The sequence below is a fragment of the Carassius carassius genome, chromosome 23, assembly GCF_963082965.1.
Source record: "Carassius carassius chromosome 23, fCarCar2.1, whole genome shotgun sequence".
NCBI lineage: Eukaryota > Metazoa > Chordata > Actinopteri > Cypriniformes > Cyprinidae > Carassius > Carassius carassius.
The window spans coordinates 8,685,645-8,829,823 of NC_081777.1; the positions used below are offsets into that span (position 1 = coordinate 8,685,645).

General features: G+C 36.2%; 5 protein-coding genes across 6 annotated transcripts; 2 read left to right on the plus strand and 3 right to left on the minus strand.

Moving 5' to 3' along the window:
- Positions 1-829: 829 nt before the first annotated feature.
- Positions 830-11,321, minus strand: LOC132101307 (long-chain specific acyl-CoA dehydrogenase, mitochondrial-like). Of its 2 annotated transcripts, XM_059506167.1 has the most exons (11): positions 11,114-11,321; positions 10,090-10,256; positions 9,032-9,169; positions 8,094-8,258; positions 7,862-7,928; positions 5,514-5,678; positions 5,150-5,251; positions 4,606-4,719; positions 3,032-3,159; positions 2,720-2,806; positions 830-1,286 (listed from the first exon to the last, which is right to left on the minus strand). In XM_059506167.1, exons 2-11 carry the CDS (start codon positions 10,203-10,205, stop codon positions 1,193-1,195), a joined length of 1,176 nt encoding a protein of 391 aa, XP_059362150.1. In that variant the 5' UTR covers positions 10,206-10,256; positions 11,114-11,321; the 3' UTR covers positions 830-1,192. The 2 variants fall into 2 exon arrangements, with proteins under 2 accessions (XP_059362150.1, XP_059362149.1); XM_059506166.1 differs by lacking the exon at positions 11,114-11,321 and having other exon boundaries at positions 10,090-10,262.
- A 3,960-nt stretch (positions 11,322-15,281) lies between these two features.
- Positions 15,282-32,167, plus strand: scg3 (secretogranin III). Its single transcript, XM_059506168.1, has 12 exons — positions 15,282-15,660; positions 16,754-16,806; positions 17,025-17,055; positions 17,133-17,357; positions 20,250-20,392; positions 20,606-20,752; positions 20,873-21,107; positions 22,009-22,125; positions 26,784-26,867; positions 26,988-27,098; positions 28,075-28,164; positions 31,289-32,167. The coding sequence occupies exons 1-12, from the start codon at positions 15,576-15,578 to the stop codon at positions 31,405-31,407; spliced, it is 1,440 nt and encodes a 479-aa protein (XP_059362151.1). The 5' UTR covers positions 15,282-15,575; the 3' UTR covers positions 31,408-32,167.
- A 1,589-nt stretch (positions 32,168-33,756) lies between these two features.
- On the minus strand, positions 33,757-41,943 carry LOC132101317 (lysM and putative peptidoglycan-binding domain-containing protein 2). Its single transcript, XM_059506184.1, has 3 exons — positions 41,393-41,943; positions 40,171-40,505; positions 33,757-34,378 (listed from the first exon to the last, which is right to left on the minus strand). Exons 1-3 carry the CDS (start codon positions 41,648-41,650, stop codon positions 34,330-34,332), a joined length of 642 nt encoding a protein of 213 aa, XP_059362167.1. The 5' UTR covers positions 41,651-41,943; the 3' UTR covers positions 33,757-34,329.
- Positions 41,944-50,543: 8,600 nt separating this feature from the next.
- On the minus strand, positions 50,544-88,913 carry LOC132101309 (tropomodulin-2-like). Its single transcript, XM_059506169.1, has 10 exons — positions 88,764-88,913; positions 84,237-84,412; positions 83,236-83,392; positions 60,194-60,316; positions 58,929-58,991; positions 58,690-58,820; positions 55,117-55,224; positions 54,545-54,688; positions 53,558-53,702; positions 50,544-51,687 (listed from the first exon to the last, which is right to left on the minus strand). Exons 2-10 carry the CDS (start codon positions 84,360-84,362, stop codon positions 51,656-51,658), a joined length of 1,029 nt encoding a protein of 342 aa, XP_059362152.1. The 5' UTR covers positions 84,363-84,412; positions 88,764-88,913; the 3' UTR covers positions 50,544-51,655.
- A 1,419-nt stretch (positions 88,914-90,332) lies between these two features.
- Positions 90,333-100,973, plus strand: LOC132101310 (RNA polymerase-associated protein LEO1). The gene is made up of 11 exons (XM_059506170.1): positions 90,333-90,474; positions 91,332-91,928; positions 92,146-92,244; positions 92,331-92,425; positions 93,952-94,100; positions 94,198-94,377; positions 94,481-94,615; positions 96,628-96,763; positions 97,849-98,038; positions 99,604-99,701; positions 100,697-100,973. The coding sequence occupies exons 1-11, from the start codon at positions 90,417-90,419 to the stop codon at positions 100,814-100,816; spliced, it is 1,857 nt and encodes a 618-aa protein (XP_059362153.1). The 5' UTR covers positions 90,333-90,416; the 3' UTR covers positions 100,817-100,973.
- The last annotated feature ends 43,206 nt before the right edge of the window (positions 100,974-144,179 follow it).

Below are 144,179 nucleotides of genomic sequence, written 5' to 3' on the forward strand. Positions count from 1 at the left end.
AATATGAATATATAAATGTATAAACAAGTAAATATTTTCAAAATACATACTGTATGTGTGCATTTATTTATACATAAATATACACAATACACATACATATATAATGTAAACAAAAACTTTTATTTTGGATGCGTCACAATACATTGATGAATAAATGATTGCTAAATAGTCTTATCACAATGTTTTTCTAAATTGTTGTCATACAATTGTCTTAAATGTTATTTTTGGTTTGGTTATTGTTCCAGTATTTGTGCTTTGTTCCATTTTGTTCTCCCTCGTAAACTAGTGACTTCCGAATGCTTTTGGAAACACTAAGATCGACTCATTAAACACATGAGCTCAAAAGAACGATTCGTTTGTGAGCCATGCCTTTGATCTTCTGACCGAGTCAAACTTGCTTTTGAAAGACGATTTTCTCCCCTCTGTCTAATCTATAGTTACTCTGAACTTACATAGTGTGCCTCTTTATTTGAATATCTTTGAATAAAAGGAAAACGGCTCTATAATTACACCCATGACAGAAAGAGGGCGGGATGGAGAGAGAGTTGATCACTCTGGTTTGAATCTCTTTGTAACACCCACCAACTAACTCTCACAGACCACCCACCTCTGCTCCATGAATCACTTTGAACACACCATCCAGCCAAAGACTCATAAAGCACACAAGAACTTACACACACACACACACGCAAGCACGTAGACAGACTCTCTTTGTTTACACCAATCATAATGGTGCATGATTAAAATGCACAGACTGTTTTTAGTATCCTGACGGTGTCTTTGAAGAAAAGAGAATCACATTGTTAGAGGACGGAGCATAAGAGCCATCTTTAGGAATATCTTTATAAAGATTTATTAGTATGCAAAGTTGGTGTTCACATATCAAAACAATCAAATCACTACAAAAGTATCTGAACTTTACACTTTTCTGCATTTAGTGGTGCAAACCGATCACCTGGAAGACAAATGTAGCTTAATATATCCATACGTACAGCGCAGAGTCACAAACAGAAGAGACCTTCTCTCTGCAGACATCATATGATAGAAGCCGACTTTCACATGACATGAACATTTGTATGCATTGAATAACTCATCTGAGATCATTTTTCTAATCAACAATCCTGTGAAGCTCCAGCTACAGCAATAAGAGGCACCAAATCAAACCCTCATCTCTTTTTAATACTCCCTGCATTTATTTTTTACTAACGATGTTGCGCGAGATGAGTTCTTTCATGATCTCGTTGGTTCCACCGTAGATGGGTTGAACTCTGGAGTCTGCAAAGGCTCTGAAAGAGAGCACACGAGACAATCATTCAAATGTTTCTAATGCATTTTATTTATGAGTCAAGATTGAAAATCCGGCTGGGGTGAATCTCAAGAATGTTCCAGTCATATTTCACCTCCAAATAATATTAATTAAAGCCTATTTTTAGGTCGATTAAGATTTTTTACACAGTGACATTTTCATGGCAATCACATTTCCCCTCAAATTCTTATTATCATTAGGAAAAAAAATCCACTCTCATTACTGAAACACATAAGAGAAGAGACACACTGCAAATATCTATGAATACTTCACAATTTCAATAATATATAAGTAGTCTTACATTAAAGTAACGAGGAACAGAAATGTACTCATCTTTTATTACAAAAATAAGAATTTGGGAAGAAATTCTGCTACATTGTTATGAAATTAAAAGACTCTTAATAATCCAAACATTTTATTTTGCATTTTTTGGAACACACACACACACACACACACACACATATATATATATATATATATATATAAATATAAATATATATATATATATATATATATATATATATATATATATATATATATATTATTTATATATTTTTTATTATTATATATTTATCTCGTTTTGGAGTTAGATGATATCCAAAAGCTATATTTAGATTGTACTACGCCATATAACAGATTTAAAAAGACTGGTCACGTATGAATATTCCGGGAGCTTATGAAAGAGGCATTTTACACCTACACAGGGTACATCTGCTGCCAAGAAAATATACAAATATATAACAGACTGCAGCTATCAAGAGTGAGTAATCAGAAATCATAATCAAACTGTAGCTTCCATGGAAAAAAATAATAATAATAATTTAAATGTGTTTCACAAACCACAGAAGGTCTTCTATAAATGGCCATTCAAATGAACCCAGTTTTAGCTCCATTTAAAAAGTGCTGGAGTTATTGTGGTGGTGAGACAGAGCAGAGCTGAGAGAAACACGCCCTCTGCTGGACACCAGAATAACAGTCAAGGTAACAGAGGAAAAACAAGCTGTCAAGCTCCTTAAAGTACTATGATTTTCACTGAATGACATCATTTTAAACAGTTTTTCACACAAACAGATGGCACCGCTAGCTTATGAAGTTCTGTCAAAGTTATGGCATTCATGCATGCATTATAAATGCATTTGAAAAGGCAGCACTTTTTCAGATTAATGCACTTTACCTTATGAAGGTAAATATAAAAAATCTGTATAAATACATAGCAATCACGTTCCTGCAGCACTGACAATGTAATTTGTTTTAGAAGAAATTCATTTGAAACGACATGACCATTTTCATTTGTTGGTGAAGCTCAACTGTTTGGCGTCATTGTCACAGGATCAATATTTTGTACAGTATTCTGGTTACAAGTGTGAATGCCCATCAGCGCTGATCGTACACTTCTCAGTAACTGGTACTCACTTGGCTATCGGATACTCCCACATGTAGCCCCATCCTCCATGAAGCTGCAGGCACTGAGTAGCAACTCTATTCTGCAAATCTGTGGCCCTAGAAAAAGAAAAAGACCTTGTAACACAAAACTGGTGTAACATTAACAGTGCAAAATGATGCAAGAAAAGCGGTGCTTTCTATAGACTTCATCAGGCATGCAAAGCTTTACATAAAACAAATCCAAACGGTAGCGCTTTTTAAAATCTCTTGTTATTTGCCATTTTTTTCACAATCAGTCAGCATGACATTTTGGGATTTTTGTTTCATCATCAGAAGTCTCACCAGTATTTGGCCATCGACGCTGTGCTCGAATCCAGCTTCTTCTCACTGTGGAGCTGAAGGCAGCTGTCAATAAAAGCTCGACCTACACAGACTTCTGTCTTCAACTCAGCCAGCTTGTGCTGCACCACCTGAAAGACGGCTGGATGATCAGTTATAGCTCTGATGATAATGAGGTTTTATTAGTGCAAACCTGATTTAGCCCTCACTGATTCCACTCATCCATATGTATAATGCGTAATGGAGCTTATTCAATTTCTCTGAGCATCGGTCTCAAACTGCAGACAGGATGGAGGGATACAATTACAAAGTGAGTGTGTGGCCGTGACCTTACGTGAGGTTAAAAGCACACTAAACAAATGAGGAAACTAATTTTGAGAAACTTAATATAACTGAAAAGGTTTTTTAAAGAGGTCATACCAGAAAAAAAAGAAAATTATATGAAAACAACCATACTATATAAACAGTTACTTCAGTAAAATCAAGTTGTGGCTTGTTCTGAAATTGCTAGTGTTCTGTCATCAAAAATATATAGCCGTTCACATTTACATGTCAACAATGCCTAAAGTGTTCAGAAACTTGGGCCGCCCAGTGACAACAAGGTAATAAAGTGGAAGCAGGACAGATACTAATCTCCAGAAGAACTAAAGATAAGTTAAATGTGTCAAAGTTCACCAAATCTTTTGCACTTGCTTGTTGTGTTTAAAACCTGAATCCCTCTGAAGTTTATATGTGACCCTGGACCACAAAACCGCTGGGGTATATTTGTAGCAATAACCAAAAATACATTGTATGGGTCAAAATTATACATTTTCCTTTTATGCCAAAAATCATTAGGATAGTGTAAAGCTCATGTTCCATGAAGAGATTTTGTAAATTTCCTACTGTAAATATATAAAAACTTAATTTTTGATTAGTAACAACTTTAAAGGTGATTTTCCTCAATATTTGGATTTTTTGGCACCCTCAGATCCCAGATTTTCAAATAGTTGTATCTCAGGCAAATATTGTCCTATCCTAACAAACCATACTTATTTATTCAGCTTTCGTGTGATGTATAATTCTCAATTTCAAAAAACGGACACTTATGACTGGTTTTGTGGTCCAGGGTCACATATGTAGTTTGTTTCTAATCATTTCAGTCTAATCCTAATAGATTTTTCATCATATTTTGGTGTATACTGTTATGTGAGGCAAGCAATTAGACTATTAAAAAGAATGGAACATGTCAAAATTACATTAGACATGAGAGAACAGCGCTTTATCTCAAATCCACAGCTTAAAATAGAAAAGCTTCATTGTTTACGTGGAAAAATCTAATAATGCAAAGATAAAACAGTATTTTAATGACACTGATGACAAAAACTTAATGATTAATTGATTAGTAATTAAAGGGACCATTTGTCTGTCTTTTTATATTTATTCCCATAACAATGTAAATTATAATCAAAAATTAGGAATAATGTGTTAGAAATGTTTGCTTGCTTACCTTCGATTATTAAAAAAATAAAGTTACTTTTTTTTTTTAAGCAAAAAATACAAATAAAAAAGCTTTAACATGTCCCCTTTATATTTACCTGCAGGTCAGCGATGGTCTTGCCGAACGCTTTGCGCTGCATCACATAGTTCCTTGACTCTTCAAACATGAACTCGCAGCTGGCAAGAGCCATGACTGATATAAGAAGGCGCTCCTGCAGAAAGACATTGAAATAAATCTCTCCCTATTCATATTATAGTTCATTATAATGGGCTGTGAGCCCATTTGTAGAGCTTTTCAAATTCCCAGAATCATAATCCCCTCATATTTTGATATCTTATGCAGACAATGCAATCCATATACAAAAGATCCTTCACAGACAAGAGACAATATGTGAGAGGGAATTGGTTGGGTCCTAAAGCAGGTTGTTAGAAATAGATATTAACTCAATAATACAAATAATACTCATTTATGCTCTCTACGTTCTTCTAAAAAGCAGCACTGTGTTTATAAACACATTATATGGAATATAGAATATCATGCAACTACCCACACACAAACCATTAAATATGTTGCGGTTTTATCAAGAATAAGAATAGGAAAACTCAAAAGAGAGCAGCAGATTTGTACTCTCACTCTTATACCTGTGGCAGCTCGTTCATCAGATAATAAAATCCCTTATTGACCTGACCCAACAAAGCTTCGGCGGGCAAACGCACATCCTCAAAGAACAGTTCAGCTGTATCCTGCATAGAAACAAATACCCAATAGATTTATAACTAGACCTCTCTATTAATCTATATTACACTATAATCTACATTTAATTTGTAGAGAAATTCTAAGTAAGCTCTTACACAAACTGGCTATGTATGTATGTATGTATGTATATATATATATATATATATATATATATATATATATATATATATATATATATACACACACATACATACATACATAAATACATACATATATTAGGTTATGTATTTGGGAAGCTTTAAGGGGAACCTGAGCTTTAAGTCCGAGCTTCTCCAGTTTGCGGCCCTTTTGGAAGCCCTTAGTGCCGCTGTCGACCAGGAACAGACTGATTCCATGAGCTGCTGTCTTTGCTTCACGGTTAGTTACAGCAACTACAATCACCACATCACTCATCCAGCCATTAGTGATGAACACCTGAGAGAAAGTGACCAAAGAACAAGATAAATTACTAACCCAACTAATCAGCAGAATATTAACTCTTTATTTAAGTTACTTATTAATTTATTTTTAAATTATAATTGTTTTTGATGAAAAATCTTAGCATCATTATAAGTGCACATCAAGGAATATGTATATATATATATATATGCAGTTTATGACCCCTTTAATTTAGAAAATTATTGACTTGGAAAATTAATTTATGATATGGTGTTTTTTTCTTGGAGTGCAGCAGCATTCATTGCAAGTAATTTTGATTATACAGAAGAGAAAAGCAAAAATTCTACAGAATATTAACTAACTAATATTAATTCTACAGAATATAAACTTAACTACTGCTGGCTACTTTCAGGAGAAAATAATGGATATTAGATCAAGTATCTGCAAGAAAAACAAAAACAAGCATGCTAAACTTATTTTTAAAATTGGCTTCTGAAGATATACTTGCTATAACATTACTGCCCTCAGCTTGCTATATTCTGCCACTGATTTCAAAACTGATTTAATAAAATCTCTATCAAAGAAAGGAAATATTTTAACACCTGGTAATTATAGATCAATTTAAAATCCTCCATTTTTTATTTTATTTTATTATATATTTTTTTTGAGAAACTTTTAATCAGCCCAGAACCTTTTTAAATGTAAAAACTAAATTAGAGATATTTCAGTTGGGTCTTAGGACATATAAGACGTATAAGTGCGGCTTTTGATATACTAGATTATTTAAGTGAACACCTGATATTGTTTTTTATCAGTTTATCTCATATCTCTGAGAGTATTATTATTATTATTATTTATTTATTTATTTTGTATCTATAAATGTTAACTCAAACACTATGAGGGGTACCTCAAGGATCAATTTTAAGACCATTACTTTTTAATTTTTATATGCTACTGATTGAGCCTCTTGCTAACTGTATTTTAGTTACCAAGAGAGTCAATCAGGATAGGTTCCACAGTGAAACTGACCCCTAAAGAAAATATATTATGACTTAAACCACATCGAGGAGCAACATTTACCACATGAAGAATATTGCTAAAATGAGAACATTTCTTTCTCTGAGCAACATGGAGAGACTGATGCAAACTTACACAACTAACTGGTTTGACTACTACTGTAATGCTCTCCTTTCTAGTCTACCAAAGAATACAATAAATAATCAAAAAATTATTAAAAATTGTGCTGTATGAGTGCTAACTAAAACCAAAACTTTTCTCATTTAGCTATTCCACACACTAGAATTAAAATATTTTCTGATGCCCCATTCAGCCATTACACTAAATGCCACTGTAACAACAAGAACAAATGAAGTGAGAGGTGCATAGGATTAATCTTAAAATGTAATAAGTTTGTTATTACATTGGCATTAAGCTAAATAACATTTTAAATTCTATTTCAATCTTAAGAGCCCCAGATACAGATCCCCTGTAAAGACCTTGTCTCAGACCACCAGGACAAGACCACAGGAAACAGATGATTCTTCTGCACAATCTGACTTTGCTGCAGCCTGGAATTGAACTACTGGTTTCATCTGGTCAGAGGAGAACTGGCCCCCAAACTGAGCCTGGTTTCTCCCAAGGTTTTTTTCCTCCATTCTGTCACCGATGGAGTTTCGGTTCCTTGCCGCCGTCGCCTCTGGCTTGCTTAGTTGGGGTAACTTCATCTACAGCGATATCGTTGACTTGATTGCAAATAAATGCACAGACACTATTTAACTGAACAGAGATGACATCACTGAATTCAATGATGAACTGCCTTTAACTATCATTTTGCATTATTGACACTGTTTTCCTAATGAATGTTGTTCAGTTGCTTTGACGCAATGTATTTTGTTTAAAGCGCTATATAAATAAAGGTGACTTGACTTGACTTAAATTTAAAAAAAAAAAATTTTTTACATTTGTATATTTTAGTTAATTAAATTAAATAAACTCATTTAGTCTGGCTTTTATATTTATTACCATCATAATCGCTTATTTATATTTGATTTAACTTTTTATTATAGGCTATTATTGTGCTTTTTTTTCATTTCTTGTATTTTGCGTAAGCCACTTATTTATGCTGGAATTAAATTTGTTTGATAGATGCTATATGAACAGTTTTATTGACAGACTGACTGATAAAAAAAATTATCTGCATCAGAAGCCATTGTTCATACCTTACTCCCATTAAGAATCCAGTCAGTTCCATCTTTTTTTGCAAATGTTTTCACTCCTTGAAGGTCACTTCAGAGAGAAAATTAAACATGTGAACCAGGATGACATGGAACAAATGACTGTACACTATTTGACTCTGCAAGCATGAAAATGTGATGCACCCTGGGAGTCAGTGTCTTTGTATCTTTAAAAGTATCATTTTTTCTTTAATGTTATGCCTGCATTGAAGCCCACCTGCCGGCTCCAGGCTCTGTCATAGCGATGGCCCCGATGCATTTCCCAGCAGTCATCTGTGGAATATAGTGCTCGATCTGAGCCTTAGAGCCATAGTGACTGATATAAGGCATTACAATCTCAGAGTGAAGAGAGAAGCCAGGACCACTGCAGTTACAGTACATTCTACAACACAAATAGAGCCAGAACACCCACTATATTACACACACAGACACAAAAAGCTAAGGGAAAAACCTACATCCTAGACATTCAGCGTTGTGCTTTATTCCAAACTGAAATACATTTTAAACTCCAGTTCAATTTGAACTGAGACAGTGAGCAGAACATAGAACTGGAATTCATATTTGAATTAAGGAAGTAGAATGATGATTGAATTGATTAAAAGCAGATGAATTATCAAGCAGATGAGGTATTTACAAAAGATAATATAAAAATGTCACCTGTAGAAATGTGTATTTCATGTATATACATTTTACATGTCTATATTTATTTATATCTATTAATCAATATTTCATGTTATTGTTAAAATTTAATATATTTCTATTTATACTTTCAGAATAGATTATGGAGGACATTTTGTGGTGTTTTGTGGAAGCTAAATTATAATTAGTTTTGATGACTGTGGTAATTTTTTTGACATGACTGATCATGAAACATATCTCAGTCTATATATAATCAGTTCAATTAACTTATTTTATATTTTATTGCATAACTCCTGTTTTATAACTATGATAAAATTTTTACTGAATTACAGTTTAATAAATTCCTCTTCCCGCCATTCAAATTTTAATTCCTATGGGATGTCCCATTGAAATTCACATTCATGATTAGAAATAGAAAGAGAGTTTTAAAATTCTGAATTTTTCTGAATTAGGAATAGGATCAGATAGATAAAGGAGGAGCTACTATGACAGACAGGTGAAGGCGGGGCTACTCACTGCTCCTCCCACACTATAGCAGCAGACAGGAGGTCCCCTCCGATTCCTCCGTGCTCCTCGGGTGTATATATTCCCAGCAATCCATGCTCTCCGGCCTTTTCCCAAACCTCTCTGCTGACCTCACCAGCCTTCTCCCACCTAGAAGCATACAGAGTATATGCATACATTTTTAAAAACATCTGCATTCAGTATCTATTACGATTAGGGCTGTGCGATTAATCGAAATCGAAATAAAATCGCGATTTGAGTGTGCGTGATTTCTAAATCGCTTTATAGCACGATTTTCCGCAGCCCGACCTCCCGCAGTATGTTATCTGAACCAATCAGGATGCAGCGCACCTAAGTGGAGCGCGAGAACAGAGCAGACTGGGCGTATGCCTAACTCCAGGTTCACACACTCTGTCTGTGATGCGTAGCCTTTTTTTTTGAGCCCATGTTAACGGATCAGAACGTTCACACTGCACACAGTAAAAAGAGACACGTTTCAAGGCAGCGTGTATCTGAGCCTTATAAAGTCTATGATCTGAGCACTCGCATCTGGTTTTGTTATTTCGCGTTACAATAATTCGATCTCACTGCTGCTTCTGAACCGCGTACACATAAATTACTGTATTAGCACTGCAGACGGAGTACGTGTGAACCTTGGCCAATAAATATATTGGGCAAAACATATAACACCTGAGGCACCGCTACAGTGAGCTTTATGACCAATGCATGGCAAAAAAAATAAAAATAATAATAATTCCCTAAACACAGGTTTTTTTTTTTTTATAATCTTTTGCCATATGTTTTATCTTTACTTAGTGATTATTTTGACTTAAGTCTGTTCTAGAGACATATTACAACTTTTGGAAATTTTGGAAATATGTTCCAAATTTATACTGAATGCATTTATGACTGTAAAGCATGTCTGTGAGTGTGAAAATCGTGATTAAAATCGAAATTCGCAAAATTTATCAAAAAATCGTGATAGGTTTTTTTTGTCCATATCGCACAGCCCTAATTACGATTACATCATATTCAGGATGAGAGAGCGATGAACCACACTGGTGACTTACTGAGTGTGATAGGGAACAACTTCCTCCTGAAAGAACCTCCGCACATTTTGTCGGAACAGGTCATGCTCCTCTGAGAAGATCCGTCTGGTGCCGATGTCCATCAGTGTCTTGGCCATGGATGTTTCTGGTCGAAAGGCTGCTGTTTCCCCATGCTGGACCTCTGCATGCTGCATTCTGGGAATAAGATTAACCCCTTTGCTATAGTACTTCAAATATTATGAATATATTATTACCACTGATATATCACCCCATTTAATAATATATTCAACCATATTTATTACTCCAAGGAACCATAAAAAACAAAACTGTCCATATATGTAATAGCATAACACCATTATATTTTTTTGTTATTATTTGCATTCTAATATCATTCTAAAAAATCAAAACATTTACTTTAAAACATGTAATTTGAAAATGCACATATTAACCCTCTGATTAACCCTTTTGGTTTGCTATTTTTAACCATTCAGGATGATACAACAAAACTACGATTTTTTTTTCTCTCACAATTTTATGTATAGCTGCCCTCCTTATTTGTCATTATGATAATGTAAATTCTGCATTTTTGATTACATTGGTAATACTGAAAAATATATTCTATTGCAGATATATAATGTAGGGAAGTATTTGATATTATCATATCGTTTACTATACAAAATTAACAGGAAAAATAGTAACAATTGTTTGGTGGACCTTATTAAGCTACCTTACGTAATATATTTTAAAAGACAATAAATTTTCAGAGGTACTTCTTGGGTTTTTTTTTTTTTTTTTTACACCAATGTTTAGTGACAACACCTAACTTATCAGTTTTCTTGTTGATTTTTTACAATAAAAAATAAAATTGTAAAATATAATATTGTTCATATGTAAATAATGCATCGTTTTCCCTTTCATGCATCAGAGAAATAAATAATTAAAACGAGAACTACTAAAATGAATTATTTCTGCGAATTATGATGAAACATATCTATCAAATAACACGAAAGATAATGAAAGCAACAAAATTGAGCACAAATGAGACTCACCTCGACATGATAGTCACACTAAACGCCTGTTTACTCCGCAAATAAACATTTTTCGTCGCTGGAGAAAAACTCCTTAGTGCCTTTAGTGCAAACATGCTGATGTGGAGGAGATCAAGTTACAATCAAATGCACAATATCTGACAGGTCAAATATCGTCCGTGAACTTTACTCTAAATAAAGAAAGGACACTTCCGCTTAATAGTGATGTCCGGTTCGCGAAACAAATCGTTCGATTCGACCGGTTCTTCTGAGTGAGCCGGTTGAACCATGGTTGAACCCATATGTCTATGGTTGAACCAGTTCACCAAATCGAACTGAATCTTTTGAAAGGGTTCGTATCTCCAGTAAACACTAGTCCACAAATTACTTGAATTATTCATTTTTGAACGTGGCTGACACTCCCTCTGAGTCGAAATAAATCAATATACCGGGGGTAATTAATTTACTCAGACAATACACTAACTGAACTGCTGTGAAGAGAAAATTGATGATGTTGGACCATAGTCAAGACTCCATGTTTAATAGGAATAGCCTAAAGGGATGATTTATGAAATACCTGTACTGTAATAGTTAACGATGACGCATTCACAAACTGAGTTTGTAATAAATAGAACTGATGAACACGAGCTGATGATATACTGAACAAGCGTGCCATTAGAGTGGTTCGTTCAGGAATCAAGAACCGGTTGCAACTAATGTATTTACTTTATATCTTCAAGATTTAATTAAATTATCGTATGCACATCACTGCCTGTTACTATTTGGGTGCCTAAGTGCAAAACTTAATTGTGAACTTCTCAGATCATGATTATGATGTTTTAACTGTTTGATGTTATGAATGCTGATTTTATATATTTGAATGTGTATTTTCATCCCGCCCCGGGACGATAGACTTGATATTACATCGTGAACCCGTACGTTAGGGAGTGAATGAACCGATGAACCGTTTTTGAACCGGTTCACTGAAAAGAACTGTCCGAAAGAACCGGACTTCCCATGACTACTGCCTAAAGACATAAAGACAACCTGTCAAAATAAGAGTCATTTTATTCTAACGCTGATGAACGTACTGTTTGGCTGTAATTTACTAGAAATATTCCAAAACATAATAATAATAATAATAATAATTACAACACGTGGATTGGTCTTGATAGTAGTGGTTTGTCACTGAATGTCACTGACACGCTATTTTATTGTATAGGCTACTATCGACACCATCTGAGCCCTGTATATAATTAAATCAGAGTAGTGAATGTTTAATCAGTTTAAAGCTTCCTCCAGAGCATTTCAGGATTGCAACAAGGAATCATAGATGCAAAAATATATTGTAAAAAAATAAAAGCATTTCATATTTCAAGACTATTTCAGTACGATGTGTCATAATCCCTGGGGTAGAGGTTAGAATATCCACGTCGTCTTTCTATTTCCCCTTTATCCTCCAATAGAAATAAGACATTACTGACCTCTACTGGACCCCAATAATAAACGCATAAAAAAATACCTTTATTTTCGTCGTAATTATTTGTGAATTTAACTAGCAGTTTCTGCGTATGTAACTATATAAAATATTTATAAACTATTTCATTGTGTTGTATCTTTGTGAATACCCTTGTGTTTTGTTTTATTAATGCTGTCTCGTTGCATTCTCAACTCACTGGCTGTAATATAAGCTGCATTACTTTGACAAGAAAAGCCTGGTTTTCCTAATGATGCAGAAAATGATGCATGGGTGTCACAGGCTGATAGACTGATGCAGAGCAGAACATGTGGAGCAGTGCTAATGAGCAATCTGAACAAAGAGCCTGTTGTGTTCAGACTCCCAGAGAAGAGCCGAACGACCTCTGTCCCACTTTCACACAGACGCAGAGCTGTCTGCTGCAAACACACAGACAGAACCATATCGACTCATGCACAGTGAAAGGGGATGCCTGGAAATATTGCAAATATTGAATGTGCAAAAGAAATCTCAAAGTGCTTTTAAGACAAATATAGAACACTATAATAAACCTTACTGTTGTGAGATCAGTGAAAATCTGCTTTGACAAGATTGTGGTGGGTGAAGAGAACCTGTCATATGACAGTACAGTACCCACAAACCCTGTCATGCCCTCAATACACCAAACAAACCATTTGACAGGTCAAAGACAAATAAACCCTAGTGTTATTGGTTGAAAATAAAGGTTTTCTGTTCAAACCTGTTTTGTCTAGATAACACTCTACAGTCTACACAGAAGAAAAAATACTTTGTTTAAAAATCGTATTTTCAGTGTTGATTTTTTTATTATTATTATTTTCATAATAAAAATCAAGATCTTTCAAAGTTGCTTTTATAGCATGTAAACTAAATTAAACATTGACTAACAAAATGTATTATCTTAAGTAAAAACGATACGATATTTAGCTTTCATTATGAAATTAAGTATACAAATTAAAAAATGACCTACATTTAGTAACATTTTAGCTTATGTCTAAAAAAAATATATTAAATATAAGAAAGATGTGAAATTTACAGTACAAGACTAAGGTAGTCAAAAAAGCATTGTTCTTATTCAGTAAAATCTGAAAAACGCTGTCTATAGGTTAATGAGAAATTCCTATTATGGCAACTTATGTTGGGGCATTTACACAAATGTTCACCATGCATTCCTTTTGAAATATAAATTAGCAATTTTAATAAGATTTTATATGGGCCTATACCTTGAAATAAACCCACCCTGATATATACTGACCAATATATATATATATATATATATATATATATATATATATATATATAAATCAAATTCAAGAATCTTTTGCAGAATTTGGGAACAGGAGTGTATCATGTGCATTTGCCAATCTGATAATGATTTCGCTATAATCCGATGCATGACACCTGAAAGGTTATGAGGCTATTTGAGGTCACATGTCACCTGACAGCCTATACGCACTGACACAGGCAGCTCATGCGTGTGACCTGCAGAGGCAATCATGAGCTGTTTAACACACTCCTCCTGCTTAGAACACATTCATCATGAGCAACTCACAACCTCCCAATGTAATCTAAGTCATGTCAAATAATTATTTAGTCTATATATGTATAACATATTTAATGTATCGTTATATTTTCATATAAAGTCATATAAGCATATCGAATTATGTAAGGATTAGATTTATGCAATACATATATACTAGAAATACATACTCAATGTTTGTAACTTTTTTAAGCGTACAAGATAAAAATTAGGAGGCATCCAAAAGTAAACAAGCAAAGATTAAAAAAAAAGAAAGAAAGGAAAAAAAATTTAATTAGTCATTTGTTCTGCTACATATTTTTCTGCTAACATGCACTCTTAAATATAAAATTGGTTCAAAAGATTCTTCACAGCGATGCCATAGAAGAACCATTTTTGTTCCACAAAGAACCATTCAGTCAAAGGTTCTTAAAACCATCTCTTTCTTGTCTTTTTATAATCTGAAGAAACTTCTTTCAACACAAAGAACCTTTTGTGAAATGGGATGGTTCTGCAGATGTTAAAGGTTCTTCTATGGCACCGTGAAGCATCTTTATTTTTATGAGTGTATTGCAATATTATCCCTATTGTATTATATGGGAACACTTTCACAAGTTTTATATATTATTTTATTATTATTTTAGAACTTTTTAACATTTTTGTTGTTACATCATTGATTTTGTGTTTCATGATTGTTTGCCAAAGAGCCCATAAAATGCCAGTTCCCATGGTTACATCAGTGTCATAAAAGGTCAGTATGTTAAATGAACTGTATCTGTTTTGTTTTTTCTGGGCAACAGATTTTCAATACCTTCATGCTGTCAAGATTGCTGTCAAGTTTTGCCTATAAAACCATAGCAATCCATCAATACATGCAAAAGCATATATGAAATCTAATATAACAAATCTATCTACTGTATCTATCCCAGCCAACGCATGTGTAGCCTACCTCAAAGCATAATAGGCATTACCAAAACTGGTCAAATCTTGATTTGCATTTTAATCTGCATCGTCATAAACTGGTTATTTTCAGAGTCCCGTCTTGCCTCTCTCTTATCTGCTCTTTTTTTGCGCTCATTGGTCGTTTGCTGCCCGGCAGGATGAATGAATGCGAGATGCGCGTGTGACGCAGGTGCTCCATACTGACGCACATGGGCGGATGTAACCGTGCCGTCCTCCTCCCTCCATCCATCCATGAGCTGCTGGAGTCAAGGCCCGCTACACACGAGGAGCTCCCATCAGCTTATCCGCTGTTAATTATAGCCAGCGACCTGGTTTCAGCACTGCAGGGACTCAACAGCTCCCGAGGAACTAAAGCCTTTGCGCTTACAGAGGAGAGGCGCTGAGAGCGCGCGGCAGCCCGCCAACCCCAGCGCGCTCCACAAAACCGATCCGACGGCGCGTTTATCTCCACAGAAGACAACAGAGAGAGCAAGAGAGAAAACGTCTGAACTCCAGCTGAAGCATGGCGTCAAAACGCGTAGGGATTGTGGTTGTCCTTGCTGTAATATCGCAGATCTGCGCGTTTCCCACACCTGCCGGACCCGACGGTGAGTTACTGAATAACCGACAAGCCAGTCCAACACATCGGTCCAAAATATTAGAAGATATGGAATATTTGATTTAGAAGATTCATCCGATTGAGTGGAACACACAAAACATGCACGACGTGTAATAAAACTAGAAATTGCTTCATTAATATATAGGCCACTTTAAATTAATCAGACGATATTTTGCTATTATGATATTTAGGACAGCGTCCAACTGACTCATTAACACATGTCTGGACTTCAGCGTGCACATGCTTTGTTTTCAAATGGAAGTAGGCAGAATGTTAGGATGGATCTATGTTTAATTTCAACAATTACACATTAAGTTGCATTATAAATAGACTATATAATGTGATTATGTTGGCCATCAGTATATTAAACATTGAAAAACCCATATTGGCTGATATAAATATGGGAAGAAGGTGAATGAATTGGATGGTTTATTTAGTTTGTTGTTGTTTTCATCCTTTATTGTATAGGAAGCTCTAGCCTCAGTTTTCAGAAGCCTTTAGTCTTTTGTTCTGTAATCCGATTATTCCATGGCAACTTCTCTTAGTAGTTTGGACCGCAACTGAATGCATCAAAGATCCCAACAGCCATAGACAGACTGAAGAAATGCATATTAATAACTATTTCTTTAGGGTAAAAATAGTCTTGTATAAAGTAGAGTGTCTTGATTCCTTCAAAATTATAGTCGATTCATACAACATAGATGCACAGATGTTTTTTAGAATCTCATTTATGTTGTTACAAGTCTTTACATTATAATTACAATGTAATAACCAATCAATAGTAATTTGAGCTAGATACTGTTGTGATACTGCTGATTTATTTCTGGTCATATTATTTTTGTTATCCGGTGTAACTGTATTAAAGGCATAGTTCATCCAAAAATGACAATTCTGTAATCGTTTATCCCCCCCCCCCCCCCCCCTTGCATTGTTCGAAATGAAATGACTTTCTTTCTTCTGTGGAACACAAAAATAAATTCAGCTTTTTTGTGTCCTTTTAAGGTCAGCTATGACTGACCTACTTTACCATCAGTAATCTTTGCCTATATTAAATGTGTTTGTGCATTTCTTTCCGGTTCCAGATAAGAGCATGTATAACCGAGAGCTGACTGAGGAGAAGCCATTAGAACAGCAGGTGTGATTTCAGAAATATGAACTTATTGTTAATTTCTATGTTATGTAAAAGACACAAATATACTTTGTACATTTGCATCAGACACAACTACTGTTGTACTACTTTTGTGCCCTTGATTCTGAGTATGGATGTTTTCTGCATTAATTTCAAATATATTTAAATAAACATTTATGTAAAAGTCAAGACTGTGTTCTGTTTTATTTATTTTTCCCCAATAGATTGCAGAAGCTGACAGCATCAGGAAGACAGGTGAGGAATAATCTTATGCAGACATAGCGCTTCACAGTGATCAATAGCTCACAAGTGTTTGCTGTTCATCCATGCAGAACCCAAGCCAACGCCACCAGCTGAGGCAGAGTCAAACTCTGAGGACGATGACATCACTTTCCTTAAGTCTCTGGCTGAGAAGTCCAAAGAGTCAAACAACGAGACTCCCATCTCAGATTCTGTGAAAGAACGATACGGTACTGATGAGGCCGACACTACCAAAAACAGAAGACTGGCCGATGATTATGACTCTACTAAGAATGGAATGGACTACAAATACCAAGGTAAGAACTACAACTACCTTGCTGGCCAAGCCTTATTCTGAAGAGCATACCATGTAGTATGTGTACTTTGCAAAGTATGTTGTTTTTCACATACACTGTAAACAATGCAATGTGTTTGCTGTTTCCAGTCTAATGAATGAACCAGATGTCATTTTTTTGATTGGTATTTTATTTTGCACATTTTGAATTGACAAAAATAAATAAATAACAATAATAATAATAGTAATAAAAAAAACACAAGACATTTAAATATTAAGTCAAATAAAAATGTAACAATATTTATGTCAATTTATTTTTCACTTATCATTTAGTATGTAGTGTTTACTGTGTTATTATTCCATTTTGAGCATAGCTTTGGTCTCCTGGTCTTAAAGGGGTCATACGATGCTTTTTTAAAGATCATTATTTTGTGTATTTGATGGAATGGAATACCATTCTGACATGCTTTAATGTTAAAAAAAAACACATTATTTTTCAAATACTGTACATTATTGTAGGTCCTCTATGCCCCGCCTCTCTCATACGTGTCGTTTTCTATAAAGTCCCTCCTTCCGACAAGCGCAGTCTGCTCTGATTGGCCAACTGGCCAAGTGCATTGTGATTGGCTGAACACCGCAAGCACTCGTCGAAAATGAAACGCCCCTTTCCATAACCGTGAGCTTTGGAATCTTTCAAAATAAATGTAAAGACAGTTAATAATGTACAGTATTTAGTTTTACCGTCAGTTCAAGCCTGAAAGGGGAACGGAGTTGTGTGACAGACACAGTGATGAAGATGGTATGTGTTTGCAGTACACAAGCCACGGACGGTTAATACAGCTGACTCCACTGTTTGACCATCTCTCTCTCTCTCTCTCTCTCTCTCTCTCTCTCTCTCTCTCTCTCTCTCTCTCTCTAAATGCATCTACTTTCGAAAGGTCAAATAAAGTTCTTTTGCTTTCGCCTAGATACACACAGAATCTCCCTGACATGGCTGCTTCAACACTAACTGTGGTTACTAAAACCAAGCCTTCTTTCTTTGCATGAACATTTGGGCGGCATTTCGCAAATATTTCCACATAGTGACATAGACATGTGGGGGCGTGTTAGAACGAGCCATTTCAGGTGGGCGTGGCAGAGTCTTAACTTTGATAAAGAATATCTCTTTGGATTTGAGACTTTAGTCTTTGCACCTTTACAGATCTTCTTCATTCACCAAGAGCTTGTAACACTCACAAGAGAAAAGAAAAAATTGAAATCGCATCATATGACCCCTTTAACTATTTTACGAGTCAGGACATTGTGGATTCTAAATGGTAAAATAGTCAGCAAACCGTAAAATATCAATGAACATTTTTCTTTTAACTGTGACCTGTGAAAAGCCAAATTATCTCCCACTTTGAAAGTGCTAATCCATTCCTGTGACTGTATGAGATCTTAAATACAGGAACAGGTGGCAGACACCATAGATCAATCAGGAGGAATTTTGTTGAGATAAAGAGACAGAGTGATAGAGAGAAGGAGAGAGAGAATCTGAGGATTATCCCTCCACAGGCTGCTGTACTGGATGTTTTATACTGTAGCATTAAACCCCACATTCCCCTACAACAGGATAGTCAAACTAAACATACACCCACATTAAAAACCCTTCTAACATAATAATAGCACAATAGCTCAAAGAGGTCATGTCATTATTCCTCTTACCATTTTCCCCGACCTTCTGATGTTTCTTGGATGATTTTTTTTCCATGTCCATTTTCTACTTTATGACTCTTGCAATTAAATATGCAGTCTTTGTGCATTTTAAGTATGTCCTGTGTTATGATTGGCTAATCAACATGTGAAATGATTTCCCTGTTTGCTGCTAAAGTATGTCAAATATACAGTAGTTTTGTAAAACTATTTTGTCTTCCTTCAAAAACAACCTCTTTGCGTAGCCACAGTTACATTGTGATGTACTGTGATTTATGATTCATAAAAAATCACAAAATCACAAAGGCTCTGCAGAGCTGTAGGTGTACACACAGCAGAGGATTTATCAGACTTCAACACATTTTAATTGTTAGCTCCTATGGTGTTTAGGAATAGAAATATCTGTTCCATGTCCTTCTTTTTACCTCATCAAGACTGGGTGGACCATGTTTCTGGACACAGAATAGATGTTGTTGACATGTGAGCAGTCAAGTGTTCATTTATTCATCTGCCTGATGTCAGCTATCCAAGGAAAAGCAGTTTGTGCAGCTCAATTAACTTATAATATGACCGCTCTACGTTTTGTTTTTATGACACTGTCATGTCATAAAGGCACTCAGACCACCTAAGACCTCTGACTCAGAATGAGCGTCAGACGTTTGATCAGTGTCACGTTTCAGGCAGATGGTGAGTTTACTGGAAGCGATTAAGGCAGTGTAAGTCGATCTCTGTGGTAGATAATGGCAGATAACAGAGTGGGGGGTGTTTTTGTGTGATTTCACTGGGTTACAGGAATTACAACAGACAGACAAGAATTGCTGGCAGATCTCAGCTCCAACATTCAGATCTCTGTTTCACACATTCTCCTCCTACTTAGTTTCACTTTTTAAGAGCTTTGAGCTTGTGGGCTTCTGATAAAACAATATCAAATGCAGTACACTATAGAAACTAAACCTATGGCACAAAAAAAGACATCCCAAAAATGCTGGATAAGGTGGATATGCAAGCTACCTACAGTCCATCAGCAGTTAATTTATAATCAAGTTATATCCATTCTCCAATACAGATGAAAGGCTAGAAATGCTCCGGGTTATTATTCGAAATAAGTAAGTTGTGGTTTGGACGTCCCTATTCTCATAGAATTAGAACAATTATTGAAACTCTATATTTAAAGTTATCCTCCTTGGAGGGATGTGAAGTATTTTAATGTGTTCCTTTTCAGATGATCCTGAAAGTTTCCGGCAGCTGGACGGGACCCCGCTAACAGCTCATGACATCGTCCAGAAAATCGCCAACAAAATCTACGAAGAGGATGACCGAGGAGTATTTGACAGAATTGTGTCTAAACTGCTCAAGCTGGGTCTAGTAAGAGATTCAAATTGTGGCATGCGCAGTGATTGTGATAGCTGCCATATTGATGAGCCATGCAATAAACATCATACATAATGTATTAATTCCTCTAGGGAAACATATTCCAGTTTAACCAGCCTAAATAGCATGGAAAATAGATGTCATGTAATAATACCTTTGTGAATTGATCGTTTTAGCAGGTGTTGTGTTCTTTTGTTTGACCTTCAGATCACAGACAGTCAGGCAGAGACACTGGAGTATGAAGTTGCTGAAGCCCTGCAGGATCTGATTACCAAAAATGCCAAAGATAATATGATTGCAGACCTCAGTATGGACTACCCTGTTAATGCTGTGAAAGACACAGAAAACAATATGGTACGAGTGTGTGACTGTGTGTCATGGTACGAGTGTGTGACTGTGTGTCTGTAGTTTTTCTACCAACTGCATATTTATCCACAAAGGAAAAAAACCTCTCTATTTGCTTGGATTCTTCAGGATGAGGAAGACAGGCCCAGTCGACGATATGATGAAGAGGATGCTAATGGGGGTGTTGATGCTAATGGTGAAGAAGAACAGGAGGAGGAGATTAGAGATGACACAGTGAGGGCCGAAGAGTCATGGGACGCTGCGAGCGATGGGAACGACAGAAACGAACTGAACCCTGAAGATGGACTGCAGGACCTTCAGTTCTTCCCCAACTTCTACAGACTCCTCAAGAGCCTCGACTCAGGTAGCCAAAACAACAAACAACACAACATATGACACAATACAGTACAACACAAAACATACAACATGTTACAACACACACTGAATACTGTAAAACACACACAAAAAAAGAAGTGCACTTAAAAATGTTCAGTGCGCTTGTAGTGTCTTAAAAGTGTGTGTGTGTGTGTGTGTGTGTGTGTGTGTGTTTCTTTTAAATAAATCTACTTGCATAATCAAATGTTAATAAAATAAAAGGCTATTTAAGTGTACTTAAAGGGAATACAATTTAATAACTGTGTTTTAACACACTTAAGTACATTTTTAAAAGGTGCACTTTGTGATGTCAAATTAAAAGTGTTAAATCATCAGGATTTAATATTTTGTTGTGCTTATTTTGATGTGTTGATTAACATACAATATAGTGGATATAAATTACTTAATGTTTGATTATAATTTTAACTGTACTGTGTTATTTGATATTACATTAGTAAGACTTCATCTTTACAAATGTATAATAACAAATATATTTAAACACATGACAAACTTTACGAGTTTCAACAGAAATGGTATTCAAGAATATTTTAATTGTTCTCAAATGCTTGTTGGCAGTACAATTTAACCAAATTTCAAAGGAAATATAAATAATTACGACTTGAGCAAATCAAAAAAGTACAAAAAATGCACATGCGTGAGTATAGCACAACATAGCACACTCAAAAGCCACACAAACAGTAATGTAACATAACACAACACAGCTCATTCAGTAAATCAGCAGCCATAAGGTCTTTAGAAACAACCCCATCTGGTTAAACACATATCCTGTGGTTTCAACTGCCCTCTTCTTCATCAAACACCACATTAATCCAGATTAAAATTTGCTCTCATTGCTTAATCTGTCACATCCTTCTTCTCTCACTTTACAGAGCAAGATAAAGAGGAGAGAGAAACACTGATCACCATCATGAAGACCTTGATCGACTTTGTGAAGATGATGGTCAAATATGGAACCATCACACCTGAAGAAGGAGTTTCTTATCTGGGTAAGACCAAAGTTGTCTGTACGCCTTATATGAATACTTTAAGCAGATTTCTGCAGATAATTGATTGATTTGATTGATTGATTGATCTTTTATCTTATGTACTTAATTTCTTCATCTGTCTATGAAATATAATTACTGTCAAATGAACTGACAATAATTTATTGTAAACTAAAATATATTTTAACGTCAGTTCAATGAATATTTGTAATTGCATGTTTGTAAGAATTTCAAAATAGTATTTAAAATATATTAATATAAACTGTAAAACTGAATAACACTACAGTTAAAATTATAAGCAAGTACTTAATGTGTGCTTTTTTTAGGGCTGCAACTAACGATTATTTTGATAATCGATTAATCTGTCGATTATTTTTACGATTAATCGATTAATCGGTTTATGTACTTATATTTTAGTTTTTTCCATTTTTTCCCCCAAGTAAATTATTAATAAATGGTCTTTATCCTTCAGCATAGATTTTTAAGAGATTTTAACCATTTTGCATTGTCATATCCTAATCAAAAATATACCTGGAGTTGTTTTATTGTGTTAGTAATCCTTTGTCGAACTCTTCTGCAATCAGAACACTGACCCATACTCCAGCAAATTTCACAAGGAGATTTAAAATAATGTTTTCACCATGGCAGTCCTTAGAGCTCCTAAAGTAGTTTAACATCCCGAACGAAGCTTATTAAGGAATCTTTCAGAACATATTTTCACGAAGAATAAGGATAAAACAGAATAAAATTGCAGTGCATTGTATTTTATTATTTACTGGGAAACAGCTTTATAGCTTTTGCTGTGAAATTGTAAACAATCCTTCGAATAAAGTGCCAATGGCATGAAACCTGAATGGAAATCACAATTTAAAGTAAAATCCATCAGAAGGTTGTCCAGAAAAAAAAAATTGGACAGTCACACACAAAAAACCTGCTGTGTGAAAAAGAGCAGTGAATACTTAGAAAAAAAGTGCATTTCAAATATCTTTAAACATTTTCCTCTCTCATTCAGTCATAATTAGGCTGCACGACTGAATTTTGAACTGGTAAACTACAAACTGATCACAGAACATGTTTGTAAAACTTTAAATGTTAACTGTTAAAAAGCAATGTTATCAGCTTTTACAACTAAACATTTGCAAACAACATTGTACTGGAGAATCTGCACAAATAAAAGTCTTAGGGGCCGTTCACATATCGCGCCTAAAAATGGTGCACCGCTTTCTCCTCCTTTCCAAAGCGCTCGGGCAGAAGCGCCCCTGAGGCGTCTGCCTTTGCTAAGCAACCATGACGTGCTCTCTCCTTGAAGACGCGGAAATTTCAGCAAAGGATAAATGGATTTGCAGCTCAAAAAATCGCTTGCAGTAGCTCTGCTACTAAATTTATTTCAAAATGGAAATCCATATACAACTATGATCAGCTGTTCCTTTCATCTTGACTGAGCTTTTAACGTTGTTACGGGAAAGGATGAAGCTGATTGGTTAGTTCTTGTCACATGACCCGCGATGCGCTTGCAGCATTTTGAAAAGTTGAGATGTTTTTAACTCGACGCGGTGCGGTGTTGGAAATAACGAACTTGAGCGCGCAAAAGACGCGATATGTGAACGTCCCCTTAAACAGTTCAGTAGTGCAGAGTTTACAGGTTACTCTTCTTTTTTAAAGGCTCAAAGTAAAGTACTCCCAGTCTCCCACATCCCGCTAAATGCTGCAGAGACGCTGTTCGGGAAGCACGTGACATAAAACGAGGCCAGCTATTGGCTATTCGCTACTTCTCCTGTTGTACTGGCTGAGTAAAACCTCCGGTGGCTCATTACTGCCACACTTTGGTCACCGCAGATTTGAAATATGCACGAAATGAGCCGCTTACGGCAAATAAAAGTTATTTAGCAACGAATCGATGACTAAATTAGTTGACAACTATTTTAATAATCGATTTTTATCGATTAAATCGATTCGTTGTTTCAGCTCTAGCTTTTTTAGTCAACACATCAAAATAAGCACACTTATTTCAAGTTTGCTAAAGATTATTAAAAACATAATGATTTAAAATTTTCAATTAAACAGTAGTAGAAAAGTGGACTCATTTTTTTTTTAAGTGTACTTAAAAACAGTCATGAAAGTGTACTTTCTCCAAGGACATGCTTTATGGTAAGCAGTCTTGGAATTTCATTTTATAAATATGCAAGCTCTTTTTTTTTTCTTCTGTAAACTTACTTTTAAGATTTGTAGGTTTAGTAGAATAAGTTGACGTATACTTGTAAAGTTTGTCATAGTCAGTATGTTATACGTTGTGGACCCATCAAAATAAAGTTTTAGAAGATATTAAGCAGACAGTCTACTAATACTCGAATGACTTCTAGTTGCCATGTATTTGCAAAGTTACTTACTGAAGGTCTAAAGTGGACTATCAAAATAAAGTGTTACCGAGTTTTAATAATTGCTTATTTGGAAAACCTTTTCCTGTCATTAATTTGACTCATACAGTACGTGTTTGTTTTTCCTGACACAGGATCTGTGTTAATAGTATTGTTCTTTCAATACAGATGGTTTGAGTCAGTTGTGTTGCCTCAGGTGACAGGTATATCTTTAATGACTAACAGATGAATCAAATTTCATACACTGATGCTAAGAATTCGACATCGGTCTGTGTTTATACATATATATCTGTGACTAAAGACAGAATATCACGGACTATTCTCAGTGGACTGATTCCCACTATCTCTACAATCCATATTCTACACCCACTAATGTTTTACTGCGATCTTCAACATTACTTTCTGCAGTTTTGTAAGGATAGCCTAACTGAACCAAAAGAAAACAACAGCATATTTCTAACAAGGTAAATGGGAGATCAAAGAAAATTATTTCAAAATGCTTAGTGAATAAATAGGATTTTGCACAGACATATTGCTCACAACATTTTTTGTTTATATTTCATTACAAAATTTGACTTTGTGCCACTAATCATAACTGATCAGTGTATTTTAAGCGGTCTCAGGTCCTTATGCTCAAGCAAACAGCATCCTGTTTCATTCATCCAGCGTTCTCTCCTTTGTTCCCTCTCTCTTTCATTCCGTGTAATTAATCCTGTCTGTTTCTCTAATGAGATGCTCACGGTCGTTATGATGGAACACAGATAACAATTTGGAATTCTCCGTTGCGTAATAACGGGTTACTCTGGCAACCTGTGCCACATGATGACAGAGCTGTAAAGATCAAATGGAATGGCAGGGTGTGTTGCCAGGATACAGCTGGTTATTGATCTGCTGTGGTTTAAACATGAGACGAGGCTCTTATCATTCTGCCCTAATATGTGTGTGTTTGTCATTGGCAAACAGCTCCAAGACACAAAAGTGTGTACACAACCATAATGAGAACAGCGTACATCCATATCTGCATATGGAGTGCTGGATAAAGCTCTATGTTGTCAAAGATAATTATGATAAGATAGAAAAATAACCTGTAATGGGACTCTTTTACCCTTAAAATTAAAAGAAATAGACATTACTAAAATTGTAGCATCTGTAGCAATCATGTTGAAATTATAATAGAAAAAAGGTTAAAAATAAGTTACAGTAAAAACCTATTCATTGGATATCTATAAGTACCATGAAAGCTATATATATATATATATGTGCATTTGTGTATAAATATACAGTACATATACATAAAGTTTGTTTAAAAAAGACAATACATGTAATTTAACTATAAAATATAGTTGTTTTTTTAATAAAACATAAATTAAGACACGAACAAGTAATTATACATTATAATAAAATACTGTTAAAAATTAGGTTTTATTATAAAAAAACGTGTAAAATGTGTAATAATAATGATTTTATTTATTATTATTCATCTTTATTCCTAGAATTCCCTTTGATTTTTTTTCTTTATTTCTTTTTTCAGTTTTTACTCACAAAATAATTTTCTTAATCAATTATTTACTTTGGTTTGTTACATTTTATGTCATTTAATTTCATTTAAATTAATAATTGCCTGTTTACTAAAGCTGCATTTTTATCAGTCCATTACAGCAACATCTGATTTGAAAAGCTTAAATATTGTAAATTAATATTATAAAGCTAGGAAAAACTTTACAATAAGGTTTCATTTGTTACCATCAGTTAATATGAACTAACAGTGACATACTGCGTATTTTAATCTAATGTAATCTTAATATTAATTTCAGCATTTATTTATACATTATTAAAAACAAAAGTTGTCTCTGTTAATTTTATTTATTAGACCTGAGCTAACAATGAATGGTTGTATCTGTAACTAACGATTAATAAATACTGTAGCAAATTTGGTAACACTTTAAGGTGTCCTTGTTACATGTTACATGTACTTACTATTATAATAACAATAAATTATCCATAATTACATGTAAGTAACCCTAAGCCAACCCCTAATCATATAGTAAGTACATGTAGTTAATTAATATTACTCAATACTTAATTATACAATAACAAGGACACCTTAAAATAAACTGTAACCCAAATATCTTGATCATTGTTAGTTAATGTAAACTAATGGGACCTTAGTGTATAGCGTTATCAGAAAAAAAAACAAAAAAAAAACATATATATATATATATTTTTTCAAAATGCTTGTAATCCGTGTAACATTGTCACATTACTAAATCTTGTGTTTACACACAGAAAATCTGGATGCAATGATTGCCCTGCAGACCAAGAACAAGCTGGGCAAGTCTCTGGTTCCTCTTAGCATGACACCCCCTACAGGTAAATCAGACCCACCGCAGATCAGAGCACTGCAAACTGCAAGTCATTGACTGCAGATTCTGCTCAGCAAGACTTTGGCATCACTATACTGTTTTTTCCCCTCATCGCACCTCCTTCCAGGAAAAGCATTGGATGATGATGACAACACCAAAACAGAAGCTGCCAAAATGCAGAAGGAGTATGAGTCTCTCAAAGACTCGACCAAAGACATCCAGACTGCTGCTGAAGTCAGTGAGTAAATCAAGGATCATGCATCATCTTCACATGCTTCTGGTTTGGGATGATGTTAAAAGCCTCTCAGCTTCTGCTGGTGGAACTGAGCTGTTTAACTGAATGCTCTAGCAGTAGAGCTGAGGCAGATACACTGAGAAGCCTGTATCAAATACAGAATTCAACACTAACCTGCAGTTCAACTGGAAATGACTGCAGAGTGTGTGTGTGTGTGTGTGTGTGTGTCTGTTTTAGAGACACAGCGAGAGTTTCAGTCCCATAGGGAGAGACTCTGCAGCAGCAGCCCGGCAGATTGAGGACATCTTCAGCTCTTATAAATAAAATGATGAGGTCTTGATCAGAGAGACGTTTATTGATTCTTTGTGAAGTACTGAACATCATTGTTAAAAGCTGTGATAATCACAGCCGATTATTACCCAAGAAGCATTTAGAACACACCCATCATACATTTATCCTGCTTTCATGTTTGAATTGCCACAATTATGAGGAAGTTATGTTACTATAGCAACACTCATAACACCAAACTGTTAATGCAGTGTACATAATTCAACTCTATGTTCTCTAACAAAATTGTGAACACTGCACATGAGGGATATATAATAATTATTAGTATCATTCATGATAATATACTGAAACGAAGCTAATAAGAAAAACATATTTACAAAGATGTACATTTTACCACAAACAATAAAATAATAATCCATCCATCTATTCATCTGTTTAATAAAGATATGCATCTGTCTGTTTAAAAGAAGAATAAGACATGTGAAACTGAAAATATATTTAAACAAATAATTGAAATGCTAAATATATCCATCCACCTATTTAAGAAGAAGAAGAAATATATATAGAAATATGTTTAAACAAAACATATAGTATAATTATCCTTCTGTCCATTCCCCAAACAAATTGTGGTTCGTGGAGATGCTGGATCCCAGGAATAAGAATAAGAATAAGAATGATTTCTGTCCGACAGGTCATCCTGGGAAGTCTGAGAGTTATCTGGAGGCAATCAGGAAGAACATTGAATGGCTGAAAAAACACAACAAGGAAAGCAACAAAGAAGGTAAATGTTCATAAAGCAGCAAACCCGTTTGCTTTCAGACTGTGTTCTTTCACAGCTGCTGGAATGGAATGGAGCATGTGCTCTCTCTCTTCTCAATTTAATCATGATTGAAGCTAGAAGGATATGTGCTCTGGCTTTTTATTTGGTATTGTTTGTAATATCAATCAATTAAATTCCATTAGGGCCAAGATCAATTTCTACATGCTAATTAGTGGTTGCATTAATGTAATATAATTCAAAGATGGAAAATTATATGTAGATCCTCAAATGTTGCCAAAATAAATTAAGACCAATTTTACAGAATATTAGCTCAAAATGACATGACAAAGCTGTTGCTAGATTTGGAAAGTGACAATGAGACAAAAAAAACATCCTTTGCTGCTAATAAACAACTGGCAAACGCCTTATCTCGCTCTCTTAGAGCTGTTAAAGGGTTTACCCCTAACCCAGGGTTACACACAATTCAGTGAAAACAGGGAGAAGAACAGTCATATTAAAGACTCTTTCCTTTCTCTTAATTTGCAATTAAAATACGCGTGGGTGCATGAAAGCGCTCATGAATATGCATCGCTTTGATGAGCTTGGCTGTGTTCGAGCACTGCAAGTCTGCTGCGTTTTAGACAAAAGATCAGTGTGTTCCTCTCTTCATACCTGCCAGCATGAGACTCAAACACTGTCTGTGTTCCTCAGGAATCATCTGCTCATTGTTTGGACATGAGAACTCTCGCTCTATTGTTCAGATTCAAAGCAGATTCATTAGAGGCAGACTGTTACCGTCTAGACGGGTGAAGCATGTCCCGGCTATAATAATCATAAAAATAAAAAAATAAAAATAAAAATTTAATTTGCATTAAATCAATGGAAATTGACATATTTGCAGTATGGTAATGAAAATGTATATAGAGAAAATATGTTTAATTAATATGTTTAAATTAATTTCTCAATGCAAACAAATAAATAAATAAATAAATAAGGGAAAAACTAATCTGATGATCCTAAAATGGAGAAAGAAAGAAATGCTTTTACACTTTTAACTCAGAACTCAATTCTTTAAATACCACAAATTATATAACAAGTGTGATTCATGAAACACCTAAAAATAGGAGAACACCAACATTTAAAGTTTTTATAAAGAAAGGCACAAAAAGGAAGCTAGCTCTAAAAAAAAAGAAAAAGAAAAAGAAAAAAAATGTAACAATTTTTTTACTGTCACCTTTTATCAGTTTAATGCAGCCTTAATTCCTGAATAAAAATATTATATTTTTAAGCCAAACGTTTGAACAGTAATGTAACATCACCCATCCATTTTCATGCAACATTAAAATCTCCGCTTATACACATCAAGACGTGTGAGTGAATGTTTTAAATACAACATGAGTGGTAGTCATTACGGCCTCTGATACAGACATAGTAGGAGTCACTGAGTCAGGAAGCTCTGTTCGGTGTCTGTGAGGACATTGTAATGGTCAGTGCAGGAACAATCCACTGGTCTATACATTTAGCCAGAGCCCTTACACAAAAACATTCAACAACACACACTCTTCTGATAGCCAGCAATTTTTTCAACCCACACAATGTACTAAAACCACTTTCACACACACATGCGTTGCCAAAACTTGTGAATTTGGAATTGGATTTATGCATATTTACTGCTTTGTGAGTCTTTTGGCTTTCGGCTCTCTCCCACACACACCCACTCTCACGCAGGCTCACACTGGTACACTAACAGGCATTTATGGATGATCTTTGATATCCACTGTTAATAACATCATCATTTCTAGAAAGCAAACATACAATCAGGCCATTGTGTGACTTGCCTCCCACATTTCAAGTTTTTGTTTAAATGACTCTAGGTAACAGCCTTTTATTTAGCATGAAAAACTCCAATGTTTTAACCAGCTTACAGATTTATATAACCCCTAACATTTCTCATCTGAAACTGCCACCGTTGTTAGATCTAATGCGTTACGAAACTGAAGTCAAGTGCAAAAATAGCACTGAAGAAAAACCTGCATCTTGCCACATTAACCAGTTAATATTTTTGCAATTTAAGCAGAGAATTATATTTTTCTATAAACATTTCCCAAGACAAAAGTCCTGCAAAGTTGAACTTTTGAGTGTGATAAAGCAAATATACATTTAAACATAATAAAATTATGTTTCTGTTAAAGAAATAAAATAAAATAAAAAACTGAATAATCAAACCCTTATTTTTAAAGGGGAATAGCACGTTTATTTTTGTTTGTTTGTTGTTATTGAAGTTTTAAACAAATATTTTATAGTTTTGTTTATACATTTATTATATATATATATATATTGTCACTTTTATTTAATACAAAAAAATATTTGAAATAATGAATTTTTGTAAAAAAAAAATTTTGTATTTCTTTCTAGTAGATATTGTTTTTTTAAATAAATAGATTATAGTTTCCTTTATACATTTATAAAATAAACGTTATTAGTATTTCATATTTTAAGTTATTTAATACAACTAAAATATTTTCAATAATTTCTCTTGGTTAAATATTAATATTTTAAAGGGGAAATACAACTTTCTTCTTTCTTATGGATATTGTAGTTTTAAATAAATCGTTTATAGTTTCCTTTATACATTTATAAAACTAACAAAATATTTGTAATAATTCCTCTTTGTTAAATACAATTATTTTTAAAAGGTTATTTATTTATGTTTTTATGATATTATAGTTTTAAATACATAGTTTATAATTTCGTCTATACATTTACAAAAATATTTTTTAATAATTTAAGACAACTAACAAATATATATATATTTTTTACAGGGAAATATATATATATATATTTTCATTCATTCATTTAGACATCTTTAACTAAATCTTTTACAATTCCCTTTATACAATTACAAATGTAATATTTAATTTATCATTTTATTTTATTAAATTAAATTAACGATTTAAAATGTAATATTATTATTATTTTTTTAATTATCATAATAATAAATACTACTTTTTATTTAATATCAATGTTAATGTTTTAATACTTTGTAACAACACTTCGGGGAGAGAAAAAATTATAAAAAAAATTAACATTTGCACTTGGAAACTGCTAAATTTCTGTACTGATCAGCTCCTGTGTTCTGTTTAAGATTATGACCTCTCCAAGCTGAGGGACTTCATGGACCAGCAGGTGGACGCATACATCCACAAAGGCATCCTTGAGAAGGACGAAGGTGATGTCATTAAGAGAATCTACGGAAGCCTGTAGGAACCACAAGTCCAGCGTCACATGTAATAGTATAACAGTTAGAATATCTAAATACTAAATACTTGGACCAGGCACACTAACACAGATCCTAATTCTTTAACTCCTAATAAACAAGATTTAGTCTGTAACTCAGACACTATTTCTGCAGAATGATTTCCTTCAGAAGGCAATATCCTCTCAGTGCAGTCAGCAATAGAACACAATCTAGTTCTAGATAAGCCACAAATCACTTTTGAGTTGTAAGTGTTTTTACGCATTAGGACAGAATAACAGCACTGGCTGCTATAAGAATGAAATTCGGTGGATTTTTCGGTATGACTTGCAAATCAGTGAAAATAGAAGCGTTTGCACCTCTCCCTCTTTTGCAATAGACTCTTACAGCATTATATGCACATACTGTATCTGTACGTAACATTCATTCATGTATGGTGTTTAGCATTTCATCCTCTTATTTGATGAAGCATAAGACTCTGTTTTATCGTTTCTCCACCAAAAAAAAAAAAAGAAGAAAAAAATTGCTCGACTATCAGTGAATTGCTTTTCTCCTCTGTTGTTGTTTTGTCTGTTCAGTCTGTTGGGGGCAGTCTTTATATCTTTATACCTCCCAAATCTAGCTTAAATTTGGTTGTTTTTTTCCTCCGCTATTTGACTCTGTATATTCCACATGCTATAGATTCACAAAAATCAAGTATTTTTCAATGTAAATATCGTGAATTTTTTCCAAAAATCTATTAAACATTGCCTTTCTTTAATTACTTAACTTCTGGGGCTGTCATTTTTTTAAGGTTTTGATCTTTTTATAAACCAATTTGATGTTAGAAAGAAAGAAAGAAAGAAAGAAAGAAAGAAAGAAAGAAAGATTGATTGATTGATTATATTAGGGTTTAATATGCTGTGAATTCTGTTTATAATGTGTAATAATGGGAATAATAATGTGAAGTGTATCCTCTAAATCATTTAAGCTTTATTTATCATTGATTTTAAATGATCTGTATTGTGAAAAAGTAATGTATTAAAAATACATATATTTCATACAAAGTTTAATTCAAATCTATTAACATATGATACAAAATTTATAATCAAACTTTATTTGGAGTACTACTTGTGCACAATGCACATTTCTTCATATTAAGCCTAAAATATGTTTTATTGTGACTATTGATTTGATTGCATGATCTTTGAATAATATCAGTCTTTAAATGCAAGATATTTAAAGTGTATGCTAAGTATATACGCCATTTTATCAAATATACTCATTTTATCTTTGGTTGGACTTCAGCATTATACTTCCTAGCAATTAAAGTGCATTAAGCACAAAATTAGTTTAAATATACCAGAAACGTAGAATTTATTAAGTGCAAAAATATGTAAATGTATTTGTAGTAAACTTAGCATAAAATAAATGTATTTCAGATATATTTTAGTATATTTATTTTTCACTAGGGTTAAGTGCCATTTACATTTTATAAGGGTCTTTATACAAGATCATTTAAGACCACCTTAATGGTAATAAACAGGAAAATTATAGTATTAATATTGTTAAATTCTTCAATTATTCTTTAAAAAAAAAAAAAAATTCATTATTGAGCTCAGTTCAGTTATTCTTTAGTTCAGTTTAAGTTGTATGATAGTGTCATTGTTGTAAGTTCATCGAGTAGCAAACAAACTCAATTCAACTCTGAAACAGATTCCAATCTTGTGTTGGGTAACCGAGTGAAATAAACAAAACCACAGTGATTTGGGATATATTTCATAAATGTAGGTTATTTATATGTGAAGTGTCACATGTTTTATAGCTTATATCACTGTTGTTACTCAGAGCAGTGATGTTTCTGATGACTACACTTTATACTTTAGTTTCATGAGATTATTTTTGCGTTCCTTATATAAAAGTCATTGTTTTACATGTTGCCAATGTATTCTGATCCTAAGCTATTTCATTCTGAGTCATCGTATTTAACAATACAGCCAAAATGAAATGTTGCAACTAACGTTTTTTTTTTTGGCCAAAAGTTTATTTCCCAAAGGGCTGTTATCTAACACATCTCTACTGCCTGGAGTGTTTGTTAAAGGGCTAGTTCACCCAAAAATGAAAATTCTGTCATAAATTACTCAACCTCTTGCCGTCTATGGAGGGTCAGAGAGCTCTCAGATATCATCAGAAATATCTTCATTTGTGTTCTGAAGATGAAAGAAGGATTGACAAGAGGGGGAGTAATTTATGATAGAATTTGCATTTTCGGGTGAGCTATCCCTTTAACGTTTCTGTGGTAATATTGAAAAGTGAGATCCATCCTATAATAACCCAACATTTTCTTGAAGATCTATAATCCACAAAACAGGAAGCTCTTCATTTACAGAAGCATTTATTCTGCATAATACAAATCAAAAAGCCGAGTAAAATATTTTTTATTAAACCCCAACACACAAAAACACAACATTCACACCAAAACAGCGTTATTTATCCCTTTCAACTCCACACATAAAGCTTTTATAGGCAAACAAAACAACAACAAAATAAAGATAAATTAAAATCAGCAGGCAGCCACAAAGAGTCCGGGAGGTTTTATCTGCTAGATAACGTTACTGGACAGACTGCAGATACAGTGTTTCATATGAGCAGAGGTTATCATAAGTTTGTGATCACATGTGGATGGCTATTGCTCTTCCTAAAGAAAAGCTCGGCTGTAGATTCTCTACTGTTGTGCGAGATGGAGCATTAATGATAAAAGTCAGAAATAACATCACTATAATACTGCTGAAGAGGCAATGATGGACCTTCAGGACAAGAGTATGGCGTGTGTGGTCTGATGCTGCAGTTTGGGTAAAGGTAGAGTTAAAAAATGAGCAGGCAAAACAGGGACGGAAAGATGAAGACGGGTCATTGTCAGTGCTGCAGGTAAACAGATGAAGAAGAATCCATCAGATCTCCTGATATGATGATGTGGAGTTTGCTGGGTCATCTTCCTCCCTGAAATTAAACACACAAACAATATAAAATAAAAAATACATTAAAAAATAGCTGAATGAAGCAAATGTGTCACTTTAATATAAACTTAAAAGAACTGAAAGAGAATTTCAATGTGAATTCATTGTCGATCATTTTAGATATAAACTATATAATGCCTAAAGCAAAACTTTAATGTAAAATAAAACTGAAAAAACAACTAGTCATTCTTTTTTCTTTTTTCTAAAATCTAATAAAAGTTGAGTGAAATGGTAAGACACTATTAGTTATTAGTGTTATTAGTTATTTGTGTTTTAATATTTTGTGTTGCATAATCTTATAACAAAATAGATTTTTCTTTCTGCAATAAATGTGATTTTAATAAAGTTGATTTCATGTACCATTTCAGTGGATTTTATTTTAATAATATCATGCAGCTCTGAAGTTTTGTATGTTCTGTTTTTGTATATATGGAATATTTGGATTATTTATTACTAAGCAAAGTACACTGCTTGGAAGACTTCCTGCCACAAGGCAATGCAATTGACTTGAACTTCCATTTACATTGTGAATAAAGTTCAAGAAACACTGACTGCAATTCTTTTAATGTCTGTCTTGACTCATTATTTGTAGGTTAAAGGACTGTCCACCCAAAATGAAAATTCTGTAATCATTCTGTATTCATCATTAAACTGAATAGTTTTAGTTCCCATTGAGTTCCATCAAATTTTACTCATATAATAGAAGTGAAAGGGGACTGAAATTGTTTGTTACCAACATTCAACATATCTTCTTTTATATTGCACTAAAGAAAGTCTGTCATACAGGTTTGGGGTAGACTATCCCTTAAGGGTCAATCATCTCCTCCAAACAGGAAAATGTTCACTGATACGCAAACAAACACAACAGGCTCTGATCTAGCCATTTGACTTCTGGTAATTCCCCAAACAGACTGTTTAAATACCGGAAATTTGTTTAAATTGAAGCCAGCATGTTTGCCAGTCAATAAGTGCCCCTAAGTTGAAGTTTGGGAGCACTTATTGAGAACCTGGGAATGCATATGGAGAACACAACTGACGATCAGCACTGGCCATCGATCATTTCCATGACTCAGTCATAGCATTGATCTGATAAACATCACTTCTGTTTGAACAGTGCTTGTAAAGGACAATGGCATTGCAGTGTGAGCGTGTACGGGAAGCTGGGTTTAGCACATGTGTACTTGAGGGTTTGTTACTTCCTTTCCAGAGCCTCATGATTAACGGAGTCGATTTCTGCCATTGCGCTCATAAATCTCTCTCTTACGCCATCTGAGGGAACATTTCCATCAGTCGCTTTTAAATTTTATATTTTTACAAATCTGTTATCAAACAAATGAGAGAACATACTACAGGAAATGATTTCCAGGAATGGTTCACCCAATTATCAAATTTGTCACGTCATGATTTGCTACTCTCATGACTAGGGATACACAATATTATCGGACTAATATCGGAATCAGCCGATGATGCCTTTAAATGTAAATATCGGCATGGCCTGATGAGAAAAATTATGCGGATATGTCTTGCCAATAAGAGGAATACATTAACTCAAGGTGTGCTAGTGATTAGATCAAGTCAGCATAGTGGCTCATATTGAAGTAAAGTTTTGCCTGAATGGTGATTAGATTTAATGTTTTGGACAGCTGCATTTAACCCTCTGGGCTTCTTCGCCCGAAAACGGGCGAAAACTTGAACGTTTTGAAATGTTTAATTTTTTTGCTTCATCGGATGGGGATGAAACTTGGTGACTTTTGTTGTATTACCTATATGAACACACAAAAAAATCAAGGAGATGATTCTGATATGTTAAAGGGTCGTAAAAAAGTCACACTTAGCTTCCTCCCGCCCGAAAACGGGCGACATAGGAAATGAATGGGAAATACGAAAAAATAGGAAAACTCAGAGAAACTTTTGGTGGTACAAGCTACAGATCAGCAACTGTGCTGAAAAAAAGTGTACAGCAATGAAGGGGTGACACTCTAGAACATCAAGAGTGCAAATAAGACCCCCCCCCCCACACACACACCCACGCACACAAACACACACACACATACACAGATAAACTGGCGACTGCAACAGCAAATTTGTAGATTATTCCACATAAAATCAATAAATGAAAAAAAAAAACTTGCTCAAATGCACACACACACACACACACACACAGAGAGAGAGAGAGATAGAGAGAGAGAAAGAGAGAGACTGGTAAGACTGCAACAGCAAATTTTGAGAATATGCAAAAATAAATAAATAAAAAATACAAAAAGAGACTCTCGCTCAAATGCAACACACACACACACACACACATTCACTCACACACACACACACACACACATTCACTCACACACACACACACACACACACACACACACACACACACACACACACACTCACACTCACACACACATACACACACACACACACACACATTGTGTTCCCTTTCTAACCAAATGCTATAGTTTGATTGTAATCATAATGCAAAACCTGATACTTATCTAAACATTTTTGTTAAGAAAATAAAGTAATCATCTTTTAGATTATCTAAATGTATATCTAAATAAAAAAAAACGAATAAGATAGAGAAATCATGTCTAAAACAACAAAAGGAATCAAAAAGCCTTTCTATATAGGATATATAGGAAGCTATAGGCAGCCTACAGGCTGGTACAGGACATTACACAAAAGTGGCTATTTTTTAAAGCAACTAGATGAAGTTCTTCTCCTGGAACATTTTTTTTTAGGCTGGCACTCTATTTTGATGTGAAATGCTGCATTTATTGAAATTTTTTTTTTAATAAATATAAAATAAAAAATGATATATTAATTCTAATGGAAAAAATAGCTCATAAAAATTATATAATTAATTCAAAGTATCATAAAAAATTCTAAAAAATAATCAGAAAACATTATAGAACAAAAATATATTTGATTGGTTATCCTGGGAAAAAGTAAAGTACAATTTTAAGGCTTCGCCCGTTTTCGGGCGGGAGGAAGCTAAGTGTGACCCATTTACGAAGAAGCCCAGAGGGTTAAACTGAGCATGCACATACAGAATGAGATGTTCAGTGTATGATAGATTATATAATAATAGCATGTGCAGTGGCAGCCGCGACAGCCTCCCCTGGGTCCTAATGCCGATCTTGTAAAAAGTTTTAATCCCGTAGGGGGCGCTGTTGGCCTACTTCTAATAAAATGAAAGTAAATACACAAATAATATTTAGACTCTTTCTGATTAAATTAAGCAGTAATTGATGCCATAAAACCATGAGTATGTTTTGATTTAAATGTCAGAAGCTTATAGCTTAAATGAAAAAAATCACAAACATGACACTTAAATTAAATTATTTTATATATACTGATTTATTCATCAATATGTAATATGTCAGAATTTTTAAACTAATTAGGAGCTCTAAAAGATTTTCAGGGTACAGACCATCTACAAATGTTAAATCTTAAAAGAAATTGTTAAGGTTATCAGTGCATCTTTCTGGATAAAAAGCACTGAACACTAGCTCAACTGGTGTACAAAAATGAAAATTACCCCATATTTTACTCACTCTCAAGCCGTCCTAGGTGTATATGTCTGCCCTCTTTTCATTTCTATTTATAAACATTCTGGCTCTCCCAAGCTTTACAATTGCAGTAAATGGGTGTTATTTTTCAACAGTCCAAAAGAAATCCAATAAAGCACATACATTCATAATTAAAAAGTGCCTCATATGGCTCCGGGGGTGAATTAAGGCCTCCTGCAGTGAATCAATAAGTTTTTGTAAGAAGCATATCCATATTTAACATTTTAAAAATGGTTATCTCTAGTTTTCACTAACTGTCATACATGCATTCACATCAGAAAGCTGTTCTGGCAGATGATGTAGGACGTCAGCATAGCGTAGGCTCCGGTGAGAATATGCTAGTCTCACGAGAAAAAAAAAAAATACAAAAACATTTGTTCAAAGGAGCAGAGAAAGACCAGTCTTCTCTTGGCTGAAGCCTTTATCGAAATCCTCTGACATTTTTCTTTACAAGTCCTCATTTTCTACTTATGATCAGTGTTTTGTTTTGCTCTCTCCTTTGAGCTTCCTCGTTCGTCACTTTTCAATGAAACTTACGCGCCAATGTCCTACGTCATCCACATCCTGCAAACGCACATATGACAGTCAGCGGAAGCTAGAGATTATGGTTTATAAAATTTTAAATATGGATATTTTTCTTACAAAAACACATCAATTCGCTAGAGGAGAACCCCCAGAGCCCTTTTGAAGCACTTTTCATTATGGATGGATGCGGTTTATTGGACTTACTTTGGACTACTGAAAAATAACACCCATTTACTGTGATTATAAAGCTTGGAAAAGCCAGGACATTTTTTCAATATAACTCCAGTTGGGTTTGTTTGAAATAAGTTTGTACCTTGGATGCCTTGAGGGTAAGTCAATTATTATTCGTTTTAGGGTGAACTATCCCTTTAAGTTTAACCCTTCCTTTTCTTGAGCTTCACACAGAAAACAGAGTTTAAGACTATAACAGGTTACAACCTGCAATTAACTGCCATCAGTGGAGATGTGTGCCAAAATGCAGCACTTTATGTGAATAAATGTCTGGGTTTTTAACACTGAGACAGAACTGACCTGACTGGTTAAGTATATGTTTGTCTGAGAATATGACAAACAACATTCATTGCCGCATAACTATGGAGGACAACAAGGCTTCTCTCCAAACTCTGCTGCCTCATCCAATAGATGTGAACATACACAAATCTAGGTGACTGATTCAGCAAAAAAAAAAAAAAACCCTGCAGCATTTCAGATTGATGGAAGGACTTCCTCCCACAGTTCAGCAAACCTCATCTCTGCTTCAGTGAGCTTTCTGCCCAGACAGCATTTTCACAGATTTGCTGCTGACCAAAATGGTGTTCTGTATCATTTAAAAAATGTGTGCTTCTTTTAAAAACACTTAAGATTTTAAATATTTAATTACATAATTAAAACAGACTATTTTACTTAATATTTTCAAGTTGCATTACATATGATTATTAGAATACGACATCATTAGCTTTGCAACATGTTAACATCTAACTACTAAAATCTTCTGAAGGGAAATTTCCATTACATCACAAGGTACATTAGTGTTCAAATGTTGAAATGTCCAGTGTTCAGTGTCACATGATCTGATGACCCGACCTGAGATCACATGAGCTAATTTGATCCTCAAGAAACGTTTCCTTTTACTATGAATGTTAAAAAAAAGTTTTGTTGCTTAATATTGTGCTGCAAAATTCAATGACGATGAAATGTCTTGAATGTCTTTACTGACACTTTTGTTCAACTGAATGGGTCCTTACAAAATAAAAGTATTCATTTACGTATTTGAAAAAGTACCTTAGAGACCACAAAGTTTTAAATGACAGCATCAGTTATTAGAAGATGCATGAGTTGTTTTTGTTTGTTTGTTTGTTTTTTAGTAGACAACAGTGATCTCAAAACCCCCGGCACTGTTACATTCAGTAGCCCTCCTTCTAGCTGTTTGACACGAAGAACATGTCTCATGTGCCCATGTCTGTCTATTTGCAAAGACCAACAAGTAAAATAAAAAAGTAAATAAATTAATGGACATAATGGTATAAAGCGTGTTCATTTTCTGTTGGGATGCTGCCTTAGAAAGTAGATATTACGGCAATTTTCTAGAGTTTGGGACAGAGTTTCTATTCATCGTCATTAAAGAAGTCAGCAGGTTTATGAAAACAAGAGAGATGATCATGCAGGTCAAAAGTTCATTTACCTCCCACTGTCCTCTTTCAGTTTGCGGGCGGCTTGTTTGGACTGTTTGATCTGTAGGTCCAGCCGGTGTAAGTAGTCTTTAGCGGACAGCTCTTCTGCCTTCACGGGTCGGGCGATGGGCTCCGGGGCGGCTGGTTCTGGTGGGGGTGATGGAGCGTCCACGTCCTGACTCATGCACAGTGACTCCTGCGGCGTGCTCCCCTCGCTGTCAGGCGACTCCAGAGACAGTCCATTAAAGAGGGAGCGTTTTTCTGACTTAACAGGAATATTTAGAGTGTTTCGCAGGAATATGCAGTCATTGCTGAATAGTTTATTTACTCGTTTAATTTGCTCCATCTGTGCACATAAAGAAAAAAATAAGAACATATGAAAATATCAATTTATTTTTTTAAGACACACAAACCTATCTATCTAGTGTTTGCTTGATCTACATTACCAGTGTGTGTCTAATGTAACTAATCAAACTATATGAGCAAATATTTGTTTAGAAATCAGGAGCCAGGTTATAATATGTGATTTCTTTAGATGACTCCAGACTATTCAGTTTACAAATCAGATTACACGTCCATTTGATCTCCAAATCTTTCATTACACACAGTATGGCTGGAAGTTTTGTTCTTTGATCGATGAGTTCATCACAGTTATCTTTACATATCATGTCTGCAGAGTCATATCATAAGCCCAACCTGGGCATTACAGGTGCATTATTTTGATCACACAGCCCATATAAAGCGATTTATTTTAGTATAATAGGACAGAATCAACAGCTGCACTCCACACCTGGCACCTTAAAATGCTGTAAACAGTGCACAGCCTATAACCTTGACATACAATACTGTTGTTTACTACGTTTTGAAACTCTGCCTATGAAACAGCACGGCCCCGAACATGCAGGTGCCCATGTCTATGATGTTCAAAAAAAAGAGCCCACGCTTTACAATGCACAACAATGTTGCCTAACCAGTGACTTTACTAGGTTTGAAACATGTCATGTAACGACATGGGCCCAAAAATAGCTGCAGGCGCTTTTAGTGTTCTAAAAATGTGGTCTTACAGTTAAGACAGACAGGCAGCTCACTAGTTGAGACACAGTCCATGTCGCGCGTATGATGCTCAAAAGAGGATGCACAACAACGGTAAGCATGTAACGTTAACTTCAGGAAATTACCAGGCCGTGGTTTCTTGTGTGTGTGATTATTTTGATGTGTTGCACGCAGTCTTACCGTAACACCATATTTGAGCGCTATACCCTGCAGTGTGTCCCCGTCCGTTACCCGGTGCTCAATGTATCTCTCTCCTAGCGGCGCAGTGACGCTCGCGGTGCTGCCGTACGAGCGCGTCTTTGTGCGGGCCAAACTCTGCGACAGTTCGCTGTCCGACTCCGAACCGGACCGGGATCTGGGGAACAACGGCTGTCCGTACCGTCCGCCTCCTCCTCCATCATCCCGCAGCGGAGGCAGCACCGGAGAAAACTCCGCCATCTTCAATCTTTTATTATTAAAGCTGCGGTGACGCGCGCGCTACACCAGCACACTAATATTATTCACAGGATATAAATACGCATGTTTCCAGCGTCACACCCGAGCAGCGCATTGTCAGCAGCAACATTTACAGGAAACGGGAAAGGTGAGTGATTTTTCCAGTCGCCATTGTCATTACCGTGTGCCTGGCGCGAGAGACGCGGTTCGTCCAGTGAAACCTGATCTACGCCGCGCGCGACCCCATCTGTTTGCAAGCTAAGCGCGTCGCGTCTCGCAAGGTTACCAGTGGAACGTGACGTCGCCAGACAGTCGACCAATCAACGACGTTAGCCGAGCGTCGCGTTCCTTGAAACGTAAATTCTCAAACGTGCAATAACAGCTTATGTATTTATTTCATTTTTTTATTTATTTTATTTTTTTAAATAGTGTACATTTGCATCTATTAAGAAAGCAAAAGGGATATATTTTATAGGGATACTTTCACAGTAAAAATCACAAGCAAAATAGACCTGTCTGCTTCAAAACAAACAGGAGTACACGTTCACATGAAGTTTTTGTCAGTTTTCAAGCTGCTTCGATTAGAATGTTGTGAGTTATTTGCTTAGAATCGCTGTCGTTCTTTTGCGTAGACATTAGAAATATAGCACTCTAATGTGACCAAACAAATGACAGGACACTCTGAAATGCTTTCAGATGTGATGAACTAAACGTATGAAACCTATAGTGACTTGTGAAACATCTGTCTGCTTGACAGTGAGGTCACAAAATATAATGCAGCAGCCACATTAAGATATTATTCTCTACAGATTCCTTATCAATAATAAAACCCAATAAATACATCTAAATTGCTAATGGATCATGGAGAAAATCTCGGGGGTGGGGGAATAACTCTGAAATGTTTTTTGATTTTTTTTTTTTTTTTTTAACCTCACGACCTGGTTTTTTTGACAGAAAGAGGAAGCAGGTGTCTAAAAGTTTCTGGTTTGTGGTTGCACTGGTTCAGTTGTAGGCGAGCAAACAGTCAGAAGGGAAAAGATTCAACAGACAGAGAGACCACTACATCGTTTCACTTTTAACAGTGCTCTCATAAATCTTTTCTGATTTCCATCAGTTCTCTATTGTGTCTGCAAATTGTAACTCTGATGGGGGAAATTGCCCTTTTTTTAACCTAAGTTTGTGCATTAGTCACTTCTCACAATTGTGGCAATAGGCTTTATTCACTGTCCTGTTTTTTGCAATCTCTGGCATTCCAGCACAACTACATTTAAAAGTGTTACAGCTTGTTCAATTTTTATTTCCACTGTTTAACTGATGAGGTTATTTACCCTTTTTCTGACATATCTACATTTAAGGTTCATTATAAGAAATAGCTATCACACTATAGATTTGTAGTCGGTAATACATGTAGCTCTGTAACTGTCAGAGCATGCAGTGATGAATGATTCGAGCAATAAAAATACTGTGATACTTATTCCTCAAGAAGAACACAAAAAGTTTGGGCTGAGTAATTTTTCTTTTCTTCTTAATTCAGCAATTGTATATTAGATTGATCAAGAAGGATAATAAAGACTCCTACACTGTTAAAAGAGATTTCTGTTTCAATAAAATGTCTTATTTAAAAATTTCTAAGAATTCTATTAAAAGAACAAATTAATTATGGTTTCCATTAATATAAGCAGTGCAACTATTTTATAAGCAGTGCAACTTTGATAATAATAAGAACTGTTTTTGAGGACCAAATAATATGAGCATTTAGCCTAGAACTAAGCATTGCATGCCACGGCCTCATTTTTATAACGGGTGAATTGCCCTAATGTGGGACATTTTTTTCTATTTCAGACTTTTTTGACATATGCAATGTGTAGCTAAAACATTAAATGCACACCCAGTACCATTTTAAAAAATACTGGATGTGTCGTAATCAAATCAAAACAGAAAATGCAGATAACACATTTGTAAAAGAAATGACACAGAAGTGCACTTAGTGCAAGTCATCTGAGAAAATCTACAGCTTCCTTATGTGGGACAGTTGTGTTCCTATTTTGGGACACTGAATGTCTGTTATAAAACAAAAACGCCAAATAAATCACCTTAATTTAGCCTATGTTGAATATTAAAATCTTAAAATAAATTTTAGGCCTTGACTCAGAATTCATGAACGTGAAGTGAACTGCTGTTCAAAAACATTTAAGACCATTTTGTCTAGTGTTTTCTGTTTTACTAAATGAAAAACATACAATTACAACAGTTTTTTTTATCTCCAGCCTGCACAAATTTTGAGAATGATCTTATAAAAACAACCTGTAGAGGTTAACCCATTACATCAGTATTTTCATGTCAAGAAATGATTATTATCATCTATAACCCATCTGCAGTAAAAGCATTTTAACATGGCATAGCAACACTAAAACCCTGTAAATAACCATTTTTGTCCCACAAATCATGTCCCACCACACATTTTTGACTGACTGAAGTGCATGCTGTCCCACTTTTCGAAACCATATTTCCTAAAGCAGGTACATTTGAAGCTGTACATTTGAGAAGTAATGTTATTTTGAGTGATACCTGTCGGAAGAACTGCTCTGCCCTCTACAGGAACGCACAGGTTGGCCCACTTCATACAACTAGAAGTGAACATGCATGGAAAAGTGTTCAACAATGATGAGCTAGATGCATTTATTGCTCTGATTTTTTCATTTTGCCTTTGTATCTTTGTATATATTGTCTATATGACTTTATGACGTTATATAGCCTTCTCTATATGTCTATGTCAAATGAAGTTAGGAGCAGCAGGTGCTGTATGTTACCTAACACCCTCAGCAGATGATAGACCTGCTGCTCTGCATTACAGGCCTCCGGTAAAGCTCATTACTACATGACTGAATTAATCAGCACCATGATTTGTTCATTTAGAGCCTCTTGAATAATGTTTTCACAATGTCATTAGTGTATACCACTTCATACACTCATGCACATCTGTCCTAATACAATAGAGTTGAAGTGTGGAAGAGAGGTCACAGGGTCATGCATATTTAAACAGAGAAACTGAAGTTTCTTTTTTTATAAATAGAAAACAAAGTGGTTTTCTGCAAGCTACTAAAAATGTCCAATACACAAATAATAAGTTACCACCGCATTGGTCTCTGAAAAAAAAAAAAAAAGCTGCAATTTATTTGATGTTATTGTTATTTTCAAAGCTTTTTAGCACTGTACTTTCATTATAGACAGAATGTGTCTTTGTGTGAGAGACAGGTGATGAATACAAATGTCAAGGTTTGTGTGAACATAAGTAGTCGGCATCAGAGGGTCACTGTGGTCTGTTCTGGGTTCTGGATGTTCTTACGGCAGGTGTTCAAGAGCCCTGGAGGATTATTCATCCGTCCATTCTCATGTGTAGCTCACGCACATGCCATTTACACAAACACCCTTTCAATATTTATAGTTAATGAAGTGTAAAAAACATCATCTGTATGATATCAAACAAAGGGGAAAGGAGTGTGCTGTGTAGGCAGGGATTCATATGGTCATCTCAAAATAGACAGATGTTGCCCATGGCCTTTTATCATTGGATGGTAGATAATGAAAAAAAAAGAAAGAAAAGAAATAAGGATGTTTCATGTAATTTTTGTCTACTTTCATCCTCCTCTCCTTTATTCCATTGATCATCTCTCCGCTTTTGCTTGTTCCTCGCGTCAGTTTTTATACATCGTCATCTTCCACTTCAAACATCAAAGCTCCAGATCAAACATCGGAACATTTCAATTCCTTGTTTAAATCAAACAAAGTGTGATCAGGAGATCCTGTATTAATCAGTTCAATGTTTCAGTCATACTAAAACACATAATATAATAGTATCAGTTATAACTTAAAGTACCTCTTTATCAAAACGATTAGACTGTAGTTTTTAGTTATGCCATTTGATGTGATTCATTGGAATAATGCAGTCCATTCACTCAGAAAATATAAGTATGCATTTATTGATGATTGATTGATGATAGTATGATTTATCTGGTTTGGTTTGGTTCATAGCTCAGAAGTGATGGTGCTTTACATATAGCACTCTTGTACCTGTTACCATATAATACTGTCAGGTTTACACTGACCTCTACTGGCTGCTGTCTTTACCGCATGTAGTTCGTCTTTCTGCGTGTAGATGGCGCACATGAACAGATAATGACCTTTTGTCACGCTTCATGATGTGGGGTTTGACAGCTCCTAGCAGGCTACATAAAAAAAAAAACAACAAAAAACATTGCAAGTAGATGTTTTTGTGGTTTCCATTTATCCTGGGTTCAGATGAAATTATAAAGGAATAATTCCTGCCTCTTCACATGCATTGATGGATTCAGATGCTTCTAACCAGTTTCCAGGTCAATGTTTAACTTCTGTCACACCTAGTGTTTGTCCTCTGCCTTACAAGGACATTTCATACAAAGGACTTAGTGTTTACTGAGTAAATACTACAGATGTGAGATCACACACACACACACACACACACAATCTGTGTTAGCGTTGTTTCAACTGGAAATGTGTATGAAATATATTCTCCCCTAATTGTACCAAAGTTCCAGTGGGTGTTTGCTTTTTGTTTGTGTGTGTGTGTGTGTGTGTGTGTGTGTGTGTGTATGCATGTGAGGGATTACTGGTATTCAATAGTTTATGAGGACAAAATGTACCCACAGATATAGTAATACTGTGATATATAAAATAGGCTTATAAATTATGTTCTTGCTTGTACAATTTTCCTTTAAATTCATTAGAATTTTTTTTGTTATATCTCCTAATATTGTTAAAAATGTTTGGTCCCACTTTACATCTAAAGTGTGACAATTTCTTTACCATAAAATTGCTGTTAGTCCTGTTAAATTAAATCTAATTACACTGTAGAAGTTCTGAAATTTGATTCCATGCCCAGCTGATGGATCACTAATTATGCTGTCTGCCGAAGATTGTGTTTTCTCCTTGATTAAAAACACATATAGCCAAAATGAGTTCACAGGAAGCCCCAAAAGTCATTTGGGACAAGTCTAATCACAGAAGATGAATGCATCTGGTGAAAATATATAAGTTCAATGACATCAGCCTCAGAGTGCAACATTTTCCATGCATTTCTGACACACAACACACACACACGCAATGAACTTCATGACTCTTTTCCCATGTACAGCAGTGAGGTCTGCTGGGCTGGGGTTGGTTTAGGATGAGATCAGCTCTGCTGGAGTTTAAGACACAGCAGGAATGATGTAGTTTTAATGACATCATGTGCCTGGCATCTCCAAAGTAATCCCAGAAACTGGATCTGATTAAAATAAAACCTCACCTGCATATTTCTCCGTATCTCAGCACACAACGCAGTCTGCTTTTGTGTTTGAAAAAGTGCCTGAATAATTGTAACAAGAAAACAGACTGATCTTTATTTTTTCAACATTTATGAATCTTAAGATGTAGGTATCTTTATTCAGGTCAGAAATAGCATGCATGTTGTGTGATCCCTCTTATTTTGAAAATAATAATAATTTACATTTTGCTAATCCTGCAAATTGTATTTTTATTTTTTTTAACCACAACTGTCCCCATTCTCGATCAGCCAATATGTCTAGTTATTGCAAATACTGAATAATAACTAATAAAATTGCACTAGTTATGAGTATCTTATAAGAAATACTAGTATTTTATAGTACAAACCTGATTCCAAAAGTTGGGACACTGTACAAATTGTGAATAAAAACAGAATGCAAAGATGCGGAAGTTTAAAATTTCAATATTTTATTCAGAATACAACATAGATGACATATCGAATGTTTAAACTGAGAAAATGTATCATTTTAAGGGAAAAATAAGTTGATTTCAAATTTCATGACATCATCACATCTCAAAAATGTTGGGACAAGGCCATGTTTACCACCGTGTGGCATCCCCTCTTCTTTTTATAACAGTCTGCAAACGTTTGGGGACTGAAGAGACAAGTTTAGGAATAGGAATGTTGTCCCATTCTTGTCTAATACAGGCTTCTAGTTGCTGAAGTGTCTTGGGTCTTTTTTGTTGCATCTTCCTCTTTATGATGCGCCAAATGTTTTCTATGGGTGAAAGATCTGGACTGGAGGCTGGCAATTTCAGTACCCGGATCCTTCTTATACGCAGCCATGATGTTGTAACTGATGCAGTATGTGGTCTGGTGCAAAATGCAAGGTCTTCCCTGAAAGAGACGACATCTGGATCAGAGAATATGTTGTTCTAGAACTTGGTTATACCTTTCAGCATTGATGGTGCCTTTCCAGATGTGTAAGCTGCCCATGCCACACGCACTCATGAAACCACATACCATCAGAGATACAGGCTTCTGAAATGGGCGCTGAACACAAACTTGGGTTGTCCATGTCCTCTTTAGTCCGGATGACATTGCGTCCCAGTTATAAATCGTCTGACCACAGAACAGTTTTCCACTTTTAAATGAGCCTTGGCCCAGAGAAAATATCCCGCTTCTGGATCATGTTTAGATATGGCTTTTTTTTTTTACCTATAGAATTTTTGCCATCAACAGCGAATTACATGGTGGAGTGTGGTCACCGACAATGGTTTCTGGAAGTATTCCTGAGCCCATGTTGTGATTTCCATTACAGTAGCATTCCTGTATGTGATGCAGTGCTGTCTATGGACCCGAAGATCACGGGCATCCAGTATGGTTTTCCGGCCTTGACCCTTACACACAGAGATTATTCCAGATTCTTTGAATCTTTGGATGATATTATGCACTGTAGATGATGATAACTTAAAACTCTTTGCAATTTTTCTCTGAGAAACTCCTTTCTGATATTGCTCCACTATTTTTCGCCGCAGCACTGGGGGAATTGGTGATCCTCTGACCATCTTGACTTCTGAGAGACACTGCCACTCTGAGAGGCTCTTTTTATACCCAACCATGTTTCCAATTGACCTAATAAGTTGCAAATTGGTCCTCCAGCTGTTCCTTATAAGTACATTTAACTTTTCCGGCCTCTTACTGCTACGTGTCCCAACTTTTTTGGAACGTGTAGCTCTCATGAAATCCAAAATGAGCCAATATTTGGCATGACATTTCAAAATGTCTCACTTTGATATGTCATCTATATTCTATTGTGAATAAAATATAAGTTTATGCGATTTGTAAATTATTCAATTCCTTTTTTACTCACAATTTGTACAGTGTCCCAACTTTTTTGGAATCGGGTTTGTAACTCCAGCAATAATTTATCTTTATTTCTATTAAATATTACCAGTAATGACGATCTCCAATGTCATTAGTCCTTAAAAAACAAACAGTATCTCTCTGGTAGTCATTGTGACTAATCATTAGAGACAATAAGCACAGAAACTGGGATACATGCCAATCGCTCATTAAATAAATGACCTTACTACTAGGCAATTCATACAAAACAGATTCAAGTTAGGGTTAAAGTGTTTGTATAATGGGTTTCATGTAAAATTTTAAACTCCTGAGATCTCGCAGCAGGTTAAGAGACTAGAGACTTGGCAACTGACCAATCTGTAAAAACATACATTTTATTGATGACATCTGATACTTTACAGAGTTGTGTGTTATTAACAGTACATAGTAAGATTTCCTCTTCGGGAATCTAGACATGTAGCTTCAACATACAAAATTGCGGCAATATGAGAGGCGTTTATGGTACACAATATTTATATGTATATTTATATTTGTGTGGAGTCTTCTGAAGAGAATTCAAGATGGATATTTCAATTGAACTCATGGTAAGATTGCAGAGCTCTTTCTTAAAAGCACAAGCTTTGAGCAAAGCATGAACCTTTAACTAATAATCAAAGAAAGATAGAATGAAAAATAAACCATAACCTGTAAAAAAAGATTTCATTCACACAATTCAGCATTTGTTCACAAAGAAAAATGAAAGACAAACAAAAACTCAATTGATACACAAGGCTCTTAGAAAACAGAACAGTACAAAACGACAAGGTGAGAAAAGGAAAACTTCAAACTTGGTCCTAGCTTTTGCATTTAAAGCAGGTGTACATGTTCCCCTGTGTAATCCAGCTATATAATCCATACTCCGACTGCTTCGCCCGAGATGCCACACTTTTGTGCTGAGGGTCCATTTGGTGGCTTCACCACCTTCCTCAAAAACATGCCAAAGCGTCTGTGCTCTACATTATATACCACAATCAATGAACCTCGCAGGATGTACAAGCTCACAGAAAATGACAAGCGGTATAAAGGTAAATCTTACACTGGTGTTATGAAAGCATGTTAGATAGCTTTAGTGAAAAGATAAAACTTTACATTGCAAACATGCATGCGATCACAAACATGCATGTATGTTCGGGACTCTGGTTGCACCAGAACCACTAAATGCTCACAGGATTGGTTGCTATTCAAGATGAAACTTTACTCATCCTTCTCGCTCTCATTCAACTAGTTCTCTAATTTCCTCTTTAGCACAGACCATGTGCTTCAAAAATATTTCTTCTAGATAAACTAAAGGAATAATCCACCAAAACTTGCTTTTTTTGTCATTTACTCACCCTCACATTGTTCCAAACCCATATCTGGTTACTATTATTTTTTCTTTTGAATGGGAATCTTCATGGAGCTATTTTTCGAAACAAAATTTGTGTTACATTCCAAGCCATTTGGCAATTGGTTGTTGGTGAACCAATTACAGTGAACGCTTTAAATTTTGTCCTAACCCACACACAAAATTATCATATTGTCTTCATAACCCATAATGTCTTTGACAGCTGTGGTTACCATAAACTATGCAAAAATTATTTTAAAATGAACCTATAGCATTTTATACAAAACAATAACAGCGTAAAAGACATTAAGACATTTAGCATTTTCTTTTAAGGTGAATTATACCTTAAAAAAAAAACATCTGACATCAGTTAAGAGTCCTGAAGATTAGAGTATTTAGGTGTTAGTCTTTGGCATGGTATTAGTAAAGCCATTTTAGATTTATCTACAGAAATGATACTCTTATCCAAATCTATAGCCGACAACTAAATTACATAAATGCTCACTTCCTGTATTGAAAAAAAAGAAGAAAAAATCCCTTAGTGCATTGCTCGGTGGAAATATACCTCTATAGTTTTAAGTGAAACCTGTCGATCTTTAACCTTCGTTCAGGGTTGTCAGTGCTGATCTAGTACAAATTTTTCCATTTCCAAAGACATTTGGTGAAAATGGGGCGTTGATCTTAAATTAGCACTTGTAATTCTTCAGACACCCAGTATCAGCTGGTGTATTTCGGGAACAGAGGTGAATTTTACAATATGAATCGTCTTGATCGGCAGCAAAACCGAGGCGCAGTGTGGAAGCTGAGAGTTTTTGAGACAACCCAGCTGCCCAAAGACATCCAACCACAACCCATGCTGATAAAACTACAGCCGCACAATCTTCTCACACTCACAGTGAAGCTAACAGCGAGACTATAGATGACTTTTATAAAGGAGTGTCTGTTACAAACAGCATGGCCCTCATTGGCTAACTCTCATTCTGCTGAAATCTGCTCCAAACCCAGACTCAACAAATCTAGATTTATCTCACATTAAGCGGGGAACACAGCAGATCCAGTCCAGTTGAGTCTAGATTTGTTCAGAGTGAATGTGGGTGACAGGTTCTGATCCAGCCCATCCATGTAGAGATCACTATAGTGCTTGAGTGCTTGTGTGTAACTGTTGCAAGCGGTTTAGTTTCGTTTCAAATAACTTTTATAAAGAAAAGAGCAGAAAAGGGTTTTACACAGCAAAAAAGAATTGGCTGCAAAAGAGTTTCAGCTATAAAACAAACAACAATTAACAATAATAATAATAATACAACATAACATAAAAATATCATTGAGTATTAACATTAGGGAGGCAAAGTATCCAGTTGTGTCCCTTCTTTAGGTGAAGCGGCTCCCTCAGAGGGTTTGGCACAAGAGTCTGATGAGCTTGTGAGAGAGAGAGAGAGAGAGAGAGAGAGAGAGAGAGAGAGAAAGAGGAGAATATGTTCTACACATCCTTCTCTACTCGCCTCTGTCGCACTGAAAGAGAAAACAGAGACGTGTTAGTAATCTGATACATTCACAGTATTCACGCCGTTAGACCATGCTGAGAGCTACAGTACAAGAACCTTTAATGAGATCTGCTCATTTAAGACGCTTAATAAATCAGTGTGTTAGTCAATCCTTCATCCTGTTACAAAGTTACACACAATCACTAATTTCAGCCAAAACTTGTTCGGTCATGAACAATCAGGTCCCCCTGCACAACTGTCTTAAAATTAGTTTTCTGTTACAGTACAATAGTTTAAACTACCGTATTATACAACAGCTGATATCAAAAGTTTGTTTCACATTTTATTATTTGCATGTTGATGATCAAAGGTAATATGAGATTTAATAAACTAGCTGGCAACAGCATATCAGGATGCTGAGCAGGTAAAGAGAAAATTATAATTTCACAATGTATAGCTTTGTTTGTTTATTATTATATGCAACAATTTAAATGGCATTTATAGTCATATTTATATTTATTTATTTAGTTAAAGGTTAAAGTTCAACGAAAAATTGGAATTTTGTCATCATTCACCGAACGACACTCATGTCGTTCCAAACTTGTATGATTTTCTTCTGTGGAAGATATATCGAGGAATGCTGGTAGTACAATAGTACTAGAGTAGTGCACATATATACAAGTACATTTTACAACTAATTGTGGAATTAAGTGTTTTGAGATTTCCAATCCATATTAGTAAGCTATTCACTTTTGGACAGAAATTCTACACATTTTTTTTGCTAATGTCTGCAGAGTTCTTTCTAAGTTGGCAGTTCTTAGACCGAAAAAGCAGCAAAGTGGACCAGACTTTATGACAAAAGTAAAAACATAAGACTACTGCTCTGAACTGTAGCATGTTAGTGTTTTTGTACTTGTGTGTGCATTTCCAGCAGTGGATTGTGTTTGGTTATTCAGTGTTGACTAGTTCACTTCTATATAAGGTATGAATTCACAACAGTGAGGATATGATAACTTATCACACCCTGTATAACCGGTCCAATTTACAGGTGAGTCAACAGTCTTTAACAAAACACACATCACCTTTTAAAATGTGCCGTTAGCATTCATGCCAAAGTTAAATGTCAAACTAAATGTCAAAACTGTGCTCTCACACATAATACCTAAAGACACTGGAATAGAGCTTGATGCCTGACATCACCTCACACACAAGTAAAGCACACAGTGTGTGTGTGCGTGGTAACATAAGACTGGCAAACAGGAGATAGATCCAGACTTCATTGATGAAAGGCAGAAAGGAAAAGAAAGTCTCATTAATAAAATGCCACTTTAAAAGAATTTGTTCTACTTTTTTATAGCAGCTTTTTCTTCTGAAGTACACTTATAATATATATTTTTATCATCTATCTGAAACTATAAAAACAAAGTTGTTTTTGCTACTGTACCTTTAAAAATTCTAAATGTAAACAAGCTCTGTTATGACTGACTAACAATACTGCATGTAAAATAATTTGTGTGCAAAACATGTGCTTTCAGACATGAAACTAGTTGTGAATGACATATTTAAGTGTGTATCACAGTTGTGTTTTTATTAGGTAAAAAATAGTGAATACCAAACACGAGAGGGCCTGTACGAGCCTGTTTCTGTCATTTCATTTCATTTCATTTCATTTATTCATTTAGCAGACGCTTTTATCCAAAGCGACTTACAATTGCTATATATGTCAGAGGTCGCACGCCTCTGGAGCAACTAGGGGTTAAGTGTCTTGCTCAGGGACACATTGGTGTCTCACAGTGGATTCGAACCCGGGTCTCTCACGCCAAAGACGTGTGTCTTATCCACTGCGCCAACACCACCCCATACAATCAAAGCATATGTGCATTAGGTCATGTTCTCACCCAGGTCGTTGTTTTTTGTGATTGCGGCAGCGGCACGGGATCTGGGACCCTGATGGGTGAATTGGTACCCAAACTTCACGATGCTTGTATTCTGCTCCAGCATCTTAGCGATCTCCATCTCTGTTGACGTACCGAGTTGCTGCCGCTGAGAGCAGAAAACACACACCAGAAACATCTCTATTACACATGCTTACATAAGCCCACACACACACAGACATTTCACTACGAGTAACATTTGAATTAAATTTGCATAGTGCCAGCAAAATAGCAGGGTTTTAATTTTCAACATATGAACAAGAATGGATGCAGCATAATTCATTATACTTATAATGTATGTACCTACATTGATCAAATGACTGAATTAAGACCTATTTATGCAGTGGTCTACTAACAAAATAATGAAACCTGTTAAAATAACAGGGTGCAATTTCTGCCGTCTCAGTCTCTGTGAAACTGTGGCAAGCTTTATGCGTGCTTGAGCGCTTATAGGCTTTGTAGGCAATTAAAGGCTCATTATAATAAATTCAATGGTGAATCTAAATATTTCTTTCTAAAGCTACTTACAATTTTGTAATGTCTATTTAATACTTTTCTCATGTAAATGTAAAGTTACTTTAAATTACCTTTTGTGGGGTAATTTCTGAGAGAAATATGTGGAGTCAGTAAAAAATGTTTAATGTTTAAAAAAAAAGTCTTGTATGTTCACCAAGGCTGCATTTATTTGATCACTTTAAAAAAGATCAAAAGAACATTAATTATTTTTTAACAATGTAAATATTGTCTCCTCAAATTTTATACATTTTACGCATCCATGCAAAAAAAAAAAAAAAGTAAAAAAAAGATTAAAGAGTGTCAAAGTTAAACCGACCTAAACTATAATCACCAGAGCAGACCACACTGGTAGCACCAGTATGTGACAAGTCTACAAAGTTACAAAAAAAGGTTGTTGGTTTTAGAACAGCATGTGGTTGAATTTGTGTGCTCTACCTGGTTGTCAATCTTGATCTCTGCTAGCGTGTCATTGTCCCGCAGAGCTTCCACCAGAGCCTGAACTCCTGTGCCCGTGATAAAATTAGACTCCAGATTCAAACTTTTTAGTGTCTTATTCTCTCGTAGCATGTCTGAGAAGGCCTGCAGTGAACACAGAGAAACACACATAGCTTTAACAAGGTGTCAAGGGAGCCGGATCTCTTCCATGTTTATCTTAGCTTTTCACTTTCAGTGCAGACAACCTACTTGACACTGACAAATTAACAGTAATGACAGTATAACCTATTATTTCCACCTATATAAGTGGAATATATTTAAAACTGCTTATGCAACAATTTTCAGAGGTTTAACAAATGCTGCCTATTTGAAACCACCAGCAATGATGGATAAAAGTGGACATTAAGCTTGGAAAACACACTTAAAAACAGCATGCAATCAAAGTACTTAACATGGAAGAATCAATTCACCGTAGGGGCATTATTTAAGTGCTCATTAAGAGATTAATATCTTTTCCGTTGTTTTTTTTTTGACAAAAAAAAAAAAAAAGCACAAAATATGCCATCCCTCACCATGGCAACAGGGTCATTGCTTCTGGTAGCAGCCAGACTGAACTTCTTCACATGAGTGTTCCTCTCCAAGGCTTTTGCAAAGTCCTTTAGAGCCGGGATTGGAATGTTCTAGAAGAAAAGAGAAGGAAAACATTAAAAACAGATTTGTTTTTGGAAAATTAAACAGCTTCTTTATGTCACTAAATGCATTGCCATGGTCTTGATCCTGATTTTATGACATAGCCTCATATGAATTTATAAGAAATAACTGCTTCTAGTTAGAGACAAAAACCGATATCTGAAATACTCCATAATTTGAAAGTAAAAATGGTGGGTAGAGAGCTTTCAGAAAAAATAAATAAATAAAAAATTCTAGTTCTGGTTTGAACTGTATGTCTGTTTACTGAATAATTTCATAGCAGATACTGAAGAGATATTTTAAGCAGACAGCAATATAGCAGATATTGAAAAGAGTTTTTAAGTAGATGCTTAAGAAGTTTAGCTGCTAAACTGCTTTTAGATCTTTGTTTCAGTTGTTTCTGTGATGTACTGAAATATAATTACAAGCACTTCATACGTTTCAAAGGCTTTTATCGACAATTACATGACATTTATGCAAAGTGTCAGTATTTGCAGTGTTGGCCCTTCTTTTTCAGGACCTCTGCAATTCGACTGGGAATGCTCTCAATCAACTTCTGGGCCAAATCCTGACTGATAGCAACCCATTCTTTCATAGTCACCCGTCTCTTGAGGATTGACCACAAGTTCTCAATGGGATTAAGATCTGGGGAGTTTCCAGGCCATGGACCCAAAATTTCAACATTCTGGTCCCTGAGCCACTTAGTTATCACTTTTGCCTTATGGCACGGTGCTCCATCGTGCTGGAAAATGCATTGTTCTTCACCAAACTGTTGTTGTATTGTTTGGAAGAAGTTGCTGTTGGAGGGTGTTTTGGTACCATTCTTTATTCATGGCTGTGTTTTTGGGCAGAATTTTGAGTGAGCCCACTCCCTTGGATGAGAAGCAACCCCACACATGAATGGTGTCAGGATGCTTTACTGTTGGCATGACACAGGACTGATGTTAGCGCTCACCTTTTCTTCTCCGGACAAGCCTTTTTCCAGATGCCCCAAACAATCGGAAAGGGGCTTCATCGGAGAATATGACTTTGCCCCAGTCCTCAGCAGTCCATTCACTATACTTTCTGCAGAAGATCAATCTGTCCCTGATGTTTTTTTTGGAGAGACGTGGCTTCTTTGCTGCCCTTCATGACACCAGGCCATCTTCCAAAAGTCTTCGCTCACTAGCCGCATTTCCACTGTCGGGCCAGTGCGAGCCAGGGCTTAAAGCGGGCCGGCCGGGGCTGATAGCCTCGGGCCAGTAGCACCGAGGCCAGAATAGCGCATGGTTTCCACAGTGGAGCCTGAAGCTCCGCTGCGCGTCACTAAAACACGCCTTTTACACGCCTCTCAGAACAACGTCATGCAACCTCATAATTTCACCAACAAAGAGAAGTTATCAGAAAACTAAGAAATAAGTCACTGGAACATGCGCAATCACAAAACGAACATGATAAAAGCAGCCGATTGTTTGCATGCTTTTTATATACTCAAATTCAAAAGCATTGATGTTTTAACTATAGAATAAGTGATACATTGATCATATTGATTTAATTTATCAGGACTCAAAATTAATCATACATAAATACATTTTGTTTATTTATTTTGAACGCTTATGAAAATAGCCTGCTTATTCAGTCGTGTCTGTTTCTGTTTATTTGTAGCCACAGTAGCCGTCAAATTTAGAATGAATGATAATATCTCTATTTTTATAAAAACTCCGGAACAAAAACATTAGCCTATTATATTTTTTTATGATAGGCAACGTGAGCTAAACTCTAGAGACGAGGCTTGTGACAGATAATATAAGTTACTAAATTAATACACGATTGTGGTAGAGAATATAAGAAGCTGACGTCTGATTTCTTCAAGCGATTCATATTTACCATGTTTACTATGGTAATGTTAATGCCCAGCGTGCATAGTCTTTTGCATCGTTTATAAATATTTCTGCCTTGTATAGTGATTATAATCCACATCAGATCAAGTTATTTCAAGCACTTGGTGCTAAGAGTGAGTTTTGAGCTAAGCTTATTTTAAAAAGTCTTTAATACTGGTGTTAAAGCTGTGATCTTCCTGAAATGATCCGCGCTGACGCTCTTCATACGCGGAGAAACTCTGCCTTTGTTCATAACCCCTCCTCTAGCCCCAGCTGGCCTGCTTTGGCCCAAGGTTTTCGTCGGGCCAAAAAACCCTGGCCATTGGCCCAGAGGAAGCCCCTGCGAGGCACGATCAAGCCCCGGAAGTGACTGTGGAAACGCGACTGGCCCTGGCATGCACTAGCACGCCCGATTTAAGCTCGATAGTGGAAACACGGCTACTGTGCGTGCAGATGCGCTCACACCTGCCTGCTGCCATTCCTGAGCAAGCTCTGCACTGGTGGCACTCCGATCCCGCAGCTGAATCCTCTTTAGGAGACGATCCTGGCGCTTGCTGGACTTTCTTGGACGCCCTGAAGCCTTCTTTACAAGAATTGAAACTCTTTCCTTGAAGTTCTTGATGATCCTATAAATTGTTGATTTAGGTGCAATCTTAGTAGCCACAATATCCTTGCCTGTGAAGCCATTTTTATGCAACGCAATGATGGCTGCACGCGTTTCTTTGCAGGTCACCATGGTTAACAATGGAAGAATGATTTCAAGCATCACCCTCCTTTTAACATGTCAAGTCTGCCATTCTAACCCAATCAGCTTGACATAATGATCTCCAGCCTTGTGCTCGTCAACATTCTCACCTTAACAAGACGATTACTGAAATTATCTCAGCAGGTCCTTTAATGACAGCCATGAAATGCAGTGGAAAGGTTTTTTTGGGATTAAGTTAATTTTCATGGCAAAGAAGGACTATGCAATTCATCTGATCACTCTTCATAACATTCTGGAGTATATGCAAATTGCTATTATAATAAAACTTAAGCAGCAACTTTTCCAATTTCCAATATTTATGTAATTCTCAAAACTTTTGGCCACGACTGTATATATATATTAAATGTAGTTATTTTAAATAAGAAAAGAGTCCAAAGTCTGAGACATCTGCATTTAAGAACACAATTAAAAATGTTTCACAAATCACCATAATTTGAGTTAAAGTGTTGCATTATTTGGCGTGTCCACTTTGAAATTTAATGAACAGAACAAAACCTGATAATCATGTTCTCCAGCATTATTTGAGAATGTTTCATAGAACATTCTCTGCTTTAGTGGAACCAAGAAAAGCAGGCCGTCTGTACAAAGTAACGACGTATCACTAATTTAATCATAATTCACAATATATGCATTTCCAGTGAATTTTATTTTTTTTAAATTCCAGATTGTCAAGTATCAGCCAGTATCAAATATTTGAAGTAAATCATATTTAATACTAATTTGTTGGCAATATAAAATTAATAATCATCATAAATATCAAAATGACTTCTGCGTTTTTATTTTGGCCATTAAGTGTCTTGGTTTGAGTGTACTAATCTGAATCTCATTACCTTTATGTTGTTGAGATTGACTTCGGTCAGTGAGGAATCATTGGATTTTATCCGCTGCAGAGTTTCCTCTACGTTTGTAGGGTTTGGTGGCTCATCAAAAACTGGCTTTACCTTTTCTCCCTGAACAACATCTACAACAAACACAACATTCACAAATGAGCTTCAAATGCATGAGAAGACAACACGACTATGGTATCCCCTGAAAGATGAAATCAACTTGTAGGATAAAAAAAACTCACTGTTATAACCGTCTGTACAGGTGCCGTCATAACTCCGCGTGAGTGTGTTCACTCCAAGAATAGCTAGAGAACACAACACAGAACTGTTACAATATATACAAAAAAGAAATATTTAAAACACCCACATGAAAACATCATGATAAAGTGCAGTAATTCACAGTGCATAAAAAAAAGCAGTTTAATGCTTATGTGCAGCACTTCACTATTATTTTTACTATGGTATTCTAGATGTTACTGCATGAAGCCATTTTTTGCATTCCTGTGTTTCGGCACAGCTGACCAAAAAAACACATCAAGCACATGAAGAGTATAAAACTTATCAGGGTCATAATGAATCATGCAGTGAGGGAAACCAGCCAGGGACAATCTCTTAAAGCAGCATGTTGAAAGAGGCTGTTTAGAGTGTGAGAGAGAGAAAGAGAGAGGATGTGTTTGCAGTTTTATTCTGGAGCTGTGGTGGATGCAGTGTGGGCGTTCAGACCCCCAGAGTCAAGGAGGGAAAAAATATTGCAGTGAGAGTAACGGAGAACACTGGAACAATAGATAGCATAGAGCTGTTAATTAAGACTTAAAGCAATAAAACTAACCCTAGTGAAATTAGCATTCTCTCAAGGTGCTTTCGCACCACATAGTTCTAAGAACTCTTCTTGGAACTATCCAGCAGGGGTGGTTCCAAGAGAACCAATTTCTTCCTTGGGCTGTTTTCCTGGATGCATTCGCACCAGCAGCAGGAACGCTGAAGCGGCCAACAATGACGTCTATATTCACAGAATTTACAAACATGCTCTGAGCTGTTTTTGTTGTGTGCCGTGGGTTTCGTGAGAATGGAGATAGAATGCCATATAAACAATTTACGCAATTAAAAGAGTACGGAAATCTGACTACATCTATGACAACTTGCAGTGTTTCATATCATCGAGGCTGAGAAAAGAACACAGTGCTGCAGACAGCAGATAAATGCCGTTAACGTTCGTGGACTGAATATTTTTTTAAAACACAGATAACTGGTGTTTCATAAGAAGTTCCTAAAGAACTGTTTTTAGACCCTACTCTGAAGTAGGAGATAATTTAGTTCCCCCAAACAGAGTTTCTAGAACTAAATACGTTCCTAGTTCCTGTGGTGTGAACACGCCAAAAAGCGGGAACTTAAAAAACCGCCAATAGTTCTAGGAAATAATCTAAAGGCTCCTCTGGTGCAAAATCGCACTCTGTCTCTTGCTGATCTCCCATTATCACGCTTTGTGAGATTCTATAGTGGTTTTTACCTGCCAGGTCATGCAGTTCTGTGTCAGTAGCGCTAGAAAGTGCCTCTTCCAATTCCGGGTCAAGGGTGGTGGCTTCCTCCTGATGGATCTCGATTGGTTTCTTTTTGGGAATCCATACCTTTCCTGTAGAACAAAAAGTGATCAGTAACAAATGGCATAAATATCTTCTTTCAAAAGTGACCCATATTTGATATCTGCATTTACTCTATACACTTGGCAAAACAACCCAAGATAGACATTCTGACCTTAAAAGTTTCGGCCAAAAAGGAAGTAAATGGACACAGATGAAATAAGCTTTTGTTTGCCCAAACCTCCATTGCACCATTGAAAAGATTCATGTGATTGAGATCATTTGTTTATTACCGTTGCTTTTTTTAATGATGTTCAAATCACAATGACAATACTTTTTATTTTTTTCAAACAGATATTTATTCATCATCCACACAGAAATACATTAAGATTTAACTTAAACTAAAGTTATAGTTTTATGACAGTAAGGGCTTTTTATCTTTTTGAATTAACTCACCAAGGCTGCATTTATTTGATGAAAAACAATTATTATATATTATAATTATCAGTATTGAAAACATTTGTGCTTCTTAATATTAATGTGATACATTTTCCTTGTTGAATAGAAAGTTATTTGATGAACAGAGTTAAAAAGAACAGTTAAAAAGAACAGCATTAATCTAAAATAGCTATTTTTCCATAACAATATAGAGTAAAAGTCAATCAATTTAATGCATGTTTTCTAAATAAAATAATTTATTTAAAAAAACTAATTAAATGTCACACTACAAGACTGAATACATGAACATGGAAGTAGTTACATGTAAAAATTATTCTATGCATTGTTCAAACAATACTAGAACTGTAAAAAGACTTCATCGCTACTGAAGACCTCAGCATAGAGAGAGGGTTAGTAGTCAGACATGTCCAGCTGTATGAATGGCTGGCGTTTATAAACTCAACACACAGATAATGGTGCACAGCAGGCCCCTCATGATAACAGCTTACCGCTTGACCTCATCCACTAATTCTACTGGACTCTCTGACGCTGATAACGAGGTCGGTAATGTGATGCTGGTCTTGTGACGAGCTCATTCTCTCTGGACAGTGAACAACACACTCTACAGCTTTATTCAGGACATGTGACTGCTGATCTCTCTCATACTGAGTGACTGTGATGTGAGGGCTCTGCTGAAGGCATTCAGTTTTTCTGTTTCAGTAAAACCTCATGTCAAAATGTGAATTGATGTTTCACAAAGAATAAAAAAAATTCCTGGAACGTCATTATTTAATGTCTATCAAGATTTGTGCTGGTCCTCAGCCCATAAGAAGCAAATATGGAGCATTCCAACTCTGGATTTTGAGAGACATTTAAAGATGAATGTTCTGTCATCATGCGGTTCCAAACACGTATCATTTCTTTCTTCAATGGAAAACAAAAGGAGATTCTGGAAGAAAATATCCCATTTTGTTTCTCCATAAGGAAACTGATTTTGAACAATAACCTTAGATAATGAGATGTTAATCAATGGTAAATGCTTTTGTTAAACATGAAAATGAATAGTATTTTAAATTACTCTTTTATCAGAGAAATTCCTGGTAAAAAAAAAAAATACATTACCCATAATTTTGCAGAGAAATTTCCACCAATTAGAGAATTGCAACAAGTAGTCTTTCTTTAGTCTTTTTATCAAATTTGTGTCCACTTTTTGCTTCAAATAAAAGTTTTTAATGTTTTAGTTCACCTTGTAGCCAAGAAGTCTTTAAGACTTTTTTTTTTTTTTTTTATCCCTATTGGGAAAATAAATGGGAAAAACCCTTCCGGAAAGAAGGCTACTGAAAATGTAAACAGGCACTGTTGACCTCTAAAATAATGTAGGGTTTGGCACATTTCATTTATAGGTAAGTATTCCCCTCTATGACGTTACATGATGATTCTAGACTTTTATGCATGACATAATCTTTCCAGCCATTATAATAGCAGCTGCCAGCTGTAACTTCTCATTACACTGAGATGTAATTAAACCACGAGTCCACGACTCTGGCCTGAACCAGCAGAACTGTCTACTCCATAATTATAAGCTGCTTCCTTTTCCACGCTGGACAGCAGCAGTACTCAACTCAGGCCTGTGAGGTTTGGAAACACACGACACGGCAGTTTGGAGAAACTCCACTGATGTCAAACATATGATTCAATTGTCTTTTTCTAACTGTGAAACACTCACACTTTAATGAGGTAATGAAAAGTAATACGCCAAAAGAGGAAGTGCATTACAACAATTTTACCACTTTTAATTTTAAAGGGTACTTTTAGGTACAAAACAAATTATTGTTTAATTTTTAACTTGTTGCACTAGAGTTCCTAACAGGAACTGGCTGGGAGGGTTCTAAGAGCTTTCTCACTGCTCTGGACACAAGAACAGGCTTTGTGTTTGAGGTGTGGCTGAATTCCAAACACATGTTATCAGTGCAAAAAATGGATGTGAACCAGAAAAAAACAACAACAACATGTTTGCAGAAAACTATTTGCAGAATGTAGCCTGCTTAAAGAGAGCATTATAGAGTACATCTATATTAGACTTTAAGGATGTCTGCAATACACACACAGTCTTCTTCAGGCACAAATAATAATTAATAAAACTCTTAAAAAAACATTTCTTAGTTTTATATGTCCCAAACACACACATTTAATCCATTCAGAACCTAAAAACCAGCACTGAAGTGAAAACAGCAGGGCCGAATGATGCAGATTAGGTCACCCCACAACTATTTTAACAAGAGCAAATTAAAACATGCTTCATGCTGGAAATGAGCAAATTCTCTCCCTCTGCAGTAATGGAGACTCTGTATTCCTGTACTGTTATGCTCTCTGCATTTCAACACAATAAAACAGCGTTTGGTTATTACACAGATGCTGTCATTCAGTTTAAAGTACTGCAGCTTTTCTGCATTAACCTGAGGTCACTTGGAGATAGGTACTCCTATCTGGAATCCAAATTTCTGTTATAAAAAGCCTAGATCATAAACCAACAGACTTTGGATTAACCTTCACTACACTACCGTGAAAAAAAATAAATAATAAAAAACCTGGTGTCAACAAGATGTATTTAGTTTTTTCTTTAAGAAATTATTACTTTTGAGCAATATAAAAGACAATATTAAATGTAAAAAAAAAATTAAAAAAAAAAAAAATTTAAAAAAAAAAAGCTATCTAAATGTCACAGATTATTTCTGTTAGAGCTGACCGATTTGGAATTTTTGGGTAGCGATATTAGGGAGTAAAAAATGCAGATATCGATATATCGGCCGATATTCTTTGGTGTATATTATGGTACAGTACCTGTCAAAAGGACACTTTCCCATTCGTATGTCCAAACATTTGACTGGTACTATATATAGAATACAGTATATATATATAAACAATATATATACATAAACACATTTTTTGTAATGATCACTGAAATGTGGTGATCAAACACTTATAATGATGTGACAAAGATATGTAATGGAGGCAGGGCATGTAACTATTTAACTATTTTAAACTTTATCACCAAAATGAGTCTGATTTTAGTGCACTGAACAGTAAAGTTGTAGTTTTGGGGGATCCCTTCAGCTCGAGGAGCCCTCTCAAACGCCACCCTCCACATGTCGGTAGCCCCTCCGGGATCACTAGATCGGTTGGTACCAGACTGTGAATTTAACCACCTGCAACTCCAGAACCCCGGGGGCTATCAACGCGGGGTTGGCTCATTCGAAAGGGGGCCTCTAGACTAGGGCTGTGCGATTAATCGAAATCAAATCATTGCGATTTTGCTAATCGCAAAGCCTGCGATGTGGACACGATATTACTCTGTTCCAGAGCATATGCTTGACTGTCAGCCTTAAGTGACAGTCTTACTAACCCAATAGAGTGAGCGCACCTCCGTTCTCCCCAATCAGCACTGCTCTAACCAACTGCGTAAACGCCCACCAATAAAAAAAAACAAAAAAACAAAAAGTGGGAGAGAGAGAGAGAGAGAGAGAGAGAGAGAGAGAGAGAGAGAGAGAGAGAGAGAGAGAGAGAGAGTGTGTGTGTGTGTGTGTGTGTGTGTGTGTGTATGTGTGTGATTATGGCGTCTGCAGGGTCGATAGTTTTAATAATAAAGATTAATAATTAATTAATAATAAAGTAAAACTTATGTAATATGAGATTACTTGGCTTCAAAATGACAGACACCAAACAAAAAATGGTAACTATTTTACAAGAGCTGTGTCACAAGACATATCAAGAGCTCCCTTATTGGTTCTGCTTTCAGTAGGGGTGTAATCGTATGCAAAAATCACGGTTCGGTACGTACCTCGGTTTTAAAGTCACGGTTCGGTTCATTTTCGGTACAGTAAGGGAAAGAAATGCAAACATTAAACTGCAGGTTGTTTATTACTATAAACTTTTTTTAACAATTTGTTTACACTTTTTAAAATACTTTTTAATAAAATAAATAATAAAATATAATTTATAATAAAATAAAAAAATAATAAATAAAATACTGCTGTAAAGTTCTCTGCTAAATAAAATACTCTCAGTCTCAAACCAATATCATATAATAAAATATAATGAAAAATATAAATAAATAACTATGCAGCATTACCAATCCCAGGTTCAAGGCCTGCTCATATTTAAAAAAATATATAACTTTTCCAAAGTGTAAAATGCAGCATCAACAGTTTCAGTTTTTAGACCTGCTCAGATTTCGTTATTAAGTTGGACCGATCGGAATTAAGAGCAAAGGTCTGTTTAAATGCCGACGGGAGCTGCGTTTGAATTACAATCGTTTTTTTCCTAGTTGTAGTGATGTTCACACTCGCGTGATGCCTTTTGAAAACCTTAGGCCGGTGACACACTGGCATAATGAACCTGTCAAACATAGTCTATTTTGCCGTCAATACTGTTGACGGTGTCCTTTATCAGTAGGCTTTATATTTATGCTCAACATGAAGTATAGATATTGTTGTTGTGAAGACAAGATCCTGGTCTGTCGGCGGTCTCCCGCTATGTCACCTACAAAAGGAGCAGCGCGCCAGCGCCGCGTCAGGCACGATTCTGGTGTTTAAAGACACAGAAAACGTGAAGCAACTGACACGCAGCAGAAACGCACACTCACGCCACGCAGCCAGTGTAGGCCGGTGACACACTGGCAGCGTGGCGTTTCTGCTGCTTGCCAGAAGTGTGGCGGCTGCTTCGCATTTTCTGTGTCTTTACACACCTTAAAGTGGCGCGCTGCTGCTGCTGTAGGTGACAGAGGGAGGCCGCCGAAAAACCAGGCTCTTGTCTTCATGACAACAATATAAACATTTTTTTACACACCTACTGATAGGACACCGTCAACAGTATTGACGGCAAAATAGACTATGTTTGAAAGGTGCAATATTTGAAAATCGATAATTATTATTATTTGTTTTTTTATTACATTTATATCTGAATTTGTCAACTTAGACTTTCAAACATCAAAATATCATGACTTTATATCTGTGTACAAAATGACATATAAACATTTTCCTATTATATTTTGCCTGGAAATGCTTCCAACACGCTTGCGTGTCGCGTGAAAAATAGGCGTCGGTTCTATTTCTAGCATGCACGCATTTTCCGTGAGGCTCGAGCCACGCCTGAGACACGCGTCTCACGCAGGCAGTCTGCAAGCTCTAACCTGTTAACATGGGAATGTAAAGTTTACACGAAATGTAAAGTTTGCATTACAGTAGATGTATTTGTAACAGGTTGTTACTTTTATTTAGATATTTCCCAAAAAGTGGTAATAGTGCATAATAAATTCTATTTTATGTTTGATAAATTCTGTTTATCTGTTAAGTTGGTGTTGAAGTGAAGTACAGCACATTAATGTTCAGTTTGCTTGGATGCTACAAAAAGTAGGGAAAAATAGAGAAAATGAATGATTTCTGCTTGAATTACATTTCTTTCTTGTTTCCTTCTGATCTCTACATAAAAGAGTGTAATTTTAACAGAAATAAAGTTGTATTTATATTAGATATTCATTAGACATTCGATCTTTAACATTAAATTGCGTCGATAAAAGTCGTTCTAACCAAACATGCTTAGGATTAATAATTTATAATATTTGGGATGCTAAGGCTGTGATATTAATGTTGTCCACTAGATATTATATAGATATTTTGGGATTGATTTTAACCCAAATATTTTTCTCGAAGTTGTAATCCTTATGAATTGAAACAAACGCGATGATCTACTTCATTTGCATAACTATGGAGCGCTGACAGTATAGTTTTATATAATAACAGTACATAGAAATCTTTGAATTTTATATTTATCATTACATTAACATTTATAGACATCAATAAGACATAAAACATCAAGATGGGATTAAATACAACCCCAAATCAGAAAAAGATTTTTAGAATGCAATAAAAATCAAGATCTTATAATAAAATCGTAATTCTATTGTTTATTTGATTGGCAAAAGTGCAAAGAAAGGATTTTCAATGTTTTCACTGACCATATAATTGGTAATCTGTAAATATAAGATAACTGGGACAGAGACATGTTTAACACTGTGTCCCAGCAACTCTCTTTTTAATTACAATGTTTAATTGTTTGTAAATCGAGGATACTAATAGTTTTTTTTACAAGACTTCAGCTGCTCATCAGTCTGTGGTCATCATTGCCTGGATGTCCTTTTCATGATGGGTTATACATGTTCAATATAGGAAACAGATCTGGACTGATCTAGCACATTCACTCTGTCTCTACGAAACCATGCCGTTGTAGCACATGAATGAGAGAAGGACAGAATGAGAGCTGGCATTGTCTTGGTCTAATAACCATGGACTTCTCTTGAAAGATGTCATCTTGATGGCAGTATATGTCTCTGTACAATGCCAATTGAAAGCCTCCATGTCAGTGTACCCTCACACATGCCAGTCACCCATGCCTCTTGCTCTGATAAACCCCCATCCAATAACAAATGTTTGCTTTTGCCTCTATCACTGGTAAAATTCTGGATGGCCCATTGGTCTTTGGGACTGAGAACTCGTCTGTTTTTCCCAGTGCACTCATCTGACCACATCACACATTTCCATTGTCTCTGACTATCTGAGAGAATCTGTGGCATCACTGCATAGAATTGATGTATAGCTTTCTGATGAGTCAAACCTGATACCCTGACCTATTACCAATTTACTCTGATTACAGACTGTTTCAAAACAGTTTGAACCCTAAGCCCTGAGGCTTCACCTCAGTGAAGGTATTGTTTTTGTTTTGACATACACAAAAATAATGACTCATAACTCAGAAACTGTAGCAAGGAGAGTCAAAAGGATGGTATCATTTTATAGAAATATTTCTATATTTTTAGGGGAAAAATTCTTTGCCCTCTGAATATTCGCATGTGGAGAAATAGATGATAAAATGTAAGAGAAATTTGCGTGGTCAAGGGATATTTTTTTATATCTCTCTTATTTGGCATCCAATATCTCACAAGATAAATCGAGCGGAGCGTTAGTTCAGTCAGGCCACGGAGGCAAGGCTGTGAACAGCTGATGCGGTCAGCTGTCAAATAGCTCCAATCACCATCTCTCTCCTATTAGACACGGGACATATATACGTGGCACTACTGCTCGGTAAGTATGCTGTCGTCTTCTTTGTTTCAGATCACCAAGGCTTCCAAAATCTTAGCTGGTATGGACCTCACTGGAGACACCCTTCTTCATAACCAGGCTACAGGATAGACGTCCCACTGCCACATCTACATGATTATCACTGTTTGCTTTAAAGACTTATTAAAAGTCTTAATTATGTATTTCTAAATTCATGGTTCCAGGGGGTTAATGTTAAAGCTCTTGTATGTTCAATTATTCAATATACTCAAGTAAACTTGCCAAAGTGGTTCCTGTCTGAAATAATTTTTGGTGATGTTCTACATGATTCATTCATGTATGTGAATTACATTTTATGGTGATATCATGAAGTAATCAAAAGTTACAGCATTTGGAACCAAGGTAGCCTTTCTCTTAGTCCTTGACAGTTTATAAATTGTTGGTTTGAATTTCAAGTTTAGTCAAAGTCCTAAATAATTACACTTGTTTTATTTTACTATGAGACCTTTCAAATTACATATGACAACGACTAACTGAGCTGTATGATGTTTCTGACACAAATACAGAAACATTCTAGGTTTTATATTCTGCTTGCCAAGTGTTCAAAGGATATTTCCAACTGATTTCTATAATTCATGGGTTTAGGTATTATTCACACGAAAGATGAAATGGGTTGTTTTGATTTTAGACTCATTTCAATCGTGAGACTCTGCTGTAAATAATGATATTACATTTTCCACAATCAGAGCATGTGTTATGAAATGACCAGCATAAAAATCCACGAGAAAGTTACACAATGTGCACACTTGGAGTTTATAATTCGATGATGAATATCTTTAGATCTATGACAGATTATGACTCTTTTTAATCAGGAGAATTTCCTGAAAATAAGGACATCCAATTATGTGCATGCTTCGAGAAGTAACGAATAAAAACTTGTAGCATTGGGCCTTTTTTTCTTTGCTGCGCCATATGTGCCCCTGTGGCCCCGTCTGATTTAATGTGCTGTGCTTTATGAGGAATATCTATCTATTTTCTGCAAATAATGACTTGCCTTTTTCTATGTTATATGATGTTTCATGAGGTTAGGAACGAAATCGGCATTACAGATACCTTCAATGTTTTTTTTTTTTTTTGCCAAGCTCCTGTGTAGTTTAATCCGTGTTATAACTTCATGAGGAATATCTTTATATAATGACGGATTATAGTGATTTTGAAAAATAAATAAAAGGCAAAAAAATAAAGCCCCAAAAATAATATTACTTCCATTCATTAGAGCTGAGATATTCTAAGCTTTTAAATAATTTTTTGGTTAAAAAAAACTAATTTGATTATTTTTCATGCAGGAGGTGTTCTTTCACTTTCATTTTTATTTTATTTTTTAACATTTTTATTATTATTATTATTATTATTATTATTTTTTTTATTTTTTTATTTTTTTTTTTTTTGCAGCCATTAAAATTTAAATGTGTTTATATTTACAAAATATATTTAATCTTTTAAATTCTTTTATTTGTACTTTTGTAAATTAAATAACAGTTAAAGATTAAAGATTTTATTGTAAAACATTTACAAAAACTCCAACCGATAATATATTTGTTATCAAATGATTAAACTTTCATCTGAAACATCACATGGTTTTCTTGTTGTGACTTTTACTCAAGTTTAAATATTTAATAACCATTTTTTTTTTAAAATGTGTCTATTTTGTATTTTTTAAGTCATCAAAACAGTTGGATCATAATATGAAAGTATACTTTGATTTTTATTCTTAGTATTTTTTTCATTTATCTAGATTTCTCACAATCCAAAATTATGATTCAGTGAATTGTGATGGGTTTAAGACCTCTTCCCACAATATTAAATAAAGCAGTGTAAATTTTTTATACTTTGCTTTATTCCATGAGCAAGTACAGTACGAACAATGGCTTCAAGTAATGAAATCTGAAAACAGCAGAAGTCAACAAATTAAAATGAGGGAGAAAAATACCAGAAAATAAATTGATAAACTACTAAAGTGCCAAAGTGGCACTTCTCCGGGTGTGTGTTCACTGTGCACTTTGGATGGGTTAAATGCAGAGCACGAATTCTGAGTATGGGTCATACTTGGCTGTTTATCATGTTATCTCATCTCATCTCTTTTTTTTTTTTTTTTAAATGAATACATATATGACATGTTTTATAAATATTACTAGTCATGATAGTTTTTTGTAAAATTCAGTGAAATGAGCCATTGTACTTATCGGAAACCAAAAATCATATCTTTGAGGGACATGGAAAAAGTATTGGATTATAGGAAAGTCTTAGAATAATTTATGTTCCACAGAAGAAATAAAATCCTGCAGGTTTGGAAAGACATGAAAATGAGTAAATGATTACTCAGTGATTACTTGATTATGAAGTTCTTGATTTTGGTGAACTATCCTTTAAGTAAAATACAAATACATCCCTTTAAGTAAAATCAAATACATTACTATATGCATGAAAGTATACTTAAGATATTACTTATTTTAACATATCACTGGATTATTATCACTCTTTATTTTTATTACTGTTTAATACTTGGTAAAATGACACCTCCGATGATGATGTATTATTTAGAGGGTAAGTGTAATTTTTTTTTTGGCAGACGTCAGTTGAGGCGACGTACTTGTCACGCGTCAGTTGAGGCGGCGTACTTATCACGCGTCAGTTGAGGCGACGTACTTATCACGCGTCAGTTGAGGTGACGTACTTATCACGCGTCAGTTGAGGCGACGTACTTATCACGCGTCAGTTGAGGCGACGTACCCTTCTCACACATAAAAGTACACAACTGTCGACTTCGGCAGGTAATCCTGTCACATTCCACTCACCATACCGAATTAAAAACGGTCACACCACGCAGCTGAGACGCTTCCGCCAAGCATCCAGTGTGTCGCCGGCCTTAGAATCAGTTGCAGGGCAGGATTTGCGCTGAACGCGGAAACTTCCGCCACTTAATATGTTCGTTTGGAAACACGAAAATGTACCTATGTTCCGCAAACAAAATATTGCATTCGGTACACATGTGCACCATACCGAAAGCCCTGTACCAAAACGGTCCGGTACGAATACACGTACCGTTACACCCCTAGCTTTCAGTACTGGAGAATTAAATATATAATCTTATATGTTTTTATTATTACATGAACGTTATCTTGCACCTTTTATCTCCCCAACAGATTCTAATTTGATAAGACGTTTATAATGCATGTTCGCTATTCCCAATTCAGAAGAGCACACACACAGCCTGTGTCTGAATGCTTCTCATACTTACTCCTCTCTGCCGCGTCTCACGGAGGAGCCAATTAATCTCGCCGCTCACACGCAACTTGTCTCGTAATGTTCAGTTATACTCGCTCGCGGCACCGCAGGTCTCCACGAGCGCATCTGGCGCATCTGGCAATATGGATACTGGCTCCACTTTTAAAATTGTTTGACTCCGCTTTATAAAAAATTCAGTCTAACTGCTTTGCTAATTTCACTAGGATGAAATGAAACATTAAATACATATTCCACTTGTTCTTAAAATCCCAAATACTTAAAAATGAATAAATCAGCCCATGTAACCTATGTAATACTTTAATAATTGGCTAAAGTAATAGTTCTTTATTTACACAAAATAAACAAATCTTTCCTGTGAAATTCAATAATTAGTAAGTAAATTCTGTAAAAGTAGTAATACAATTATAATATTCCCTACTTAAAAAATAAAAAATAAATAAAAAATAGAACCCCTCCCAAAACACAATAGAAAATGTAATGGATTAAAGGGTTTACTGTAAACTATAATGGTGTCTACTGGTATTTGATGGATTCTATTGGTGGGAAGTAATCTGTCAGATGGGAAACAACAGAACAACAGTAATTCCTATGGGAGTAATGCCCAAAACACAGTACAAAAAAATTTATTTTGTAATTGTTATAATGGAAACCATAAGAATTTCTGTGGTTTCTATTGTTTTGTTGTTGTTGTTTTTCAGCAGGGTAACGATACACATACTGTGCTGCACACTATTGACAATATTAAGCTCAAGCTTGACTTTACAAAATTAAAACCGCAAATTAAATTACAATCACAATATATGTCAAAAAAAAAAAAAACTTCGCAATTAGATATTTTCCCCAAATCGCACAGCCCTACTCTAGACATACAGTCGATTCGGCCTTCGAGAGGGTTCATCAAGCTGAAGGGATCCCCCGAATTTAGTGCTGATCCATCATGCCGTTACAGAGATATGGCCATTCAGAGTTTCAATGGTTTTAGACTTAAGCTTTAAAGCGTTTCATCTAGGTCGCCAGTAGCAAACAATGAAGTATAAATATATATATATATATATATAACAAAGACAGCATATCTGATGATGCAGTTATCAAATTCAAAGCAAAGAGCCAAAGTGTAAGTACTAAAGAGCAATCTTAAGTGCACTGGCTGCTTAAACCTGATGAATCTGCATCAAAAAAACTCTTAGATTAATGTAATTTAAAGGGGTCATATGATGCGATTTAAATTTTTCCTTTCTCTTTGGAGTGTCACAAGCTATTGGTGCATAAAGAAGATCTGTAAAGTTGCAAAGACTAAAGTCTCAAATCCAAAGAGATATTCTTTATCAAAGTTAAGAATGCCACCCCACCCCAAAACACCTTGTTTAAACACGCCCCCACATATCTACGTCATTATGTGGAAATACTTGCATAATGCCACCCAAATGTTCACGCAAAGGCGTGGTTTCAGTAACTGCAGTTAGTGTTGAAGCAGCCATGTCTGTGTGTCACTAGGGAAAAGCAAATGCACTTTATTTGGCAACCCTCTACATTGCGAGTAAATCACCCTGCATATGCGACTAAATTTTACCTGGGCGACTAAATGATGTCTAATATTAGCCAATGCCTAATAAATTCTCAGATTTTACTTGCCAGTATGTGAGTTGGAGGCTAAGTGAAAGTTTAGCACAGATATATTTTCACTCGCTAAACACTCTCGGAGTGCTTCTGAGTTTCACTCTCCATCAAGCGATCTGTGATATTTTTCAGTTCATATGAATGGATGTGCAATGCGCCTGTATTTGACGTACTGTAAACTCTAGTGTAAGGCGCACGACTCGCTGTCGCTTTGTCTCACACACACGTAGAGAGAGAGAGACTGAATTGACGCGATACATGTAACGATATACTTTTGTATTTTCCTGTCAAAATAACGACGTTCCTTTGGAATTCTTCAGCTTAAGAACTGCCGGTTTCTCCGGTAGTGGGCAGAGCTAATGCCCCAATGGCAATCTCATTGTCTGGTGCTCACCTATTATCATCCCTGTATTGATTTCAGCAGATCAGTTCGAGCGAATGCACACAACCTGATTAATATTCATGAATTAAACCTTAGTGCGTTTTATATTGTTCTTATTAGTAGAATATGTATCATGATTATCTTATCAGTATTTTTATTAGTTTTTTCCCCAATATTTTTTTTTACAGAAACACTGAATAACCAAAAAAGCACCACCACCACCACCAGTCCTAAATTCTGTTAAAATGACTAATATACATTCATACATGGTTATAAAGTTTTAATTCGAATTACTAAAGTTATATTATTAAATAATACATGATTATTATAATGCTTGACTGACTGATGTTAAGAGTGTACTTTCAGATATTTAAAAGTGTGCCATTTTACAAACACACACACACACAGTCTATATATGGCAGTCTGGTGAGTAAACTAAAACAATAGAGGTATAGAGGGCATAGAGGACCTACAATATTGTACAGTATTTGAAAAATAATGTTTTTTGAACATTAAAGCATGTCAACATATTCTATTACACCAAATTCACAAAATAATTATCTTAAAAAAAAAATAAAAAAAAAGCATCATATGACCCCTTTAAATCTACACCACAAACTCAAAACATGTTGACAGAAACTGAACAGACATCTGATTCTGAATGGCAGGTATGAACAGAGCAGTTCTGTACTGAATCTGAAGGGGCATCTTTGTTAAGCAGACCTCACATGGAGAAAAGAGGGAACGTTTTAAGCCCTTTATTTAGCGGTTGTTTTTTTGTTCTGTTCATGTAAACCACTGTGGTAGAGAGAAAGTCTGCAGCACAAAACCAGTCAGAACCAGAAGAGAGAGGAGCTCAGCCCATCACAGTGTGTCTCTTGGGCTCAGCTGAGCTGCTGAGCTGATCTTGGCTGACCTCTACCTCCCTAACTACTTCCTGTCCTTTCACAACCCAATCAGAGAGTCCTCCCCTGTGGACCAGTACAGACGAGTCTTTCTGCACAGGCTGTCATAGCCAGCTGCACTCTAAAGGCCCTCAGCAGGACAGCAGAGCAAAAACATATAGCCATCAACAAATCCATGGAATCAAGTTTTCCATTACATTCACTCTGTCCACTGATATGTATCAAATGATGCCTCAGCAGCAAACTCTTATTGTGTCATGTGTACCCGCCCTGACTGTAGAGAAAGAAAGAGATACGTAGCACTTGGCAGAGATACATATCTCTTAAGTTCTATCTCTGTTGCTAAGGGCCATTAAGACTTCATTCCAGAGGAATTCCAGCACTTCCCATTTCCTCATTTGTTCTCAGACATTGAGACTGAACAAATGTTCTCAAATTCCAGTCTAGTAAATCCTAAACTAGAAGTTGTGCAAACAAATTATATATATACAGTACAGACCAAATGTTTGGACACACCTTCTCATTCAAAGTGTTTTCTTAAATTTCATGACTATGAAAATTGTAGAGTCACACTGAAGGCATCAAGGGCTATTTGATCAAGAAGGAGAGTGATGGGGTGCTGCGCCAGATGACCTGGCCTCCACAGTCACCGGACCTGAACCCAATCGAGATGGTTTAGGGGTGAGCTGGACCGCAGACAGAAGGCAAAAGGGCCAACAAGTGCTAAGCATCTCTCGGGGAACTCCTTCAAGACTGCTGGAAGACCATTTCAGGTGAATACCTCTTGAAGCTCATCAAGAGAATGCCAAGAGTGTGCAAAGCAGTAATCAAAGCAAAAGGTGGCTACTTTGAAGAACCAAGAATATGACATATTTTCAGTTGTTTCACACTTTTTTGTTATGTATATAATTCCATATATAATTCCACATGTGTTAATTCATTGTTTTGATGCCTTCAGTGTGAATCTACAATTTACATGAAAATAAAGAAAACTCTTGGAATGAGAAGGTGTGTCCAAACTTTTGGTCTGTACTGTATATAGTAAAACTAATTCTCAAACAGGGCACAAAAAAATCTAATTAATTTTAAAATACAACACCATTTAAAAGTTTAAGCTCTGTAAGAATTGCACCAAGGCTGCATTTCTTTGATATAAAATAGAGTAAAAGCAATTGTATTGTGAATATCATTTAAAATCGAAATTTTGCTGAATTTGCAACAGAAATTACTCTTCAGTGTCACACGGTCCTGTAAAAAAATCATACTAATGTGCTAATTTGTTGATCAAGTAATTCTAGAGTTCTAATAATTATCAATATTAAAAGCAGTTGTGAAAGATTTAACAGTCACTTTTGATCAATTTAATGCATACTTTCTATTAAAAAAAAAAAAATCAACTGACATATGCTCAAGCAACTTCTAAACTACTTAGTTTCTACTGTACACAGAGACGCTTGAGTTATGATGAGAGATTAGCATTCAGCGACCTAAAGAACATGACACAACACAAATGAGCCACGACCAATAAAACAAGGGTGTGTGAAAAAGGCAACTACGTGTGTGCCTGTGATTTTTACAAATCTGAGCTGTAAACAAATGACTGTAAAGTAGTCTAATTAGCCACTTTTCCTCCATCGGACCAAACCGTTCTCCCACAGTACTGAAAATTTCAGACCGATAATATTTTGTAATCGTGACATGCCAAACCAAGCTCAAGTGGAAATATAACTAACAATTCCTTACTATTCTTAGAACTGCAAAAGAGGCTACATTACCTATGCACACACTACTGTTAAAAAAGTATAGGAGCTCATATGATGTTGCTAAAAATAACATTATTGTGTGTATTTTGAGTAATGAAATGTGTTTATCACTGTTGGGAACGTTACTTTAAAAAAGTAATTAGTTATAGTTACCCACTACTTGTTCCAAAAAGTAACCGAGTTAGTAACTAAATTACTCTATAATAAAAGTAACTCGTTACCAGGGAAAGTAACTATTTGCGTTACTGTAAAAAAAAAAAAAAAAAAAAAAAAAGTTGCTATATGTCGAAAAAAATTTTTTTGTTTTTTTAGCATTTTTCACTAGTTAGTTGAAGTAGAACAGACAGGTGTTCGTACATAACTTTCAAGATGTATTGCACGTCAACAGACAGCAAGTGTTTTATCCTGCACTCTTTGTAAGAAAAGTGTTTTTGGCCACTAGCTTTGTAGATGCGTGTGTCACACATTACATGTACACATTACATGCACGTTCTTGCCTTTGACTTCAATGAATTTGAAGTGGTGCTTATATCTCCACCTTGAAAATGCCAACTTTTCATCGGATTGCTCCTGACTTGCCATTTCAGCTGCTGCAGCTGCGAATCTCTGTGTAGCTGTTGCGTGTGTGTGACTGTGTGTGTTTGGCGCCGCTGGCGCGTGTGTTTAAAAACACTGGCTCTGATTGGCTACCATGAAACACATGACTCTGCCTTAGCCAATCATAATCACTTATCTCGTTATTAACCCACCTGCTCACTCGCTGTGTGAGCCAGGGGTGCGTTCGGATTGCATATTAAATCAATGCATAGTAACGCACCGCATTTAACGTTCAGTAACGTTAACGGCGTTGTAACGACGGGAAAAGTAATTAGTTAGATTACCCAGTTACTGAAAAAATAACGTCGTTACCTAACGCCGTTCTTTTAAACGCCGTTATTCCAAACACTGGTGTTTATGCAGTTTAAAGTTAAAAAAAAAAATTTAATTTCCACATACTGTACATTATTGTTTCTCCTCTATGCCCCGCCTTTCTGAAACGTAATGATTTTTACAAAGCTCATTGATCTGAAAAGCGAGGTGTATGCTGATTGGCCAGCTATCCAGTGCATTGTGATTGGCCGAATACCTCAAGCATGTGACGGAAATGTTATGGCCCTTACCATATTGTGATGCCATGTCCCTGAGCGATGAGACTAAAACCTTAAAATTCATTATAAACTAGCCATTTGTAGCATCCAGTGGGGACATAATCACAGACTATAATGACTTATACTGTCTTTTTACGTGTTGCGTTGCATCACACTGTGTAAAAATAAAACCATGTCTGCATTTGTGATCTGAGAAACGACAAACAACAAGTGCTACTCTACACTGCTCAAAACTCACATTTGAATCATCATTGAGAAATCCTTTAAATATGTAAATGTACTTACAGACTGTGAGACAGAACAGCTGGCATTGTAGTCCACTATCCCAGGATCAGGAAACAGTTCTCCATTAAATGGGCTGCACACATCTGAATATTTGGGTTGAACTGTTCTAGAACAGTTTTGTAATTACAACTTAACCACTGCTTTCTAGTCATGTCCTCTTTTGGAAGGCCAAACAAAGTATTTTCACTTTCGCAACGAAACACAGTGTCTTCACAACATGGCGGTGGCAGCGGCAGCAACAATAAAGTTATGCCTTCTTTCTTTGAGAACATTTGGTCTGTGTAATGCAAATCGTCCCACATCATGAAGTAAACATGTGAGGGCATTTAAACTAGGCCTTTTAGGGGGGCGTGGACGAGTCTTGATTTTTATAAAGAATATCTCTTTGAGTTTGAGACTTCAGTCTTTGCAACTTATGGATCTTATCCATTCACGAACAACTTGTAACACTCCAAAGAAAAAGGAAAACTTTAAATCGCATTATATGACACTTTAATCCAGTACAGGCTAATGTATGCTGAGTGTGAGAAATCCTAAACCCATCCGAGATGATGGATTTAATAGACGAGAAGCTTGTGCCCAGGAGAGAAACACAAGATGTACTCTAAAGACACTATCTCTTCCTGTAAAGTTTCACTTTCCTGACAGTCCAGAAAATGCCTGGGAACATTCCCAAAATTCGTAAAGATATATTTACTCAAATCAATTAGTGAGAATGACCACAGGCAACAAATAAACATCTGGATGGACTCTTGTATATGGAAATGGCACTCAAGCATTCAGTCCCATCAATCAGGAAAATAATTTCTCATGTGAGTCACAAGTTACTGCTGATCAGACTGGTATGATTTACTGGTTTATCCTGTTAAGTGTGCTTTTCTACTGGGATACTGATTTTTTTTTCTATGGAACCTGTTTGTTGACAGAATTAGAAGGAAAACCAATTCCTTCTAATTAAAAAAAAAAACCTTCCATGTGGAGGTCATTTATGCAGGAGGTGTTCTACATTATTTTAATTTAAGATGCATAGATCTATGAGAGAACTGCCTAGAAGGAATAATAACAATGTGATATTAAATATAACCTATAACTGTAATGTGACAGCTGTGTATTTATTGTCATTTCAGGTTTACCAATTTATTTTAATAAGCTAAAATTGGATTCAAAATTACATGAACTGGATTTTGTTAAAGGTGCACTAAGCAATTTTTGAAAAACGCTTTTGAACACAGCGTGTAGCCAATCAGCAGTAAGAGGGCGTGTCTTGTAATGATAGAGGGAAGAGAGAGCTCAATTTGAGTTCACAGAACAGATATTATCAGATAGACTATTGAGAAAGAAATCATCAGAACGGAAAAAAAACGGAAATCATCGAAAAACCAAAACATTAAAAAGAAGGGATACGATCAAGCAAGGATCCGTGTTAATATCAGAGCAGCTCTCCAGCACTGAAGAGAGCTCAAGGAACGGGAAGGGCTTGAATCAGATGCTGAAGTTGTGTTGTTTCTTCTTGACTGGTGAGTAATGTTGATTTTGCTTTGTTTCACACAACTTATCCTATTGGCTTTTGTTTGAATATGCTTGTGCCATCTTAACATGTTTTCACGATCATCATTGCCATTGCTATATAGGTACGAGTGGGGACGAGATTTCAAAATAAGGGCGAGGTCCTGTTGGGTTTGGGCATGTTAATTATGCTGCTTTCAAATATCAACATCGTTTTTCCAAAAATCACTTTGTGCACCGTTAATATTAGATTGCCTTTTTAGTTTGTCTTAGATCCGTGTCAACCATAATTTTATGAAGGTACAGGAATACTTGTGCACAAAGAAAACTAAAACATTTGTGGAACGAAGTCACACAAAAAGTATTCTTGTACCTAATATGCTTGTACCATAAAATTATGATTGAACCGTTGATGTCACATGGTCTATTTTAACAATGTCCTTACTACCTTTCTGTTTCTTGAACATGTGAGTTGCGTTGCTATCCATGCAGGGTCAGAAAGCTCTCGGATTTCATAAAAAATATCACAGTTTGTGTTTCAAAGACAACAAAGGTCTTACGGATTTGGAACGATATGACGGTGAATAATTAATGACAGAATTGTAATTTTTGTAAAGTCAAATATGTAAATAAGGACACAACATAGACATATATTATTGTTATTATTATTTATTTTATTTTTTATTTTTTTTAATGAAGCTAATTATAATAACTACTATGCTTTAAAAAATATTTTCAATTGAAGAGGGGGAGGTTCGGTCAGATTTAGCCAAATCCAAATAAAGGCCTGTTCACACCAACACAAATGTTCGTCAGGCCAATTTTTGCACAATTTGTCAATTCAGACCAATGCATAAAAACAGCAGATGTGCTGAATGAAAACTCCATGAAAAATCCCTTTTTTCCATTTTTTCCCCCAAGTAAATTATTAATAAATGGTCTTTATCATTCAGCATAGATTTAAGAGATTTTAACCATTTTGCACTGTCATATCCTCATCAAAAATATACCTGGAGTTGTTTTATTGTGTTAGTAATCCTTTTGTTGAACTCTTCTGCAATCAGAACACTGACCCATACTCTAGCAAATTTCACAAGGAGATTTCAAATAATGTTTTCACCATGGCAGTCCTTAGAGCTCCTAAAGTAGTTTAACACCCTGAACAAAGCTTGTTAAGGAATCTTTCAGAACATATTTTCACGAAGAATAAGGATAAAACAGAATAAAATTGCAGTGCATTGTATTTTATTATTTACTGGGAAACAGCTTTATAGCTTTTGCTGTGAAATTGTAAACAATCCTTCAAAAAAAGTGCCAATGGCATGAAACCTGAATGGAACTCACAATTTAAAGTAAAATCCATCAGAAGGTTGTCCAGAAAAAAAATAGGACACACACAAAAAACCTGCTGTGTGAAAAAGAGCAGTGAATACTTAGAAAAAAAAGTGCATTTCAAATATCTACATTTACCTCTCTCATTCAGTCATAATTAGGCTGCACGACTGAATTTTGAACTGGTAAACGACAAACTGATCACAGAACATGTTTGTAAAGCTTTAAATGTTAACTGTTAAAAAGCAATGTTATCAGCTTTTACGACTAAACATTTGCAAACAACATTGTACTGGAGAATCTGCACAAATGAAAGTCTTAGGGGCCGTTCACATATCGCGCCTAAAACGCGTGGAAAACGCTAGGCGCACCGCTTTCTCCTTCTTTCCAAAGCGCTCGCGCAGAAGCGCCCCTGAGGCGTCTGCCTTTGCTAAGCAACCATGACGTGCTCTCTCCTTGAAGACGCGGAAATTTCAGCAAAGGATAAATGGATTTGCAGCTCAAAAAAATCGCTTGCAGTAGCTCTGCTACTAAATTTATTTCAAAATGGAAATCCATATACAACTATGATCAGCTGTTCCTTTCATCTTGACTGAGCTTTTAACGTTGTTACGGGAAAGGATGAAGCTGATTGGTTAGTTCTTGTCACATGACCCGCGGTGCGGTTGCGGCATTCTGAAAAGTTTAAATGTTTTTAACTCGATGCGGTGCGGTGTTGGAAATAACGAACTTGAGCGCGCAAAAGACGCGATATGTGAACGTCCCCTTAAACAGTGCAGTAGTGCAGAGTTTACAGGTTACTCTTCTTTTTTAAAGGCTCAATGTAAAGTACTCCCACATCACGCTGAATGCTGCAGACATAGACATCATAAGATGTCTATGGCTGCAGAGACGCTGCTCGGGAAGCACGTGACATAAAACAAGGCCAGCTATTGGCTATTCGCTACTTCTCCTGTTGTACTGGCTGAGTAAAACCTCCGGTGGCTCATTACTGCCACACTTTGGTCACCGCAGATTTGAAATATGCACGAAATGAGCCGCTTACGGCAAATAAAAGTTATTTAGCAATGAATCGATGACTAAATTAGTTGACAACTATTTTAATAATCGATTTTAATCGATTAAATCGATTCGTTGTTTCAGCTCTAGTACAGAGGCAAGAGAGCAAAAGGCAAAACTGACGGTATGCAAATGTTCTTGTCAGTCTAAAGAGATGCATTAACAACCAATAATTCCAATTTTATATGTAAGTGCATCGAATATTTGTTTTGTCGAACAGCCCTTCAATCTGCATGCACACATACAGAGCTAAACTTTCAGCATTACTGTCAGACAGTATAATATAAATCATTATTAAAGATCCTGTTCCTCCGAACAATATCTGCATCATGATGCTGCATATCAGCACGTGTTCCTCGGCAGCTTCAGTATAGATAAATATCAGTGTGTACAGCATATACTGGGTGGGACACTTGCATGCCGAGCCAACACACAGCGGCAATCCCACACGCAGACAGATATGGAGCATCCGAGCCGCAGTGTGTGTATGGTTATGTAAGAACAGATGGTATTAATTAATCATACCTGCAGAGACAGCAGTGTCTAAATCACTACAGGATCTGATACAGGATCTCACTCACACATAGCAAGAGAACAGGGACAATTACGACAAAAGCTCTGAACACTTCTGCAAATTCTACCCACCATTAGATACACAACTTTACTACCCTAATAAAACGTAAATGAAAAACAGTGTGTAAAAAAAATAGTATGTCCGAAATCACATTAACTTTAGGGAAATAAAATTACCTACTTCTTGTGAGATTCTAAAGTGTGCATCCAATTTACTCTTAACTATCCCACGAGGGGCCACGGGAGAGGAGTTGTGAGTGACAGTGAAGCAACGTAAGTGACACCGAAGGTCACATGATAATAACAACATGATGTATGCAATACATCGAGATTACATTCATACAATATGGAACAAAGTTTGCAAAGTAGGTACTTATTCAAAACAAGAAACCTCAAAGAACATGTAAGTATGGATACAGCCGATGCTGATAAATCAACCAACAGAACAGGAACAGTTCACCCAAAAAATGAAAATTCTTACATTTATTAACGCAACAAACCTGCATGACTTTTTCTTTTCCATATAAGCAAAAAAGCACAGTGACGTATACGTTCAAGCTCCAAAAGGACATAAAAAAACATAAACATGCCTTAACAAGAGAGTCCAGGCGGTTACAAAAAAATAAGCAAAAAGACAATAAGCGTTTATTTATTTTTTTATTATTATTATTTTTTTTTTTTTTTTATGGATGTCAAAGGAGAAGAGGCTTCACGCTGAATAAACCGCTTTTGTGAGTTAACAGCTTATCACTTAATGAATTGACAACATGTTGGCTAATCTTCAACATGTTTGCATTAAACATTCATCTCAACATTCATCTATATTTGAGGTTTACACTAAACAAAATAAAGGTCTTATAAGAGAGGTCACTAAAAATTTTGCATCAGGTAGGATTCAGTGTACGACGTGTCTCATTCATTTCTATGGTATCAACAAACGGCGATCAACTGACATCCAACTCCGCCAGCAATTCAATGACGTCAGAGGCTATTATGTGACTGGTTATCATGACACATCTGATCCAAGTAGACAGTTGCTCTTTCTCCAATGGTAGAGCTGCAGAGGTTGGCATCTCCACAAAATATGACGAACATGACATTTTAAAAAGTCTGCTTCATTTTAAGACAGCTCCTATGCCAATTGTTTCTTTATTTGTAAAAATAACAACTATCTACTATAACTACTCTACTAAACATCTTTCTTTTTCCTGGATGGAAATGAAGTCTTAAATAAGTGTCTGAAATAACATTGGGATGAGTAAGTGACATGTTTTTACATATTTTTGTGAATTAAAGTATTGTTTTTACTGAGTATTGTTTTAAAATGTAGATCTTCAATCGAAATGATTCTTCTAAACTGTGCCATACTATTAAAATTCCTATTGATGTATTCTAAGAAATTTTACTAAACAGTTAATGTAGCTACTTTTCTGGACAAATAGGTCTCCTCCCATTCAATCCTTTCAGAATGAGAGCTGAGATTTTTTAATGGTGCTTCTGTTTATGTCTACTGTGGTATCAAATATCAAACATATCATCCTTGTACCTTTCTTCTCTGCAGTGAAGGGGACATAATCATCTCTGTCTTTATAGTCCATAGCCTCCTTCTCCAGATACTGTAGCAGGTTATCACGGTTGAAAGAACCGGTGGCTGCTTTTGTGGTCTGGTCCTTCTGCCTGAGTCCAGCTGGCAGCAAAGCATTCTGGAAAAAGGATGCAGAACAGATGTGGTACCAGTCATACTATTAAACTTTAATATTTTCTAATTTCATGCTAAGTTACACCCAATTAATTGCTTAATTCTTTAAGTAAATAAGAACTATTGTTTGCATTTGCATGGTAATGAGGATAGAGAGATCTGAATCTGAACACTGGATGTCAAAATTTTGTTGTTTACTACATTTTTGTTTAATAGGAAAAATTACTGAGATATGTTTGCTTAAGAGGAAGCTCTTGTGTTTGGAAGCAAACTTGAGCCCCGTTTACTCATAAACAAACAGACACAGAGTTGTTTATGAGAGGTCGTAACAGAAACTCCTCAAGGCAGACTTAGAAATGGCCATTTTCAACAGTTTAATAAACAAGTGGATTTACTTTATAGTTGCAGTTCAAAATCCCATATGACCACACACATTAATACAATGACAACATTGTGCATTACATCATCACTTCTCAGTGAATTACCAGGAAGAAATGGTCATTGTTTCTGGTTTTTCTATGCCTTTTTTGCACGGAATACAACTTATTATTAATTACAAATTATTAAATTTTCGTATTTAGGACTGATTCTCCACACTTTTTACATGTGCTTAAAGGTACAGTTGAACCAAAAATTTTAATTCTTAGCCTGTCCACACAACTGGTTACCAACATCCTTAAAAATATTTTATTTTTATGTTTAGGTGAATAATAACTGAGTTCTTTATTTCAGCAGTGTGATCTGGTGTATCTCCATTAGCTGCTAAATGATGCAGACATAAAATAAAGCAAAGAGACATTCATGAGTTTACAATAGCCTCTGCTCATCTGAAGGTGTGTGTGTCTCACCTCGGGGTCGATCTCCTCTAGAGCACTTTCCAGTTGCTTGAGGTCCTCCTCTGAAAGATTGTTCAGAATCTCATCCTCATCGATCTCCTTATACTTCTCCAGATCTTTCTTAAACGGAAGAGCCATGATTCACACTGTCCGTCAGAGAGAGACTGCAGTCCAGTTTGATTAAATGCCTGCACACAGAAAAATTCATTCATTGTCTGAGATAAATGGATAATTCTGGTCATAAATACATATTGTGATGCACATACACATATACGAAGCTAGTCAGTAACGAACTTCACTACTTGCGTTGCAAAATAGGGAAAAAAATGTTTTAGAATTTTAGAATGCACTGATGCAAGGCCTATTATACTTCACATACTACTTCGTAGTAAAAATGTATTTACTACAGTCAGTCAACTGTAGTAAAGATAGCATTTTAACATATTATATTTACACTATATTATAAAACAACAATTTTAGCAATGAGTTCCATTAGCTGAACAGATCCTACATGTCCTCTGTTTGCTATCGGACAGATGTTCCCCTCTCATGATCTTTGACCCCATACTGGAACCTAATTTTGCAACATCTCATTCCCATCTGGAAACACCTTGACCTTTGAACTTCACTCCCCTGCAGATTCACAACCCCAAATTCCTCAGCTACTTCATCAAGCTGCAGAGTTTCAGTAAAGATATGAATCAATCATCACAGCCACAATCCTGAGAGGAACACTTTACCCTCTCACTGTTGCAGTACGTATACTGCATATCATTTTAGGAGGTGAGCAAAACTACATATTTAAAAAATCTGGTGAGTTGTTTGAAGGACTAGCTGACTAGCAAGCCTGTGTTTACTATAATAACACTGGTTGGGACTCAGGTCCTTCACACACAGATTAGACACGTACTCAGAAACACCTAGACAGAACACAAGGAGTCTTGATTTTTGCTTTGCAAATTGTGACTTTAAGGTTGTGGTTTTATACAGAGAAGGCTAAATCAAGCCCTGACAGCTCAAGTCAGCCATCAGACCCATAAAACGCAAGGAAATTCCAGCAGCCAAAAATACACCAGGAAAAGCTGATGTCATTGATTTGCCAATTCATGAACAAACTGTCATTTCTGGCCCACAACTAGGTGAACGAAAATAGTGCATACTAAAGAATAATTAGATGTTGCCAAAGTACGTAATGACAATCCCTGGGAAACCCCACAGCACAAGATTACGGTTTATTCACAGCACCTGCAATTAAAGCATTTCTTTGTTATGATTACAGCTCATTTACTTGAGCCATTCTGACTGACTAATCACACTAAACAGACAGTGCAGTCGATGTTTAAGAGTTTATAGTAAATGTGAAGTTGAAAAAAAAGAGCTAAATTGGACTGTTGCATGAGAATAAAAGACTGTATTGCTGTTGGAGGGAGTTCATTTATACTGGCAACTGTGCCAAAGCTGAGAAGCCGATCTATCAGCGAAACAGCAGTTTTTCATGAAATGTTTTAAATGCAGTGCTCTGAACGTTTAGACAAACTCAATAACAAATCACAGTGAGACATTATGTTCAACTCAGCCTAACTTATGAGTACTTAATGGCTAAGTAAATTAGACTTTGTCTAAGACGAAGAAAAATCTGTGGTAAATCCAGTAAAATGCCATTGGGCTTCTCAGCAGGATTTGGCATCAGCTTAACTCTAAGTATTAAGGTGAAGTGTGTGAGACCCTCATGTGGTAAAGATCCATAATGTTCCCATTAACTTCAAATTTAACGAGGTCAAAGCTATGTTGAGGAAGTTATGCACTAGCAGCAGATTTGAAGGATTCCCTCCCTGCGCACAATATCTGATACGGCAGAGGACAAAGAAACAGCTGACCCAGGAGAAAACAGGGTCTTAAGTGGCTTACGGGTTAAATGATGCTAAAACTAGAACAAATTCAGTAGCTCTTCTGATCCTGGGCTGCTCCTTAGATCAAACCTGCAACCAGCTAAGATCCTTAACCACAAGCCTTTTTCCGTTTCCTGAACACGTCCCAATATAAAATGACTCAAAGTGACTCAAAATTACAATCTATTAAGAGATGTTCCACATTAAATGGATAGATGATGTTATTCTATACAGGAAAGCTAAGTCCTTGCTAATATACTCATATTTAGTGGTGTTGGGGATTTGAACAAAGCCCTAAACCTAAATACTAAACTTTGCTGCAGTAATCAATACCTGTAATTGTGTGGCTTATAGAGGAGTGGTTTCTGATTACTTATCCAAGCAATATGACTTGCCTTTTTTTTCTCTTTGTGGACTATGATAAAACCTGATAATCTTAGAGGTGCTGGGGTGGGATCTTCTGACAATCTACTAACCACAAGGTAGCATCAAGGCGGAGACTTTTGAACCGTTCATTACATTTATAAACTGTAAAATCTAGTTATGTTAAACTCTGTGGCTGTCCATCAGACAAACCTTATCAACACCTCTTAATCCAACAGACAGACAAAATACAGAGGAAGCCAGTACTGCTTCTTCCTCTGCTGACTGCTGTAAGTACATTACAGGACAAATCCATAATAAGGCTGAAAAGACACAGGGCAAAAGGTCACACAACCACCACAACACACAAAAATAACACGTCAGTAAAGCTCAGAATAACAAAAAAGTTGTTTTGGTTTTTTTTTTTTTGTATGTGTGTTTTATTAATATTGTTAAAAAAGAAAAAGAAAAAAGATTTTTAATGTTTCTGAAAAAATATTAAAATGAATATTAAATACATTTAAATGTATTCCTGTAGTACCATATTGCTATTTTTTTTTCAGTCACTTGATATAGTGGTCAAGAAACATTTATTATTAATACTGAAATCAATCATCTTTAGCTTTTTTTTCAGAATTCTGTGGTAAATAAAAACTTTGAAAGAACAGCATTTAAAAATATAATAATAATAATAATAATAATAATTATTATTATTATTATTATCATTATTTTTTTTTTTTCATTATTATAAACATTATGCATACATTTACTGTCACTTTGTACAACTTAATGCATCCTTGCTGGTTTAAAGTATTAATTTAGCCAAGAAAAAAAAAGTTTTGTATTAGTGTATGTAACTGAATTAATGTTTTCAGTATTAGTTCCGTCTGAACTCAAAACTCAAATGAAACTTAAAAGATGAAATGTGAGGAGATCTGCTTCATTAAGCTAGAAAAGTAAAAAAGGAAAAATGAGCTGGGCTCTTGAGAGTGACAACATTGAGAATCTTTTCTTCGGTTCTCTCTCATCCATCACTTCCTCTGAGAGACAGAGACTGAGGCAGATTGAACCCAGATGGCGGATGGGTTTTGAAACGTTTATTGTGTAAGAGTTACATCTAGCAACCATTACTTGAGACAAATACTCTTTTAGTGCCATTTCAGGAAGAGTAAAATTCATTACAATCAAATGTCTAACCTTCAGGGGGTGTTCTTACACAGATTCTTCAAACTGTTGCAGTGCTATATCTCATGTCAGCTCTTGTCTCATCTGTTTAAAACCTGACCTCAGCTGTGCATTGTGAAAAGAGCTACAGATATAAATCTGAATTGAGCTGAATAGCTGTACCAGTCTGAACTAGACATACAGATCCATCATCACCCCTGAAAGCAGAACATGCTCGTTTGGGAATAGTTTTCATTATCTCACACATAATGATTTTATGAACAGAGCTCTAATATTGTGCTATTCTATATTGTGCATAAATCCCACGAGACAGTTTTGTCAAAGCCACGCAGAATCACGCCCCGGGTGGAGACCACACCCGTTATAACGAGAACTCACGCGAACATCTGCGCCAGACAGCGTGATTATAATAATAATGACATCAACGGGTCACTTTAAACATTCAACTGACCTGCGCGAGGTTCATCATCACCAGCGCGTGCATGTTCTAATCAAGAGTAGCGTTTGACACTCCTAAACGGAGTTCAATGCTGAATTTATATTATTTAAGTAACTTTAATAATGTAGAAAAAAATAAAAATACAATCGCACAGATATGGCCATTTATATTGCGCATTTTTAATAATGCAGTAAATAATAATATATTGAAATAAAGCATTCATAATTCGAATAGGCATTGTGTGATTTAGTCCAGCTATATTGCAATTAAACTATGACTGGATCAATGTTCTTCTGACAGTAACATTACATTATTTAACGCACTGATGGATGTATCACATATGGAATCAAGTGTTAAGTTACCTTGATAGAAATCTGTGAAACATGCGTTAATTAGTTTTAATCGTGTATCTGGTTTAATATATAAATGAGTATATATATATATATATATATATAATTGGCTCGGTGTGCTATAATTATGAGATAAATTGACATTTTTGATAATTGTAATATCGTAAACTGTTGGCCCATCTGCTCGCGCTCATACGGATATCAGCGCTCGAGCGCTTAGCCAACTAACCCCTGAACTACACAAACCTTTACATTTATGACCCGTATCTTGTTATTAGCCTTACACCTAGAGAGGACGAAACACATTTCCTACCTTAGAGTAATTCCTACAAGCGCTGTACACTTTATTGACCTATTCCTGGTCGGAAACCAAAAGAAAACTCCCAACCCGTCTTCACTGTCTCAGCTCAAGGGTGGTGGTAACACAGGAAACCAGACACTAGAAATGCCCTGGTGATTGACATTCACAACAACCAATCAGAATGTAAGAGCACGCCCATAAACCACATTTCCCGCCTACTGGAAACACGCAACCAATCAGAGAATCTAGAATTTTAGTGGCGCAAAATAGCATGGGATATGAAGTCCACAGGTGGCGTCATTCTTATTCGCGCGATTATGTAATTATTTAAATTGAATTATTCATTGATTACTGAGTATTTGAATGTTTTTATATTAATTTGTTAATTAAAATTTTTTTAATTGTTCTGAGTTTTTGTCAATAAGTAAATTATTACAATTAGAATGTATAATGTTAATAAATGAGAATTTGTATGTGCTTATATACCAATCATCCTTTTTAGTATTTCTTTTGATTATTTTTCCAAATCACTCCTTTATGAAGATCAGCAAGCAATAAGATACTTGTGGAGACATCATGTAGTGACACTGGTCAGATGAGGGCACACACTGCTGAATAATGTGTCTTCCACCTGAAATAAAATCCCCAGAGAGGTGGATGAGGCATTGCAAAGCATTCTTTAAGGAGAAAATACACTCTACATTGAATAATAGACTCAGCAAAGATCTTGCTTCATATAGAATGTCAGATTATTAGAGAAATATCTATTTTTGTCCACTTATTTAATAACTTTTCAGTTATTAAAACCTTATGTGGATGTGTGATATGTAGTTTTAAATAATGGCAGAAGTCCATTCATGTTGCACAGGGATGAACAAGACCTTTTTCAACTACCCTGAAGTCATCAGCATTACATCATGTCTATCAGTCATCAGAGAATATAAGTGCCAGGTACTTTTTCAGCAGTTTGTGAGGAAATCGTTGTCAGACTCAAGGATAAAGAATAGTTACTAACTGTTCTGTTACTCTGCTTCTACCTGTCTTGTTTATCCATTGGTGAGCAAGTGATATAATGCAAATTTTCCCCAAATCTGTTCCAATTAAGGAACAAAATCATCTACATCTTGGGTGGCCTGAGGGTAAGGACATTTTCAGCAAATGTTCTATTTTGTGTGATAATTCTTTTAATGAACATAGCTTTACTGCTTGAGAAACCACCCAAGAGCTACAGTTTACAGGTTACTTGACTGACAAGTTCATTAAACTCAAAACAGCAAAACAATTCTGGTTTTGTAAAATGTGCCATTGTCTTGAACTCAAAAGAAAAAGGAAGTTCTAAATACTCAGTCAAGGCTACTTCAATAAACAAATATACCCAGATCCTCTGATTCAAAAGTTTACACCCTCCCAGCAAATAATGCATCGTATTTTTTTTTTCTACTTTGGGTGCATTGTTATTTATATTTATTTGAACTTAAAACCACATGATTCAATGCATGCAAGGGGCTTTTGTCTGCACAGAATATCTCCAGGGCTTTTACTTAAAGAAAAAGAAGGGAAAAAAACAAACAAAAAAAACGGGGCTTTTATTTTATAAAAGGTTACGGACGCTTTTATTTCATAAACGTTTACCCGGATGTTGATCATAATCTGCAGCCGGTGAAAATGGCGGACATGGACGAGCTGTTCGGTAGTGATGGCGATAGCGACAATGAGCAACGAGGTACTTCACATTTGAATTATTGCGTTAATGAGTAAAGATGTGTTTCATTTATGTGTTAAGAAGCTATATTTCTATCAGATGAGCACTTATTTAGCGATGTGTGCAGCTGTAAGACGATCAGTCTTTCAGCTCTGCACTCGTTTTTTGTCATCACATTTTATCACGTAAGCTAAATTCATTCTTAATATATTAATAATGTTATTATTTATGGAACAGTTTATCAAACCTTTAGACACACACACATATATATATATATATATATATATATATATATATATATATATATATATATATATATATATATAATTAATACATAATACACACACACAATTAGTATTAATTTTATATATATATATATATATATATATATATATATATATATAATACTAATTGTGTGTGTGTGTGTATATACATTTTTTTTAAAGTTTGCATATGTTTTTGATACTTTTTTTTTTGAGTGTCATATTTGATACTGTGATATTTAGCTGTTATGGTTCAAATACAGTTGTCATCATTTTAAGTTAATCATAAAAGTTAATCAAAGTTGTCCTAAGACAAGAACGCATTTTGTTTTTTGGACAACTTTGATAAAAAAAAACACAGGCCCAAATAATTCATATGCCAAGTATGTTATGATATGATAGTAGGCTTTAATGTATTAATGGAAAATAATACACAATACTAATTGTATTAATTGTTTACTCCGTTATTATGTGAAATATTTCTGACGGACACTATTATGGTCTGTGATTTCATGTGTACTGAAGTTAAACTAAAGTATACTTTAAGTCAGTTTGGAGAAAACATATGCTAAATTATTTAGTAAACTGATGTATGTGTTGATGTGTCTCATCCAGATTCCGGCTCCGGTTCCGGCTCTGATTCGGAGCATGAGAGACCCAGATCTGCCAGCAATGCCTCTGGCAGCGAGAGTGACCGAGATCATGACGAAGATGAGGATGAAGATGGGGTAAAGCCGAGCAATAAAGAGCTGTTTGGAGACGACAGTGAAGACGAGCGTGGAAGCCAGCACAGCGGCAGCCAATCAGAACGATCCGGCAACCAATCAGATGCGAGCATACACTCGGACAACGAACACAGCGGGTCAGAGGGCCGTCATGAGGAGGACGATGATGAAGATGAGAGGGGCCACAGATCAGATGTGGAGAGTCCCGTCTCAGGAGCAGGAAGCCACAGATCTGACAGGGGAAGTGGAAGTCCAGGGTCCGAGGCGGGCAGCCCACGCTCCGAAGCAGGAAGTGGGCATTCAGATCCCGGCACTCCTCTTCCCAGCACACCTCATTCAGATGGAGAGGGGTCAGGCAAAGACGTCCATTCTGGAGATGAGAAGTGGGGTGGAAAGAGTGACCAATCAGAGGATGAGAACAAACAGCAGAACTCCGATGATGATGAGAGGGATCATTCTGATGATGAAGGGGAGAGACAAAAATCAGGTGAGGTATATTGGAATGGTATACATGCATACATGCATAGAACAAGACAAAGAAGAAATTCATGCATGTGTTGTGACATTTTTCATGAGCAGTTCTTTAATATGAATAATGTGCACAATTATAAGACAACCTCTGAAATGTTATAATTGGATAAAAAATATATATCTATAACCTTTTTATTTTAACAATTCTTCTTGTTTGTGGTCATTTATTTCAGAGTCGTTGAAGGGCAGTGACAGCGAGGAGGAATTCACTCGGAAGAAAAAGAAAAAAATAGCTTCCGACTCTGACTCCGATTCTGACCCCGATGCACAGAGTGAGTGATAGATGATTGAATGAATGATGAAACACACTGTCATACACACAGCAGCTCTGTTAAACTCTGTTTGTGTGTGTGTGTAGGTAAGAAGCCAGCAGCAAATGATCTGTTCGGGGAAGCAGATGATATTTCATCAGACAGCGATGCAGAGAAACCTCCCACACCTGGGCAACCAATGGTCAGATATTTGCACACACAGACTCAGTTTTCTGGGATTGGTCACACTTTATTTTAAGGTCCGATTTTCACTCTTTACAAATTAACTATGACTTCTGGCTCAAACTTCTTATTTGCTACTTATTAATAGCTAGTAAGGTAGTTGTTTAGTTTAGGTATTGGGTAAGATTAGGTATGTAAAATATGGTTATGCAGAATATGTTAATAGCAATAGCAACTAGTTAATAGTGAGATTTGGTCCTTACTCAGATTAAAGTATTTTTCATTATTATTTTATTTGAGCATATTCCAGTTTTTACGCTCTGACTTTTTTTCTTGCATTGTTTATGCATGTTATTAATACTACCAATCTGGGTGTGCCAGCAAAAGAAACGGCAAAAACCATAGTCGTGATTTAGGGCTGTGCAAAAAATCGAATGCGATTTTCATGCGCATCTCATCAGTAAAGACGCTCCTGTAATTAGAAATATATCTCCAGCACGTGTGTTCAGATCAGGGTTGCCAGGTTTTCACAATAAATCCTGCCCAGTTGCTTCTCAAAACTAGCCCAATCGCGTTTCCAGGAGGTTCCACAATAAAAATTGCTTCCCGGGGTTAAAATGTAAGTTTTTTTAGCAGGGTTGCCTTGGTAAAATTCGCATTTTATGGGCTAAATATCACGTTATTGGCATTGTCGCTTCGACCCGCGGACATGAAAAACAACCACAGATTTGGCAACACTGGTTGGCATTTACTACACTGAGCCGTAATTCACTGACAATCTACACAAAATCGATTTTAAAATCACAGACGATTCTTTGTCCATTTTGAAAGCGATTTTGTGTTAGTTGTCGGTAGACTACGGCTCTGTGTAGTAACTGCCGCTCCACCTGAACCAGTGTTGCCAAATCTGCGGTTGTTTTTCATGTCTGTGGTTTGAAGCAACCCCAATACAAATAATGTTATATTCAGTCCCTAAAATGGGAATTTTACCAAGGCAACCCTGCCAAAAAACGTATATTTTAACCCCAGGAAGCTATTTTTTGGGGAACCTCCTGGAAACACGATTGGGCTAGTTTTAAGAAGCAACTGGGCAGGATTTGTTGTGAAAACCTGGCAACCCTGATCTGAACGCACGTGCTGGAGATATACTTCTAATTACAGGAGCGTCTTTACTGATGAGATGCACATGAAAATCACATTGATTTTTTGCACAGGCCTATCATGATTATTTAACACAATTAGAGGTAGGTGATATGATCAACATATTTCATGATATATGAATAATTTTAGATAACACTGAATTTTTTGCAGTTGTTTTTACCAGCTTAATTTATTACTATAGTAATATATTTATTTATTTTTATATTATTTTAAAATAATTCATAATAATAGTTACATTGCCACCTTTTTCACCCCTGACGGGATTGCATCCTTGTTTCTGTCTCCCAAAACAGTCCTAATTTAGATTAATAAGCATTAGGATGACTTTTTTTATTTTTATTATTATCGTCTCTAACACCTGGCTGATCTGAACTGGATGAACAGGATGCTGAGGACGGTCTGGAGGGAGATCAGCCCGAGGAGGAACCGGTTCCAGAGACAAGGATCGAAGTGGAGATTCCTAAAGTCAGCACAGATCTGGGCAGTGAGCTCTACTTTGTCAAATTACCCAACTTTCTCAGTGTGGAGCCCAGGTGTGTGAATGTCTCCTGGAACGCTGACCCGAAGTTGCTAAATGCTTTCTCCAAAGAGTCATTTGACTGTGTCTCCTTCCTCGCTGTCTCTCCATAGGCCATTTGACCCTCAGTACTACGAGGATGAGTTTGAGGATGAGGAGATGTTGGATGAGGAAGGACGAACCCGTTTGAAGCTGAAGGTGGAAAACACCATCAGGTGGCGCTCTCGGCGTGATGAGGAGGGCAATGAAATCAAGGACAGCAATGCACGAATCGTTAAATGGTCAGATGGCAGGTGAGGATACGCATGCAGATTTGAGTTTTGAAGTGCTGAGTAATGTTCATAAGGTATGATGAAGCAAAGCTATGGAAATCAGCCTTCCTCTCTCGTTCTGCAGCATGTCTCTGCACCTGGGGAATGAAGTGTTTGACGTGTATAAAGCTCCACTGCAGGGTGACCACAACCACCTGTTCATCCGCCAGGGCACAGGACTGCAGGGTCAGGCTGTGTTCAAGACCAAACTCACCTTCAGGTCTGTCTCTCCCTTTCTCTCTCTCTCACACACAAACACACACATTTAGTTATTTGATCAGTAACATTGCATAGACTTCTATTGATTTTATCAAAACCTAGTTATACATACTATATCTAAATCTAACAGAAGAGACTCTTAATCTTAATCTAACAGAAGAGAAATTTATTCCCAAAATATGATGAAGTAGGAATTGATAGTAGTGTTATTTCACTGGTTGGACGGTAGGTGGCGATATGAGACATTTCACAAAGCAATTACAAATGTGTGTGTGTGTGTATATTTAAAAGAAAAACTGAAAAGGAAATATGAAATGATTTATTTATGCCCTTCAACCTAAAATAAAGGAAACATGAAGTGCACATTTTATATATAAATATTAAGTTTAACTATTAGAAAATTGTTTCAAGGAAATATAGTCAACTTAAAGTATCTTGCGACCTATGCAGTCTCTATGACACTTTAAAAAGGTGTATAGAAATGAATTATTTGAAAGAAATATTGTGGGTTTTAAACAAGTAAATCATGGTCACATTAAAATTAGTTCAAATTTGGCTGAAGGCCTCAAAGGCTGCCACACAAATGAAAATATTATTGATAAAAAAAGTGTCTTAAAAATGTGTTATTACGAACACATTTACTATTAACAAATATTTTCCCTCTATAAACTCCTAATTTGCTGCTTATTAATAATTAGTAAGGTATTTGTTAAATTTAGGTATTGGGTCAGGTTAAAGGGTCATGAAACCCCCCATTTCTGCACTGGTTAGTTCTCACCACAGTTTTAAAAAATGCTAAAAAAGTGGGCGTGGTGTGCAGCGGATCGGGGGAGGGGGAAGAGGGAAGACAGACAGCACACACAGCTTTGCGTTCAGACAGTTTCATTTCGCTACCATCGAGTTAGAAACACAAATAAATGCACAGCCATTACATTCAGTCATTTAGCAGACGCTTTTATTCAAAGCGACTCACAAATGAGACCTATATATTATTCGGTGTCGTTTATATAAGCCTTTTGACAGGTTGTGTCACAGAGCTATAAAAACGGTTACACTCACCAAGTGAATGAATCGCGTTTGTGCCGAACTCTTATTACAAAGAAAAAACACTCTTCTGCGATCCATAAATGTTTCTCTGTTAATGTGTGCGATGTCATTTCACAGTCTAATGAGTCTTTCAAAGCAAATGAACACATGCTGTTGTGAATAATTAAGCGAAGCGTCTTCTTATAGGATAAGAACATGCAATCTCATGAATAATTGAATAGACACCAACGCTCATCAATGTACTATAGTCCATTGCCTTGTCACAAATCGTGACGTCAACACAATGTAGATTTTAAGTCCGGAAGATGAAAATAGAGCAAAAAAGCTTAAAATTAACCAATTTTCTCCAACAGTTAAAATTAGTGGATGCTAACATTGTCTTCTATGATGTACAACACAAACACCTCTGCTATAATCTTAGAATAAGTAGTCTGGGGTTTCATGACCCTTTAAGGGATGCAGAGTAAAGTAGTAATATGTGCTTCATAAGTACTAATAAACAGCCAGTATGCTAGTAATATATGTATGCTAATATGCTACTACCGGTAGTTAATATTGAGAACTGGTCCTTAAAATAAAATGTTACCAAAAAGGTTAAATAATTGATTAATAGTTGAATTCTGTTGGAGAATTGTTTATTTCATGTTTTATCGGGACTGAAATGCTGTATTGACCAATCAGCATCCAGAACCTCAACATTTTGGTTTAGCTCTGGATTATTGAGATGTTGAACAGCCACCAATCCACCAGCAGGGGTCTCTCGGGATTGTTAAATAGCATTAACATGAGTGCTTTTTATTTATTTATTTTTCAGCAAGATTTAGTATATATTTCAAGTTTTTAAGTATTGTTAATGTGTGATAGATTTTTTAAAGTACACCTGTTTTATGCAGTTTCTCGGTTAATATGCATTTATAATAATTCTAAAATATTTGACATTATTATTATTATGCGTGTGTCTTGCAGACCTCACTCCACAGACAGCGCCACACACAGGAAGATGACCCTCTCTCTTGCTGACCGCTGCTCAAAGACACAGAAGATCCGAATTCTGCCCATGGCCGGCAGAGACCCAGAATCCCAGAGAAATGAGATGATTAAGGTAAAACAAATGCATACGTTTCACTCAGCAAAGAGATTTAAGTTTAGTCCGAGACTGATGGAAAATTCTGCAAGTTTCATATCAATGCAAAAATGCAGTGAGTTTTTAGAGGGTGGTTATATCACAACTCAAATCCTCCTTAATGAAAAACTCTTCTTCCTGAAAACCTGGAGATTTCAGAGGAAACTAGGCCATAAAGATGTCCTGTTTGGGAGTTTCACCAATATGTTTTGGAACTTAAAGGACAAGATTACAAATAATGACTCAGCTTTTGTCATTTAATTTTACAAAATCTCATCATAAATATCTGATAAGCTATTGCATGAGACAGTGGACACATAACAGACTTATCGGAGTCATCTCGGCCCACAGCATGTTTCCTCACACACAGCAGATCTTGGCAGAAGAGGGTTATGCGTGTATGATTTCAGCCGTGTTATCTAAACAGATTGTCCGACATCTAAAGTGGAGTACTGTAATTGTTTTTATCTACTTCCTCTCTCTCATTTATCTCCCTCTGACCAGAAGTCTAATGTCCAAAGAGCCAGATTTCATATCAGATGGACAACCATAAGTCAGTCCCAAAGACCCAGACACTATTAGACAGCCTTGCTGGAGTTAAAGTGCTCTGGAAAATTTATCTCATAAATGAAGAGCTATAAAATTATTTCACAAGTTTTATTGAAAGTGGCTTACACCGATAATGAGGTTTATGTTGTCTGGACCCGTTTATGACTTGTGACTGTTTATAACCATTCAAATGTTGGGGTCAGTAAGTTTATAATTATTTTATTCAGCAAGAATGTATTAGTAAACAACACTTGTATTTTGTATTGAATAATTGTTCACTTTGAAAAGTGTGGGAACTCTAGATTAAAATGTAATATACAAGATTATTTTTTAAATCCAATAAGGTTTAGTTCTTAAATGCTTTTTCATTACTCGGATAAAATGCATATATATTTATCTCCACTTGACTGGTAATCCAGGATGTGGATGTGTTTATTCAATGTAATCCTGCAGTGACGTTGAATTTTTTTTTTTTTTTTTTTTTTTTTTTTTTAATTTTGTGTGTGTGTGTGCAGAAAGAAGAGGAGAGGTTACGTGCATCTATCCGCCGTGAATCCCAGCAGAGGCGCATGAGAGAGAAACAGCATCAGCGAGGTCTGAATGCTGGGTATCTGGAGCCAGACCGATATGACGAGGATGAGGAGGGTGAAGAATCCATCAGCCTGGCTGCCATCAAGAGCAAATATAAGGGTGGAGGTCTGAGGGGTATGTGATAGCAAGAAATACATACACGTGTTTTCAGAATGTTTGGAGATCCATGCAAAGACCACTTTACAAAAAGCATTTAGTGTACATGTAGTATCACTTACTCTCACTTCTTTTTGAAATGTCTATACATGAAATAACTCTGCTGGCCATAGCTATTTTTATTATGCCTAAGTTCTGTATCTCATCTCTAATGATGCACCTGAAATGCACTTTTTGTCAAAACCTGTTATATTGACATCTTTCTGTAACTGAAACACTGAGCAGTTGCATGAGACATGATACATTTACAATTAAATGGTGTCAAAATGATGGCTGTTGTTTGAAATATATGATAAAACTGACAGAATTTGAAAGCTTGGAAAGCCTTTTTTTGTGAATATTGGAGGGAAGGCATGATACAAATAATGTTCAGTGAAGTTTTGTTAACACATCACCTTAAAAAGCAGAGGCTAATTACTGGATTCTGAAAATGAACCACAAATAAAAAAAGAGAATTGGATATTGTCAACTCAGCCTCAGGTGTATGATTTTTTTTTCATTAAGATGAAAATTATATTTAAAAAAAATGCAGTGAAATGGCAGTAAATGTGAGGCGAGATTTTGAAGCCCCAAAAAAGTGCATCCATACATCATAAAAAGTTCTCATTAAATAAAAATAAAAGTGAGAGTTTAAAGTTTTAAATATAGATGTTTATTTTTTACACGCATGCATCACTTCGCTTAAGAAGGCTTTTATTAACCCCCTGGAGCCGTGTACGTAGAGCATTATTTTTGTTGTTTTATGATGGATCTATGCACACTTTTTGGGCTTGAACTCCCATTCACTGCCATTATAAAGCTTGGCAGGACATTTTTTTTAATATAACTCCCACTATATTTGTCTGAAAGCAAAAATTCCTATACACCTAGGATGGCTTGAGGGTGAGGAAATCATGGGTTCTTTTTCATGTTTAAGTGCTGTTTTGACAATCATTTTTAGTTGCAGAAATTTGTGCATCAATAATAATAATTTCCATACAATAGTGCCAATGCAGATGCATGGTACCCCAAAACTTCTTTTTTGAGGAACCCCCTTTAAACAAACTTGAAATCAAATCCAGTCACATCTGCACCAATAGTTATAGTGTGAAAACGGTCGTCTCTGGAGGAAGTAGGTCAGTTGAAATGGCGTCTGAACTGCGGTGGGGTGCTTTGTCTGTCGTCTATATTGTATTCCCTCGCTCCCCCGTGGGTCAGTGTTTCTGCACAACAGATTCTTTGATTGAGTTTGAGACCTGCTGCGATCACCTAGAACATTCTGCACTGCAACAACAGCTTGTGTTCCCAAAACAGCATGTCTCACGCACACGCTTTCTCACTGACAGTAACCGTTACAGGCGTTAGCCGATAACCTGCCGGCTCTTTAATACTGCATTATGCCGGAGTCCGACTGAGATTTAGATTTGTTTGATTTGTTTGTGCCAATAAAAGGTATTTCCTAAAAGAACATCTCACTGGAATGCTTGAAAATCAGTCCTGAATTCTGAGCTGTGCTTAATTGTTTGTTTGTTTGTGGGTCATAGAGGAGCGAGCCAGGATCTATTCTTCAGACAGCGATGAAGGTTCTGATGAAGACAAGGCCCAGCGGCTGATGAAGGCCAAGAGACTGGACAGTGATGAGGTGAAAATTTCAGACCGTTTGAGAATTAAAAACAAAAATGGAATGGTAATAACGTAACAACCATGAGCATAACAATGACTGCCCAGTTTTCAGCAGCCTTGGGTACATGTGGATATTTCCCATTCATTTTCTACAGTGAAAAGATCCAAGCCTTCAGTTAAACGAAACCATTTCAAATTCTGACATTTACTCACACACACACACACATTACTCCAAACCCAACAGACTTTATCTACAAAGTCGTTAATCTACACCAAAACAAGTTATTTTCAGTTTTCTGTTAAAGTCCATCCATTAAAGTCCCTACAAGCAAAACTTTCCAAAAGACATTATAAAAGTTTGACAGATGAGAATGAACCTCGGTGGTTTTTGAATTTCTGTTTGATCAATATTTATTTGTGATGAAAAGCGCACATGAATTCAACCCAGGATGACTTCAAAGCTAAAATAAATTGATCTTCAGAAGACTGTATGGACTTTTTATGACTTTGAGATTTGAAGCTTTTTGAACATTTTGGTTTCGTGGACTTTCACGGGATGGGCAGAAATTAAAAAATATCTTTTTTGGTCTGAAGATGAACAAGTCTTGTGGGTTTTGACTGAAATAAGGGGGTGTAAATTATTACAGAATTTTCAGTTTTGGCTGAACTGTACCTTGAAGATGAATCACAAGGTTTGATTAATTTGCCATGATCTTTATTTTTGCCAGAACTTGGTTCTGATTGGTAAATCCTTCATAAGGATTGTATTAAATTATATTTATACATTTATTTGTTGTTATTTTTAAAGGTTAGCCAATCATAACAGAGGTTATTTAAATATAGAAGTCTTAAAAATAAAGTAGCAAAAAAAAAAAGTGTTTAATTCTGTGGCTCTTAGAATCTTAAAATGGTCAAGAAAAGCTAAATTCAGAATGATTTTGGTCGAAGACACCTAAACAGAATTCAGGATATTAATTGAATTTATTTTGGGTATTTATTTATCCTTTCTTTTAGGAGGGAGAGAACTCTGGAAAGCGGAAGGCAGAGGAAGATGAGGAATCTGCTGCCAAGAAACCCAAAAAATATGTCATCAGTGATGAGGAGGAGGAGGAAGAGGAAGTGGAAGATGAGTGATGTTTTTGTTTTTTTTGTTTTTTTATCGTATTGTGATTGGATAATCACAGTAAAGTAGGTGTCTAATCCAGAAAATCAAACCTGCAGTTATGTTTGTATATTGTATAAAGTCGGAAAATGCTCATCATTGCAACACATCAATAAAGAGCAATAACCTTGATGTGGCCTGCTTGTGGTTTATTAAATGTGTAGATAAAAGATTATTCATTCCTCCCTGGAAGTTTGACTTCTGAATTTGTCAGAACTGTCAAAAACCCCTGAAAACAAAAGCCAATCCAAAAAAGGTTGTGCTTATGTTAACAAAAAGGCCTCAATTAAATTCCTACACAGTTAAAGTTGATTATGATTACATGTGCAGATGAATTTGAGCTGTACTTCTTATTTACGTCCTGGTATAAAGATCAATCTAATTATAATCTGTTATTTATGAAGGCTGTTGGGTGAGAAAACATCCATCACAGGTGCAGTTTTATTATTGACATGGATCGTGTGTTTTTGTACAGATCTCGCCCCTTGGCCCCAGAATGACACGTATACGCACACACACACACACACACACACATACTTCCTGGAAGATAATACAGGCCTGTCTCTGCATTTGTTCTCTTTTATTATTGCAGAGCTCTGCTTTGTTGGGTCACCTCTTTACACCTGCAGATGCATTTGACCAGCTTGCTGTGTTTAGCTCTTTTTAGCTCTGTTTGCTGACAGAAGTATCAGTAATCAGTATTGTTATTTCTCAAATGTAGCATAATTTAACATAAGGTAGTAGAATTTGGACGTTTACGACTGTCAAGAAGATCAAAAACAATATTTTTTTTTAAAAGGTAAAAAAAAAAAAACATTTCATTTTGAATTGATACAATTTTGATTATAATAATATTTTCATTACATTACAATAATAATAAATCGTATATTTTTCCCACCACAATAAAAACTACAAAGCTTTAATCAGAAGTTCAAGCATTTAAATATATTACTAAGACATATAATTGGGAGATATAGAGTAACATGATATTTATATGCAATTTATGTAGTTTTCTTTATAAACTTATACAGATGTGTTACATTACAAGCTATCAGAATTTCATCTTACTTTTGGACCATTTAAATATTAGCAAATGCACCAAATTGCATATTTTTACTATTATTATACTGTTATTTCCCTACTTGAGAATGAACTCCATATTCTCCTATATCATATGAGTCATAAAAAAACCTTAAAATAAACCTAATAAAAAAATATAAAAAAACTTTTCTTGGTAATTAAATACAACCTAAAGATTAAATACCTTAGCAACCTCATATAAATGTCCTAGCAACCACCCACAACATCCTTGCATTATGGCGCTTCATTTTTATCACTTGCATTTTCTTAAGCAAATTTAACTTTCCAGTTTTTCTTCTTTTTTTCTCATGTTCCCAGTCTGTATCCAGCAGAAGGTTCCTTAGGTGATTTAGCAGTCGTGATTGCATAAATGACTTGTTATTCATTCCACATCGCTCTCCTCCATTCATCAGCACACGAAGGAATTCCCTTTTCATCTTTATTTTGCCTCAGGGCTGTACTGGCTCTAGTTATGAAATCAAATAAACACACGTAATCGCACACTGCGGCTGTCACACACACTCGTGTTCTTCTTAATACACACACACAGATGCTGACGCATGTGTTTTGTGTTGTACAGGTGTGTCTCATGTCTATACAATCACAAACACACAATAAAGCCTGAGTGAGTTACATCACATACAATTAGCATTTTAAGAAAGCTGAACATACTGTAACAGTCTGTTTATGTTTGGTCCTACTCCAGAATGTGGTCTGTTGTGATTGTGGTGTGAATTGACTGTATGTACAAGACTGTTTTGCTGCTTAAGGTGTGGAGAATCCTGCAGCATGTCAGTGTCCGTGATTTATTACCTCCTTTGCTGACAGTAGCTGTAGGTGTCTCTCTCTCTCTCTCTTTCTCTCTCTTTCTGCAGTAGTGTTATGTAATGGTGTGGCAATGTTGGTAGGCCATGGACATGCAGTGGGGTGGGGGTTCAGCTCTCTGCAGCATTTCCTCTCTGTCTCTACCCCATCTCTCGGTCCTCTGTAGCTCTTATGGCCAGTGCTGCAGTTGTTGGCTGTGTTCAGAATGGAATTAGTTTACTGCATTCTGTCTGTTTGGCACCCCTAAATTTGGAATCATATCACACCAAACACTTTTGGGTGAAATGCACAGTTTGCACTGTAAATGACAAACATGATCAGCTGCTAAATTAAAATTTGCATTATCTGGCTGGCACAGAGCTACTCACGTTTTTAAAGCACTACACATTATAACCAATCACACACAATTCTGTTGAGCTTATCAATGCAAGGACCAGTCAGAGGCGTTCAGAAACAACAAAGTGAAGATGTACGAATGTAAGATATATTAATTTCACACTGTAAACAGTTTTAGAGATTATTATGAAAGTTTTTGAGATGGCTGGGTTAAGGTTAAAAAAGTTCTTTGATAATGTAAAGGTTTTTTTTCTCTTTCTGTTCAATGAACGTGTTATAGGCTAATTATTAACTTGCAATGTTTTTATTAAATTCACATTAAATACAAAGTCAGTCGTATTACAAATAGTTTATGGTATGACCATATCTGGTACTTAAGTAAAAAGATGGATTTTTATGCAAAGTTAATAGATTACAATATGCAAATTTATAGATCAACTAACATAATCAATAAAGGTGCAAATTGCATTTACTTACACATATTTGAGAATCAAGATATTTTATTATATATTTTGGCGATATTTCAAATAATAATAAAAAAAAATATATATAATTATTAACCCTGCTGAAAAAACAATAGACACCATTAAAAATTTGTAATGATTTAATGGGACTTGTATTGGTTTTACTGGAAAATGTAATGAAACCTCTTTGTCTCTACTGGTAGTTGGTTGCCTTCTATTGGTGGCTGGTTAAAACCAATAAATCCTAATTCACTGTGTCACAAAACACACTACAGCAAACCATTTTTAATGGTTGATGCTTTGTAATGTTTGTAATGATATTTGTAGTGCAAAACTTGCAAAACTCCATCACATCCATATATTAACTTGGCCAATACAATCTGTTGGAAACTCTAGCCAGAGTCTTCTGTTGGCCTAAATGACCAGCCCAAGGGCTGGAATGACCCAACTTTAACACCATAGACCTTAAAGAAGTGGGGACAACCAACTGTTCTCCAGTACTACTTTGCCGATACAATATCTCATCCTTCAACAGAAACTGATCTTTGTCAGAAACACTGCTTCTCATCTCTTTACTGCCAACTACAGCCTCTAAACTGTCTTCACTGGGTTTGGAAAGATCCTCAACTATCGCTGTGCCCTTAATCTTTTGCTGTCGCCTTTCTCTTGTTGTTTTCCTTTCTTTAGGGATTTCCACAAAGGGCAATGGGTCTAAGAGCAATCTCGACTGCGCTCTTGTGACTACCCTTATGTCTGCTACTTCCTTTTTGTCCTGTTATAAGTCAGCTAATATTGGTAAGTCCCTACCTAACATGACGGAATAAGGGGCCTTATCGACAACACCAACAGTCAGAAAGTAGCCTTGTCCCTCAATCTGTATTTCTAGATCAATAGTGGGATATTCTCGCTCATCCCCATGAATGCACCGCACTTTCAAACTGCCCTTATAGAGTGTCTGATCATCCTTCAAGCATTCTTGTCTGACTAGGGTTTGATTGGAGGCTGTATCTACCTGTATTTACAACCAAGATGGCGGCGCATACACATCGTGAGACTCAGCGTCTCCCCAGCATGTGCAATTTTGCAGTATTTTTCCCGCTCATCTCGGGTCTGTTTGTACTGAACAGCTTTGCTTTAACATCCTACACCCGACAGGAGCTTTTGGATATTGGTGAGGAATTTTCCAACAGTTTTATCACTAATCTTCGACTCATCCCTGAGATCTCCAGATCACCCAAAGTTACGCACTCTATCCGGCCTGGGCAGAAGTGCTCGCAGGCAGCGTCTAGATCGTAAACAAAGGCTGGGGAAGCGTGGAGGTCTAAGAGCTAAACTAAAGCTAACACCGCTCCGGCTCTCTTTACTCTTTACGAGTTATGACTTCGCATAACCCACAGTAAGAGACTTTTGGATTGCAATATCATGGTTTTCACAGAAACATGGCTACACAGTGACATACTGGACGGTACATGCTCCGGGCAGATAGGACAGCAGATGACTCCAGCAAAACAAGAGGCGGTGGATTGTGCATTTATGTTAAAAAAGCTTGGTGTATGAACACTGTCATTATTGGGAGACACTGCTCAGCCAACCTAGAGTTTCTCATGGTTAAATCAAACATCTCCTATCAAACATCCTATAGATTTTAAATTATTGCTTATTACTTATAAATCCCTGAATGGTTTAGCACCTCAGTATTTGAATGAGCTCTTGTTACATTATAATCCTCCACGTCTGCTGCATTCTCAAAACTCAGGCAATTTGATAATACCTAGAATATCAAAATCAACTGCGGTTGGCAGATCCTTTTTTCTATTTGGCACCTAAACTCTGGAATAACCTACCTTACATTGGTCGGGAGGCAGACACACTCTTGCAGTTTAAATCTAGATTAAAGACCCATCTCTTTAACCTGGCTTACACATAACATACTAATATGCTTCTAATATCAAAATCTGTTAAAGGATTTTTAGGCTGCATTAATTAGGTAAACCGGAACCGGGAACACTTCCCATAACACCCGATGTACCTGCTACATTATTAGAAGAATGGCATCTACGCTAATATTAATCTGTTTCTCGCTTATTCCGAGGTCACCATAGCCACCAGATCCAGTCTGTATCCAGATCAGAGGGTCACTGCAGTCATCCGGATCCAGTACGTATCCAGACCAGATGGTGGATCGGCAGCTAGAAAGGACCTCTACATCCCTGAAAGACAGCGGAGACCAGGACAACTAGAGCCCCAGATACAGATCCCCTGTAAAGACCTTGTCTCAGGCGACCACCAGGACAAGACCACAGGAAACAGATGATTCTTCTGCACATTCTGACTTTGCTGCAGCCTGGAATTGAACTACTGGTTTTCGTCTGGTCAGAGGAGAACTGGCCCCCAAACTGAGCCTGGTTTCTCTCAAGGTTTTTTTTCTCCATTCTGTCACCGATGGAGTTTTGGTTCCTTTGCCGCTTTCGCCTCTGGCTTGCTTAGTTGGGGTCACTTCATCTACAGCGATATCGTTGACTTGATTGCAAATGAATGCACAGACACTATTTAAATTGAACAGAGATGACATCACTGAATTCAATGATGAACTGCCTTTAACTGTCATTTTGCATTATTGACATTGTATTCCTAATGAATGTTGTTCAGTTGCTTTGACGCGATGTATTTTGTTTAAAGCGCTATATAAATAAAGGTGACTTGACTTGACTTGCACTACTGTGTTCCAGAAAACTGAGTATTTTCTATGCACTTTACTGTCCATTGCACTAGTGTAAATGATGTTCATATGTTCATAGTTTCTGCCTAAAGTGTACATACACTTTAACATAATCCATCTGTATAGTATGTTCATAATCATAGTACACCTATCTGTAGATCATTCTGATAGTATTTAAAATCTGTAAAATGTGTCCATAATGCTGCCTTATTTGTATATTTATTGTACATTTGTAGCATATTGTAGACATTGTATATTCTGTACTCACTACTTATTGCACTTCTGGTTAGATGCTAACTGCATTTCGTTGCCCTGTACCTTACATGTGCAATGACAATAAAATTTTATTTAATCTAATCTAATCTAATCTAATCTAATCTAATCTAATCTAATCAAAGCTCTGAAACACTCTACCAGCTATCTTTACTGCAGTGACAGTGTCAATGTTGTGTTTTGTCTCCGTCAGTATGTCTAGTGTTCTGGGAACATAGCAAAGGTGTGTGCTACTAGTCGCCTGTACCAGACATTCTGCTTTCTTATGTCCCTGTTGACCACATGCATGACACAGAAATTGAGGTCTGTCTTTATATTGTCTCTCTGAAGTCTGTTGTTATTTAATGTTATTGTACGTCTTAACTTGTGGAGTGTGGAGCCCTTTGATATGTTAAAAGCGTGACCACTGCCGCAACCAAACCCAGACTTACCTGACATACTGCTTGATCTGCCTGGAGTGTACCCCAATTGGTAGGAGAAGTGTATTGCCACTATAAACGTATCGGCAAGCTCTGTGGCCTGCCTTGAGGAAGACGGGTTATGCTCCTTAATCCATGTTTTGATTTGGGATTGAGGATCTTGAGGAACTGTTCCAGTATGATAACACCCCCAATCTCCTTTTTAGTCCGTTGCCCCGGTGTCATCCACTTTCATAAAGATCCTTTAATCTGGCTTGGAGTTCTCTAGGTGATTCACCCTCCTGTATTAAGTTAGTTCGGAACCACTGTCTGTATATCTCAGAGTTAATTTCATTGATCAGTACAGCTTTTTAACCAAGTTGTAATCCAGAGTGTCTGCAATGTCTATGGCAACGTATGCAGCACGTGTCTTGCCTGTGAGAAGAGGCACTAAATGCAGTACCCTCTTCTCTCTTGGCCACTGCCAGGCTTGAGCAATCTGTTCAAAGGTGGTCAAGTAATGCTCAATGTCCTCATTCTCCTGTAGTGGCAGTACCTTTGGGCCTTGCCAGCCAATGCTAGAGGTCCCAGCCAGTGCCCAGTCGAAGTATCCTGTGCTGATGCTGTACCCAGGGCTCCTTGAACAGTGCCCTGGGTATGATGTATGATGCTATGTATTGGAGCTGCAGCAATATATGGCAGGGTAGAATCCTGAGCTGTCACACCTCCCAATGACAGCTGGTCTTGTCTCTGCCGTTGGACCTCCGTTTGCAACTGAGTAAACTGATGTTGCAGTGTCCGCCATCTGTGCTCCTGTCGATGGGCTTCTTTTTCCAAATGATCTTCTCTGGCTTGTTGTGTTTGCATAAAGGACTGTAGCATCTTTGTCAGCACCTCTTCGCCCTCTCCATTCCCCCTCTCTGGAGACGAGCCAGCACCCCCTTTGGTAAGCCTCATCAGATGCCTTTACCGATGTTTGTTTCTTGGGGCCCATCCTGATGTCAACACATTGCCCCCTACTGGACTGGAGTATCTGCTGCCACAATGTGTCGTAGTGAGTGTTTTACACATATAGCAATGTTTCGGGGTGCTATCTACAAAAAAAGTGAGAACAATTAAGGGGAAAACAATTATTGAGCAAAGAAAAAAATGTAAAAAAAATTACTAACACTTTACACAGTGTACACTTGTTCTAACTTACAAAGAACAAAGTAAATTTGCTTAAACAGCATAAATGTAACATTTAGTTTAACTCACTAATGCCACTAACAAGTATAACAGTCAAAAATGTTTTCTTATTCAGTACATTTGTCCAAAGAAACCACCTGGAAAAACAAAAAAACAAAAAAGTTAATTGTCTTTAGCATTTATTATGTTGTTTTGGTAAGATAACATTTACTGGGGAATGAAGACGCTGTGGGGTATGTTCGGGTAAGGGTGCACATCTACGAACGTCACAACACGCTTCATTTACCTGGTCGGTTTTCATTAAATAAGGAAATAACACATTTGTTATGTTACTATAACATTTATTTGTTAGTTAAAGACGATCGTCTTTGTCGTCTGCCATGGCATACATACTGCTGATCACTTCCTCTGATGGAGGCGGAACTTAGCGATCGCCTTTTTCTTTATTTGTTTTTTTTTTCAACATTTTTCATATAAGTGTGAGTGTGTTTTATGTTGAATTATGTTATGTTTTTATGCTGGCTAACAGGTTAATTTGAGAAATAATAACTTTTAAGAAATATATTTTTTGATAAACGAACCCAGCACTGGCTATGTCCTTGCTGGAGTGGGATGTGACCAATTGACCAATTGACCAATTGACCAATTGACGATGTTGACCTTAATTAATCGGAAATTAACTGCAGACCGGAGATGTTCGAAATGGGGCGTGAACTCCAAAATTTGGCAGAACCTCCAAAATGGGGAGGAGTCTCCTTTCGCAAAGACTTTCACCATTGGCTGTGGCTTCAGCCAATTGTTACTGACTTACATTTCAAAATAAAACTATAAACATTGTTTCTAGTTCATCTAAAATAATATATGCTATATAAATAAATGTTCTCCATGAGAGAAGAGCCCAAAGCTTGTGGCCAGTGGTGTTTGGACCCAAGTTTGAACCTCTGCCTCATGATGTAAATGAGAATAACTCAGGAGCCGTCCCAGCGGAAGGGAAAGATTGTACTCTATCATTTTATTCCAAGCAACGGGACTGTCCCGGTACATGACATTTGCAGGCTAGGGGCAGTGATGCTAGGTGTAACTAAAAAAGTGCCATTGACCAATTGAGTCTCATATTGCATAATCTTATTAACTGTTTATCTCCTGAATTGCAACTTTATTTACCAGACTATTCAGCGCCAATCCCGCCATTCAGTCAATTTCAAAGGTTAAGGTAAGGGGTGGGGTAGGTTTAGGGGTTATCATTTTTGTTGCATAGTGTAGGAAACACTTTAACTGACACAACCAATAAAAACTTCAGAATCAGCTGTGGGGTGGAGATTGCACTGAAGTGGATTGGGGTTTCCGAAGAAAATTTTTTGAAACCAAAAGTGGGCGGAGCGGGCCATCGCCATCTTGGCAGCGCATCACCGCGCGTCACTCTGGGGTGATCAAAAATAGGCCAAAAGGCGGGAGCTGGTTGCTGACGCCACGCCCACCTAGCGTGAAGGCTGTGACAGCAGCAGCAATCCACCTGTCACTCAAGTGGCCACGCCCTTAATTATGCAAAACTTTAAGGCTTAATAAAATTTAAACGGATGAGTAATAAAAAATTCACCCCCCTCACAGTTGTCATGAAGGGTAAAATTAGCTATATAGACCAAAATCATTTTTTGCACCAGGCTGTAAACATGTTTTTTCTGCTGTAAAGTTGGGCACTTTAACATGGGGAGTCTATGGGATTGACTATATTTTGCAGCCAGCCTCAAGCGGCCAGTCGATGAATTGCAGTTTTAGTCACTTCCTTATTGGCTTCACGAGAGAGAGCGGGAGGTTGCCGCTCGCATATAACATATATAGTGCATCCGTTGCAACAACAATAATATATATATATATATATATATATATATATATATATATATATATATCAGTGTTAATTTCGTTAACGAAGATGACGACGAAAAATATTTGTTAACAAAATTTATATGTGACGAAGACGAGATGTTGATGAGCTAAAAATAATATCTGATGACGAAATTATGACAACATTTATGCCGCGTATTCGTTAACTAGACGAGACTGGACTATAATGTTATTTGAGGACTACTGGACATTCAAAATGCATCCTGTAGGCTATTGTCTTTCAAAATGTGCGTCGCCATTAGATTGCGATCTTATAAGGGCCGTTTGCATATCTAGTCAGAATAACAGCCGCAGTGGATGGATAGGCCAATAAAACGCATGGATTTCACGCGGGCCAGATGTGGGCCGGTTCTGGGCCAAAACTGCTTGCTGTCTGGGGACAAAAATAAATTTTGGTAACTACAGTTTGGATAAAACTATTGACTAAAAGTAATGACTTAAAGTTGACAAAAACAATGAATTTTTCGCAGACTAAAACTAGACTAAACTATGAAAGACTAAAATGACTAAAATGTGACTAAGACATTTAAACCTTATGCATTGTTGGGGACATTTTCGTCCACTAGGGGGTAAAGTTGAATCTTATTTTGGCCACAACTTTCTCTGTGTTTGAGCTAATGGAATGATTTTTGGTGACAAATCTTATTTTGACCCATATTTTGGGAAAATGCTTTGAAATTTTTCATAAACTCATCGGTACACTCTGGGCAAATTCACTACCCTTTCGTTATGTTCATGGATGAAAACATTCACTAAATTAAACTGCTGTAAAAATGTATCAGATAAATATTTTTTTCAAATTTTTTTGCATAAATATATTAATCAACCTCAGTCCTGATCAAAACTACCAAATCCAAGACCAAAAAAAAATCCAAGATTTTAACTCTTTAATTACAAAGTTAATAAATGATGTCACTGATTTGGGGGGAAAAAACATACAAAATTACATATTTTCAATTTAAAAAGTGATTGTGGACTGGATATTTTTTTTACCTTTTATCACAGTCTTGGGCATGTCAAAGATTAGTAACAAGATTGGCTTTGATGCATTGTTAGTTTTTGTGCAGCATTAGATTTTAATTTTTTCTCCCTCATTTGTTGTTGGTGGCTGTTTTTGCCCCATTGACTTCCATTATAACGACATTTTTTGATTGCAAAGCCATGACACCATATGATCATGCATTCTTGATTGTTTGTGGTTTGCCCTTTTGGGAAGAGGTAAAATTTGTTATTTTTACAGTTGATCACTAGGTGGGACCATTAACCCTTTAGATAGGCCTGTGCAAAACAAAAAAGGCTTAGTTTCTGGCTTGTATATGGAGTTATATGGAGTATAACATCAAATTATAGTGTTGGTGTGTGTGTGAGATTCTTGATTGTTGGTGGTTTCCCTGTTGGGAAGAGGTAACATTTGTTATTTTTTACAGTTGATCACTAGGTGGGACCATTAACCTTTTAGATAGGCCTGTCCAAAAAAAGGCTTAGTTTCTGGCTTGTATATGGAGTTATATGGAGTATAACAGCAAATTATAGTATGTGTGTGTGTGAGAGAGAGAGAGAGAGAGAGAGAGAGAGAGAAAGAGAGGGTGTGAGAGAGACCTTTGTGCACTTACTTTGATGTATCTGAAAAAATCCAAATATGCACCTCATGCTCTCAGAACTACATGGAGTAAACAATCAAAAAAGAAGTGTGTTTATGCACCTGCTGCCTTTTGATGGTGAAAAGTACGGATGGTCTATGTGCGAAATGCTGGTCTTTTCTTGATGGTAAAGCCAGTTTAAATCCTTAAAATTCTGTAAAAAAAATCTTCTTTGCATCAAATTTATGAACATAATGTATTATGAACCAAAATGAAATACCAACTTCAAATAAGCTGCAGCTCGCTGGAGGGGTCAAGCTGCATAATCATTTCTAAAACTTCAGTACAAGTCAAGCCCTTTCTCGTGTTGCTTGCTGCTCTTCTCACCATTAAATGACCCGCACGATGGCATGCAAGTGTTTAAAATCCACGTACTTTGCTTTTGTTTAGTCTATACTTATCACCACCATCAAAAGGCAGCAGGTGCATAAATACACGTTTGTTTACTCCATGTAGTTCTGAGAGCTGAGGTGTACATTTTGATTTTCTCAAATACATCAAGGTAAGTGCGCAAAGGTCTCTCTCACACACTCTCTCTCTCTCTCTCTCTTTCTCTCACACACACACACACACACACATACACACACAATATAATATGCTGTTATACTCCATATAGCTTCATATACAAGTCAGAAACTAAGCTTTTTTTGCACAGGCCTATCTAAAGGGTTAATGGTCCCACCTAGTGTTCAACTGTAAAAATAACAAATGTTACCTCTTCCCAACAGGGAAAACCACCAACAATCAAGAATCCACACACACACAAACACTATAATTTGCTGTTTTACTCCATATAACTCCATATATAAGCCAGAAACTAAGCATTTTTTTTGCACGGGCCTATCTAAAGGGTTAATGGTCCCACCTAGTGATCAACTGTAAAAATAACAAATTTTACCTCTTCCCAAAAGGTAAAACCACAAACAATCAAGAATGCATGATTATATGGTGTCATGGCTTTGCAATCAGAAAATGTCGTTATAATGGAAGTCAATGGGGCAAAAACAGCCACCAACAACAAATTAGGGAGAAAACAATTAAATCTAATGCTGCACAAAAACTAAAAATGCATCAAAGCCAATGTTGCTACTAATCTTTGACATGCCCAAGACTATGATAAAAGGTAAAAAAATATCAAGTCCACAATCACTTTTTAAATTGAAAATATGTAATTTTGTATGTTTTTTCCCCCAAATCAGTGACATCATTTATTAACTTTGTAATTAAAGAGTTAAAATCTTGGATTTTTTCAAACATTTGGTAGTTTTGATCAGGACTGAGGTTGATTAATAGATTTATGCAAAAAAATTGAGAAAAAATATGAATCTGACACATTTTTACAGCAGTTTAATTGAATGGATGTTTTCATCCCAAACATAATGAAAGGGTAGTAAATTTTAACAATGCACAAGGGTTAAGCATTTTCGTCTCAAGACTAAGGCTAAGACTAAATCAAAAATGCCTGCCAAAATTAACACTGATTGGCCATTAATGATGCAAAGAAAAGATGCATTTTGTTCTTATAATGACATAGGTTTGACATCTAACAGTAACGAATAATGGAGTCATGCAAACCAGCCAAACATCATTACTGTTTCATTAGAGGCTATATGACATGTCAAGAATTGCTTGATTTAGAATAGCTTATTAACATACTAGTCTATCCATTACTGCCATATAAAGATGACATACTAGAGTAGTAAGCTAGTATGCTATTTTGAATTCACCAAATGAGTCAGACAAGGAAGACTGGGAGACCCCAGGATCGCTCATCTACTAAATTTAACTCAAGGCTAACACACAATATACGTATGATCTCAATCCATTTAGAATTTCTAAAATATTAATGGGAATATTTCAGGGTTATTATTGTTAACTAAAACCAAAACCATAAAATATGTTTATTGCTTGAAAGAAAATAAACATTGACTGAAATTAAAAAATACAAATAATAATAAGTAAAAAAAAACAAAAAACAAAGAACAAACCTTATGCATTTCAGCTATTCATTTACACAACAGCATTTTGGGGGCAACAACCTTTTGAAAACAAATTTCAAAGTGCAAGTATTGAAAATGATACTATTATAGTCTCTGTATAAACTACATGTAAACATGTGAAAATGCTGATTTCATGTGCACCCGTGTTCAGTCTATAGGCATTTGCGCAGAAACATGTTTCCTTACAAAGTGGCATTGCCAACTACTGACCTGGCATGCATAATACATGTTTAGTCATTTTAGTAGATCTGTGCAGTGAACAGGGATCATTTTGACAGCATTGTTGTCTATAAGTGAAACTTTTCAAAAACACAAAGGAATTTTTTTTAGCTAATGTAGGTTGTTTTCATGTAAACGTATACTTTAACTTGTTTCATTACAGCTATCTGCCATGGCAGCATTTTCCATTTTTCATTTAGTTTAAGCTGAAGTACTTAAATAACTAAAACTTAATAAAACAATATTAAATAAATAAATAAAAAATGACAAAATCACACACCACAATTACTAAAACTTCAATATTAAAATGAATTTTTTTTTTAATTAAATTCAAAATGTTAACAAAATGCATTATTTAATATTAAAATTCTATAGTATATTTACTATAACTGAATCAAATTAATACACAATTCACTTTGAATGAAACTGGGGTCATTTAATGCACTTAAACTATTTTAAAATTCCTAAGGAGGGCTTGCTATTGTCTGGATATATGCCTGGTTATATGCCTTGATTAAGATTTGATGAATTACTGCTGCCACAGTGACTAGTAAATGTACACAAACATCATTTTATTAAAATTATATTTACTGCCTGCTTTCTGTGGGTGGTAATAAAAGTTATTTTAGGTAGGCAAATTGCCTTGACTTTTGTGAACAAGACACAATCTATATTAAGTTTAATTTCCAGTGATGTATATTGAAAAAAATGACTTATTATGCCTGATTTTAGCTCGTAAGCCACTATGACTTGGTTAAGTTGTGCTGTGGGTGGTTTGTGAATAGATGGAGGTTTTTGGTTAAAATACAGACTAAAGTGTCTCAACTGTGTAACGAATTTAGCCCTGAATGTATTCTCAGGCCTATAATTTGGCCCACAGAATAATTAGTGCTTGAACTTAATGAACTCAAACTGAACAGTATATTGATTTTATAGTTCCCCAGCTTCCTCCCAAAGCCACAAAACTTGGCATCTTTTGATTGTAATTTTTGTGTACAACGAGAGAAATAGGCCATTACTTTGCTTTTGAGTATATAGTTCTACTGCATTTATATTTATATGTATTTGCTTTTTCTTTATTTCTTTATTTATTGTTTTTTAAATGAATATAGTTGGACCTGGTCTTTTCTATCATGGTAGCTATTAAAGCTTTCCATACCAGTAATTCGCAGTAGTTCTCTGCTGCCAGGCTTTCTTGGAAAGTCATATGAGCTCTGTGTAGACGCACAAGTGTTTCTCATCTGTCTTGTTTTCCTTGTGTTCACCCTCAAGCTTCTGGGGAAGGTAATAATCATGAAATCAGAAACCAAAATAAGAGCCTATTAATGCTGGAAACATCTCACTGTCATGGGTTGTCTGCTGCATTCTATTCAAAGTCGGATATGGAATAATCATACTTCATATCTCCTTCCGACCATAAAAGCACTCCACTAACTGACAGCTGGAAGATAATACTAAGAAACAAAATCATGTTGCTAGATATGTAGCAATCAAACTGATATATTAAATCATTATGTTAATCATTATATAATTTATCATGCTTTATTTTGTTTTGAGAAAACATGTGAAGTACTTGAAGTGAAAACATGACATACAGTAGGTGGACAACCAAAATGCCTATTACCTCCGCTTGTACCGCTGCCGCAGGGCCCCGGTGTTAACTACAAGTCAGTTGCGTTTTTAATTTATTCGCGAAACTACTGCCGGGTGGCACAAAGGGATGGGTTGAAAACTGACTAATTGTAAAATTTTGGTTTGTAAAAGGAGAATAAACGAAGAAGTAAAACAACAATAACATTATAATGTAACATTGTAACATAAGCTACTTAAAAACCATTAAAAAATGTCAAATGAGTTAATTTCAAAACGTGGGATAGTCTTAGGCTACAGTCTACGCATCAGAAATTAAAAGAAAGACCTTTACACAAAGGCTCTTACTGCATGCTATTGTTCTTAAACAGTCTTTCCATATAATACACGGATAAAAACTAAATGTTTTAATTTTGTTCTTGGCAAAAAAAAAAAAAAAAAAAAATCCTTCAGGTTCCATATTCAGAGTGATATGAGAACGGTCCAGCATTAAGAAATAATTCTTATTAACTTTGCTATTATTCTTGAATTATACCTTTACTGTGTGACCAAAAATTGAGTATTTTCTGTTTCAGCTGTTTGATCACACTGGTGCTTCAAGAGCACACATTCATTGGAAACCTATGTAAAGCCTATGTTTTCAACTATTTAAGTTTCGTGTTTTTTTTATTTATTTATTTATTTTTTTATTGCATCTTTGAAAATTACTCTAAAAAGCAAAAAAAAAAAAACTCTTCCCCCCTAAAAATTGTGCATGCCCATTCACTTGTGGGCTCTGGCACAGAACCTGCCTCCCATGTTGCTTGTCTGTGGACAATTTAAAAATGTTTGATATAAAGGTAGCTGTCCCATTTTATACAGGAATTGTTCATTTTAAAAACAATCAAATTATATTGTTAGTTTCATGGTAACATGCAATCAAGGTCCTCAGATACTATACAAGATACTAGTTCATTTAGGCTATGTGCCATGCACTGTGGCATTTTCAACTGTTTCAACTCATAAACTCCTTGAGATTTTAAAGTCAGTTTAAGAGTATTGAGATTCAAGTTGAATCTAGTACAAAAAAGACAACTGAAGGTCTATGAAATGTAAGTCAATAAAACATTTTTATTTTTAAATAATGGCACTTTGAGTTTTAAACTAAAATATTATCTCAACCATATAGCCTGTGAATGAATAAAATTGTACACTTTTCAATGAAAGAACACTTAGAGAGTGTAGGTTGCTTCTGGTGTTTGGATTTGTACTTCAATATAATGAGGTCTAAGTTTAAGAACAGCCTACACTACCACTACACTACACTAATAGTTCGATCTAAGTATTTTTTAAAGTGTGTTATTTAAAAAAAAAAAAAATCATTTAATTTATTTTCAATAATTTTTCAATAATATTCAATTAATAAATAATTTATCAATTATTATTTTTAAATGATGCTAAATTCACCAGGGAATCTATTGCCCGTTGATTTTGGATTCCCACTGTACTTTGAACATTAACACATTTTGACGGTTGAAAGATAATAATCTTGTGGAGAATTGAGTTCAAAAAATGATCAAGCTACAGTGTACAATATATAAAGAAGCACCTGTTATCTGATTGTATTTTATGGTTTTGTTAACATGACCTGTGTAAATCAGATATAAAATAGGTGTAAAACATTTTATGGATGGGTTAATCACAGCACCTTTAATTACTGATGATAAGTGTGTAGGCCAGACCAGTGCAAGATAACAGACTGTCAGGCTTTTGTTTTATTGCACTTTCTCTGCTCTTAAAACTGTGCAACCTCTAACCTTATTAATTAAAATAACTATTACCTTTTATAAAATTGTACCCCTCTTTATGCATTTTGGGTCTGGCTTTAATAGATCAGGGTCTACCCATCCCAGCAAAAGGGGCACTATCATAAGGTCCCACACCAGTTTGCTTAAGCTTGGTGCCTATAAAGTCGCTGATTGATAGCAAGGTGATTTAGCAGAGTTCAGAGGGTTACTATTCAAGGACAGCATCATCTAATGTGCGTCAGAACCTGCACAGAGCCAGATAGCTTTACCTGCGGGTCACTTGTGGTTAATGTTTTCAGGGAAACGGGCTTCATATCAACAGATATGGCCTGTGTTTGCATCAAACGATTCTATTAATCTAATTAGTGTACTAATTGTTCCAATTAGGTCGGATGAATTTTTCAGCCATTGATATTTTTTACTAGCCAAGGTGAAACATGGTTTAAAAGAAAATGTTCCTATATGAGAACAGTAACAAAAACCTGAAGACTCCTTTTAAAGTTGGCAGATTTTTTTTGACGATTTAACGTGAGGAATATTCCACAAATGTGTCACTTACTCTGTAAAAAAAAAAAAAAGAGAAATTCAAAGTTGTAAATAAAAAAAAAAAAGTGAAGAAAAATATATTAGGCCTCCTAAAGAACATTCTAGGTTTCCAGTGAAGACAAACATAAGTAGCTACACAAGTTGCGACAGATTTTGATTCACAAACATACTTACATTAGGATCAGACTGTCAGTCTTATAGTTATTTTAAGTTCATCTTATATTGGTCTACTTGAAATTTACTTACATTAGGCACCTGGCAAGAGTTTATTTTGAAAACTGTCTTAAAGTTATAGTTCACCCAAAAAAATGAAAATTCTGTCATCATCTTACTTTCATGTTGTTCCAAACCTGTATGACTTGCGTAAGTGGAAAACCAAACATAAAGGAACAAAATAACATTGACGTATTCCATATGGCTAAAAAGCACTTAAGTATCTCTCAAAATATCTTCTTTTCTGTTCCACAAAAGATAGTCATTCAGTTTTGGAACCACATAAAGTGGAGTAAATGATGACTGAATATTTGGTTTGGATGAACTATTTAATTAAAAATCTGAGATAGTTTGCTTTCTCAGATGCCAGTTTGGGAATTGCTCCAAACTTGTTCTTTCATAGCTCAGCAGACATAGCCAAGGAGAATTTCGATTTGCTAATTTAATATAACTAAAAATATATTCAAGATACATTTTTCTGAAAACAAGGCTTGCTTTAATAGATCTTATTTATGTTTTTTTCCCTCTTAAGTAAAAAAAAAAATGGTTCAGAATATACTGAAAAACATTCTCAGGGTAGTTCATAACCTACAGATCTGTGGAATCTCGGACTTAGCTGTGATCAGCACCCTGACAGAACCATTAATTTGAGTCAAACAGCAGGAGACACATATCAGCCTTCTTTCCCTGTATCCCTTGCTCTGTCTCTCTCAAACTCACGTCCGACTGGGAGATTAAGTAACAGGAGAAACATAAAGAGAAAATTACACAAGAATCAGGTTGTGAAGTTTCTCTCTTTGTTCACATGGAAAAAAAGAGAGATGTGCCATTTTCCCATGCAGCAGTGAGATCAGCACAACATCCATCCGATCAGCCAGATAATAGACTCAGACTATGTCCAAATAAGAACAAAAGATGGTACAGATCTGTGATAAGCCTTGAAAATGTGTTTTTACACCAACATCTCAATCAATCTGCACCATAATCATGCATGATAATTGAAATGAAACAGGGTCATTTATGACGCATTTAGTAGCTGCACTTGTCCTTGTAGTCGCTGCAGTTCCTGATTTACTTGAATGTGGTAGCAGCTCTCTTTTGTATAGAGAGCATGAGTCATTCGTATCTCTGCTACAGGCAACCAAAGACTTGAGAATTTGGCAATTGAAATTGACTGATGCACAAAACTTTAGCCTTTTCTGTTTCTCTTTAATTTGATTTAATTCATGTTTTTATCATTTTAGTTGCTTTTCTTTTCAATTTTCTGTGACTCATTGTGCTTATAGCTGGTTTGTGTTAAACATTATAATCTCAGGGTTGTTGTCTGCCTCCTTGGAATACATGTCCCAAACAGCTTTAAAAAAAACCCTGCTCCCTTGGGATAGCATACCTCAGATAATTCAATGTTGATAGAATATAATGAGAAAATTAATGAAATCTATTGAAATATATGACTGCAAACTTTGGTACCTTGGTTGAATATGGTTTGAGACATTGATATTGCTTTTAAATTTACAAAGGATTGTGTACTATGCATTTTAGAAGATTCATCATTTAAATTGGAACATTTGTAAGACAATGAGTCAACCAGTTAAAGCATTTTGTCAGTGTAAACATGTCATGCATTATGCATCAGTTTTCCATTCAAAGTTACATAATACAAGACTGAAAGTACAAAAACAACAACAACAACAACAACAAAAACACCTGAAAATGTAATATATTCTCACAAACCCCCTCCAGAACAATAGCTCTGGTTGTTGCTCACAGAAAATTTTCATTTGCCCTTGCTCTCCTTGGTGTGTTCTTGAGAGTTGGTGAGAGAAGCAGCAGTGTTCAATTTTTGAACAAATCACACTTTTTAGTGAAATCATTTAAGGGAATCAGTTGATCTGGAATAAAACTGGTCTGATTGAATTTTCACAAATTTATTCTTCCAGCTTTCAAGTTCATTCAACTGTTGTTGGACTGGAAAAATAACAACCACCATCTCATCGTCTGAACTCTATGCAATACAAAAATAGAGTTAAAAAACTGAATATTAAAAATGTCCCTCTGGTAAGAAAATCTCCTAGACCATTTGAGGATTACTGTCTTAAATTAGATAGGAACCAATGGACCAAGGTTTGTATTATCTCAACTGTCCCATGAGCAAAGGTGGCAGCATGCTGGTCACATGCAAAGGCAACTGCCATTGGGTCAAATAGGAATAGAAAGCTTTATGCAAATCACACACACACTCATTTGGGTTTCACCAGTGCGTTGTAGGCTTAAAAATCTAGATGACTTATTAAACTCACAGTAAAATACACACCTGATAAAAAATTGGTCAGCACCATTTCAGTTGCATCTGTGTGTTTATCTAAAAGGTATTTAATAGAGTAATCTGCCCCCTCGTTTCTGCCGCAAGGGACATCTGTAATCAGAATCAGCTTTTAACACTAACATAACTAATTTCCAACACACTGGCCCTTACAGAATTAGAGCTGATGACAGGCTGGTTGGGCTGAACAAAGCCTGCTATTGTAGCTCTGAGCCTGGATTCAGATCTCTTTCATAACATGCAGGTGACCTTCTGCTCGACAGTAATCTCACAATCAATGTGAAACAGCACCTATAGGCAGTTTAAAGGACTGCTTTAACATTTTTAACAATTAAAGGAAACTTTCCCACATCTTTGTAATTTGACATCATCATCAGATCGATGCACAACCTTCACTTAGTTCCACAAAATGTAAACTTTTTACAAATCTAAACAATGCAATAAAAGTTAGAGGTTATAGAACATGCTTACTGAAAATAAGAAGTTATGGAAATAGAAGAGACACTCTTGAAATACACTTAATAGAACATCCAGAAACAACAAGGACAGACAGCTTTCTGGTCAGCTCAATGTAGTATTGCGTTACAATATTTGAGGCTTATTATACTGCAGTTATTCACTTCAATGAGAGTGGAATCATGTTGCATCAAAAGTAGTAAATGAGCATCCAATAACACATGCAAAGTTCTCTAACTAGAACTAGCATGGTGGCTCAGTGATTAGCACTATTTTTTCACAGTGAGAAGGTCACCGGTTTAAATCCTAGCTGAGCCAGGAGGCATGTGAGGAGTTTGCCTGTTGGTGTAGGTTTCCTATGGGTGCTCTGGTTTCTTCATCAATCTAAAAACAAGGAGTTGAACTGGAAACACTTACTTGCCCATAGTTATGAGTGAGAGTGTGTATCATCCCTCATCTATTCAGTGCTGTGTTTCCAAAAGCAACTATTGTCGCAATTCTTTCATTACCAACAGAGATCAATGGAACTTGCGATCATAGTTTGTTAACAATGCTTTAAGGAAACACCCACAATAATTTTTTCTTGCATTTGGCTTGAGATGTTGGGACGGGCATCAGCATCCCTGTGAACCTACATAGTCCATATCCATATCAGTTATAAGCTATACCAAGTCCATATCAGTTATAAACCACTTTTACTTATTATTAAAGCCCTAAATGGCCTAGTTTCTTAGTACTTAAAAGATCTATGCAATAATCGGTCACTTGTTTGGGACTTGGACACAATATCTCAGTTTAAGTCTAGAATAAAGATCCATCTCCTTAGCTAGGCATTTATCTAACATACTGTATCACTTATACGAACATTCTCTCAGTTGTTTTTGACTTTTTTGTGTCAATTGAATACAGTTCCTTTTAAGAATTGAATCCCTCTCTCTCATTCCGGAGATGGTGATCAAACACTGGGAATTGGAAGAGTGGTCACATACTCGGTTGATTAATAGACTGTGAAGGGGGAGGTACGGCCAAATTACTGGAATGTCCAAACAAATCAAGACCACACCACCATGTTGACCCATCGGTTATTTGTTGAAAAGTGCAGCAATGTCAAGATTGCTAAGTGTATGGTGGCAGATAAACCTAGTGCAAGGTTTACAGAATGAGAGATGCACTGAAGACTGGACAGTTCAGTGAAGCTAAATATAATTCAACTCACTAGTGGTATTTATTTCTGTCCCTGGACGGCCACGATTCAAAGAATTTAGTTCCAACCCTAATTAAACACATCCTCAAAAGCTAGTCAAGGTCTTTCAGATTAGTTGATTATTACATGCAGTTGTGTTTAAATTAAGGTTATAACTGAACACTGTGGGTCATGGCCCTTCAGCAACTAGATCCTAAATGGTGGCTTACCTGTACAATCTACTAATAGTGGAACACCTGTGGACCAATGTGACCTGTAGATGGATGGATTCAAAAAGGTGCTATGCAAGGTGGTGTCTGGGGATGTCCTGGGGCCTCATGATGAGGTGCAACATTTTTAATTGGAGAGGTACATCAAACTGGATATATTTCTTTCAATTTGTTGCTCAGAAGGACTGCTTTTTGGTGTCCTCAGCATCATTAAAAAATAAACATGGGACTATCCCTTGAAACACATGCTTCAAGCTGGGAAAAATCAAGGAGTTTCACAGCCCTTGATTTAAAAGGTATGACTAAATGAACTTTCTGTCATTAATTACTCTCCCTCATGTTGTTCCAAACCCGTAAGACATTTGTTATTCTTCGGAACACAAGTTAAGATATTTTTGAGGAAATCTGAAAGCTTTCTGTCCCTGCATAGATAGCAACACAATTACCACATTCTAGGCCCAGAAAAGTAATAAGAACATTGATAAAACAGCCCATGTGACATCATGATGTCTTACAGTAGACTACAATGGAAAGCCAAAGACACTAATTCAATGATAATATGGTGGTTTCAAGGACTACTACTTTACTGTTTAGCAGTAAAGACAGCTAAAGACAGAGTGGATTAACTCTAACTCAGGTTTTCCAAAAGGTCTGGTCTGCTAAATTTATCACTCTTAAAACTCCTTCATACTGTTGTAAACTGTAACTATGACTGAACCATTTATTTGCCAACTGTGTTTTAAAAGGTTTGGTTAGGTTTGTATTTAAATGCAGTTCTCTAAGACACTCCACAACAGGTAAACATTTTGACTTATATCAGGAACAAGTTTAACTGTGCTTTCATTAAAAATATTATGAGGTTAGCCAGATTTATTCTGAAATGCTGGAGCACCAAATGCTCTTACCCAAATTAACCCTTTACCCTCAATGCTCTTTTACTTTTGCCATTTCAGTTTCACACCATCTGCCATTTAGCCACCCCTGCATTATCTGTCTCTCTCTCTGTCTGTCCTTATGGTGCACCCTTCCAAGCAAACACCAGATCAACTATAAATAGAAGCAGGCAAGGCCTCGTTTTCTCTCTATGTCTCTCTGCTTTCCTTTCTGTCTCTTTAGATGTTGCTTCATAGATAGCAGGTGGAATAAATAGCTCTCTTCCATCCCCCTCTATTAGTCCCCCCCCCAAATGGATCACACTGCTCCTAAATAATACAATATCTGTCTGTGACTTGATAACTCATGCATTTCAGAGTGAGGCACAGGCAGTGTAGAATATTTTCAATAGAAACACGGATGATTGATTTGAAAATAATGTATTCAACTAGTCTTTTTGACAAAATTACAGCATACTTTTAGAATGTATATTCTGCATCGTATAAGCTAGTATTCTATTGTGAACATCCATAACATCTACTTGGATTGAGTATATTTTTTCAACATCATTAGTGTGTAATTTTGAAGAAAGGTCTCAGTGGGTGTGTTGCGTGACTAGGTGTCCAAGAGTGTGTGTGCCTGTGTTTTTCTGGTGTTATTTTTTATGTTGCTATCAAACTCCTTTAAATATCAGTCCTAGTTTTATGTTTTGTGTTGTACAAGTATTTGCGCATAGTTTTTCAGGTAACTTTGCAGGTAGGTTTCTTGAAGTATCTTGGAGATGTTGCCACAGTTCTTCTGGATTTAGTCTGGCTCAGTTTGTTCTGTTTCTTCTTGTTATTCCAGGCAGACTGGATGATGATGAGATCAGATCTCTGTGTGGAGCACTGGCTGTTGTCAGACTCCTTGTGCAAACAAAAATCTCACTGGATTATCACAATTAATGGCAAAATTAACATTTGTAAATGTTTACAGGGTCAGTGCAGATCTTTATTAGTGTGCATGATTCAGTTCTACACAACATAAATAATAATAATAATAATAAACTAAATAAAAACAAATCTGCTGTCAGAATGTAAACTTTCTCTGCCTCTAAAACAACTTTCCTATATGTCTGACATCACCAAGTCCTTTTATTATCAAGTCCCTCCCCTTTTTACTAGCCAATCAATTCCTGATGAAAACTTCACCTTACATACAGCAATGCTGTTTCACCTAAAATACTGTATGTCACGTTACTCGCAATAAAATGGATTGTGCATGCCATTTCATTTTGGCTACAAAGAGCTCTTTTAAGCATCGTGCAACAGCATCCTGCATGCAACTGAAGTGTGCATAGGTTTCATTTGTTATGTAAAAGATTGGTGTGTTACTCAAGTGGGTGAGAAAAATCTTTCTTCACTGCCCACAGATGTATCCAAGACAGAGACAGAGAGAGAAAGAGAAAGACAGAGGCAGACACAAAAACATAGAGCATGGGAAGAATGTCTCAGGGTACAGAAGCGGCCCCTGTGTACATTGCACCTGATCACACACACATGCACACACATACACACGTTTGTTTTTGTGTACATCCCATAGGCGTAATGGTTTTTATACTGCACAAACTGTATATTCTATCGCCCTTCACCAACCCTACACCTAACCCTAACCCTCACAGGAAACTTTGTGCATTTTTACTTTCTCAAAAAAAAAAAAAATCATTCTGTATGATTTATAAGCATTTTGAAAAATGGGGACATGGGTTATGTCCTCATAAGACACCCTCTCCTTGTAATACCTGTGTCATACCCATGTCATTATACAGAGTTGTGTCCTGATATGTCACAAAAATAAGAGCACACACACTCACACACACACACACACACACACACACACACACACACACACACGCACACGCACACACACCCACACCCACACACACACACACACACACACACGCACACGCACACACACACACACACATTTCTTTTTGTGAAAAGTAGGGACATCCCATAGGAGTAATGGTTTTTATACTGTACAAACTATATATTCTATGGCCCTACACCAACCCTACACCTAACCCTAACCCTCACAGGAAACTTTGTGCATTTTTACTTTCTCAAAGAATCTCATTCTGTATGATTTACAGAACGCTGCAAAAGATACACACTATAAGTGCACATACGCGAACCCTGAACCCACGTGAACGCCACTCACCTGATTAAACAACCGGCCAACCCCAAACTAGCTGCAAATTAAGTGGTCCAACTGATTCGCATGCTACCAGCCTATACCAGCGCCAACAAATAATACTGCACAAACTGTATATTCTATCGCCCTTCACCAACCCTACACCTAACCCTAACCCTCACAGGAAACTTTGTGCATTTTTACTTTCTCAAAAAAAAAAAAAAAAAAAAAAATCATTCTGTATGATTTATAAGCATTTTGAAAAATGGGGACATTGGTTATGTCCTCATAAGTCACCCTCTCCTTGTATTACCTGTGTCATACCAATGTAATTTTACAGAGTTGTATCCTGATATGTCACAAAAACAAGAGCAAACACACTCACACACACACACACACACACACACATACACTCACACACATCCCAGCAGACTCACAACAAACACCCAACAAAACACTTAAACACACCCATTATTCCAACAGGCCTTACGCAGAACATACATATAAAAACACATGAGACAGTAACACTCAAACCCAAAAGACCAATTTGGCTGACCTTGAGAGTTAGAAAAGTGACGTCTTATACTCAGGGGGTAAAGCGTCAGAAAGAGATCTGTTTGTTTGTACTCTTGAATTAACAGGAGATGGCTGTTAAACCCTTTTAGGATGGGATTGGTTTGAGGGCAGATACATTTGTGTTTCACAGACGTACTTTGTTATTTTAATCCCATTTGATTGAACCCATCTGTGTTTACTCACACAACATTGCTCAATCTTTCGGAACAAGTTACATACTGTGTTTGTAAACTCTGATCAAAAGTACTATATATAAGGATGATAATTGTTTTTGAAGGTCGTGCCTGTAAAAGAAAATTTGCTTTGTGAAATTTTCTAAAATAATTTTGGATTAATTAAGTTAGATTTGGGTAGGAATTAAATTGCAATAAAAAGAAGAAAAAAGGCAAAAATGAAATTCGGCTGAGAATTTAACAGTAGCTATGTTTCATGCACCTATTTTTTTGTGAATTTTGGGCTATTGCATAAATAATGCTGGATAGAAATGCCAAGATGTGCCTAAATTCTAAATATAATCTAATTTTGCATTAATTAAACTTGAAGGAAACAAGTCAGTTATGACTGTTTTGGGCACAATAATCTTTATTATCTTTACTAGCAATATATCTTTATTAACAATACATTTATTTAATAAAGAAAGCTTCTTTCAAAGCCACTGACTTACACAACACTTGTCCTTATGTCGGGCTGACACAGTCTATCACTTGAGCTCATGCCTCTAGCAATTTCTGCGTCTGATCTTTAAGCTCCATGACTTTTGCACAAACAGAAACTGTCTAGTGTCCCGGGTTTCACACTGAGACACAACATCAACGACTCGCTTATTTCTCAGCTGGTGTCATCATCCTCTGTCTGACTGTGCAGTGTTCGGTCTCTAGAAGGAGAGTGAGGGAATCACATACAGCACCTATGCTTTTCCTTCAAATCTGAGAGGCATTCTGGTTGATTTCTTGAACTAGGAATCAAAAACTCCCATTTTTTTAATTTCTATTCAGTAAATAACTTTATTTAAAGCTGTATTTATTATTATTATTATTATTATTATTATTATATTAATATGACATGAAAAAATTGACTGAAAATCAATGTTTTTGTGAGTGTCATATTTTGCTTTCATATCACGCTTTTATGGCTTATATTGTATGATATAGGGGAATATGGAGGTTCATACTAACATTTTAACATGATTTTTCTAAAATAATTATGTATCAGTGATCAAGTTAACCTAAGTAGCTTCAGTTTAGTAAGTTTTCAAAAACTAACTTCAGGCTACACTTCTTCTCAGATTTCCCTGGACTGTTAAGGCAGTGTTGATGGAAATTCTGCATGTTTCCATTTCTAGAACTGAACATCTATTCTTTGAATTTCACAGTATGACTACCACTAACCCCATTAGACTGGATCTGGTTTTCTACGGCCTACTTGGCCTTCTACTTGGATGAAACAGACTCTCTTCCAAGCTTCTTCTCAGAAGCCAGACACATTCAGTCACTGCATCCATTCTCGTTTTACTGGGCTGTTTTAATAATCAGTGTAGCGATTCCAAATAAAACATCAAAACTGGCTTGTGATCTTTTTGAGACCTTATAGCTTACAGCACTTTTCCAATGTTCCTTGTTTGTCATCTTGAGAATAAACGTCAAATGCTTAAAAAGCAACCTGCAGCCATCAAATGATATCCTTTGATTCTCTGCCTCTCTTTTTTTCTTATTGTCATTCATCCAAAGTCTACAGGAGCGATCCCATGAGATTTTAAAATAGGCCACATAATCAAACAGCAGCCTTTGATGTAAAAAGTTAAAAAAATCTTTCCGCACTCTTTTGTGACCAGAGATTTGCAATATTCTTGTTAACAAATGCCATCCATTCTTACGGGTAACAATGTGTGTATATTGCAAAATCAGAAGGTTATTATGCCTATAATACCATTCTGGACGTCATGCTGTACAGCAATATAAAAGCATCAGTCAGATCAAACAATGGTGCAACAGCCTTCAAAGTTTCCTAGAAGATTGCTTCAAATGACACCATCACACCCAGAAGTCTCCAGTTTAGTGCTGATTAACAAGAGTTATGCAACTTTTTCAAGGAGTGTTGTTGCTGAAAACAACCTCTGCTAGATAGAGGTCACCTAACAGCCCAATCCTGCTCATTTCTTTGAATGATTACAATCTGTGTGAATCAGGAGAAATTTTATTCTAGGTTATTAGATAAGCACTTTCATATGAGTGTCAGAACAACGTTTGATGAATCGGACATACACTTTTACATCACACGTCACCTCAGATCATCTGGAATGACACAACCATGTTAAACACATAGTAAAACAATTGTATTTGACTTCAGTTGCGTTCATAAATTACATTACATGGGTTCAAAAATACAATTAGACATTAAATACAGGGAAAAATTGCTTTGACAAAAAAGTCGTTAAAATGACTAAAAGTGAGATTAATGGGAATAGGTTTTATGCAAATATAAAAGGGAAAACAGATATTGTTATTATTCTGTCATATGTTATTAATATTGATATGTTATTAATATGTCACGGGGTAAGTAATTTTAAGAGATTAATATTTAGCAGTGATTAATTAAATTAATCAGACCTACACAAAAAATACATTAAAAAAATACATACATACATACATATATATATATATATATATATATATATATATACAGTATATATTAGGGGGTGTAACGGTTCACAAAATTCACGGCTCGGTTCGATACAATACACTGGTGTCACGGTTCGGTTCGGTTCGGTACGTTTTATATACAGCAAAAATAAAAAATTGGCAGATAAATTTCCTTGATTTTTTTTATGTTTTATTTATTAAAACTAACAAAGTATGATTTTTTTTTACATTGAACAATGATGGAGCTATACTTTACCCATAATCTATGGTGTTTTCTTAGCAGCATACTGTATAAAACAAAAACAGCTCCTTATAAAAAACTGAAAATGTTAACTTGTAGTAGTTATGAACAAATACAAAGAAAATAACAATTTCATTTTTATATGGAACTCTATTACTCTTTATATGGAGTGTTTTTTTTACTCAATTGTTAAAATTTTTTTTTTTTCAGAAAGATGAGAGTGTCCACATTTTCTGTAGACAGCACAGATCTGCTTGATGTGACAATGTCCCCAGCAGTTGAAAACACCCTCTCACTAGGGACAGAGGTTCCAGGCACAGCCAAGTAACGCGATCACAATCTCTCTGGTTAGAGCTTCATAGACTCTCAGGCAAGTGGTAGCATCCAATTGTTGCAGTGACTTAAAACGTGGATCCAAAGCTGTGCTCTTGTGTAGGTAATCTTGAAGATCAGGTGCTGTGTATCGCTGCTGCTGCAGGTAATTTATAATGGCTTTTTTTTTCATCTTTCACTGCTGGGCTGTCATCATCAGACAGTACCATGGATTTCAGGATCATCATTTTCATAGGAAGGACCATGGACGCAGAAGGAGAGGACTCGGTGCACATAATGGTTGTCACAGTTTTCAAGGATTTCAAAACTGTGATGACATTCTCAGCCAGTCTCTTGTCGTTTTCAGACAAAGTCATAATGTCTTTAACATTTTTCTTCACAGTTTTGTCTGTCATTGCAGAATACACTGCAGCCTGCTGTTCAATGTATCTTTCTATCATATCATAGCTTGAATTCCATCTAGTTGGCATATCTTGGATGAGTTTGTGAACAGGAAGCTGCAGCAACTCCTGTTTTGTCCTCAACACATGGGCCGCTGTTGTGCTTCTGTGAAAAAATGTCACAATCTTTCTGATCTTTGCTAGAAGGCGAGAGATCTGCTGCACTGCCATTGCTTTCTGCGATGCTAGATTAATGACATGGGCAAAGCACCCTATTTGTGGACCAAGTCCAGCAGTTCCAACAACAGCATTAAATATTCCTGGCATTGTCAGTAGTTACAGGAATAGTTACATTAGCTCTCTCCAACTTCCATGCTTCCACTGCTTCCGTCATACCTTTGGCCAAATCCTCACTTGTGTGACTCTCAAGGGGGCGTGTCTGAAGAATGTGGCTGTTCAGCTCCCATTCATCGGTAATGTAATGTGCCGTTACAGTCAGGTAGCTTTGTGTAGTCCTTGACGTCCAGCCGTATGTTGTCAGAGCAACTGCTGTTGCTTTGGCCAATTGGTTCTTTATTTGGGCTTTTGTTTTTTTGGTACAAAGCAGGAATTACGATCTGGCTGAAATGGGCTCGTGAAGGAATATTGTAACGGGGCTCAGTTAATTAAGCATGTTCTTAAAACCTGCGTTTTCCACTACAGAGTATAAGGTCTCATATCCGGGGCTATAAATGTACCAATCGCGTAAATGAGTTGACATGTTTGAAGTATTCCCGCTGGTGTACCCTATTGTCGTGTGGCAGATGCGACATATCGTTGTTTTTTTATCCACCACTCTCTTGCCATCACCATCATAGCTTACAGGGAATCCAAAGTGCACTGAAACACCAGAGCTGTTGGTTATTGGAGGATCTTCTATTTCTGGTCTGTTAAACTCATTAGCCATTTTGCAACGAGCCTTCAGCGTGTACTGAGTAAACGAGCGCCTGACTGAGTAGCATAACATAAACATACAAGTTGTTTTTTTTTTTTTTTCGGGGGTATCAGGGGCGTTGCCTGTTACATCATTTGGGTTACTGGGCTACCTTGTTGAACGCATAACATTATATTTCACACAATTTTTTATTTTCCAAATGTAATTAATTAGTCCAACGAACCGGTTGGTACATATTGCGTACCGCGTACCGAACCGAAAGCCTCGTACCCAACGGTTCGATACGAATACACGTATCGTTACACCCATAATATATATATATATATATATAGTAAAATAAATGCTGTTCTTTTGAACTTTCTATAGCAAAGAATTATTTGTTCTATGAAAGAATCACAAAAATATGAAACAATTAAAAAATAAATAAATAAACGGTTTTCAATACTGAGCACCATATCAGCATATTAGAATGATTTCTGAAAGACCATGTGACACTGAAGACTGGAATAATGGCTGATGAAAATTCAGCTTTGCCTCCACAGCAATATAGTACACCTTAAAATATTACATTTAAAACATACTTAAATAGAAAACATATTTTAAACTGTACCTATATTTCACTATATTTCTGTGTATCTACTGTGTTTTTGATAAAAAAAAATACAGCTGTATCCCACTGACACCAAATATATGAAAGGTAATGAAAATACAGTTTCACTGCCACTAAGATATATTTATGACCATTTCAACCCACTATTTAGAGATTAGTATCCTGCTGACAAGGGTTCAGGTTTCTGTAGCACAGCTGATGTATGTGACCAGAGCAGGATGAATTCAATTCATGAGCAGCTAAAAATAGATTACGCTCCATGTCCTGTTTACCCATTATTGATCAGTTCATTTATGGCAGTAATGGCACAGGCCCCATAGCCGAGAGCAAGAGAGGAGCAGATGTTATTGTGTAATCTAGCGTAGTAATCAGAATTGATGTAACTTAAAGTAGTCATGTTCAAATCAGACAAGAGGTATTTCACTGTCCCACACAACTGTATCTTTCATTAATCAAGGTGGAGAAGGAAAGAATGGCATTCGCGTATGAACAGCTTAGCTGGTTCACTAGTAAAACCAGCATCTAACAAACCTGACTCAGCATGGAAATTGCTGGTCTAAGCTGTTTCCCCCCAAGGTTTTTCATAGAATTCCATGAGGAAATGTAACTATTTTATAAGATGGTGGTTTAGTGTGAATTAGTATGTAAATCAATACATATAATAATAAAAAAAGAAAACGTGAAACATTAAGATCAACCTCAAAATAACCATCATTATGGCATAAGCATATCATTTATGAACAGATATTGTAAGAATTTATACAAATTACTCACCAATTCACCAAAATGGTAAATAGTTATAAACTAAGGTTGCATTAAAGAATTCTGTAACATCTTAGTTATTATCCAATGTATTCATATGAAGTTCCTATAAAATTACTTAAATAAAGTAATATACTTTACCATGCTGTTATTTATTAGCTATTCCTGTTTTATATCTATATTCAGAGGAACAATCACAACAAATGGTAACACTTTAGTTTAGGGACCATATTTCTAGCATATTGGCTGTTTATTAGTACTTACCAAGCACATATTCATGACTTATTCTGCATGACCTTATTCAAGATCCTTAAATCCTACCGAACCTAAACGTAACAACTCTCTTATCAACTCAACTTTCTACTCTGAGATGGCGTCATTCAAACATTTTATAACATATAAACATGAATCAGTTATTACAGACACCTCCAAAACATTAAAGTTAAAATTTTACCAGTTACCAGAAGGATGTTTTGTTGGTGTGTGGATAGACGTCACTACAGCAAAATTACCCTTGTGAAACTGGACTGACAAGGATGAGGCGGAGTACAGAGGGATTGAGAGTGACAGCATTGTGTCAACATATCAATCAGTAGTATACTATTTGACCTAGTCAATGCTTCTAGGGAAACATCTTAACAAACACTGAAGTGTCACACGCATACTGTATGTAAACTGCAACACTAGTATGTTTCTAGCACTACAGTCAAAGAGCAAAAGCCATATGAAGTAAAATAAAAAAAGAAGAAAACAAAACAAGGCAAATGACCCACTGAACCTGTTTGTTATGTGTGTGAGAACATCAACAGGACCTTCAGGAAAACACAGCAGTGTCATAAAGTCACAAAGAAGAAGAAATAAAAGTAAAATGGAAAAGCAAGACATAGCTAAATGCACTCTATTCATTTTTCAAGGTTTCTGCATCCCAAAAGGCTGAAACTGAGAAAACACAGCAGGCACATGTGACTGAGACACACATTCAGACCCCTGCTGTGAAATCTCAGCTCACTCCAAGACATCCTGTATTTCCAAAGCTGGTCAAAGTTCAGTGGTTCCAGTGTATGAAGCCTCCTTTCTTTTACACTTTCCTGTCTAAGTACTCTTTTACTATTTATTGCACATATGATGTAAATGGCAATTACCGGGATAGGTACTTTCAGCAGGTTGGTGAGACTGTGCAATACTTGCCAAACTGAATTTCAAAAGCTGAGAGGAAACACCAAGAAAGCACTACACTACTGAAACAAGGCCATTTGCATAATCATTACATGTGGTCATTCGAGACCATTTACACCTGATATTAACATGCATGTTAGAGAATTTTGCAGATATGGTCTTTTCTGAACTTGGTAGTTGTTGTTGTAACTGTTAAACGAAAAAACAGACATAATGAATTTTAACTGGAACAGTTTGGAGTGTAGAGCATGAAAATAGATTAGTTTTGTAAAGCCCAGTGGTGGATTTAGAACAGTACAGTGTTTGAAACGTCACCTTACACATAGACTACATGAAACTAAAATAACCCTGAACATAACCTAGCCATGTGATCCTGCCTGTAAAAACCCAGCTAAAGTAATTTTTTAGTGATTATTGTTTTCTACATAAAAGCATCCTTCATAATGATGCAGAACATTCTGTGTAAAATATAACCTTTATATCTTTAATATCGACTGAGTAAGGCCATGTCAAAGATTGAAATCATAGTGAAATAATGTTTGAAATCAAACTTTGATGCCTGCTATCTCATAATTAGATTTTGAGACTTTAGCCTGGATTTCACAGACAGGGTCACAGTAAATACTTTCTAAATTGACTAGATTCAAACTGCTCTAAACACATGTGCATGCATTTAAGCTCAGCTTTGTTTTGCATTAAAGCATAGAAGACCATTACAAAAGCAAGACAGAACAGAACACACTGTACTAGGCTCATTTCTACATGTCGCTTATTGGTTTAATCTATTACTACCTTGCTTGCTCCCAACTGTCCTGGGTAATGTGGTGTAAAGAATCTAAATCCATACATCAGCATATTGATACACACCAGGCACTCCATAGATGGCTCTAAATACCAGGCTATGACCCAGTCACATATTGTTCAGGGCAGTAAAACATTCTTTTAATGGATGGCAGACAGACGTGACAGCAGTGTTTACTGCACAGCCCACTGGCTTCATTCCAATCTGTACCATTCTGAAACCACCTAAGGCAAAGTTACGCATTAGCTAAATTGAAAGTTTTGTTCGTGGATAACTAAAGGGAATGTTAAGAACAGACTAGTTTAAACTAAAATAAGATTACCAATTAAGTTTTTTTTTTCCATAAGACATTTTTCTTATTTCTAAGATATACTGTAGGATATGTTTGATTATAAGCAAGAGTGAACAGCATATATATATATATATATATATATATATATATATATATATATATATATATATATATATATATAATGTGTTTAGGACTTTTGGTCTTAGACTAATTGGACAAGAAAAGTTTGACTTCATACTAAGATCACTGAAAGACCTTTGTATTTCGGCATCTCTGAGCGCAGTTTTTTCAAACTCTAAAGTAGACATATGTGATTACTGGGGCCTTTCTCTCAGGAAAGTCATCTAAGAAGCCAAAGACTTCAACAAAAGACTCAGTGTTCTCTTCATTTGATCTCATTGCTGTCTAGAAGAAACAAGTAAGATACTAAAAATATAATTTCTGAGAGAGAAAGAGAGAGAGAGAGAGAGAGAGAGAGAAACCTTGGTTTAAGAAACAGATGAGCAATATTCATTATTCAATATTATTCAATATTCACAACTCCTCAGCCACTCTCAGTAATCAGTATTATTTGAGTTTGTTTCCCTGTAGTGTGTATCTGATTGTATGGGCAGTAAAATGGGTCTAAAAGATGAAGAACAGACCATTGGAAGCTGGGTAAAAGAGCAGTGCTGTCCTGCCAGTAATAAAGAGAGAATTATGTAACCGGCACACCAACAGGTGCTATGGTGCGGTTACCACAGCAATGCTGCAAGCATCACCCACAATTACATGAAGACAAACACTTACGTAGAGGTTTCAAGCTCAAATCGAGAGGCTGCTCTTGAAGCTTAAACAGTATTTCTGTTTAAAAAACAACACACAAAACCTTTCATTTATATCTCTTACAGACTAATAATGCGATCTGTCTCATACCATACACACATTTGGATCTGCAGGTGTACAAATTGCACCCTACAAACAGTTAAAGCCAGTTATGATTATCTGTATGTTTGCGCTGACAAAAGGCTATGGAGGCCCATGGTCAGAGGTATTCCTCTCTTCTCAGAGCATCTTGTGACCTTTATTTATACGCATGAAGATGTTTTATCAGTCCTCATCCAGTGAGGAAGCAACTGTCGTACTACTTTGACAATGCTCACTCAACTCACTCACTGTAAACTGGTGACAAATAGACAGATTTCTTCCCTCAGAGTCATGGATTTAGTCCCACGCTATTCAATATATACATCAATGAACTAATGAGGGCTCTGGAACAAGTCAAGTCAAGTCAAATCACCTTTATTTATATAGCGCTTTAAACAAAATACATTGCGTCAAAGCAACTGAACAACATTCATTAGGAAAACAGTGTGTCAATAATGCAAAATGATAGTTAAAGGCAGTTCATCATTGAATTCAGTGATGTCATCTCTGTTCAGTTAAATAGTGTCTGTGCATTTATTTGCAATCAAGTCAACGATATCGCTGTAGATGAAGTGACCCCAACTAAGCAAGCCAGAGGCGACAGCGGCAAGGAACCGAAACTTTATCAGTGACAGAATGGAGAAAAAAACCTTGGGAGAAACCAGGCTCAGTTGGGGGGACAGTTCTCCTCTGACCAGACGAAACCAGTAGTTCAATTCCATGCTGCAGCAAAGTCAGATTGTGCAGAAGAATCATCTGTTTCCTGTGGTCTTGTTCTGGTGGTCCTCTGAGACAAGGTCTTTACAGTGGATCTGTATCTGGGGCTCTAGTTGTCCTGGTCTCAGCTGTCTTTCAGGGCAGTAGAGGTCCTTTCTAGGTGCTGATCCACCATCTGGTCTGGATACGTACTGGATCCGGGTGACTGCAGTGACCCTCTGATCTGGATACAGACTGGATCTGGTGGCTACGGTGACCTCGGAACAAGAGAGAAACAGACAAATATTAGCGTAGATGCCATTCTTCTAATGATGTAGCAAGTACATAGGGTGTTATGGGAAGTGTTTCCGGTTCCAGTGTACCTAAATAATGCAGCCTAAAAATCCTTTAACGGATTTGGTTATTAAAAGCATATTAGTATGTTATGTGTAAACCAGGTTAAAGAGATGGGTCTTTAATCTAGATTTAAACTGCAAGAGTGTGTCTGCCTCCTGAACAATGTTAGGTAGGTTATTCCAGAGTTTAGGCGCCAAATAGGAAAAGGATCTGCCACCCGCAGTTGATTTTGATATTCTAGGTATTATCAAATTGCCTGAGTTTTGAGAACGTAGCGGATGTAGAGGATTATAATGTAAAAGGAGCTCATTCAAATACTGAGGTGCAAAACCATTCAGGGCTTTATAAGTAATAAGCAATATTTTAAAATCTATACGATGTTTGATAGGGAGCCAGTGCAGTGTTGAAAGGTCCGGGCTAATATGATCATACTTCCTGGTTCTAGTAAGAACTCTTGCTGCTGCATTCTGGACTAGCTGTAGTTTGTTTACTAAGCGTGCAGAACAACCACCCAATAAAGCATTACAATAATCTAACCTTGAGGTCATAAATGCATGGATTTACATTTCTGCATTAGACATTGAGAGCATAGGCCGTAATTTAGATATATTTTTGAGATGGAAAAATGCAGTTTTACAAATGCTAGAAACGTGGCTTTCTAAGGAAAGATTGCGATCAAATAGCACACCTAGGTTCCTAACTGATGACGAAGAATTGACAGAGCAACCATCAAGTCTTAGACAGTGTTCTAGGTTATTACAAGCAGAGTTTTTAGGTCCTATAATTAACACCTCTGTTTTTTCAGAATTTAGCAGTAAGAAATTACTCGTCATCCAGTTTTTTATATCGACTAAGCATTCCATTAGTTTTTCAAATTGGTGTGTTTCACCGGGCCGCGAAGAAATAAAGAGCTGAGTATCATCAGCATAACAGTGAAAGCTAACACCATGTTTCCTGATGATATCTCCCAAGGGTAACATATAAAGCGTGAAGAGTAGCGGCCCTAGTACTGAGCCTTGAGGTACTCCATACTGCACTTGTGATCGATATGATACATCTTCATTCAATGCTACGAACTGATGGCGGTCATATAAGTACGATTTAAACCATGCTAATGCACTTCTATTGATGCCAACAAAGTGTTTAAGTCTACAAGTCTTACTCTACTAGAAACTGAAGTCAAATGTCTCCTGTTTGCAGATGATATGGTGCTGCTGTCACCCACAACAAAAGGGTTGGAGCAGCATCTAGACTTACTGCACATTCAGTCACGCATGGGCTCTGACATTTAACACCAAAAGAGAAAAAATCATGTTATTCTGAAAAAGCCAAGAATACATAATAACTTTGAATTAGACAATGTCCTTGGTAACCCATTCAAAATACACATACCTTGGTATAAACAGGAAACTTTTACAAGGCTGTCAACCTGTGAGAAGAAGCACAAGTTTTTTACTCTATGAAAAATATCAAAATTTACATTGGTTCTAGAACCCATCCTGCTCTGTGGATTTTAGGTCCACTGTGGTCCACTGGCTTACCAAGAATTCACTAAACTGGCCAAACATCCAACAGAGAATCTGCTGGCAGAATATAAGTATCTGCAAATAATGCCTGCAGACCAGAATTAGTACTACATCCACTAATTATTCAAATTGAAAAATAAGAGTCATTAAATTTTAAAACCAGGGAGAAGCCTCTTCCGCCAGCTGGTCTTAAGCCTGTGGTCTGGTCTCCTGCAGTCTTCATTAAAAAGATGGCAAGTATTTCAGAATGTCGCTGCAAGACTTCCGACTGGGTCTAAAAGCGGGACCATATCTCCCCTGTTTTAGCATCCTTTCACTGGCTTCTGGTTAAATTCAGGGGTGCTTTTTAAAATCATTATTTTTTGTAATTAAGGTGTTGTCCGGCTGTGCACCAAGGTGCCACAGTGTTGCTACAAATTAAAGGGTGATTGGGCCTTTTTTGTGCTGGGGCCCAAGCTTTGGAATAGTCTCACCTGTGAGGTCTGCTCCTTAACTGGATAATTTTAAGTCTACTTTTAAATCCCATTTTTAATCTTTAGTTGGCGACAAAAGTTGACTCTGTTCTTGGCCTCAAGTTGCCTGATTGCATCTGTGCCAAGAAGTTGCACCTGAACACAAAATCTACATCCAATGGCCATTGACCAACAAGCGTATACATTCTGCATCTGTATGAGAATTTATACCAGGGGTAGCTAAAGTCTCCAACAGTCCTGCAGAGTTTTTTTCCAACCTTGCTAAAAACTCAGGCCATGTCCACACTAATACGTTTTCATTTGAAAACACATCTTTTTCTCTCCGTTCTGGCCTTCTGTCCAAACTGAGATGGCGTTTTTATCAAGGAAAACTGAGCTTTTTGAAAACGCTCTGCAAAGTGAATAAATTTGAAACCGCCGTTTTCGCTTTTTAGTGTGGACTGTGAAAACATGCTTTTGAAAACGATGATGCAAGTTTAGTCATGTGGTGCATATTATACCAATAGATATCCGTGTTTATACTGGTATTGTGCATGTTATGTGCTATGCACTTTCACACAAATGCTAAAGATGTGTTACTTTGTACACTCTTCATATCACAGTCCTGCAAAGATGAAAGCAAATTTAGTTGTGACCGTTATTTGCGGCAAAACATGAGGGCAGTTGCGTTATAGATCAGACATATAATCATGAGTGTGTGCAACCTGGATGCGTCAGTGAATGGTGAGTTCTTTTCGTAAATAAAATAAATACAATTTCTTGTCAGAAAAACTGCATGAAAACAACTCATGTCTGTTCTGTGTCTATCATCTGCAGTGAGCTTTTTTGAGGCTTTACCCATGCGCAGAAAGCAAATTTAACGTTTTTTGATTAGCATGTTCAGGTGTGTTTGATTAGGGTTGGGGCTGAAGTCTGCAGGACTGTGGCTCTCCAGGACCGATGCTGGCAACCCCTGGTCTATACCAGTGGTTCCCAATCCTGGTTTTGAAGGCACCCCAACAATGCATTAAGAGCAAAATGTGCAGTGTTGGGGTGCCTCCAGGACCAGGGTTAGGAACCACTGGTCTATACCGCTGTCTATACCAGGTGGTGGCAGTAGTCTACATTCGTCATTCAAAAAGGGAAACCGAAACTCAAATCGGATATACAAACCATAAACAAAGCAGTGCTTGCATACATTTTGAATCATGTTGATCAGTTGGTGTTCCATTTCTTTATTCCAAATGACCATGTCATTATGGAATTTTCAGGTAACTTATTTGCTAAGCTAAACAGCCATTCAGAGTTATCTCTCACCTATTGACTGGTGCAAGTTCAACATGCTTAATCAGCCAAACAGCCACCAAAGAGGGCAAGACTAGTTTGGAACACACTTCAAAAACTTGGCTGACAGACGCTCATTGATTGCCCAACTTTGGCCACAATCACAATTTTTAGAGCTGACTTCCAAAACATGTCCAACAAAACCCCAGAATAAAATGCCAGCTAGACCAAATGAAAACATTAAAACACAAAAATAAAAATATCTTAAACACTAGACAGAAGCAACAGCTCAACAAGTAAATCAGAATGTTATCTGAAGATTAGTTTCGCATAGCCATACCTTCAGACTGGCAGCTTTCTTTGGCCAAGGCCCGCCCATGAGGCCGTTTGACCGACATGTCAAACAACCAATCACAGTTCGTTTCATTCAGCATCACGTTTTGGGGCTTTGAAATGTCGCCACAATAACAGACCGGTGTGTAAAACTCTTGAACGTATTTGATAGATTCTGTGCAGCGAAATTTCAATATTTCACATACTTTTGCAACTACAGCATTTATTTATTTATTATATCACCCTGAGCCCAAGACCGGTTTCCCACTGAAGCTAAGCAGGGCTGAGCCTGGTCAGTACCTTGATTGGAGACCTCCTGGGAAAACTAGGTTGCTGCTGGAAGAGGTGCTAGTGAGGCCAGCAGGGGCTGCTCACCCTGTGGTCTGTGTGGGTCCTAGCGCCCCAGTGTAGTGAAGGGGACACTATACTGTCAACAAGCTACGTCTTTCGGATGAGACGTTAAACCGAGGTCCTGACTCTCTGTGGTTATTAAAAATCCCAGAATGTCTATTAAAAAGAGTAAAGGTGTGACCTCGGCATCCTGGCTAAATTCACCCATTGGCCTCCGACCATCATGGCCTCCTATCAATCCCCATATCTGCTGATTGGCTTCATCGCTCTGTCTCCTCTCCACCAATAAGCTGGTGTGTGGTGGGTTCTGGCTCAATATGGCTGCCATCGCATCATCCAGGTGGATGCTGCACACTGGTGGTGGATGAGGAGATACCCCCTGACGAAGTAAAGCGCTTTGAGTGTTTAGAAAAGCGCTATATAAATGTAAGGAATTATTATTTGATCCTGATATTTGATCCTGATAAGACTCTTAACTTTGTTAATGTTACCAGTGCTTTGGCAGTGTAAAGCATTTCACCATGCCAGTAAAGTAATTTGAATCTTGAACATAGCTTAAAACTAAAACAGAAACATTACTATAAAAAAATCATGTAATGTTATTTATTAGATTTTCTTATCTCTCGTATTGAAAAGTGTGGTTAAGTCAAAATGATTACATCAATAAAGCAGTTTTGGTTCATACAGTAAGTGCATGTGCTGTAGAAGCTAAGCTAGCTTATGGTGTGTCAGCAACACAGGGCAGTGTTGTCTGGAACGGTGAACACTCACACCAAACAACCAAATCAGGTGCCCTAAGGGAACAGAAGATAAAGCCTCCCTGGACACGACTGCCAAATGTTTTCTCTCTCAGTCTCTGAAAGGGGATTGTCCAAAGTCTAAAGGAGCCGGACTGGCTACCTCTTTTGGCCCCTTTGCTTAATTCTTTTTCATAAATTGCATGGTAAGCGAGTGCAAATCCAGTTACATCACACAAAACCCAGATTCTGCTGTATCCCAAACTGCACTCGACAGCGATCAAATGCACGCAAGGACATGTTGTGACAGTGATGTCTATCCCCAGGCAAGACAGATAGTAGAACAGTGTTACATCACATAACCCAGTATGCAGCCAACAACCCTTTCACACAATTCACTGTCCCCAGTTCCTATCCAAACTGAAGAGACATCTACCTCTGACCCCAGACCTGTCCTTACAAGAGTCTCACCATCAATATTATAAGCTCAGACAGCTAATTCCTGACCCAAACCTATCCTTACACAATCATCCTCGATTGTCGCAAAGCCAGACTTTAGAATGTTAGCACTTATAGAGTCAATCAGCTTTGGTCAGGAGAAAGCGCGCACATGCACCATGGTACTCTCCAAAATGGCAGAAGACGGTAACTTGGGGAAGAAGAATTATTGAGTAAATTGTTATTTTTAGATTTCTTTGCACATAAAAAGTATTCCCGTAGCTTCACAAAACTGTAGTTGACCCACTGATGTCACATGGACAGTTTTACAGATTTCCTTACTACGTTTCTGGACCTGGGAACATTACAGCCGCATTGCTGTCTATGCCGGGTCAGAGAGCTCTCAGATTTCACCAAAAATATCTTAATATCTTAAGATGAACTGAGGTCTTACGGGTTTGGAACGACATGAGGGTGAGTAATTAATGGCAGAATTTTTATTTTGAGGTGAATTAACCCTTTAAGCCCGCGGATTCACCACAGCGGCGAAAAATCTTCAGCAGCGCGTCCCTCCTTCTCCCGGGTTTCGGCACCACTGTAACAATACAAACTTCATAATCATCGGGATGAAGGAGGCGGGAACTGGCGTACAATAAAACAATACTTTAATAATAAAATAAACACAAAACACCGCGGCAGCCCCTCACGGACGACTGCCACGCACAAACAAAATCAAAACACAAACTAAAATCCAGGCCTGGTCCTCTCTCGTCCTTCACTGTCATCGCTCCTGTTTTAAATCCTTCCATCTCCTCTGTGGGACTCGAGATCGGTGGGTCGAGCAAGTGTCGCTCATTTCTCAATCACTCCACCGGCCTTGCCCAGTTCCCACGGCTCTCGGCCCCGCCCCACTCGTCACATTATTTTTTAAGGCACATTATAAATATTACTTAAATGTCCTAATTAAACTACTGCATAATCTTGGTTTAGTCTAAGCTCTGTTTGTGAAACCATGTTAAGATTGTGTCTTAAAAACTAATTTTACCAACTAGCAGTGGCAAAGGGGTAATCAGTCTTACTTTTCCAATACAAATAAGAACAATCTACCTTTTCATAAATTAATTTAAAAAGTTATGACTAGTCTTAAAGAAAAAAAAAAATAAGTGCAACTTTTTAAGACTAGTCTAAACAGTTTATGCAACCAGCCCCTGATTTAGTCCTGGATTGATTTAAACTAGTATACCCTAAATCTCAGAAACTAAGTAAAGACAGCCAATCAGATTTGAGCTTGCTGTTTTGAGAGAGCTACTGCACTTTTTGCATTTTATATGCATCAGGAGGTGGGTATGCTGAATGAGGTTGAATGATGAATCCAGACATGTGACCCAAAAGTTATATCTTATTGATCGGTAACTTAGATCTGTAATTTTTCATTGCAACACCAAAGGAAAAAAATAATGTTCTGTTGTCAGAAAAAACACTGTTATGTGAAAGCACACTGTTAACTTGCTATGTACAGTACATCATGCAAATCTGAGTATATCAATAAATAAAATGAATTTTGTGTGTGTGTGTGTGTGTGTGTGTGTGTGTATGTGTTCAATTCAATTCAATTCAAGTTTATTTGTATAGCGCTTTTTACAATACAAATCATTACAAAGCAACTTTACAGAAAATTATGTTTCTACAATATTTAGTAGTAGCTAGTAGTTTGTGCACGTTTGACAGGATTTTAGAAAAATAAAAATAATAATAATAATACAAGACGTAGTCAGCTAGATGGTGAACTATCAATATTATTAATTAATAGTAATTATAGGATGCAGTCACACATGTAGCAATAATTGTTAGTTCTGTTTGTTGATTCAAGGTTAGCATCATCTGGGGTCCTCTGAGGGTCAACATCATCTCTTCTCAGGTGTTCTGGATCCAGACTGGAGCTTGTGTAAATCCTAGTTACCACGGGATGTAAATCCCGTGGCAAAACATAGAAACAAAATAGAGACATCATTAGCATAGCTGCTGATCCAACAAAGTAAAATTAGTTTAACCCAAGCTAAAGAATAAAAATGCAGATGCAACTACACTCACAATTTAAGAGATACATTATTCGAATGCTTGGCGAAAGAGATGCGTTTTTAATCTAGATTTAAACAGAGAGAGTGTGTCTGAACCCCGAACATTATCAGGAAGGCTATTCCAGAGTTTGGGAGCCAAATGTGAAAAAGCTCTACCTCCTTTAGTGGACTTTGCTATCCTAGGAACTACCAAAAGTCCAGCGTTATGTGACCTTAGGGTGCGTGATGGGTTGTAGCGTGGTAGAAGGCTAGTTAGGTACGCAGGAGCTAAACCATTTAGGGCCTTATAGGTAAGTAATGATAATTTGTAACAGATACGGAACTTAATAGGTAGCCAGTGCAGAGACTGTAAAATTGGGGTAATATGATCATATTTTCTTGACCTGGTAAGGACTCTAGCTGCTGCATTTTGGACTACCTGTAGCTTGTTTATTGACGAAGCAGGACAACCACCTAGAAGTGCATTACAATAGTCCAGTCTAGAGGTCATGAATGCATGTGTGTGTGTGTGTGTGTGTGTGTGAGAAAACTATCTTTTCTCTAGTTGATGGGAAGAAAACATTAGAGCTGGTAATCCTTCACTCATCCTTTGACCTCCTTAAATGTATGCCAAAACACTTACATTCGAAGAAGTTCTCTCTTATTCTTGGGGACCTATCAATCAGTCAAAGTCTGTGCTCATCCAAACCTGTGATGTGTCATTTTATTATCAGCTGCGGCATGCTTTGTAAGATAGACACAAACACTTTTATACTGAATCATTGACTCTAATCCCTATGACCTTGAGTCTATCTGCATATTCGAATGTGGGATGTGATTACGACTTTATTTAATTTTTTTCTGAGAAGGAGATGAACACCTAGGCTATAGGTGCACTTATTCCACAAATTTGCAGTTTAAGATTAATTCATTGCTGAAAGCTTTGTGTTCTCTAATCCCTTATTATTATAAACAAGGTTTTGAATCACTGACAGCAGTCTGAATTTTAACGAGGGGCTGGTGCAGGCCGGTACAA

What these genes read in the sequence shown, in the direction of transcription:
- LOC132101307 (XM_059506166.1), bottom strand. Translation starts at nt 10,262, where the DNA reads ATGCAGCATGCAGAGGTCCAGCATGGGGAAACAGCAGCCTTTCGACCA. An exon ending in TGATGAACGAGCTGCCACAG is followed by an intron (nt 4,720 to 5,149) that starts GTATAAGAGTGA and finishes GTCTTTCTGCAG; the next exon opens with GAGCGCCTTCTTATATCAGT. An exon ending in TGGGAGTATCCGATAGCCAA is followed by an intron (nt 1,287 to 2,719) that starts GTGAGTACCAGT and finishes GCTCTCTTTCAG; the next exon opens with AGCCTTTGCAGACTCCAGAG.
- scg3 (XM_059506168.1), top strand. Translation starts at nt 15,576, where the DNA reads ATGGCGTCAAAACGCGTAGGGATTGTGGTTGTCCTTGCTGTAATATCG. An exon ending in AGAAGGAGTTTCTTATCTGG is followed by an intron (nt 22,126 to 26,783) that starts GTAAGACCAAAG and finishes GTTTACACACAG; the next exon opens with AAAATCTGGATGCAATGATT. An exon ending in CCAGACTGCTGCTGAAGTCA is followed by an intron (nt 27,099 to 28,074) that starts GTGAGTAAATCA and finishes TCTGTCCGACAG; the next exon opens with GTCATCCTGGGAAGTCTGAG.
- LOC132101317 (XM_059506184.1), bottom strand. Translation starts at nt 41,650, where the DNA reads ATGGCGGAGTTTTCTCCGGTGCTGCCTCCGCTGCGGGATGATGGAGGA. An exon ending in CGCTCAAATATGGTGTTACG is followed by an intron (nt 40,506 to 41,392) that starts GTAAGACTGCGT and finishes TTATGTGCACAG; the next exon opens with ATGGAGCAAATTAAACGAGT. An exon ending in CTGAAAGAGGACAGTGGGAG is followed by an intron (nt 34,379 to 40,170) that starts GTAAATGAACTT and finishes GTTTAATTTCAG; the next exon opens with GGAGGAAGATGACCCAGCAA.
- LOC132101309 (XM_059506169.1), bottom strand. Translation starts at nt 84,362, where the DNA reads ATGGCTCTTCCGTTTAAGAAAGATCTGGAGAAGTATAAGGAGATCGAT. An exon ending in TCAATCTCAACAACATAAAG is followed by an intron (nt 55,225 to 58,689) that starts GTAATGAGATTC and finishes CTTTTCTTCTAG; the next exon opens with AACATTCCAATCCCGGCTCT. An exon ending in GCAATGACCCTGTTGCCATG is followed by an intron (nt 54,689 to 55,116) that starts GTGAGGGATGGC and finishes TGTTCACTGCAG; the next exon opens with GCCTTCTCAGACATGCTACG.
- LOC132101310 (XM_059506170.1), top strand. Translation starts at nt 90,417, where the DNA reads ATGGCGGACATGGACGAGCTGTTCGGTAGTGATGGCGATAGCGACAAT. An exon ending in TTCTGACCCCGATGCACAGA is followed by an intron (nt 92,245 to 92,330) that starts GTGAGTGATAGA and finishes GTGTGTGTGTAG; the next exon opens with GTAAGAAGCCAGCAGCAAAT. An exon ending in TTTCTCAGTGTGGAGCCCAG is followed by an intron (nt 94,101 to 94,197) that starts GTGTGTGAATGT and finishes GTCTCTCCATAG; the next exon opens with GCCATTTGACCCTCAGTACT.